This window comes from Oryctolagus cuniculus, chromosome 5 (assembly GCF_051225735.1).
Source record: "Oryctolagus cuniculus isolate XC-2025 breed Fujian yellow rabbit chromosome 5, ASM5122573v1, whole genome shotgun sequence".
Lineage (NCBI taxonomy): Eukaryota > Metazoa > Chordata > Mammalia > Lagomorpha > Leporidae > Oryctolagus > Oryctolagus cuniculus.
The window spans coordinates 140,368,070-140,502,986 of record NC_142871.1 but is presented as its reverse complement, the minus strand read 5'-3'; the positions used below and the strand labels follow the sequence as shown (position 1 = coordinate 140,502,986).

General features: G+C 48.9%; 5 protein-coding genes and 1 long non-coding RNA gene across 12 annotated transcripts in view; 3 read left to right on the top strand and 3 right to left on the bottom strand.

The window, feature by feature from the left end:
* Window positions 1–16,699: 16,699 nt before the first annotated feature.
* On the bottom strand, window positions 16,700–56,167 carry TRIM31 (tripartite motif containing 31). Of its 4 annotated transcripts, XM_070074831.2 has the most exons (11): window positions 55,976–56,167; window positions 30,266–30,761; window positions 29,244–29,339; window positions 27,622–27,852; window positions 24,702–24,724; window positions 24,091–24,206; window positions 21,067–21,141; window positions 20,102–20,167; window positions 19,516–19,722; window positions 18,731–18,787; window positions 16,700–18,590 (listed from the first exon to the last, which is right to left on the bottom strand). In XM_070074831.2, exons 2-11 carry the CDS (start codon window positions 30,698–30,700, stop codon window positions 18,055–18,057), a joined length of 1,842 nt encoding a protein of 613 aa, XP_069930932.2. In that variant the 5' UTR covers window positions 30,701–30,761; window positions 55,976–56,167; the 3' UTR covers window positions 16,700–18,054. The 4 variants fall into 4 exon arrangements, with proteins under 4 accessions (XP_069930932.2, XP_017200306.2, XP_069930933.2 ...); XM_017344817.4 differs by lacking the exon at window positions 55,976–56,167 and having other exon boundaries at window positions 30,266–30,944; XM_089334353.1 differs by lacking the exon at window positions 55,976–56,167 and having other exon boundaries at window positions 18,427–18,590; window positions 18,692–18,787; window positions 30,266–30,945.
* Window positions 56,168–63,432: 7,265 nt separating this feature from the next.
* Window positions 63,433–78,610, top strand: TRIM40 (tripartite motif containing 40). Of its 2 annotated transcripts, none has more exons than XM_070074827.2 (6): window positions 63,433–63,591; window positions 64,112–64,720; window positions 74,829–74,924; window positions 75,573–75,791; window positions 76,078–76,100; window positions 76,296–78,610. In XM_070074827.2, the coding sequence occupies exons 2-6, from the start codon at window positions 64,376–64,378 to the stop codon at window positions 76,381–76,383; spliced, it is 771 nt and encodes a 256-aa protein (XP_069930928.1). In that variant the 5' UTR covers window positions 63,433–63,591; window positions 64,112–64,375; the 3' UTR covers window positions 76,384–78,610. The 2 variants fall into 2 exon arrangements, with proteins under 2 accessions (XP_069930928.1, XP_089189408.1); XM_089333282.1 differs by having other exon boundaries at window positions 64,068–64,720.
* A 3,538-nt stretch (window positions 78,611–82,148) lies between these two features.
* TRIM10 (tripartite motif containing 10) lies at window positions 82,149–92,086 on the bottom strand. The gene is made up of 8 exons (XM_051855815.3): window positions 91,948–92,086; window positions 91,287–91,757; window positions 88,833–88,928; window positions 87,951–88,181; window positions 87,248–87,270; window positions 86,815–86,930; window positions 85,018–85,050; window positions 82,149–83,331 (listed from the first exon to the last, which is right to left on the bottom strand). Exons 2-8 carry the CDS (start codon window positions 91,713–91,715, stop codon window positions 82,814–82,816), a joined length of 1,446 nt encoding a protein of 481 aa, XP_051711775.3. The 5' UTR covers window positions 91,716–91,757; window positions 91,948–92,086; the 3' UTR covers window positions 82,149–82,813.
* Window positions 92,087–94,568: 2,482 nt separating this feature from the next.
* Window positions 94,569–104,414, top strand: TRIM15 (tripartite motif containing 15). 2 transcript variants are annotated; one of them, XM_070074299.2, is made up of 8 exons: window positions 94,569–94,738; window positions 95,118–95,318; window positions 96,947–97,042; window positions 99,272–99,502; window positions 100,171–100,193; window positions 101,383–101,498; window positions 101,829–101,861; window positions 102,978–104,414. In XM_070074299.2, exons 1-8 carry the CDS (start codon window positions 94,706–94,708, stop codon window positions 103,493–103,495), a joined length of 1,251 nt encoding a protein of 416 aa, XP_069930400.1. In that variant the 5' UTR covers window positions 94,569–94,705; the 3' UTR covers window positions 103,496–104,414. The 2 variants fall into 2 exon arrangements, with proteins under 2 accessions (XP_069930400.1, XP_069930399.1); XM_070074298.2 differs by having other exon boundaries at window positions 94,959–95,318.
* Window positions 104,415–113,459: 9,045 nt separating this feature from the next.
* LOC149126750 (uncharacterized) lies at window positions 113,460–117,094 on the top strand. Of its 2 annotated transcripts, none has more exons than XR_016234726.1 (2): window positions 113,460–113,874; window positions 114,757–117,094. It is a non-coding gene; the product is annotated as an uncharacterized LOC149126750 (long non-coding RNA). The 2 variants fall into 2 exon arrangements; XR_016234725.1 differs by having other exon boundaries at window positions 114,754–117,094.
* A 7,706-nt stretch (window positions 117,095–124,800) lies between these two features.
* The window catches only part of LOC100354871 (tripartite motif-containing protein 26), a 26,143-nt gene continuing 16,026 nt past the window's right edge, over window positions 124,801–134,917 (bottom strand). Inside the window, exons 4-8 of the mRNA XM_002714345.6 lie at window positions 134,054–134,284; window positions 128,508–128,530; window positions 127,940–128,055; window positions 127,677–127,709; window positions 124,801–126,829 (exon numbers count right to left, since the gene is read on the bottom strand). Of these exons, the coding sequence (XP_002714391.2) occupies window positions 126,147–126,829; window positions 127,677–127,709; window positions 127,940–128,055; window positions 128,508–128,530; window positions 134,054–134,284 (1,086 nt within the window). The 3' untranslated portion in view covers window positions 124,801–126,146. The remainder of the gene's footprint in view (window positions 126,830–127,676; window positions 127,710–127,939; window positions 128,056–128,507; window positions 128,531–134,053; window positions 134,285–134,917) is intronic.

Genomic DNA, 134,917 nt, shown 5'->3' with positions numbered 1-134,917 from the left:
CTTCCTTCCTTCCTTCCTTCTTTCTTTCTGAAAGGTAGCTTTCTTTTTAATTTTTATTTTATTTATTTGACAAGTAGAACTACAGACAGTGAGAGGAAGAGACAAAGAGAAAGGTCTTCCTTCTGTTGGTTCACCCCCCCAAATGGCCGCTATGGCTGGCATTGTGCCAATCCAAAGCCAGGAGCCGGGTGTTTCCTCCTGGTCTCCCATGCGGGTGCAGGGCCCAAGACCTTGGGCCATCCTCCACTACCCTCCCAGGCCACAGCAGAGAGCTAGACTGGAAGAGGAGCAACCAGGACTAGAACCCGGCACCCATATGGGATGCCGGCACCTCAGGCAGAGGATTAACCAAGTGAGCCACGGCGCTGGCCTGAGTATGGATCTTTCAAATTAGCTATGACCCTGTACTGGGATCTCTAATAAGTGTTTCAGTGTAGCAAGTTTGATCCCAGCATCGACCTCTATTAGAGAGTTCAGAATCATAGATCTGTAGAATATCAGTGTCAGGGGTGACTTGAATAGCATGGAGTCTGACCTTTACATTATAGATAAGAAAATTGATGTCCAGAGAGGTGACCTCACTGGTCCAAGGTAGATGGTGTGTAAGTGAGGGAATCTTTCTGATCCTTATCCCTCAGGAATGCAGGAGCAGGTTCCTTCCTGTTTCTTGGGCACCTATTTAAATGAAAAGATATTAACTGAGCACTCACAACATGTCTGGAGTTGAGGCTCAGCTTCACAAGGAATAGAAGCAGCAAATGAGAGGTCCATGCACAAGAATACTGGGATAAGAAGGTGGGCTCGGGTAGCTGAAAGTCTGTGGCCAAGACAGATCTTGAACAATTGCATGGTGCATACAACCCATGATACAAAGGAGAGTACAACATGAGAACAGTATTAGGTGACTCTCAGGACAGGAAGCTGGAACACCCATAGCTGTTTCAATCAGCAAGGAATTTAATTTGGGGAACTAGATGATAAGAAAGTCACTGAAGTGGCTGGAAGATTAGAAGTCAGATCCTAACTGAACTTCTAGCTTCAATGAGGTCAGCCACCATGGGTCAGAAATGCTGTAGCTACTGTAGCACAGTGACCCTTGTCCCAACTGTCCTACCCCATGAACTTCTTACTCAAGAAAGCTTTGTTAGAGCTTTTCCACATTCTGTGCTTCAGGAAAATGGCCTGCACCTCACTCCCACTTTTCCAGTCTTGTTAGATTCATCCAATTAGAAGAACTTAATTCATATCCAGAACTCTAGCTGCAAAGAATTCTGAGAAACTGAGTTCTGTGCTTTACATTCTCTTCGAATAAAAGGGAAATGAAGTCAGTCCACAGATTTTGGGTTACCAGATAAAATACAGGCTGCCCAGTTAAATCTGAATTTCATATGAATAACAATTTATTAGTGCAAAGATCTCCCAAACAGTACTTAGGCCAAATTTACACTAGATAATTATTATTTAAAATTTTATCTGCTAACTCTCACAACCTTACACATACCCAGCACAGAGTCAGACTGCAGGAGTCTTTCATTTAGCTTGGAGTTGAAGAAGGCCTCTCTGAGGAGCTGACATTTAAAGGGAGACCTGAGAGATGAAGGGAGTTCATCAGGCACAGAGAGGAGATAAGGGCATCCCAGCAGAGGTCAACTTTGGGAAGACCCCAAGACAAGAACAATTTGGACTAACTTAAGCAAAGCCAGTACATGGTGAACTGAAAATGAAAACAATCCCAGGGGGCCGGCACTGTGGCGTAGTGGGTAAAACCGCCACCTACAGTGCCAGCATCCCATATGGGCTCCAGTTCAAGTCCCGGCTGCTCCACTTCCAACCCAGCTTTCTGCTATGGCCTGGGAGAGCAGTGGAGGATGGCCCAAGTATGGGCCCCTGCACCAACATGGGAGACCTGGAAGAAGCTCCTGACTCCTGGCTTCGGATCAGCTCAGCTCTGGCCATTTGTGGCGATTTCAGGAATGAACCAGTGGATGGAAGACCTCTCTCTCTGCCTCTGCCTCTCCCTCTCTGTATCTCTGCCTTCCAAATAAATGAATAAATCTGTAAAAAAAATAAAGTAAAAAAATAAAAGCAATCCAATGAGAAGACTTAGACAGGGACTGGATCAGTGGAGTCTTCAGTAGTGGAGTAAGAAAAAAGTGGAGTGGAGGAGCCCCAGGGCCATGCTAATGGCATCCCCCAGAGTTGTGCAAGGGGCTCATCCTGCAAAGGGAAAACAATTCCAGTAATTCAGGTGACAGATGATGATCATTTGAGTGAATGGGGTCCAGTGGAGCTGGAAATGAGCAGGCTAACTTGAAGCATATTTTGTAGCTAGAGCTGACAAAAATGTTAGCGTGTTCCTGAGAGACGAGGCAGAGGAAAATCAGGGATGACTCTAATTTCTGGTCCTTATCACCACAGTCCCTGAAGTGGGAAAAGTTGTTAGTGGGCTTTGGGTGTTGGGAAGGAATCACCCAACAGGAGGTAAGGACAAAGTGATGTCTTGCTCCATTCAAACAACAGTGCATAACCACTGCCTCTCCTCTCTGCAGAAAGTCCCTAACGTACATTAATTCTTTCTCTCTCTTCTCTTGTCTCTCCCACCACCACACCTCCATGGCCTCACCTCTACCATATTTTTCTTTCTTATTGTCTCTCCTTTCTTTTTGCTTTGTAGTTATCCTACTTCCTCTACAGACTCAGAGGCTCAGCCAGTGTGCAATGGGTGGAGTACAGGGAGCTAAAAGGAAAGGTTTCCTGTAATTCTGTGACCCCTAGCTTTCCAGTGGGCCTGGTAAACAATTTAACTTCTTTTTCTTGGACACCAGGAAGGGACGAGGCTGGGAGGAGGCAGCGGTACTTGGACTGAAACAGCTGAGGAGGCACTGGAAAGAGGTGCAGGCATCAAGGGAAATCCACTGCTTCAGAGGAGCCCAAACTCCTCATTTTAAAGATGATGATGTGCTTTAGAGTTGGTGCCAGGGCCGTGCGCTGGAGCAGAGAGAGCAGTGGGAGGGGAGTGGGAAGTCAGAGAGGCACTGGGGCTCACTGTACAGACTTGCTTTAGTACCGAGCAAGGCGAGCTGATGGTGAGAGGTGGTGGGAAAGGGCTGTTTCCAGGACCTGAGGTGGTGGGGAGCCAGCAGGGTGTGCTGCTGGGTTGGATGCAGCATCTGCGATCACAGGGCCGGGGAGGGGGGGGGGGGTGGTGGTTAGGATGCGCTGTGGGGTTTTGCCTAGCACTGTTAGGATGGAGCTGCTGGTGACAGGCCAGGAGGACTGAGTGGCTGGTTTGGGTGGGAAGATCAGGAGTTAAATGTGGGACATGTGAAGCTGAGCTGCCTGTTGGACACCCAACAGCATGTGAACTGTGCAGCCCCTCTGTGATCACGTGACAGTATGAGCAGCGGCAGAACTAAAAAGAATGAGAGTAGTTTGGGGCAGGTGTCTGGTATAACAGTCGAGATGCCACTTGGCATCAGCTTGCCTGGGCTGGAGTTCTGGCCTCACTCCGGATTGCAGCTCCCAACGAATGCAGAGCCTGGGAGGCAGGCGGTGATGGCTCCAGTGGTTGAGTCCCTGCCACCCACATGGGAGACCTGGCCTGAGTTCCCAGCTTCAGCCAGGCTCAGCCTCAGCCACTGGGAGCTCTCTGCCTCTGTCTCTGCCTCTTCCAATTAAATAAATAAAATTTAATATAAAGCATAGTATAACAACTTACATGGGTCAAGCTTTAAACATTTCTGCTGACCTGTTAACTCCTCGGTGACAGTGTGTAGCGTTCCTGCTACAGGGAGGAAACAAGGCCACCGCACAAGTGGCTTGCAGCCAAAGGTCAGAGTCTGGGCGGGGGCAGGGGCAAGCGAGGGACTCCATTCTTCTTTCCCCAACACAGTGTTAGAACCCGGACTCCCAGCTCCCAGGGGCACAGACACAAAGAGAGGGTCAGGGGCATGGACTGTGAGTCAGAGAAACCAACTCAGGAACATGAAAAGAAGCCCGAGGCACCTGGCGAGGAAGCCCGCGGAGAGTGACCTAGAAACGTCCGGCGAGCCGGGAGCGAGCCCAGGTGCCTTCTGCTCTCGCCCGAGTGGCAGACTCTCCCTCCTCCCTTCCTTCCTCTTCCCTGGTGACCTGTCGCCGAAACACGGCCGGCACGCTGCTGGCACCCCGCCGGTAGCCTCTCCCTCGGCCACCCTGCAGAGCGGCCCCGTCCTGCCCCGCCCGGCCCCTGGCCCCAGGCACCTCCCTCTCTAGCTCCCTTTTATCTGCAGTCTCGGGGCACCTTTGCCAGCGTCCATGAAAGCTGCGCGAGGTGGAGGAGCCCACGCCCCGGCCCAGCTTCCCGGCCCGCAGGGTGGTGGCATCGGGGACAGGAAGAGCAGGAAGAGACACTTATGAAAGCTCTTGGGGTCGCTCTGCGGAAGCCGCGAAGACAGATGGATGCCCGGAAGGAGGCCGGCGAGGGCTACAGAGAAGCAGATGCCAAGGAGGAGTTAGGGGAGAAGGGGGCCCGCCGAGGGACGTGGAGGCAACGGGGAGGGGGTGAAACAGCAGCCCCAGAAACGCGTCAGTGGGGGAAAGCCCACGGTTCTGCAGGGGTGGCTGTCCCGGGGGGAGGGTTTTATCAGAACTACAGAAAATTGAAAATGAGGTCGAAGACGGAGAGTAATAATACTAGTTCTTGCCTTTTTAGAACATCTTCACAGAGCTTTTTTTTTTTTTTTTAAATTATTTATTTACTTGAAAGAGTTACAGAGGGGCAGAGGGGCAGAGAGAGAAAGAGAGAGTTTTCTATCCGCTGTTTACTCCCCAAATGGCCGCAATGGCAGGAGCTGGGCTACACAGAAACCAGGAGCCAGGAGCTTCTTCCCGGTCTCCCACATGGGTGCAGGGGCCCAGGGACTTGGGCCATCTTCTACTGCTTTCCCAGGCCATAGCAGAGAGCTGGAATGGAAGTGGAGCAGCCAAGACTGGAACAGCGCACTGCAGGCAGCGGCTTTACCCACTACACCACAGCACCAGCCCCACCTCCATAGATCTTAACTCACTTCACGTTTGTGTAGTAGACACCTTTACTCTGAATTTACCAATCAACTGAGGTTTGAGAGATTAAGGGACTTGCTTCGAGTCACACAGCTAGGAAGAATCTGAATTTATCTTTTATACCACAGCTGCTGCCGCTTCTGTACATAACATGCTAAATGGATAAGAGGGACTGACTTTTAGGAAGTTGAGGATTTTCACCCAGCACTCACGGAACACATGGTAGATGCCAGGAGACATGCTCAGCATGGAAACACGCAAGGTGGTCGGCCTCCCAAGACTGGGTGTCCAGCTGAGCAGTGGAGCAAGCAGACCGCACAGACAGGGGGCTCCCCTGGGGAGGGCAGCTACACGCCTTCACAAAGCTGACAGGAGAAGGCAGGCATCGCCCCAGAGTCTGGGCTGGAGGGTGGGGGAGAGAGAGAGGGCCTTTCAGGTTACAGCCAGTAAGCCCTGTGTGTGGGAGGGCTACACCGCTGGGTGTGTCCAAAGAGAACAAAGGAGGGATGGGAAGCAACCTGGAGGAAGAAGCTGAAGACGCAGTGGGGAGAACAAAGACAGCACACACAGCAGAGCTGACGTTAGGGGAGAGGGGACCTCAACAGGATCACAGGGGTGCATCTTCGTTATGCTGGGGGCATGGCAACTTCAGTGGAGCACTCAGCAAGCACTCCTAGATGCAAGGTGCGTTCACACAGGAGGGGACTTCAATAAGTCTGTGGAAAATGGAATTAAGAGTGCACTCAGGGCTGGTGCTGTGGCGTAGTGGGTAAAGCCACTACCTGCAGTGCCAGCATCCCATATGGGGGCACCGGTTTGAGTCCCAGATGCCCCGCTTCTGATCCAGCTCTCTGCTCTGGCCTGGGAAAGCAGTAGAAGATGGCCCAAGTCCTTGGGCCCCTGCACCAATGTAGGAGACTCAGAGAACCTCCTGGCTCCTGGCTTCGGATCAATGCAGCTCCAACCACTGCGGCCAATTAGGAAGTGAACCAGCAGATGAAAGATTCTCTCTCTCTCTCTCTCTCTCTGCCTCTCATTCTCTCTGTGTAACTCTGACTTTCAAATAAGTAAATATTTTTTAAAAAGTGCTCATTTTGCATACTTTTTTCACACATTGTGCAGTTTAATTCATTTTTTCTTCATTCTTCATGTTCATAAGAATGGAGAAAGCCCATGTGGGTTGACACAAGTTCTCTAAGACTCCTGGTTCAAAGAAGTCCAGAACATTATGTACTATGAATTATGACCCATGTTGAAGAGACACACACGGGGGAAGTGTTTGGAGCAGGAACAAGGAATACAGAGCCAGGGCTGCCTGAGAACGGGGTGCATGTGGAGGCTGGCAGGCAGCCCATGGCGGCCCTGAGGACAGGGCGCCGTGAGCACTGGGCACCGTGCCTGGGGCTCGAGCTCCGAAGTACGCAGAGCTCATGGTGCCAAGGGCTTCCCATCAATCCAGGTGTCCTAGGCAAGCCTCCCAGGCTTTCAGGCAGAGAGGAAATGCACCGGATTAAACGTGTTCTGGAGGTCACTCTGGCTGCAGGCGGAGCATGACTTACAGGAGGGAGGGAGACCAGTTAGGTGTGAGAGACCAGGAGAGCTGCTCCAAACTGGACCGTGGGAATGGCGAGGGGGAGGAAGAAAGTGTGTCAGACTGGTCTGAGGCCATGAGTGGGCAGCCGATCCTGACATGGCTGATGCAGACAGCTGATGCCCTGATACAGCCCTCACCAGTTCTTTCCATCCACACGGCACTGATGTTGCTGCCTCCTGCCTTCATCATCCCTTTTTGCCAAAGGCAGACTCCTATTCTCAAAGGTTCCTCATACCCCCAACACAGATGCACAATGCCTGCCTTTCTTTAGTCCCTCCCTTCTCATCCTTTAGATTCAGATCTACTTTTTAGCAGGTCTGCTTGCCTGCTCTAAGACCTGGAACAAATTACTTAATTCTCTGGGCTTCAGGTTTTGCACCTGTAAACTGTGGGTGATGGTAATTACCTTTTGGCAGTGTTCTGAGCATTCATGTTTTTAATACCTAGTAAGTCATTACTGTATGTGTTCATTTGTAAACCACTTAAGTAAGACAGATAGAATGAAAGTCTCCTTTAGCTGCAGTCGTCCTGTGATGTGGTCATTCAGGGGCTAAATCAGACAGAAGCACTGCCCCAAAGGTGGAAAGGTCATGGCCCCACATCCTTAGAGAGTGTCTTCAGAGAACTCAGGTACCAGGCATCTACCAGGCTGTTGATTTATCCTGCAATGAGTCACTGGATCCCTGAAACTAATGGCAAGAGTGAGATCACCACCCCTAAAAGGCAAGGAGCAGCGACAAGAAGGCCCTTGGGGTCCAGGAAGCTGAACCCGTCTGGTCAGAGGCCACTGTCACAAAACCAACAAAGAATTCATATCTAATGGATTTTCCTCAGGGCTCAAATGAGTAGGTATGGGAGTCACCAGGAGGCTGTGACACCAGGCAGAATGACAAACAAAAACAGCCCCACTGACAACACAAGCTGCAGGTGTCTGCCTTGGGAGAGTGAGAGATGTGGGGGCCAGAGGCCAGAGAGGGGTCCCAGCTAGGGCCACCCAAGGAAGCCAGCATCTGTCTGTTAGTGCTCAGCCTCACCAGGGTCCAGGGTCACCTGTACCATTTTATGGGGGCTAAGTGTGTCAGCCTTGTGGCCAAGGATTATCTCTCGGAGCTGAGGCTCAGACACCTTGGAGATAAATTCAAGACTTGCTCTGTTTGGCCTGGATTCTACATGTACAATTTACATGCTCCACTTTGTCAGCTTTTCCCCAACTCTCTGTCTAAACTCCAAGAGAGAAAAAAAGGGCACTTCTGACTTTGAGAAGCTGTCCTGACACTCAGATCTGACTTCTGCTTTTCTCCTTTTATGTATAAGCTGTCTTACAGAGCACCCATCTCAGACAAGTCTACTCTGAGACTGATGAAACGAGACAAAGCAAGGCCAGTTCATAATTTTATCTGAACACAAAGTGAAGTCACTGTACCACCCACAAAATACTAAACAGGCCTTCTTTGCTTTTTATCAATTACAGTTTTATCCTTGCTCTAGTCACCGCTTCCTACGGATAAGATTAACTAGATATTCAATCATAGAATACTCACCCTGATTTCCACAGCATTAATCTAGAGCAACCTCCCTTCAGACTCACTCTTAAACCTTCCTCACAATCATCCAACCAAAGCCCAGCTCCTACAATAGCTTGTTTTCTAACACACTCTTATTTTTCAGTGTTATTTATTTGTATTTATCTGAAAGAGCAAAAGAGAGAGAGATAATCTTCCACCTGCTGGTTTATTCCCCAAATGTCTGCAATCGTCAGGCCCAGGCCAGACTAAAGCCAGGAGACAGGAACTCCATTTAGGCCTCACACATGGGTGGCAGAGGCCCACTGCACTGCAAGGCCAGCCCTAACAGTCTGTCATTGAAATGTCCCGTGGTTCCTCATGGGGTGTGTTCTGCCTCCCTGCAACTTGTCCAGCCACAGGTGTGTTCTGGAGGCTACTGATCACCTGCAGTATTCTCTTCTTCCTTCTTACCCTCTGGGACCCATATGGAGGATCCGGCCCCACCCCGTGTGGGAGAAGATGATATGAAGGCAAGAGGTGCTGTTAGAAGGGCCAAATCTAGTGATGCATTCATCCAACTGGTATTTATGGAGCACCCACATATACTACAGACTGTTCCAAAGTGCTAGGGACAATAGGCAAGTCAAGCATTATCCCTCGTTTTCAGGAAGTTCTCAGTTGTGGAAGAGTTTAGGAAAGAGACATAAACAGAGCATTGTGATTTGTGGAGATAAGTGCAATGATTGAGGTCTGCCCTTGGGACTGCTATACAATCATGGAGCAGGTAAATCTAAAACAGTCTGGGAGTCAGGGCCATCAAGAAAGGCTTTCTGGGGAGGGGATACTTGAGGTCAAGGCAGAGGGCAAGCTGGTAAGAAGGAACAACGGCAGGCCAGGGAGATGGTAAGCCTTGTGGTGAGTGGGGAACTTGATACAATTTGACCTTCCTGGAGTGAAAAATCGGAAGAAAGTGGGAGGAGGGGTTAGGCTAGAGGCACTTACATATCACAACATGGAGCTTGGACTGTATCCTCTGGGGAAGATGATGTCATTGAAACTCCTGACATGATCAGATATTTTTTTAACAAATCACCTGAATGTACGTAACTATTTTTTAGAAGCAAAACAGAATTTTTAAAAAGATTTTATTTATTTATTTATTTATTTAAAGGCAGAGTTACAGAGGCAGAGAGAGACAGATAGAGAGAGAAAGGTCTTCCATTCGCTGGTTCCCTCCACAATTGGCCGGAGCTGTGCCAATCCAAAGCCAGGAGCCAGGAGCTTCCTTTGGCCTCCCACATGGGTGCAGGGGCCCAAGAACTTGGGCCATCTTCCACTGATTTCCCAGGCCACAGCAGAGAGCTGGATTGGAAGTAAAGCAGCCAGGACTCCAACCGGCACCCATATGGGATGCTGATACTGCAGGCAGTGGCTTTACCTGATATGCCACAGCACAGGCCCAAGAATTTTTTTTAAAAAATGCTTGTTTTACAGGCAGAGTTACAGTGTGTGTATTGGAGGGTGAAAGTGATAGAGAGAGATAGAGAGAGATCTTCCATCTACTAGTTCACTCCCCAAATGGCTGCAATGCCTGGGCTAAGCATGGCTGAAGCCAGGAGCCTAGAACTGCATCTAGGTCTCTCATGTGGGTGGCAGCAGCCCAAGCACTTGGGCCATTCTCCACTGCTTTAACCTAGCATGTTGGCGGGGATCTAGATTAGAAGTTGGGCAGCTGGCCAGCGCCGCGGCTCACTAGGCTAATCCTCCACCTTGTGGCGCCGGCACACCGGGTTCTAGTCCCGGTCGGGGCGCCGGATTCTGTCCCGGTTGCCCCTCTTCCAGGCCAGTTCTCTGCTGTGGCCAGGGAATGCAGTGGAGGATGGCCCAAGTGCTTGGGCCCTGCACCCCATGGGAGACCAGGAGGAAGCACCTGGCTCCTGGCTTCGGATCAGCGTGGTGCGCTGGCCGCAGTGCGCCAGCCGCGGCGGCCATTGGAGGGTGAACCAACAGCAAAGGAAGACCTTTCTCTCTGTCTCTCTCTCTCTCACTGTCCACTCTGCCTGTAAAAAAAAAAAAAAAAAAAAAGAAGAAGAAGTTGAGCAGCTGGGACTTGAACCAGGTGCTCATACAAGATGTCAACATCGAAGGTGGCAGCCCAACCCTCTACACCACAACGCCAGCCCCTTGTTACCTACTTTAAAGTGCATAAAGTGGCAGGATGAATTGGTGGATAATGGGATGGATAAATGGAAACATTTGATAAAGCGAGGATAGTAAAATGCTAATGACAGACTCTAGGTGGTAGGTATGTGGGTGGCCATTGTAAACTTTCAGCTCTTCGGTCTGTTGGGCAATTTTCACAATGAAGTTGTGGAAAAGAATTGTTGTGGCCTGGGTCATGGAGAAGGCCATGGAGGAGGGGTTGGGTGGCAGCTGTCATGGTAGTCCAGATGAGGGCTGATGGCTGATCTAGGCAGTGGCAGCAGGGATGGTGGAAGGTGGAATGAAGCCTGATGCAGGGGCAGCATCAGCGGAGTTGGGGCCGGGAGGACTGTGAGGTGAAGAAGAAGGAGGGGTTGAGGCTGACTGATAGCCAGGTGTTAGGCTGACAGGTGGTGAGGGGGTGGCAGCAAGCAGGGAGAGTCCAGGGCAGCAGGACCAGATCTGAGAAGGGGACAAGATGACTTGGTGAGCTCAAGGCATCAGCTCTTGCTTTGGGAGCTGGCAGAGCCCCAGCTCCTCTGGGGGCCACTCTGGTGGGGGAGGGGGACTCAGCACCTTGGGTCTCCTCTTTTTTTTTTTTTAAGATTTAAGGTCAGAGTTATACAGAGAGAGAGAGAGAGAGAGAGAGAGGTCTTCCATCTGCTGGTTCACTCCCCAGTTGGCCGCAACATCTGGAGCTGCACTGATCCGAAGCCAACTGCCAGGAGCTTCTTCCTGGTCAGGCGCCCAAGGACTTGGGCCATCCTCCACTACTTTCCCAGGCTATAGTAGAGAGCTGGATCATAACAAGAGCAGCCGGGACTTGAACCAGCACTGCTGGCAGTGGCCTTACCGGCTACACCACAGCACCGGCCCCGGGTCTCCTCTTAACACTTCAGTTTTTGCTGGATGTCTCCAGGTGTGCAATGGCTCTTGTTTACTTTCCCTCAGTAGGGAGCAGCTCTTCTGCCTTCCTGGTGCCTTCTCAGCCTTGCTATGTACTTTCCTCCTCTATCTGCTTCCTTCCTCTGGTTCCCAGCCCAGACACCAAACTCTACCTGGACAGTAAGTTCATCTTCCTCTGCCTCAGCTCAGCTCCCCTCAAGTCTTTCCTTGGCTCTCTCTTCCAAGGCCATGCTTTCTCACTTTTAGACCTTCAATTTCCAGTTGCTAAGAAATAACACTTCTAGACTGACTTGTGTCTGCCCAAAAGATACAGTATGTTGAAGTGCCAACCCCAAGTACCTATCAATGTGACTTTACTTGGGAATAAGGACTTGTAAGCTGTAATCAAGTTAAAATGAGGTCACATTGGATTAGACTGTGTCTAGATCCACTGTGACTTCTTATATCAATCCAATATGCTTCTTATGAGAAGAAGGTCATGGGGCTGGAGCTGTGGTGTAGAAGGTTAAGCCTCTGCTTGCAGTGCTGGCATCCCATATGGGTGCCGGTTCAAGTCCTGGCTGTTTCACTTCCAATTCAGCTCCCTGCTAATGGCCTGAGAAAGCACTGGAAAATGGCCTCAGTGCTTGGGCCCCTGTACCCACAAAGGAGATCTGGAAGAATCTCCTGATTCCTGGCTTCAGCCAGGCCCAACCCCAGCTGTTGCATCCATTTAGGGGAGTGAACCAGCAAATGGAGGTTCTCTCTCTCTCCCCCCTCCTCCTTCACCTCTTCTCCCCTCTCCCCTCTCCTCTCTCTGTATTCTGCCTTTCAAATAAATAAAGAAAGAAGAGGGCCACAGAGGAGAATGCCTTGTGAAAATGCAGGTGGAGACTCCAGTGTCACCTCTACAAGCTGAGGAGTACTGACGACTGCCAGCAAACACCAGCAGCTAGAAGACAGAAGGAACTTCCTCAGATCTGCCAGAGGGAACACGGCTCTGCTGACACAGTGACTTCAGATTCTTGGCTTTCAGAGCTGCAAGAGAACTTGATTCTGTTGTTTGCCACCACCCAGCCTATGGTGGTTCTCTGCAGCTCCAGGAAACCAACATAGGCGTTAAGGTTGGAGGGGGGCCATGGAAAGGTTTTTATTCAGTGTAGCCATTCGACCATATGCTTGTATTTTAAGGACTTTACTATTTCAAGATGATTTTTGTATATACTTTTGGTCAAAAGACTTGAACTGGAGCAACTGCATCATATTCAGAATGTGGATGCAAGGATACCTAATTCTAGAGATTATGAGGAGTAAACAGAATAGTGTCTCTGAAATCATTTAATAAATTTCTGAGCTTTTCTTAATTTTTGAAAAGATTTATTTGCTTATTTGAAAGGCAGAATTACAGAGAGGCAGAGGCAGAGACAGAGAGAGGTCTTCCATGTGCTTGTTCACTCCCCAGATGGCCACAACGGCCAGAGCTGTGCTGATCTGAAGCCAGGAGCCAGGAGCTTCTTCCAGGTCTCCCATGTTGGTGCAGGGGCCCAAGGACTTGGACCATCTTCTATTGCTTTCCCAGGCCATAGCAGATAGCTGGATTGGAAGTGGAGCAGCGGGGAGTTGAACCAGTGCCCATATAGGAGGCCGGCACTGCAGGAGGTGGCTTTACCTGCTATGCCACAGTGCTGGCCCTGAGCTTTTCTTAATTTTTAAAGATTTATTTACTTATTTGAAAGGTAGAGTTATAGAGAGAGAAGGAGAAGGAGAGACAGGGAGGGAGGGAGGGAAGAAGGGGGGGAGGAAAGGAGAGAGAGAGAGAGAGAGATCTTCCATTCACTGGTTCACTCCCCAATTGGCTGCCAACAGCCTGGGCTGGGCTAAGTGGAAATCAGGAACCTGGAACTCCATCCAGGTCTCTCACATAAAGTAACAAGGGCCCAAGCACTTGGATCATCTTCTGTTATTTTCCCAGGAGAATTAGCAAGGAGCTGGATCAGAAGTGGAACAGCTGGGACCCTAACTAGTGTTCATATGGGATGCCAGCACTGCTTAACCCACTGCACCACAATGCCAGCCCCACTTTTCATTATTATTATTTGAAAGTCAGAGTTATGGGGGGGGTGGAGAGGGAGAGGGAGAGGGAGAACCTTCCTTCTGCTGGTTCATCCACAAATGGTCCCAACAACTGAAGCCAGGAGCTTCCTCTGGGTCTCCCATGTGGAGTGCAGGGGCTCAAGAACTAGGGCCATGTTCTGCTGCCTTCCTAGGTGCATTAGCAGGGAGGTGGATTGCAAGCAGAGCAGCCAACCAGTGCCCATATAAGATGCCAGCATTGAAGACGACAGCTTAACCCACTGCACCACAACACCAACCCCACTGGCAAGCTCTTAAATGATTTGCTATTAGTACTGTTAGACTGTGTGGAGGAGAGAAAACGTCCTGGACTAGGGAATGGAAGCCTACGTCTTGGAAAGGGCTCAGCATCCACTTGGTTTCCCAGCTGAAACACTGAATAAAGGCAAGCCCTCAGATCAGTCAGCTTCTGAAAGATGAGGCCTGCCTTTCCCCAGGCTCCAAGAAGTGGTGGTTACAGTTCAAGGTTAAGGTCCAGGGGGCCAGCGTTGTAATGTAGTGGGTAAAGCCACTGCCTGCAGTGCCAGCATCCCATATGAGTGCTGGTTTGAGTCCCAGCTGCTCCACTTCCCATCCAGCTCTCTGCTATGGGAAAGCAGTGTAAGACGGCCCAAGTCCTTGGGCCCTTGCACCCGCATGGGAGACCTGGAGGAAGCTCTTGGCTCCTGGCTTTGGGTCCACACAGCTCTGGCCATTGCGGCCAACTGGGGAGTGAACCAGCGGATGGAAGAACTCCCTCTCCCTCTCTCTGCCTCTCCTTCTCTCTGTGCATAACTCTGACTTTCAAATAAATGAATAATAAACTTTAAAAACAAACAAGCAAACAAGCAGGTTAAGGTCCAGGCCAGCAGGCCACTTCAGATTTAACCCTTGCCACAAAGTACCCATTCATTTACTACAACCCGGGGCCTCCTGAGCAAGGAAGGCAAGAGAGTGAAGAGGCGTTAGAGGCTGCTCTGTCCTCCAGGAGGTACGGTCCACCGTGATCGCTGCGGTGACAGAGCCGCCGGGATGACTTCGGAAATGTGCACACCTCGCACTGGAGGAGCTGGAAACCCTGCCTGCGGAGGACGTCCCGGAAGAGGTCGAGATGGAGCCGGCCCACGGGAACTGCAAGCGACTTTGAGGGCGGCGAGCAGGGCGCTTAGGCCGCCCGGCGTGGTTCTGATGGTACTGCGTGCGGATGCCGCCCTGCGGATCTCCGGCCCGGGGTCGGCCCCGCGGCAGGTGAGGCGAGGCCGGGCGGCTTATGTAATCGGCCGCGCCTCGCGGGCGACCGGGGGAACTGGCTGGGGGAGCCGGGCCAGGGCTGACGGCGCGCTGCTGGAATCCGCGCTCGGGCGTTGGCTCGCTCCCGCCCGGCCCGCGCCGAGGACGGCGGCGGGGGAAGGGGCCCGCCGGGTCCGTGACGTCCTCTGCCTTTCGCGCCCTTTATTGCTTTGTTGGTGGTGTTGGTATCATGCACGAAACAGGGGCAGTGCTCTGAGTCCCGCGTGGGGCCGTCTCGTGGTCACACTGGGAGAGATGAAGATGCGGCAGCGGACGGGACACCGCGGCCGCGGGAGGTTACCCGGGAGGATGGGTTTGTCTAACATGGAATCCCCACGTCCACTCCCGCTCTAGGTGGGTGACGGTCAGCATCGCTGCCGCACTTCCGGAGGGATGCCTGCGTTCTGAATCACACTCATTCCCAAACAGTGACGGTGGGAGACTGCGCTTAAACAATGTCTTTTTTTTTTTTTTTTTTTTTTTGACAGGCACACCACGCTGATCCGATGGCAGGAGCCAGGTGCTTCCTCCTGGTCTCCCATGGGGTGCAGGGCCCAAGCACTTGGGCCATCCTCCACTGCCCTCCCAGGCCACAGCAGAGAGCTGGCCTGGAAGAGGGGCAACCGGGACAGAATCCGGCGCCCCGACCGGGACTAGAACCCGGTGTGCCGGCGCCACAAGGTGGAGGATTAGCCTAGTGAGCCTCGGGCGACGGCCCAACAATGTCTTTTTTTAAAGGAATTCTCAAGTGTACCCAGTAGGAGCCTGGCGCGTTCCGGCGCCCTTCCCCTCTTCAACAATGAGCAGTTCTCCACCGCTCTGTCCGAGGATGACCTCCCACTCACCTTTCTGCCACTTCCAGCTTTCATGCCACTGCTGAAAATCTCAGCATGCAAATAACTCCTTTTACAGTTATCACCCCTGTGGAATGCAGCTCTTTTATATAAATTAATGTTCACATTTCCGCCCCAGACTCTTAAAATTTAAACTTTTCCAGACCAAGACCCAAGCAAGACCGGCATTACATTGGGTAGGTATGTCCTCTAGTCTCTTTAAGCTTACATGTTTCCCCACAGAAATTTCTTTGATAAGGAAAACTGGTCCTTTGTCTTGTGAGTCCCAAACTGGGATTTTTCTGACTGCGTTTTCATGGTGTTGGTAGAGTGATTCTGGCAGACCTAGATCTGGTGGTTTTCAGATTAGTCAGGTTTAGGGTCTTTGTGGACAAAACTAAGAAATAAGTTTTATCATTTTTCAGAGAAAGTATGTCATGATTTATATTGATTTCCAATTCATACTTAGCATTACTGTGTGTTTATTTCCATTCTTTTATGTCATCTTCATAAAAGAAACCCTTATGTTATAGGCTGAAATCCTGATTCTCAGTAGCTTGAGCATAATTATTACTTTATACTACCATATGTGTGTGTACACATACATATTAGGTTCAGAGTAGTAATACTAATATTACCAACATAACTGACAAGTTTAAGGTTTATTTGTGATTCTTTTTCTAAGATTTATTTTATTTATTTGAAAGGCAGAAGTTCCAGAGAGAGAGAGAGAGAGAGAGAGAGAGATCTTCCATCCACTGGTTCATTCCCCAAATGGCTGAAATGCAAAGCCAGGAGCCAGGAGCTTCTTCCAGGTCTCCTACATGGGTGCAGGGGCATAAACACTTGGGCCATCTTCCACTGCTTTCCCAGGTGCATTAGCAGGGAGCTGGAGAGGGAGGGAGGGGAGGAGGGAGAGAGAGATCTTCCATCCACTGATTCACTTTCCAAATGCCTGCAACAGCTGGGGAAAAACCAGGAGCCCAGAACACAAGCCAGGTCCGTCATGTGGGTGGGTGGCAGGGACCCAAGTACTTGAGCCATTATCAGCTGTTACCTCCCAGGGTGCACCATTAGAAGAGAGCTGGACTCAGTAGTGGAATCAGGACTCAAACCCAGGCACTCTGACACAGCATGCAGGCACCCGAGCTGTTGACACAACTGCTGCACCAGGCACTTGCCACAAATGACGGTCCGCTCTGCTGTGTAAGCTACCAACACCATACACAGCTAGGTCAGTTTGTCTCATTTTAATCTTATTTTGCTTTATAATGATGGAAAATATTTACATGGTATCAAAGTCAAATGCACAGAACAAGCCAAATGCTCAGAAGAGACTAACTTCCATGCCTCCCATCTGGCTTTCCCTCCCCCTGTAGGCAACACTTTATTTAGTTTTGGTTTGTTCCCCTACCTAAAAAATAACCATAAGCAGACAAATGCATGTATCTATATTCCCCCTTAGGTAGCATGTAGTATGCTATGTGTACTGACCCCACCTTGCTTCTCTCACGTAATAGATCTTAGTGGTCATTCTACAGTAATATACAGGTAGTCCTCATTTGCCAACTGGATGGAAGACACAAGGACAGTCTAGCTGAGTAGCTCAGAGACAGAAGTCCAGTATCCTAGTTTTCAGGTATCAGGAAAGGATGATGTCCAGCTGGGCCAACGCCAAGTTCAGGCCCATGAGAGCTTCAGGAGCTTGGTGGTAGAGGAGGAAAGGGCTGTTTGTCCGTGGTCAGTTGTCCAGTCTCCTGCACCTGTGTCAACCAGAATGCAACTGGCGGGTTTCTCATCACAGTTTTTCCAACCATCACCTGTTGATGGACATTTTAATCATTTCCAGTCTTGTCCTATTACAAACAATGCTGTAAAAAAAAAAAAAAGCTGCATGCATGGTTTATCTCCAGGCACACTGGGGATATGTGTAGCTGAACATGTCCCAGACTTGGCTGGAGGAATTGTTCTAGAGCCCCCAACACTGGGTCTGCTCACCCAACAAGCAGCAAGCCAGTTGCTAACACCAGGGTGGTGGAAGGCAGTAGTTGATTTTACCAGGTGCAGACCAAGGAACTGGGCAGCTGTTGCTCAGTTCCCAGAGAACTGAGGAGCTCCTGTGCCAGCCTGGGGTTGGCTCCCGGTGCTTCCTTGGATTGGTCGGCAGCAGGAGGCCAGCATGCTCTGGAAATGTGATAGCAAGGAGGGCTCCAGCCGGTCTGGGGTCTACAGGCTTCAGTGAAGATCCTGGAAAGCTCAGCGGCTAGCAATCAGGACTCAGCTACAGAGGCGAGCACTGGATCCTCTTGAGTCTTGCAATCCTGAGCTCTATAGGCCGGCCCGAGCCCCGTTTCGCTCCCTTCGCTTAGGACTTGGAATCGGCTCGGTGAAGAGAGGACTGCAGGCTGAGGGAGCGTGTACTGGGGACGAGAGACTAGGTTTCGGAGCCCGGGGCCGGGAGCACATCTAAAGTCGGATCAGAGACGTCAGGGCTGGAATTTCTGAACGCCTGGCTTCAACCCTACTGCACACCCCGGACTGAGGCGGTGGCGCGGAGAAGCCGGAGGCGAAGGAAGGCAAAGCAACGACTCTAGGGATTCAGGATGACCTGGGTGCCGGGAAACAGAAGCCTGAAGAAGGGGAAGATCTTCCCCGGGAAGGAGGCGTGGAACGTGTAGAGGTGGGTGTTGGTGGCGGCGTCGTAGAAGGCGACCGTCCCGAGCTCGACGTCCACGCGGACACGCACTTTCCTGGGCCGCAGCGGGAGATCCTTCCGGGTGTCTTGCCCGGTGAGCGCCTGGCACTCGGAGTCGGTGATGCGCAGCGCCCAGAAGCCGCTCTCGGGCTCCACCGTCAGGAAGCCCCGCCGCGCCACCTGCTCCCAAGCCACGCCCACGACGCAGGCCCCGCCCCGAGGCCCCCTTAGCTCCGCCTCCCAGGCGTGGCGGCCGCAGGAGAAGCCGGGCGAGCCGAGCACGCACCGGAACGGGTAGAAACTCTCCGGCCCCGCGGCGTCCTCTGAACTGTCTGCAGGAGCGAGGTCCAGTGTCACCGTTTTGAGATCCTGGGAGAGGACGAGGTCGGGATGGGCCGAGGCAGCGTCGAAGGTCACGGGGGCTGTGGGAGCTGGAGGAGAAAGAGGCTCAGCCCCGGGTCAAGTCGTCCAGTCTCCCGCCTCCGCGCTCCCCCGGGATACAGTTGGAGGGAAACTTTGTGTTGCCAATCACCTCTCAAGTCCCCAGGGAAGTCCTAGGCTTCGCTCTCACCTCCTTGGAGTAAATCCCTGTAGTTCTGTGGGTGCCGTGGTGGTAATGGCGGGATCGCTGCAACACCCAGAAATAAAATCGCCTCTTTGTGGTTTCCCGTGGTCCCTGGTTCGGGGCTAGTATGCTAGACATCGAGGGTCAGATCGCCTGAGCACAGGTAACTTCCCCCCTTAAACACAGGTCAGGTGGGGACTGGCCCCTGGAAGCAGGAGCGTTCAGACACAGCTCCCCCCAACACACGCATAGACACTTTTACTAGGATGTGGATGTTGAGTCACGGTTTACACGGGCGGAAGGGTCCCCAGCCATGCTCCACAAAGGCCTGAGCAGTGGTGGTCCCAATCTCTGCTAAGGAGTTAGCGGCGGGGGCTCATTCCCTCTCCCGAGCTGTTTTCCTAATCTCACACCCTTTCCTGTAATGTTGATTGACCCGATGTGCGTGGCTGGGAGCGAAGGAGGGTGTGGGAATGCGGGCAAGAGTGACAGCTGTCGGGTAGGCGGGGACGGGTCGGAGGTGAGCCAGGCAGGACCTCCTGCCGGGCTGCGGTTTTTGAAAAAGCTGGGGCAGAGGCGAGGGGAGCCGCGGCCCCAGAGCTGTAGCGACTACGAGTGTCCACTAGAGGACACCACAGGCAAGGCGACCAGCAGACGGCCCGCGTGGAACAGTTCGCGGTTGGCTCCACAACGCGGCGGCCGCCGCCACCACCCCGCTCTCCGTGCTCCTTCGCTGCCCCCCTCCACCCGACTCCGCTCAACCTGGGACCCCTTCGCCTTCCGCCACTCACTCAGCGCCTCCCGGAGCTCTGCAGTGCGCGTGGCGGCGCGGGAGCTCTCCACATTCGCGGCGCTGGTGCGGTTTCCAGGAGCCCTGGCGAGGGAGGCTCTGCTGCGGGGCAGTAGCAGTTCTATCCCGGAGACTGTGCCAATGAAGGAGGCCCGAAAGCGGGAGTGGAGTAGCGGTGGGGGCTGGGGACTTGCTGGGTTTCCGTTGCCTTGGAGGGAGAAGCAAAGGAGAAAAGCCAGATAGATCCCCGGCAGCAAGGTGAAACTTGGGCAGCTCACTCCCGGGTGGTGCAATTTGGGCAGCGGCGGAGGGAGCCTGCTCCCACCCCCGCACCCCATATCCGCCCAGGCCATCTCCCGCACCTGAAGTCTTCGAGGCCCGCAGATGCCACAGCCTCCCCTTCCTCACCAACCGTCTCCCTCCGACTGCCCGAGCCCAGATTTCTGTGCCTTCCCTAGTCGCATCCACGTTCAGTCAGCCGTGGCGAAGGTGGACGACACGCGCTGGGCAGCTCCTCGGCAGACTGGGGTCCACCCTGGCCCGCGGTGCCGCCCCGCCAGCCACCGCAGGGAGTTTCTGTTGCCTACCTGGGGAGGATGGCTCAGGCGTGGAGGTGTTGTCTGGGTTAGGATTGTGTTTCTCAAACAGGCACCCTAGAAGTTGGGGAGAGAAAGCTGACTCGATACTCAGAGGCTGCACCACCACCACCACCACCACCATCAGTAAGGGCAGCCACCAGTGGGCTTCCCCAAGCAGAAGTGTGGAAACCTTTGGGTTGGTCTCAGGGTCAGCAGTTGCGGGGTTCGCTGCTGGCCTGTGCCACTGGGGCCTGGCGGTGGTAAACCCTGAGCTGGCACAGGCCATGGAGCTCGCAGTCATGGTCTCCATGCCAGTAGAGAGGGGCACAGGGGAACAGTACAATCCCTAGACCCTGCTGGCTGGTTTTCAGTGGTTGTGTCCCTGGAGTTGGAGAAGAGGGCTCTAATCCTATCTCTTTCTGTTCCTGGCCACCTGACCCAGAAAGCCCCTCTCAGTTCCCAGGAGCTGCAGGGTGCTCACTGTACACTCAGGCAGGGATGCCCACCTTGGGGCACAGGTGTGGGGTTCTTGGCACACGGTGGGGCTGCACAAGACAGGCCTTCAGTGTTGTGGGCAGGCAGCAGAGCCATCTCTGTCCAGTGTAGCTCCATCCCCCAGTTGTCCTGATGCCCCCTTGGGACTTTGTCCAGGAACATGGTGCAGGCCCAGCTGGGGCAGCTAGTACTGCAGAGATGGAACTACCTCCACCTCCTCTTTGTCCATTGGATATCCTCCCTGGCTCTGAGTAGGGAAGAAATCAGTCTCTAATCTCTGATTACTTTTGAATATTTTGGTTGTAGGATTTGTTACTGTTCTGTGAATGACCCGGGTTTAAAAGAAGACATTCACATAGTTCTCATCTTCGGGGTGGGTGGCAGAAGGAGTCCCCGTGTAACCACAGAAGGAATTCTTTGCCCTGTGAATGTCTCACTTTCCCCCAAATGGCAGGAAGTCAGTCTCCTCTGCTACTCACAGCTCTTGGTGTGGCTTTCATTCATGCCTTTGAGGAATTTGCTTTTATCTTTCTTCCTGTCAGCCTGGAGGGTGTCTGAGGGTAGAGAACAGGAGGAATGAGGGACCGGAGACCAGAGCAAGGAACCCCCAGGCCGCACGGCAAGGCCCTGACTGGAATCACCTGGCGGAGCAAGCTGCATTTTTTTTGTAGTGTATGTGAAGCACTGAGCGAAGCCGCTCTGCTTCCCCAGGGTCCTGTGCACATCTAATGTGACCTGCGGATTCAAGCTGCTCTTTCGGGAGGACTTTGAAAAGATGGAATTAAAAGGTAAATTTGCAGTGCTTTAGATGCTGCTGGGACACCTGATGCCCATGGCTCTGCTTCCAATTCCGGCCTCCTGCTCATGGGCATCCTGGGAGGCAGTGGTGATGGCTACCTGCTTGGGTCCCTGACACCCACACGAGTGACCTGGATGAAGCTCCTGCTCCTGGATTAGGCCTGGCTCAGCCCTGGACATTGCAGCCATCTGGGGAGTGAACCAGCAGATGGAAGATCTCTTTCTCACTCTCTGTCTCTCCCTCTCTCTGTAACTCTAACTTTCAAGTACATAAATAAATCTTTAAGAAATTTTTTTTTCCAGTGGTTACAATAAAAAACCAAGAAGAGAGGTTGACACTCTGGTGCAGCAAGTTAACTGGCCCTTTGCAATGCTGGCATCCCGTATGGGCACCAGTTTGTGTCCTGGCTGTTCCACTTCCAATCCAGCTCCCTGTTAATGAGCCTGAGAAGGTAGCAGTAGATAACCCAAGTGTCTGGGCCCCTGCCATCCATGTGGGAGGCCCAAAAGAGTTCCTGGCTTGTGGCTTCAGCCTGGCCCAGCCAGAACAGTCACATGGGGAGTGAACCAGCATATGGGATATCTCTCCCCCCCCTTTCTCTCTCTCTCTCTTTCTCTCTCCCCCTCATCCTCTCTGATGCTCTGCCTTCCAAATAAACCTTTTTTAAAAAAAAAAAAAGGAAGAAACTTTTTTTGATTATATATGAATTTGATTTGATTATATATGAATTTTAATTATATATTTACTTAACTCTGTTTTCTAAAGACTGTCATTTTAGCATGCAGAGTGAGCAATTATTGCTGTACTACATTCTGTTTTCATGCTCAGCCTTGCGGGGTGAGTATTGCTCACTGGCAGGGCCTTTGTGTTGGGAGGAGTCACATTTCCAGTGACCCAGGCACACGTGGAGCCACTGAACTGGGCAGCGGGGATTGAGCCCCTTCCTTATGACCTGACAGCATGGAAAAAGCGCCTTGAGGCCTTACCCTTTAGCTTCAGGAGGAGGCCTGCCATGGGACTACCATACAGGAAGAGGGTATAATATGAGGGCTGCCACAACCCTAAGGTCTGGATGGGAATCCCATCTTCCTGCCCCTGAGAGGAGAAGGGAGACAGAGACCCTGGAGTTGGAAGCTTACAGCCCCTTCCCTCCCTGTGCAGATACAGGGGGCCTTGTGGCTGTGCACCCCTTCCAAAAATAGGGCCGGGGACAAGGGACTCCTCCATGCAGTCAGGACACACTGGCCCCTTCCTGGCGTGGATTTGGGGTTGGGTACTGGACTTCAGAGCTTCAGGGCCTTCCTCCAGGCCACTGTACACCCCTCATGCAGGGCCCTGCAGCTCCAGAACAGAGAAAAGACCTGGGGTTGCAGGGAGAAGGTGGGAAGCTCCCCTGAGAGCCACAGCTCAGCTGTGGGCAGCACCCCACGGAGACTCCTGGCACTCTTGTCAAGGGGTCTGCAAACCCAGAGCCAGAGACAAGGAAGCCTTGTCAGGGAGTACTGGGCCCACAAACCCTGCAGGCAGTATGGTTCCCACCACCTCACCTCCATCCCTGGGTGCTGGGCTACCAGACCCTGCCACTCCCCCTGCAAGAGACCATGACCCTCAGAACAGGGATCTAAGTAGCCTGGGCCAATGGGACAAGTAGATACCCCACCATCCCTCCATTCCCTGGGCCTTGATGGGGCCAGTGGGGGCTGGGGGATGTGTGTGTGTGTGTGTGTGTGTGTGTGTGTATTGTGTGAGAGAGAAGCAAGAACAGACCATGCCTATCTCTTCCTCTCTCAAATGTTGCCTGTGATGAAAAGGAAGGGGACCCCTTGGTTGAAGCTTTAAACAGGAACCAAGGTGTTTTAGATGTGAGATGACTATAAACTTGCTGGGTCAGTTGCCATTGTACCCAGTGGGGTGGGAATGCTAACACACAGAAAGCAAAGCTCAGACAAATGTAAGAACAAAACCAAGACACGGTTCCCTATCTGGTCTGCCCAGTGGAGACTCCTGGTTGAATGTGGAGGGGGGTGGGTTCTGAATTTGCTCTCGTCTCCTTTCCATTCGGTGCCTGGGAGGTCCTGGCAGGGGAGGCTCTTGTGCTGTTTCTAGGAAGAAGACTCCATTCAGCCATCTTTACTCTCAGCTTAGGCAAGCACTGCCTTTGAGGGGAAGGGCATCCTTACAGACACCAACCCTTCTTCCTAGATGCAAACCCAGAGGAGTTTTTCCTACATACGTGACTGAATATCCAAACCCCAAGTCACACACTTCTCTTCTGGCTGATTTCTGTTTTCCTGCAAGGATACAAGAGGATTTCACCCAAGCAGCGTTAACTGTGAACCCACTTTCTCCACCGCAGTCAGAGACAGCTGTATGCACCAGAGAAATAAAAGCCACTTGCCAGAGATCATGTAGTCGCTGCCTGGGGCCCTGGGAAGGCAGGATTCTGCCTCCTCTCTGGTCCACGGACCCTATACTTGGCCCGGGGGCCACATGGGGCCCAAGGCCAGGTCCCCTTTTGTGACAAGCACAAGAGTCGGGGTAGGGTATAGACAAGGACCCTGATGACCAACACATGTGAGAAATGCCTGAAGGCAGTGCAGCAATGCTGGGAGGCCCTGGTGTTGGAACAGTGCCATGGTGGTCACTGGCAGGGAGAGAATCCCCCAGGTAGGAGAACAGAGGCCTCGCTCAGCCCATGCCTTACCTTTGAATCTCCTCAGGTTCTCAGTGATGAAGTCATGTCTTGACTTTGCTTCACTGAGTTTTTTCTCCAGGTCCAGAGGAATTGGGGGTAGGCTGAGAAACTGAAACTCTTCACTCCTAGGAGGACACGGTGGAGCTGTGTGCTGAGACCAGGGGAGGGGAGAAGGGGAAGGGGAGACCCTGACCCAGCCACGTGGGGAGGGACTCTTGGGGGTGGCGGTGGATGAGCAGGCCAGCACTAGAGATATGGGGCTGGAGCGAGAAGGTGCACAAGGGGACGTGGGAATGCAGATGAGAGAAGGAGAAAGAGAGAAGTAGAAAAGGAGAGGAGGCAGGGAGATGGGAGGCGGGACCCCGGGGCATCCCACTGAGCAAAGGGCCAGCAGGAACCACCAGGAGGCTGTGCCAAAGCACCAGGAAGCTGGAGAGAAGAGCTCCTCTCTTTAACAGCCAATTCATACACTCATGTGCTCAGCTCCCAACTCCCGCCCCTGCAGCCTAAATACCTGACTGCAGAGTTAGGTGTGTGGGTGTTTGTGAGCGAGGAATGTTGAGTATCTCTATATATGCTGAGTGCACATAGGGATGAATCTGGAGGCAAAATGCGCTTACCTGTGCAAGATACTTTTGATGCCCTAGAAGAGAAATAGAAACAGCATGGCATCAGCACTTGGCTGGTTCACAGGTGTCAGGGAGGGTGCTGGGTGTGGGCAGAGCAGGTGGAGTGAGAGCGTCTCTAAGACTCACTCTCTCTCTGCTTTTCTCTTCCCACCCACAAGGAGGACTCCTCCAAGAAGCACCAATGTGGCACCAGGTGGAGAAGTGGTTGGCTGTCCAGAGAATGAAACTTTGCAAATGAATGTCTCAGATCCTGAACTGAGGGGAGCCCTGTTCCCTGGGGCAGGAGAAAGGTTGGAGTGGCTTTGCAGGAACTTTTCTTGAAAGAAAGAAAAGGACACTTGAGCCAGCACCATAGGAGATGGGTTCAAGAGGGATCATCTCGACTTTTTTTTGTGCATCAGCTGGACCTGCGCTGACTGGCTACCGAATGCTTGAAACTAGTGCGCTAGGAATCAGACTTTTAATTAAACTGACTTTTCACTGATTCAAATTTAAAGGCCAAAGCAGCGTAAAACATTGTTTCCATTAAAAATAACTCTCTCAACTTAGTAGGACCACATTTTCCTTCAACAGCTCACAATTAAGCATCTGAGCTGAGAGGTGCTGACATGCAAACTCTACACTAGAGTTCAAACACTCAGTACAAAAGACACCCCTCCAGAATGTGAAATATCTCTTTATTACTTTAAAAATATTGATGATTTTGATTGATATATTAAGTTAAATATTTTATTGGAATTAATTTCACCTGTTTCTTTTTAATGGGGCTACTAGGAAAACGTTAAATTACAGAGTATGCTGTGTGTTGTGGCCCAGCAGATTAAGCGACCACCTGGGGTGCCTACATCTCAAATCAGACTGCCAGGTCAAGCCCCCACTACTGTGCTTCCAATCCAGCTTTCTGCCACTAGACCTGGAAGACAGCAGGTGATGGCGCAAGTACTTGAACCCCGGCCACCCACGTGGACCACCAGGACGGAGTCCCTGACTCGTGGCTTTGTCCTGGCCCAGCCCTGGCTATTCTGGGCATTTGGGAAGGGAACTGACAGATGCAAGACCTCTCTCCTCTCTCTCCCTCTCCCACCCTCTCTGTCACTTTGCCTTTCAAATAAATAAATCTTTTTTTTAAAGCTCCATGGAAAATAAAATTAAAATATAGTTTTATTTTATGGCAAAAAAATTTGAAGTCAGTTAATAGTGTTTTCATTATATGCTTTTTTTTTTTTTTTGACAGGCAGAGTGGACAGTGAGAGAGAGACAGAGAGAAAGGTCTTCCTTTTCCATTGGTTCACCCTCCAATGGCCGCTGCAGCCGGCGCACTGTGGCCGGCGCACCACGCTGATCCGATGGCAGGAGCCAGGTGCTTCTCCTGGTCTCCCATGGGGTGCAGGGCCCAAGGACTTGGGCCATCCTCCACTGCACTCCCTGGCCACAGCAGAGAGCTGGACAGGAAGAGGAGCAACCAGGAATAGAACCCGGCACCCATATGGGATGCCGACACCACAGGCGGAGGATTAACCAAGTGAGTCACAGCGCCGGCCTCCATTAAATGCATTTTTAATGAACTTTTTGAGCACCTCTCATATTTCAACTTTTTGCACCCAAATTAATGTATCTTTTAATTCAGTTTTTCACAAATTTTTTTAAAATATAATTTTTATCTATTTGAAAAGGAGAGAGAGAGAAAGACCATTGCTGGTTTACTCCCAGAATGCTCACAACAGCCAGGGCTGAGCCAGGTAGAAGTCAGGTCTCCCACATGGATGGCAAAGACCCTATTACTTGCACCATCACCTGCCTCCTCCCAGGGTCCCCGGATACACATTAGCAGGAATCTGGGTGGGAAGTGGAAATAGAACTTCAACCAGGCACTGCCATAAGGGATATGGGTGCCCCAAGTGGCATCTTTTTTTTTTTTTTTTTTTGGACAGGCAGAGTTAGACAGAGAGAGAGACAGAGAGAAAGGTCTTCCTTTTGCGTTGGTTCACCCCCAAAATGGCTGCTACATCCAGTGTGCTGAGGCCAGTGCGCTGCACTGTTCCGAAGCCAGGAGCCAGGTCCTTCCTCCTGGTCTCCCATGGGGGCGCAGGGCCCAAGCATTTGGGCCATCCTCCACTGCCTTCCCAGGGCACAGCAGAGAACTGGACTGGAATAGGAGCAACTGGGACAGAATCCGGACCCCACCTGGGACTAGAACCCGGGGTGCCGGCACCGCTGGCAGAGGATTAGCCTAGTGAGCTGTGGTGCCGGCCCAAGTGGCGTCATAACCAATGCATCAAATACTCGCCCTTTAGCATTTTGAAGTTTTCTTGCAGGTGGCTTGTAATTTTTTTTTTTTTTTTTGACAGGCAGAGTGGACAGTGAGAGAGAAAGACAGAGAGAAAGGTCTTTCTTTGCCGTTGGTTCACCCTCCAATGGCCACCGCGGCCAGCGTACCGTGCTGATCCGAAGGCAGGAGCCAGGTGCTTCTCCTGGTCTCCCATGGGGTGCAGGGCCCAAGCACTTGGGCCATCCTCCACTGCACTCCCTGGCCACAGCAGAGAGCTGGCCTGGAAGAGGGGCAACTGGGACAGAATCTGGCACCCCGACCGGGACTAGAACCCAGTGTGCCGGCGCCGCAAGGTGGAGGATTAGCCTATTGAGCCGCGGCGCCGGCCGTAATGTGTTTCTAAATTACATGCATGGCTCACATTATATTTCTAAATTATACCATGTAGTAGCTCACATTATATTTCTAAATTACACGTGTGGCTCGCGCTGTGATTCTAAAGTATATGTATCAGCTTCACCTGTTTCTACTGGGCAGTGCTAGGCTAGAGCAGTCTCCGGCATCCTGGCAGGCACTGGGTGCTCTGGCCAGAGACTAGGGCCTGGCTCTGCCTGGCTGCGATTCTGTCCCTGAGGGACTCACCTTCAGCAGCTGTTGGGGTGGCATTCGTTGCTTGGCCTCCAGGCGGTCCGTGAGATTCCTGAGAGAGTTGAGTTGTGCCTGGGTGGCAGTGTTGTAGACCTTACCCTCCTTGGCTTCCTCCAGCCCCAGCCATGTGATCCGGGACAGGAGGAAGTCCTTCTCCTCCTTTAGGGCCTGCCCCAAATGCTCGAATTCAGCCAGGATCCTTTGCTTCTCTAAATCCACCTGGGCCTGGGGGTGAGGGACAGGGAGAGAGAGAGAAGAGGTGGCCTCAACCGTCTTTCCAGCCCACCTTATTACATTTTTTTATTTGTTTAGACGGAGTATCAACATAGAACAGTGTGCTGTGGCAGACGTGAGAAGACATGAGGAGAACAAACTTTTTTTTTTCTTAAAAAATTAGTTTATTTGAAAGGCAGAGTGACAGAGAGGGCGAGGGCGAGGGCGAGGGCGAGGGAGAGGGAGAGGGAGAGATCTTCCATCTGCTGGTTTACTCTCAAATGCCCACAATAGCCTGGGCTGAGCCAGACTGGAGCCAGGAGCCAAGAACTTCATCCAAGTCTCCTACGTGGGTGACAGGGATCCAAGTACTTGAGTCACCTTCCACTGATTTCCCAGGTACATTAGCAGGGAGCTGGATCAGAAGTAGAGCAGTTGGCACTGGAATCAGTGCTCATACGAAATGCTGGCATCGAAGGTAATGGCTTAACCCTCTGAGCCACAATGCTGGTCCCAAGAACAAACTTTTAAAAGCACTTCCAGGGCCAGTGTTGTGGCACAGCAGGTTAACCGTTGCTTACAAGGAAGTTGACCCATATCAAAGTTTGTGTTCTGGCTGCTCTACTTCCTATACAGCTCCCTGCTAATGCACCAAGGAAGACAAGTGCTTGGGAAGACCCAAGCACTGGGGTCCCTGCCACCCATATGGAAGACCTGGATGGAGCTCAGGGTTACCGGCTTCTGCCTGGCCCAACTCCTCACTATTGTGGCCATTTGGGACGTGAACCAGCAAATGGAAGGTCTCTTCCTCTCCCTCTTGTAACTCTGCCTTTCAAATAAATAAATAAAACATCTTTAATTTTTAAATAAATTATGCTTTCCTTTGTGCTCAGTGTCATATTCAGTTATCATTTATGTCTTCATTTTTGCTTTCAAGAACCTGTGTAAAACTCATATTTCCAGAAGATTTTTCAGTTTCAATCTGCCTTCACATAGATTTTCCTCTGACACACCAAAAACAAAGCAAAAAACCATAGAAAGGGTGGTGTTACGACTTCTTCATTTCCCATCTGGGGAACCAACCTCCAGTTGGCTGTGGCCTGTGAGGGGGAGCTGGGCCTCATAGTGGTGGACGGCCAGTGAGGTGCAGGTCGGTAGGTGCAGGAGACAGAGGCAGACAGCCTGCTCTCCTAACAGAAGGTGCTGCCACCCATGCAGGTCAAGTGCTTAGTGCAGGAAGGCCGAGAACATGTCCTCAGCAGGCCACAGACTGTCCCTCCCGGCACAGCTGTCTCCTTGTTGCCGGGGCTGTCACTGAGGAGTCTGCTTGATAAAGGGTTCTAGAGGCTTGGCAGAGGAGTTGTTTCTGATTCTGAGGCCCACAGGGTGGAGCTGTTCCTTACCATGAAGAAGTCGATCTTCTCTTCACTTTGTGCCTTCCTGTGTGCTATTTCCTTCTCCTTCTGCCTCAAGAGCCTGACCCGAGACTGGATCTGCCCCTGTGGAGAGAGTGACCTTCAGCCCAAGGCGCTGCATGCATGCTCTTGGTCTCATAAAACCCTCCCTTCTCTCCAGAGAGCAGACTGGGGAGTTCTGGGGTAATTATTAATCCACCCTCCTTTCTCAAGCTGGGGGGTGGGGTGGGGGAGGAATGATGGGAACTGAGAAACTGGAACCCAAGGGACCTAAAAGAGCAGAGCAGGGGCCAGCTCTCTGGCTTGGTTGGCTGGATCTCCACCTGCGGCACCAGCATCCCATATGGGCACCAGTTGGTGTTCCGGCTGCTCTTTTTCCAATTCAGCTCTCTGCCTGTGGCCTGGGAAGGCAGCGGAGGATGGCCCAGGTGCTTGGGCCCCTGCACCCACATGGGAGACTTGGAGAAAGCTCCTGGCTCCTGGCTTCAGATTGGCTCAGCTCCGACCACTGCGGCCATCTGAGAAGTGAACCAGCAGATGGAAGACCTCTTTCGGTCTCTCCTTCTCTGTCTGTAACTCTGCCTCTCAAATAAATAAATGAGATTTTTTTTAAAAGAGCAGAGAGTTGTTATGACTTATTATGAGTAGTATTTGGGGTGCTCAAGGTTCTCAAAGCGCTCCCACAAACCTTCCCTCACACGTCCTACCAGCAGTTTGAAGAGCTATGCTTGATTTGAAAGCTGAGACCCAAAGGGATTCCTTGAAAGTCTCATAGTGAACTCACGAGTCTGGACTTGAGCCCACCTCTTCTGAATCAAAATTCTGTATCTTTTCCATTCTCCATTATTCCTTGATCTGCACAGACACCAATTCCCCAGACTCAGGACTTTGGGCTCAGTGGGCATTAAGCGTAATGTGCAGAGCCATGGAATGCAAATCCACAGGCAGGAGGCAGCAGTTTCCAGATCTCCACTGAACTCCTGTTCAGCAAGGGGGCTCCACATGCCTACCTGATAACTCTGGGCAGCTTCTTCTATCAAGCTGGTGTTATGGGATTTGTGGTCCTTAGATCCACAGCACACCACACAGAGGAATTTTCCATCCAGCTCGCAGAAGTAATGCAGCTTCTCCCCATGCTTCGGACATCTCATCTCCTCCTCCTCCTCCTCGTCCTCTACCTCCGGCCGCATCTCAGAGAGATCTGTAGCTTGGATTCTGTCCACCAGGTTCACCAGCAGCCAGTTGAGTGTGAATGCATTCTTCCTCACAGAACTGTTGCAGAGGGGGCATTTGAAGAAATCGCCTGAGGCTTCCGCCACCTGAGTGATGCACTGGAGGCAGAAATTGTGCCCACAGTCAGTGGTGACAGGTTCCTGCAGAATCTCCAGGCAGATGGGGCAGATCACTTCCTGCTGCAGGTCCATGGGAGACTGTTGCCTGGCCATCACAGAGCAAGCAGACTAACCCAAGTTTGCAGGAAGCCTGGAGGTCTGCTGTGGACACTGGCTGTAGGAAGGGACAAGGAAACAGCAGGTGGACGTCAAAGATTCTGTCAATTAGCTAGAGGAGCAGGGAGGGAGGAAAAAATGATACAGAGGAGCAAGAATTTGGAGCATTCTAAAGAGAAGGAAAGGGAGAGACAATCCTGCCTGGCTACCTCTTGAGAATAAATGGACATTGTGAAAGTACATTTGCTGCCTATAAAGTGGAGTAAGCAGTCTTGAACTTTGGACTGATAAAGGCAGTTGACTGAGATCAAAGAACCAGGGCACCAAAGTCCACTGACAAAGGACTTCCCAGCAGCATCAGGTAGGAGTGGAGGGGCTGGATGGCATCCCTGGAAAGGTCGCAGCCAGTTGAGTAATGCCTTGGTCATCTGTCTGCAGAACCAGAGCTGGAGAGAGCACATGCCAGGAAGGAAGAGGGAAACTCTCCCTCTTGCAGGTCTCCCACGCTGTGGCTGTGCCGGCCCACTCTTCGCTTTGTGTGTGCTATGACTGGTGTGGCTATGCTTCTTCCTTCTTCCTGGTGATTTTCTGGCTCCTGACCTGCTCGCCCCATGAATTTTGTCCTGGTTGGAAAACTGTCATTGTCAACAACACTCCCTTCCGTAGCTGGACCTTCCCTCTGGTCTCAAGGGAAAAGAAGGCTTCCTCCCCACCCGTTCCTCTGAGTCCCAGCGTCCACCCTCACCCCTGCCCCCCAGCATTTGCTGACTGGCCCCACCGAGAAACACACTAAAAATTTTTATTTTGGTGTTTACTTTAGGTCAAACAGGGTGTGTTTCTCTCATTAAATAAATGCTAAACCTTACCAGATTGCTTGTTTTATTTGAGTCGATATTCAGAATTCTTATCTGAATAGACAGCAAGGACCTTTGAGATATTAACATTAAAATAATTAATAAAGGTAATCCTGAGTTGTCAGATAGCCTGCTCCACTTCTGACCCAGCTCTCTGCTATGGCCTGGGAAACCAGTAGAAGATGGCCCAAGTCCTTGGGCCCCTGCACCTGTGTTGGAGACCCAGAAGAAGCTCCCGGCTCCTGGCTTCAGATCAGCACAGCTCCAGTCATTGTGGCCAACTGGGGAGTGAACCAGCAGATGGAAGACCTCTCTTTCTGTCTCTACCTCTCTCTCTCTCTCTCTCTCTCTCTCTCTCTCTCTGCCTCTCTGTAACTCTGCCTTTCAAATAAATTAAACATTTTTTAAAAAATTCAAAAGATGGAAAGTAAAACATTGTCAGAAGTATTACCCAAAACAAAAAAAGCAAAAACAAAACTCCTCGGTATGGAAAATGGTAGAGTTACAGAACAAAAACTAGAAAACATGCTTCACTTGAATTTATCATGAGAATTATGACAAAGGAAATACTCCATATTAAAAACTGGTGGAGTCCATTTAAGTGGTATTAGGAAGTAAGTTTACAGTTTATTAGGCAATTATGAAAATACTGAACATAAATGAGCTGAGAGTTCAAAATAAGCTACAAAAAAGGAAACTCTAAGGAAGGAAATAGAAACGAACAAGTTTTAAAGAACAATAAGGCCGGCGCCGCGGCTCACTAGGCTAATCCTCCACCTTGCAGCGCCGGCACACCGGGTTCTAGTCCCGGTCAGGGCGCCGGATTCTGTCCCGGTTGCCCCTCTTCCAGGCCAGCTCTCTGCTGTGGCCCAGGAAGGCAGTGGAGGATGGCCCAAGTGCTTGGGCCCTGCACCCCATGGGAGACCAGGAGAAGCACCTGGCTCCTGCCATCGGATCAGCGTGGTGCGCCGGCCGCGGCGGCCATTGGAGGGTGAACCAATGGCAGAGGAAGATCTTTCTTTCTGTCTCTCTCTCTCACTGTCCACTCTGCCTGTCAAAACAAAACAAAACAAAACAAAAAAAAAAAATAGAGATAGACCAATAAAATTAGAACCTTGTTCTTTGAAAATACTAATTATGAATACTAACAATTTCTGCATAACTTTGATAAGACTGATCAAGAAAACAGGGAAGACACAAACAATATTAGGATTGAAATGGAAAATAACCTTAGGAGATTAAAAGGTCACAAGAAAACGTAACTCATAGCTTTATATCAGTTAATTTGAAAATAGATACAAAAGGGGCCGGCACCGTGGCACAGTAGGTTAATCCTCTGTCTGCGGCACCAGCATCCCATATGGGTACCGGTTCTAGTCCCAGCTGCTCCTCTTCCAATCCAGCTCTCTGCTATGGCCTGGGAAGGCAGTGGAAGATGGCCCAAGTCCTTGGGCCCCTGCACCTGCATGGGAGACCAGGAAGAAGCTCCTGGCTCCTGGCTTTGGATTGACACAGCTCTGGCCATTGCGGCCATTTGGGGAGTGAACCAATGGAAGGAAGACCTTTCTCTCTGTCTCTCCCTCTCACTGTCTGTAACTCTACTTGTCAAATAAATAAATAAAATCTTTTTTTTTTTTTAATTTTTGACAGGCAGAGTGGACAGAGAGAGAGACAGAGAGAAAGGTCTTACTTTTCCATTGGTTCACCCTCCAATGGCCACCGCGGCTGGTGCACCATGCTGATCTGAAGGCAGGAGCCAGGTGCTTCTCCTGGTCTCCCATGGGGTGCAGGGCCCAAGCACTTGGGCCATCCTCCACTGCACTCCCGGGCCACAGCAGAGAACTGGCCTGGAAGAGGGGCAACCGGGACAGAATCCAGCGGCCCGACCGGGACTAGGACCCGGTGTGCCGGCACCGCTAGGCGGAGGATTAGCCTGTTGAGCCACGGTGCCGGCCTAAATAAAATCTTTTTAAAAATAGAAAAAAAAAAAAAAAAGAAAGAAAGAAAGAAAATAGATACGAAAGTGTTTAAAGGAGATATAAATGCTGAAAATTGATTCAAGAATAAATGAACAATCTAAAGGTGTCAGTTCCATTTAAATCATCATATCCATAGTAAAAAAAAAAAATTCTTCTATAAAAGGAAACAGTTTGGGGCCAGCACTGTGGTGTAGCAGATAAAACTGCAGCATGCAGTGCCCACATCCCATATGCGCTGGTTCAAGTCCCTTCTGCTTCACTTCCAATCCAGTTCTCTTCTGTGGCCTGGGAAAGCAGTAGAAGATGGCCCAAGTGCTTGGGCCCCTGCATCCACTTGGGAGACCTGGAAGAAGCTCCTGGCTCCTAGCTTCGAATCAGCACAGCTCCAGCCGTAGTGGCCATTTGGGGAATGAACCAGCAGATGGAATACCTCTCTCTTTCTGCCTCTGCATCTCTGTAACTTTGCTTTGCAAATAAATAAATAAATCTTTTTTTAAAGGAAAACAATTTCTGATGGATTCAAGGAACAGGCAACATCTAATTTACAGAACCCCTGTCTTATATAAACTATTCCAGAGAATACAGAAAAGGACAACTATCCATTTCTTTTTATCAAAGCTAGTACAGCCATCGTGACAAAATCAGTCAAGGGCAAGGCAAGCGATGAAAATCATAGACACAGGTCACTTATCACCATAGATGCTAAAATCTTAAAATCAGATGTCACTTATCACGGTAGATGGTTAAAATCTTAAAGTATTAGCAGATTGAATCCAAAAATTTAATTCTACATTTAATTTTTTCTTTTAAAAATTTTATTTATTTATTTGAGATATTTGAGAGGCAGAGTTAAGACAGAGAGAAGGAGACAGAGAGAGAGAGATCATCCTCCACTGGTTCACTCCCCAGATGGCCACAATGGCTGGAGCTGGAATGATCTGAAACCAGGAGCCAAGAGCTTCTTCCAGGTCTCCCATGTGGGTGCAGGGGTCCAAACACTTGGGCCATCCTCTGCTACTTTCCCAGGCCATTAGCAGGGAGCTGGATGGGAAGTGGAGCAGCCAGGACCCAAACTAGAGCCCATCTGGGATCCTGGCACTGTGGGCAGAGGCTTAACCTATGTACTACAGTGTCAGCCCCAATTCTACCTTTTTTAAAGACGAAAATGTTAGTTTACAATGTCTTAAAATCAATACTGTTGTATATTTACCAATGCACACACATATTACTGAACAAATTTTCCTTTTCTTCATGCATCACATAGCCTCCATCTCAGTCCTACTCCTCTACCTCCTTTTTAATCAAGACTAGTTTTTAGGAGGTTTTTCAGAAAAACCTCTTGATGGTAAATTACCTTGGTCTTTTTGTCTGAAATAATTTGTGTGTGTGTGTCTGTGTATTATAACCAAATATTGTTTATTCAAGGAAAGCTAGAGAGATTTGTCAAAGACAGAAAATCTGTTGACAAAATCAACCCAAGATTAGATGCACCTCCGTCTAAAAAAATAGAATTTAACACCCTTTATGATAAAAGCTTCCACCAAAAAGGAAAGAAGGTACTTTAAACCACAAACGGGTTTTCTGCTGAAAACATAACACAAAAATCACATCTAATTATAAAAGCTTAAAAATTAAATTCAGGAGGGGCTGGTGCTGTGGCACAGTGGGTTAACGCCCTGTCCTGAAGTGTGGGCATCCCATATGGGCGCTGGTTCAAGTCCTGGCTGCTCCCCTCCCGATCCAGCTCTCTGCTATGGCCTGGGAAGGTGGTGGAAGATGGCTCAGGTTCTTGGGCCCCTGCACCCATGTGGGAGACCCGGAGGAGGCTCCTGGTTCCTGGCTTTGAATTGGCACAGCTCCGGCCATTGTGGTCAATTGGGGAGTGAACCAGCGGATGGAGGACCTCTCTCTCTCTTTCTCTCTGCTTCTCCTCTCTGTGTGTAACTCTGACTTTCAAATAAATAAATAAATCTTTTAAAAAATTCAGGAACAAATCAGTAATGGCCACTGTATTAGTATTATTCAGCCATGCACCACAAGTCCCAGCTAAGGCGATGAGAAGATGAAGGAAGAGTTTAAGCATTGGAATATAAAAAATAAATTTGTTACTATTTTCAAATGCAATAGATTTTCTTCATAAACAACTCAAAAAAATAAAAATTATTAGAGCTGATTAAAGAGATGCTAGATGGGGGCCGGCGCTGTGGCGCAGTGGGTTAATCCTCCACCTACAGTGCTGGCATCCCATATGGGTGCTGGTTCGAGTCCCAGTTGCTCCTCTTCCAATCTAGCTCTCTGCTATGGCCTAGAAAACCAGTAGAAGTTGGCCCAAGTCCTTGGGCCCCTGCACCTGTGTTGGAGACCCGGAAGAAGCTCCTGGCTCCTGGATATGGATCAGCTCAGCTCCACTCTAGCCATTGCGGCCATTTGGGGAGTGAACCAGTGGAAGGAAGACCTCTCTCTCTGTCTCTCCCTCTCACTGTCTGTAACCCTACCTCTCAAATAAATAAATAAAATCTTTAAAAAGGAGAGAGATATGCTAGATGAAGAATTACAATTAAAGTCAATCTTTTCCAAAAACCAGAAATAACCCATTAGAAAATGTAATGGTAATTTTTAAGAATTATTTATTTATTTATTTTTAAAGATTTATTTTATTTATTTGAAAGGCAGAGTTACAGAGAGAGGGAGAGGGAGAGAGAGAGAGAAAGAGAGAGAGAGAGAGAGATCTTCTATTCACTGGCTCACTCCCCAAATGGCCACAACAACCAGGGCTGGGACAGGCTGAAGCCAGGAGCCATGACTTTCATGCCGGTGTCCATGTGGGTGCAGGGCCTAAGAACTTGGACCATCTTTCACTGCTTTCCCAGGCACATTAGTAGGGAGAAGTGGGGACCTAAACCAGCGCCCATAGGGGATACCAGCATCACAGGTGGTGGTTTTACCTGCTACACCACAAAGAGGGACCCTAAGTTATTATTTATTATGTGTAAAAAAATGCATAAACCTATAAAACATGGAAATAAATTTGTTAAAATATGGGGGGAATAAACATAAGACAAATTTTTTTTTCATTTTTTTTTTGAAAGGCAGAGTGGACAGTGAGAGAGAGAGAGAGAGAGAGAGAGAAAGGTCTTCCTTTGCCGTTGGTTCACCTCCAATGGCCACCGCGGCCGGCACACCGCAATGCTCCAATGGCAGGAGCCAGGTGCTTCTCCTGGTCTCCCATGGGGTGCAGGGCCCAAGCACTTGGGCCATCCTCCACTGCACTCCCTGGCCACAGCCAAGAGCTGGCCTGGAAGAGGGGCAACCGGGACAGAATCCGGCGCCCTGACCGGGACTAGAACCCGGTGTGCCGGCGCTGCAAGGTGGAGGATTAGCCTAGTGAGCCGCGGCACCGGCCGACAAATTATTATTTTTTAAAATATTTATTTGAAAGGCAGGGGTTTTGCTCACCCTTCCTCTAAACCCAGAGTGGCGCCAGCTAGGCTTTCTCCCATCTGATAACTTCAGAGGGAAAACTCAGATAGGAGTTTCTAGTATTTACACCCATAAAGTCTTTTGTTTCAGGAGAAGATGTGAGAAGACAAACACCCATCCCCTTAAAAACTCCTGGCCTCAACTGGACTGTGTGCTCAGCCCTCTGCCTCTCTGCTAAGCCGCCCGCCTGGCCTGTCCAGGTGTAATCTCTTCGCTCAACCATGTAACCCCGCTCTCCCCCAGCCTGAGTGACTGGGCACTCTCTTTCAGGTTCTGTTTGGAGAGGTGCCCATCCGTTCTTACAGATGTCCCTTCCCTAATAAACCTTGCTGTTTTACTTTCCACTACTCTCTGTCTCATGTTTAAATTCTTTCTTGCACAAAGACAAGAACCCTGCCATTCACCGGTAACAGCTAGACAGGGGGAAGCTTGGAATGATGGGCAGGACCCCCTGGAGAATCCTCCAGGGAGCAGGATACTTGAAATGCAGATATCAGGCAGAAGGGGCGGAGATCCCCACCTGGCAGATCGGGTAGAAGGGAAGGGGTAGGGCAGGATGCAGATCTGGGCTGCCCCTGAAACGTTATCAGGATGACTTTGAGATGCATATGCTGGACCCAAATGTCTCCTTAGGCCTTTGTCACACACACATAAGCTCATATCTGACTTCCTACCTAACATTTCTTGGACGAAGACAAGAACCCTGCCATTCACCAGTAACAATTTGAGAGGCAAAGAGAGAAAATGAGCTCCCACCTACTGGTTCACTCCCCAAATGCCTGCAATAGCTGGAGCTAGGCCAAGGTCAAAGCCCAGAGCCAGGAACACAACTGAAGTTTCCCATCCCATGTGGGTGGCAAGAACTCAATTACTTGAGCTATTACCACTGCCTCCCAGGGTCTACTTTAGCATGAAGCCAGAACTGGAGTGCAAGTACTCTGATGTAGGAGATGTGTATCTTAACCACTAGGTTAAAATGTTAAACCTCACGTTTTGTGAATTTTTGCATAAATATACTACATCTAGAGATTATTAAATTTAAAAATGGACAGATAATAAACTGAAAATTCACAGAGCAATAAAACCAATCAACCAATAAGCATAAAAACAGTAAGCTTGAAAATTCAAGTTATAATAAAGAAGATACCGTTTTACATCTCAAATTTAAAAGTCTGGGCATAGAAATGTGGCCAAGTGTGTTGGGAAATGGGGATGCCTGTGACCTGCCGGCAAGAGTATAAATCACAATGATTTCCAGATCATGCAATAATGTCAGTGATAACAGAGATACTACCACTAATAATAAACAAAGGTCAACATTTACTGAATGCCTATCACATCCTAGGCAAGGGTCCAAGTGCTTTGTGTATTAGCTTAATTATATAGGGAAGGTTTGTTTTCCCTTTTGAGGACAAGTTAACTGAGACCAAGAGAGATTAGGTAACTTTCCCACTGTCATTTAGTAAATAGAGCAGAATGAGGACTTGAACCCAGGAGTGAGGACTTGCACCCAGGTAACCTCCAGAGCCTTCCAATATCTGTAGAATTCTGTGCTTCTGGAGGACACTTTGCACATGTGCACTCAGAAATATGAGTACATGTAGATGAGGGTGAAGTGCAGTATTGTTTATAAAACAAAACATTGAATAAAACCCATGTCAGGGTTTCTCAGTCACAACACCATTCATGTTTGTGGCTGCAGTGTTTTGTGGTGGGGCCGTCTGGTGTACCATAGGTCATTTGGCAGCATGCTTGGCCTCTGCCACTGCATTCCAATTGTATTCCCCTCCACCTGCTGTCACACAGAAATGTCCCCAGACCTTACCAGTGTCCCCAGGGAACAAAAGCTCGGGTTGATGTCGCTCCCCCTCTTCGTGGAGGAACGACACTAAACCCTGCCTAGGTTTCCTATCCGAGTCACGGCACCATTATGTCGCTCCCCCTCTTCGTGGAGGAACGACACAGGACCCTGCGCTGTTCTTTTGTCTGCTCGGCCCTTCCCGGGTTTGCTGCTGGTTCTTCCCGGGTTGGCTACCGTCCCTTCCACCTCCGTGGAAGGGCGGTTCCCCCTGCCACTTTCCCCACTTCCGCGGGGGAGCGGCACACCGCCGGCCGGCTCTCTTGGGGGCTGCTCAGGTGTTCCTTCAGATAGATGTTCCCCTTAGATGTTCCCGGTGCATGTTGTCTCTCTCCTCCTTTATAGTCCTCTTCCACCAATCCCAACTCTGCTACCCACATGCCGAGTACGCTGCTCTCCTCCAATCAGGAGCAGGATCAGCTCCTGCAGGTCATCACTCAAGTTGGCGAGAGGCAGCTGCGTAGAAGCTGTTTCCTCCTCTCCCAGCGCCATATTGTGGGAGAGCAGATGCATAGAATAAGTCTTAATTCCAGTAACTTAGTCTAGTCCGAGTTGCTCCCCACAGGTTGACAACAGAACCACTCATCTGTATCCATTCATGTAGCTGAGTCTCAAAACAATGAGATCACTGACACACACTTGAAATCACACAAAGCAGCACTCCACATACCTTGTATCACCAATGTTTGTACATATGATAGGAGGTTAGCCTGAGAGGATAAACCCCAAGTGTGTCAAATTTCCTGAGAGAAATGGAACAAAGACAAGGACAACATGGAGAGAAGAAATCTTGAATTTACCTGTGATACTTATTTTTGAAAATATTAAGTAAAAACCTTATTTTTAAAAAAGATTTTGTTTATTCATTTGAGAGGCAGAGTCACAGACAGAGAGAGGGAGATATGGAGAGAAAGGTCTTCTATCCACTGGAATGGCCACAATGTCTGGACCTGGGCCCATCTGAAGCCAGGAGCAGTGAGCTTCTTTCTCTCACATGGGTGCAGAGGCCCACACACTTGGGCCATCTTCCACTGCTTTCCCAGGCCATTAGCAGGGAACTGGATTGGAAGTGAAGTAGCCAGGACTTGAGCTGGTGCCCACATGAGATGCTGGCACTACAGGCAGTGGCTTAGCCTACTATGCCACAACACCACCCCAATAAAGCAAAACTCTTACATTTGTTAACCCTAGGTTATGGTTAGAAGGGTGCTACTTATATTATTTTCTATTGTTTTCCATATTAATTTTTTCCAAAATAAAACAATCTATATAAAATAGAAAAAATACAAAAAGTGAAAATGATTATAAATAGAAGCTCAAAAGAATCCTAAAATCAGTTCCAAAATAATTAAAAAGTTTGATTTTTCTACCACTCAGGAAAACAGAAATAATAAGATACAAATACAATTACAAGGTAAACTCTATACTCATTGATTGGAAAGCTTTTTCTGAGTGTCCAGAGCTAAGGAGGATGTGGAAAAATGAGACCCTCCATGAAGGGCTGGTAGGGGTGTAAGTATCACCATCTTTTTGAAAAGCATCAAGGTAATTGATATAAAATTCAATCAATAGGTAACTAGAATAAAAGTAAATAAATATATTTATTTGAACTCTTAAGGAATAAAATGTTTGCTGAGTAGGTGGATAGAATGAGGTTATCATATGATCCCATTTGAAAAGAAGAGGCTAGGTGAGGTTATCTTATGATACCATTTAAAGTCCTCCACAAAAATCATATGTGCAAAGAGAAAGCAAAGAAAAAACCCATGAAATAAATATATAGTGCAAAATAGGTTTATATATAAATGATGCTCATAGTGCTCAATATTGCTTTTCAGTTTTGCTGTATTGCTCAATAAAAAGGTCAAACCAGACATGGCATTAAGAACACCCAACAAAATGTTCCATTTTTTCCTTAGAGGGGTTCATTAAGACATAAGCATAAATTCAGAGACAGGTCAAGGGCTATTTTACCAAAGCAAATAGAAACATCCCCTGGTGGTCTCGGCCCTCTCCGAATGCCAGAAGAAACTGCAGGGTTCCACTTGGGTGAGAGCAAGGAACTTCACTAACTCAGTTGGCCTGTGTGATGACTAATTTTATATGTCAACTTGGGTTGGCTTTGGTACCCAGGTATTTTGGTCAACACCAGTCTATATGTTGTTATAAAGATATTTTTATTCAAGAGACAGAGACAAAGAGCTCCTACCTACTGATTGGCTCCCCAAATGCTTGTAATGACCAGGGCTGTGCCAGGCCAAAACCAGGAGCTGGGAACTCAATTCAGGTCTCCCAAAACGGTGACAGGAAGTCAATTACTTTAGCTACCTCCACTGCATCCCAGGGTCTGCTTTAGCCGGAAGCTGGAATCAGAAACCAGAATTTAGTACTGAATCCAGGCATTCCAATGTGGGATGCAGGCATCTACTAGGCCACATCCCCGGCCCTAAATAAGGTTAACGTTGAATCAATAAATTTGAGTACAGCTCTGCCTTAGCTCTCCAGCCCTCAGGACTGCCCTGCCAGTCCCCAAAATCAAGTGTACCAATTCCTTAAATGTTTCTCCATCAACACACAATTGGTCCTGCTTCGATGGAGAATCCTAACCTATCCACCTTCAACTCCTGCCCTCCATAGTTATGCTATTTGGGCATTAAATGACATCAGAGAAAATTGGCAAGAAGAAATAGAAATATGGTTACAGCCAAGAATCTAAATACACCCCTATCAGAACACGTCAGACCATGAAATATTCTTGTAGCGTGGAAGGACGGTGCCCAGAGCCCAGCACAGAGCTCTCTATCATTCCTCACTCTGGAAACTGCATTTTAATAAAGATACCCACAGGTTGGACCACCTCTAGGGGACAGTGGAATAGTGAACAGTTTGAAATCCCAAAGACAGGATCTGGTGTTGGCCCCAAGAGATAGAGGGATGCTGCCTTCCAAATGCCAGTGGACCCCTACCCTACCTGTGGTCTTTACACTCCTATGCAGACTGCTGTGAGCTGAAATGCGGCCCCTCCTCCTATGTGTATGGTGAAGCCCTAATCCCTGGAACCTGAGAATGTGACTCTGTTTGGAAACAGGGCCTTCAAAAATGTGGTAAAGTTAAAACAAGTCCCTAAGAGACAAGATTCAGACACTGAGAGGCACCAGTGATGCTCTGTGGAGGAATGACCACGTGGAGCGGAGACGCAGCAAGACGAGGAGACAGCTGCCCTCAAGCCAAGGAGGAAGGCTTTGAAAGCCACAGTCTTGGACAGGTGGCCTCCAGAACCATGGGGAATAAGCTCTCTGAGACAGTGCTCCAGCCATAGCTTTTTTTTTTTTTTTTTTCTGTTAGAACAGCCCTCACAAGCAGATGAACTCATATGGCTATAGAGTCCAGCGGACATCTTATCCCTGGATTTGGATTTCTAGCTCCATACCAGGGTCTTCCCAGCCCACACCTCCCATGGGACACCGCTCTTCAAACTTCTGCATGCAGGCGGTTCTTGGGCTGGGATGTGAGCTGGCTCAGTCCCTGTGGACCACCTCCTCGGGACACACTGTGGACATTCTTTATAAATGCACTGAGGGCCTTTGAACCCAGCAATGCTGTGCCTAAAAATCTGCCCTGAGGAAATCGTCAACAGCATATATATTCAAAGGAAGGGGACCGGAAGGATAACTTACTCTCTCCTTATAACACTTGTTACCATGTCCAGTACCACCTAGGCACTGCTGGGACAGTGAACGCAGTGGACAGAAGGCCCACCCATTGCAGAAAGCCAGAGAATAGATCAGCTCACCTGATGAGGTGTTCTTTTCAAGATAATACACATCATAGAGAAGAAATGAGTAGGAGAGGGTGTGGGGAGCAAGTGGTAAGCCTCCAGTTTTCAGTATGGGCCTCAACATGAGCCTGAGAATGTGGCAACTGGGCCCTGACTTCAAGGCAGCTCACAGAATGTCGGTCATGGTTATGGCTGTTTGTTAGAATGATAGCTCATAATTTTCCTTTGCATTTTCTTCTCTCTTTTTTTTTAAAGATTTATTTATTTATTTGAGAGACAGAGTTACAGAGAGAGAGAAAGGTATTCCAACTATTGGTTCACTCCCCAAACGCTGCCAGGGCTGGAGCTCAGCTGATCTGAAGCCAGAAGCCAATATTTTCTTCCGGTCTCCCATGTGGGTGTAGGGGCCCAAGCACTTGGGCCATTGATCTAGAACAGAAGTGGAACAGCAGGGACATGAACTGGCACCTACGTGGGAATCCCGTGTGGCAGACAGAGGCTTATCCTATTATGCCACAGCACTAGCCTCTTGTATTTTCATGTACTTCCCAAATATATGACCATTAACACACCTGCTTTTATGACATTAACGATAAGCCACTTTCACTGACCCACATTTTCTCAGGATAAAGTCTTGACTCCTCTTTCAAGTTCTCCTCCCTTCCATCTAAACTTATCTTTCGTTCCCCAGGACTGTCTTTTCCTGTCAGACTGATACTCTCTGACCCAGTTTTGGCAAGACAGACTCAGCAAATGAAAGTACAGAACACCCAGTTAACTATGAATATCAGATAAATAATAGATAATGTAATATTTGAGACACACTAAAGATTTGCTTATCTGAAATTCAAATCTAACTGATCATTCTATGTCTTACCTGGTGACACTGCAACTGATCTTCCTCTCTTGTAAGCTGGAACAGGCTCTTCCTCATCTCCTCTCATCTTCCCAGGTAAACTAGAGGGAAGGGAGGAAGGCTAGGGGTGCTGGGAATGAGACAAGCCTCCCTGTCAGCTCCTGTATCAGTAGCAGACTTAGGGGATGGAAGTGGGTGGGGCACAGCTAAAAAGACCCTTTCTTGACCACGGTTTGTGCCTTCCCTGCAGATAAAGAATGCCCCTTTGATCATAAAATTGGGTAACTTGAATGTCCAAAGTTCCCCCAGGAAAGAGATCATTTTAGTTAGGACATTTATTCAACATTTCCAGCTTTTTTTTTTTTTTTTTTTTTTTGACAGGCAGAGTTAGACAGTGTGAGAGAGACAGAAAGGTCTTCCTTCCATTGGTTCACCCACCAAATGGCTGTTACGGCCAGTATGCTGCGCCAATCCAAAGCCAGGAGCCAGGTGCTTCCTCCTGGTCTCCCATGTGGGTGCAGGGTCCAAGCACTTGGGCCATCCTCCACTGCACTCCCGGGCCACAGCAGAGAGCTGGACTGGAAGAGGAGCAACTGAGACAGAACTGGTGCCCCAAGCAGGACTAGAACCTGGAGTACCGGCGCCGCAGGCGGAGGATTAGTCTAGTGAGCCGTGGCACTAGCCATTTCCAGCTATTTTAATTCACATAAAACATCTTTAGTAAATAATTTTTAATCCATTTTTTAAAAGATTAATTTATTTATTTGAAGGGTAGAGTTACAGAGAGACAGAGGCAAAGGGAGAGAGAGAGGTCTTCTATCCACTGGTCTACTCCACAAATGGTCACAACAGCCAGAGCTGGACCGATCCGAAGCCAGGAGCCAGGATCTTCCTCCCAGTCTTCCACACGGGTGCAGGGGCCCAAGGACTTAGGCCATCTTCCATTGCTTTCCCAGGCCAAAGCAGAAAGCTGGATTGGAAGTGGGGGTAGCCAGGACTTGAACCAGTGCCCATGTGGGATACTGGTACTGCAGCCAGCAGCTTTACCCGCTGTGTCACAGTGCCAGCCTCTAACCTGATTTTTTTTAAATACTTGTTTTTATTTTTTGCTTTTTAAAACAATCATTTAAAATGTTAAATAATTTAAGAGGGCTTTAAAAGTAGACAGCTTTTGTTGCAAACAAGGATGCTTCTTCATTTGTGTGACCTACTCTCTGCTTCCACAGCTCCCCCACTGCTAAGTACCTAGGCAGACATTAGCTGCATATGTGCAGAAGGGACCCAAAGAAAATGGGAACTTCTTTGGTAGAAATTTTTATGTGGTTGAATGAGGCAAGAAAAGGAGAAGCAAAACTGACTAGCAGTTACATTTCAAAAGTATTGCTGGGGCCTGCACTGTGGCTTAGTGATAAAACCACAGCCTGCGGTGCTGACATCCCATATGGGCACCAGTTCGAGTCTCAGCTGCTCCACTTCCAATCCAGCTCCCTGCTAATGGCCTGGGAAAGTAGCAGAGGATGGCCCAAGTGTTTGGACCCCTGCACCCACATGGGAGACCTGGAAGAAGCTCCTGGCTCCTGGCTTCTGATCAGCGCAGCTCCAGCCGTTGCAGCCATTGGGGAGTGAATCAGTGGATGGAAGACCTCTCTCTCTCTCGCTTGCTCTCACTCTCGCTCTGCACCTCTGCCTCTCTATAACTCTGCATTTCAAATAAAATAAACAAATCTTTAACAAAAAGTATTGCTTTTGTTTGATAACCTTGCTAGGTGGATCCCAAAACTCTGCCAGGTGCATCTGGGAAACCTTCCCAGCTCTATGCCCAGGAGGTTCTAAGGTTCATTATGAAGTCCTAGGAGGAATTTCAGAAATTCCATGCTCCAGAAAGCTCTCTGCCTACCCATATTCCAGCGGGGGCATGAGGAGGAGAAACAGAGGGCCCATACCAAATCCATAAAACCTCCAGTCTGAACGTGGACTGGGCTCTCAGCTCTGTCCTGAGATGGCTGCCTGGTCTATCAACGTGTTCGCTTCATTAAACTTTGCTTCACTCTTCACGCACCCTTCTGGTTCATTCCTTCATACTTCACCACCACGAGGCAACGAAGCCGAGCTGCTAGGAACAGTGACTCAGTCCTGTTTCAACACCATACACTGGCTCCTTCCACGGCCCTTTCCTGTCAAGGTCAATTCACGATTGAAATCAAGCCTCATTTGTAGGGTAGAAGGCTGGTACTCCCCTCTCTCCTGACAGATAGCAGGTGGCCAGACCCAGAGCTGGCACAGGAGAGCTGGTGCAACCAGCCTGCCAGAAACTCTCGGGCTGGCATCCAGAACCTCCAGCGTGCAAAGCCATGTATTATCAGCCAACTGCCCCCATAAGCCCACATCACAGATGGCCGGGGAGCTAGGGAGATGAGGCACCCAGGGAGCAGCCATGTGAACCCTCCCAGATTATAGAAAACTCGTCCACTTAAGGCTGTGAAAACAAAATTCTTACCCATGTCTCTGCCTTTCCATTCGGATGTCCTCAGCCCTTACCACAGGAACTGGGACAAAATAGTGGATTTTTCAATTGATACACTAATCTGAGCCATTTTATGCACTCTCTGTGCTGACATGACAAAAATCTTGTGAAAAACAGAAATGCTTTACCTACAAAATTTCACTTAACACACATACATATATTAAAGATTTATTTATTTATTTTAAAGGCATAGTTGGGGGGGGAGGGGTCTTCCATCCCCTGGTTCAGTTCCCAAGTGGCCACAACGGTCAGAGCTGTGCAGATCCAAAGCCAGGAGCCAGGAGCCAGGAGCTTCTTCCGGGTCTCCCACACGGGTGCAGGGGCCCAACGACTAGGCCCATCTTCTGCTTTCCAAGGGACTTGAACTGTGAGACCTGAGCCTGGATCAAGGTGTAACTATTTTAATTAGGCCTCCATCTTGTAACTTGGGCCTGAGCAGGCCCTGAACTCTGAGCCAGAAGCTCCTAAAAGTAAATACAGTAAATACAATAAACTCTCCTAGCAACAGCCGATTAACAGATAACAGAGAAATACCTGGAGTTTCTGGTGTCTTCGCAGGGCAGAAAAGGTGATTGATAGCTACCTGAGACCCTGCAGTTCAGCAGGTATACCCCATCAGCTCGGACCCTATGCTTCAGCCAATCAATTCAAAAGGCATCAACCCCAAAGCCATCCAACCACCTTTAGTAGGTCCGTTCCCGCCACTGGATGCACTAATCAGTTCTAGGAGATGTCCTTTGAATTTCCCGCGGGATGAGATGATTTGCTAAATGGTACCATGATGTATAGCATATCTCTGAAAACCCTATAAAAACCCTGTTAACTGAAGGGTCGGGGCTCTCAATTCAGACCCGCTGCATCGGTGTTGATTGAGAGACCAGACCCGGACCTGCAATAAAACTCTCACGTGCTTTACAGCGGTATCAGCTCCTTGGTGGTCTTTGGTGGTGACTGAATCGGGCATAACAGAACCAGTGCCCATATGGGATGCAGGCGCCGCAGGTGCATGTTAGCCTGTTATGCCACAGCGCCAGCCCCAAAGTACTCGTTTTTGACGTGCATTCCCGGCAGCTTTCGGGACCCACATTTCAGGGCTCCGGGCCTCAGCTTCCTAATCTGTAGAATGGAGATGGCCACTGTGCGAAAGATCAGAAGTGCACAGGACCCAGGAGAGGCGCCGGTGACCTGAGGGCCACCAGGTCAGGCGGGCTGGGCGGAGGACCCGCTGGCGGTGGGCGGGGCCGGCCAGGCAGCTCGGCTGCTGTGATTGGCTGTGCGCTGAGGCCGGAATTGCGGGCCCCGCAGCCACTAGGGGGCGGTGCGGCGGGTCGGAGGAGTGGGTGACGCGCGCGGCCGTGGGCCCGAAAGGTGGACGGCACTGGGAAACCCAAGTATGAAAAGCAAGCGGTTCTGATTCTGTTGCCCTGATTCCGTCTGGAATTCTGGATCCGAAGACAGGAACTGAAGATGGAGCGGGCGCCGCAGCCCCTCGTGATGGTTAGAACTTTCAGCGGAGGCCGGGCTCGTGGGCCTGGGCACGCGGGCCTCTGCCCCTCACCTGGGTCCCCATGCCGGAGTCTCGGGGACCCTGCCGCTCAGCGACTGGGCCCGCATTCAGCGCTCTCTGGGGTTCCTGCGGGACACTGGCCCCAACCTGGGAGCTAACTCCCCCCGTCCTCAGTCCCACGGGCTGGAGGAGACTCTCAGGTCTGGGATTTGACGCTTCCGCAGTGCTGGGGCTGCTCAAGAAAACAGATACGAAGCTGGGGAAATTAGGAACCAAGGTAAACCCTGACTTAGCGTGAGAAAATAAGTGACAATACATTTAAAAATTTTAAAAGCTGACAAGTACCACAAACATAAAAAAAATCTAGAAAAGATTATGTTTCTAATAACTACATGAACCACCACTATTTTTCCTCCATTTTACTTTTTAATTTGAAAGAGTTACATGGAGAGAGAGAGAGAGAGAGCCCCTCTGCTGGTTCACTCCCCAGATGGCTGCAACAGCAGGAGCTGGGCCTATTGAAGAGCCAAAGTGACTCCATTTTGAAACAATAAAAAAAAGCAGCCTCCGTTTCCCATAGCAGACCCAGGTCCTTGTAAAAGCAGGCATTCAGGCATCCCAGAGATATCAAAGCTTACCAGGGACAGCTAGCTCGGTAGATCAAGGACAGCACAGTAGAGATTGCTAAACAAAGTAACTCCCTGAACCCAAAGCTTCTGTGCTGTATGTAACTCTTTTCCTGCTGATGTATCCCTTTTTTCCTTTAAAAACTCTCCCAAACAAACACCGGGGCCTCACTCCTTCCTCTGCTGTGCCAGTTGCTTGGATGGGGTCCCTGTCGCAGCTTGTACTCCCGAATAAACCTTGCTCTTGCAGTTCGGTGTGATCGACTCTCTGGGGGTCTCTGCGGGGATCTAACGATCTGGGTACAACATAATTTGGGGGCTCGTCTGGGATTGTGATCCCCAAGAAGCCCCCCAGCGACCTCAACCCCAAAGGTTTGCTCCAGTAGACTGGATGAGTTCGTTAGTCTATTTGTTCATTGTTTAACTCTGTCTAAGTCTGAATCTGTAGCATCGGCCGCCGTTGCATCTGTATTCTGAATCTGTGGAGGGTCACTGCCCGAGCGGACGCGCTCGCAGGGCACACCCCAGAGGAAACGGGAGACGTCCCAATTCCTCGTCTGGGACCTGGGAAGGTCCAATCTGTATCTGGGGACAAAGAGGGACTGCTGCAAAGGTCTCGTCCCATCCGTAAGGTCTTTGGTCTCCTTCAAACTCCCATAGGTTTGCCCTCGGAGCAGCGGAGACTTTCTGTAATATGACCATCTGAATCTGTCGGCGGAAATTCTGTACGGGCCCCATGTTTGTTCGTCTTTTTGTTAAGTGGTGTTTGTGTTATTTCTGTTGACAACTGACTTAACTGGACAGAACATGGGGGCGACTCCATCCTCTCCACTGGATCTAACTCTTGCACAGTGAAGAAATGTAAAAAAAAAAGGCTCATAATAATGTAGGTTAAGGGTTGGATCAGTCAGGCTGGGGCATGAAGCAGGGCTGGGCACGCGCTGCGGCTGGATGAGGTGCCCCCCGCGGGGGGCCGCAGTGGCGGTGACTGGACACGAGCCGGGACGTTCCAGTGGATTGCCCTGGCTGCGACGGGCGTTGCGGCCGCCTTCGGGGAGCTTGGTGGGCACAGAGTGTGCACGTGCGCGCCGCACTCCCGGGGTTGGTTCACGAGGAGGAGACCCCTCTCCTCCCCCCACCGGCGCCGCTCGGTGCCGCGCGGTCTCCCCCTCCCTCGCCGGGTCCGTCCCTGGGGCCGCGGTTCCGCGATGCACCTCGCCTCAGCCGGTGCCTAGCCCCCGACTTAGAACTGATGCGGACCAGAGGAATCCAACTGTTTAATTAAAGCATCCTGAGGGTGTTGACCCGATGTGATTTTTAACCAGTGCTCTGAATGTCAAAGTAAAAAAAATTCAATGAAGTGCGGAGAAGCCGGCAGGAGCCCCCGGGGGGGGGGGGGGGCCCGGCAGTGGCGTCCGGTGAGCTCTCGCTGGCCCTTAAAAATCCGGGGGAGAGGGTGTAAATCTCGGCCAGGCTGTACCCATATCCGCAGCAGGTCTCCAAGGTGAACAGCCTCTGGCATGTTGGAACAATGTAAATGTTAAAAAGGACAATTACAATTGGGTTAATTTCTGTAAAGAGAGACTCCATGTCCATCACCAGGCTCTGTTGGTGGGTCTCCAAGTGGCAGCGCTGCACGCAAGATTGGCGCAAAATTCAAATTTGGCCTTGGAGACTGGCGTGGACTGGGTAACTCTCCTCCCCCTTGCCTTATCTCAGAATTTGAACTTTACCTTAGAATCAGGTCTGGTCCAAAGTCTACTCTCCCTGTCTTATCAATGAAACAAATCGGGTATCCCACCCTTATGATGGCTCTTGTTTTATCTCAAGCAAGCCAGAAGATATTGCTTTGTAACTTGCTGAACCTATTTTGCGATTTGTTTTAACAAATTTCTGGGTGGTCAGTACTCAATGAAACAGTAATAGGTAATTAGCACTTGTTTTAGATAAATACAATTTTAATTTTAATTAAATTCAGATAGAGATATATAATATCAGCATCTCAAGTCATTTAGGTGTAACTGCTAATTTAAATTGGGTAAAGACAAATGAGATAAGTGTCTAAATGTAAACTTTGGTACTTTCAACACCTTATGTTCTATAGAAAAACTACTTGAATTTGCTAACGTTGTTTTCATAGATTGTCCATATAAAAAATAGTTCAACATCACTTAAAAGTAATTAATGCTGAAATTTAATGTGTTACCTTGTTTAAAAATGTTGTCTTGACTTAAAAAATTTTAATAGGTTATTTTAAAATGTAAAGCAAAAAAAAAAGACATAAAAAATCACAAGTATAAAAATAAAATGTTTCAAGTAAGTTAAAGAGGTTGTGTAAAATTCACAAAAAGTTATAAAAAATTTTTTAAACATGAAAGCTATTACTGATTTCCTGTTAGAACAATAAGTTAATCTATTATGTTCTCTTGATGTCTCTGTTAAATTCTAATTGTTTAAAAACAACTGAGTTTTTATTAAAAGCTATGAGTTATTTAAATATATGCTTATTTTCAAACCTTTAAATAATCACCTTGTAACAATGATCAAATTTGGTCTGTATTATGTCATAGTATAAAATAGTATTAATACAAATGTCTGAAAATTGTAAAGTCTGGTAATCTAGTCTTACTAAACATAATGGTCATCTTGATGAAGGGGCCCCAGAGGCCTAAAAGAGTTAAGTGTGCCTTGTAAAATCCTACAGGTACTTTCAAAATGCTATGTAAAGTAAACAAGTGTCTCTTGTTGGTTAACAAGTTTGTAATTTTAAATATGACAACTTAAGACAACTTAAGGTCTTTTGTCATCCACAGTTTTGTATATCAGATTTACTACTCATAAAACTAAAACTGTTTGCTTCTGTTTTTAACTGTCCTCCTATAGGTTGCAATGGACTTTTTCCAGCTACATCTATTGTATTCAGCACTTTGGGATGACTCTGTAAACTGATAAAGCCAATAATGTATTACAGGTACCAACTGGGAAAAAGTATAGTTAACTGAGGTTACTAAGATCAGAAAGTAATTCAAATCAATTGGTGATTTATAAAAAAGGTTAAAAATTTTAACAACTATCACTGAAACTGCTTTATTGTTCTGATGTATGTGACCCTGTAGTTTGCTGTGAAACTAAATGCATCTATCTAATCAACTCCTCTGTAACATTTATGTATGTTTTTCTAATGTCTCTGCTGGTCTAAATGTTCTGTATACAAGAGTTATCTCAAGTGTTACATATTGCTGTAGAGCTTGATTATATTGTAATCTGTAACAAAATGTTTCCCATAAGTTTAAACAGCTAAAGTTGATTGAAAATTCGTGTAACCTAAATCTCTGTAAACTTGTTAGAAGGAAAAAACTGAAAACATTTTATAAACGTGTGCTTAAATTTGCTGGTTAAACAGACTACACCATGGTGGGTATTTAAGAGATGTTTCCAAGTACATGTATTCTTAAAATTTGTAAGAGACATTGAACTTTCCTAAGTTGTTGTCTAATGATTAAATCTACTTGCTAAGTTTTCATTTGATATTACTCTTGAAATGTTTGTGCATGAAAGAGCTGCCCTGCCTTTTTGACCCTATTGCCATATATGATTATTCCTTGTGAGATTACTTAATTACTTGGATTAAAGACTAGCATAGGAAATTAAAGCCACTGCCAGGCAACACCACACAGAGTAACATATCTGTTTTGCCTCTGGTGGTGCAAGGTTTTTAAGCATGGCTGGTAACTGGTAAGATTTTGTAGTGGCCGGCACCACAGCTCAATAGGCTAATCCTCCGCCTGTGGCACCAGCACATCGGGTTCTAGTCCTGGTCAGGGTGCTGGATTCTGTCCCGGTTGCCTGTCTTCCAGTCCAGCTCTCTGCTGTGGCCCGGGAAGGCAGTGGAGGATGGCCCAAGTCCTTGGGCCCTGCACCTGCATGGGAGATCAGGAGAAGCACCTGGCTCCTGCCTTTGGATCAGCACGGTGCACCAGCTGCAGCAGCCATTGGAGGGTGAACCAACGGTAAAGGAAGACCTTTCTCTCTGTCTCTCTCTCTCACTGTCCACTCTGCCTGTCAAAAAAAAAAAAAAAAAGATTTTGTAGTGACAATCTGGCAGCATCCTTGCATAGCTATTTGGGTAAGGACATAAGTCAGTTCTGTTAAAGGTCAACCATGTTCAGGAATCAGAGTAACTCAGCCCAGATAAATATTCATTAGAAACATGCCTATGACTATAGACTTCTAGTCTAGGCAACGAAAATTAGAAGTGAGACTGAGCACTCCCTTAACTTGCATTCTCTAGTCTGCTTTAACAAAAACCAGGAGGAAAAGAAAACTGGACATCAGAAGCAATGTAAAGATGGGTGGCAGGCCTATTACAGGCAGCTCTGTACAGTGATCTGCCCTCAGGGAGACCCAGTAGGCCAGTCCACTGCAGTTGCTTTCAATGTGGTAAGCTTGGGCTCCAGCAGAAATCAGCTTATAAAGAGCCCTGGCAGCTCTGCCAGCCAAGAGTTGGATCACTGGAAATGGAACTGCCCTGGAGTTGAAGGACTTCAGGTCAGAGCCACAGATCTTATTGGTTCTAAGCTGAAAAGCCCTTCACTTAGCCCAGCCTCCAAAGTGACCGCCAGTGTTGAGAGAATGGCCAAGTAGGGTCAGAAACATTGCAGACAGAGCTGTAAATTTCCTGTTGGAGATGCCACCTACCTTTACCTGGCCAGCTCTCTTCCCAGGCCAGGTAAGTAATAAAAGTCAACAGAGTGCCTTCCCCAAGGAGGTTCACACCTCCCTTAAAATGTACCCTATGTAAAGAGATAGATAGGTCTAGGCCCCTTAACTTACAAGACCTAAAGTCACCAGGTTATTATCAAGCCCCTTTTATCAGGTTCTCTTTGCCTCTCAATCGGAAAACTTACTTGTAACTTGGACAACACCTTTCTTGACTCCTCTAATAGCAACTCTGTCCTTTGTTAATAGCAACTCTGTCCTTTGTTCTGGACCCTGTCTGGCCCACTCCTGGGCCTCATTCCTTTGTAATTTTGTTGCTTATTAAAGTCAGTGGTATACAAACATTCTGTACATATCCTGTGGGGGCAGCAGTAGTATCTTTTAAACAGTATTACCATAAGTAGTGTACTTCAAAATGTAAATTACCTTGTTTAAAACTGTGACTTTAACATTTGTATAATTAGTGCATATGGTATCTGCTCTCCATTATCAAAATAATTCATTATTAGGTAAATTTGGCTAGTAGGGAATACAGTTCTGTGAGCAGTGTTTCCTATTAAGTATCAACTGCTGTCTCAGTTACAAATAGCAACAGCAGCTCTGCCTTGTTGAGGAAAAGTAAATGCACAAAGTTAAAAAGTTAAAGACATGCTGCAAATAGCTAGTCATTAGTCTGTGTATAAAAGTAGAGCAGAAATTAAACAGTAAATATTTCTGTAAATTCTTTGTTCTCTGTAGTGGATTGCCACTTATACTCCCAACATGTGTGTACTGGTAATCCTCTCCCACACTAATGAGTGGCTTTTCTCCCGGTTTTGGCTGGAATCTGCTTTATCCTCACCCTGTCTCTATACTACAGTGTCTGTTTAAATGTTTACAGCTGGTGATGGAGTGAACCAAGGCCTTCGGCAACCAGGCGGTCAACCAAATGCTACTACAGGAATGTCTCGGCTCCCCACCCAGGAGACAGTGGCTTAAGACATCGCCCCATGGCAGCGAAGAGTGCCTCATTGCTCCACGACAGCAGGGGTGACTCTGAAGACGGATCGTCATCCCTCTGCACCTCTTGGATTTCTGGGACCAATGTGGTGGGCTTTGCACCACTCTGGGAAAGAATGCTGCTTTTATGCCCATCACTCGGGCCTAATAAAAGATAACATGACTGGCTAAGGTCAGGGAGGGCTGGCAAAACAAGAGAACAGGAGGCCTCTCAGGGGTGGTTTGAGTCTTGGTTCAATTCTTCTCCATGGCAAGCCCCCTACTATCAGGACTCATAGGGCCCCTTGTTCTCCTGATTTTAATTTTAACCTTCAGCCCTTCCATTGTTAACAAACTTATACAGTTTATGAAACAGAGATTGGGCACCATTCAATTAATGGTCCAACGGTCCCAATATAAACCCTTCAATGTTTGTAAAACCTATAAAATGTCTGTCCAAAACCCATGATTGGGTTCTTCAAACATGCACAAAAACAATAGGGGAATGAAGAGCCAAAGTGACTCCATTTTAAAACAATAAAAAAAGCAGCCTCCGTTTCCCATAGCAGACCCAGGTCCTTGTAAAAGCAGGCATTCAGGCATCCCAGAGATATCAAAGCTTACCAGGGACAGCTAGCTCAGTAGATCAAGGACAGCACAGTAGAGATTGCTGAACAAAGTAACTTCCTGCGCCCAGAGCTCCTGTGCTGTCAGCCCCTGCTGTAACTCCCTGAACCCAAAGCTTCTGTGCTGTATGTAACTCTTTTCCTGCTGATGTATCCCTTTTTTCCTTTAAAAACTCTCCCAAACAAAGACCCGGGCCTCACTCCTTCCTCCGCTGTGCCAGTTGCTTGGATGGGGTCCCTGTCGTGGCTTGTACTCCCGAATAAACCTTGCTCTTGCAGTTCGGTGTGATCGACTCTCTGGGGGTCTCTGCGGGGATCTAATGATCTGGGCACAACACTATCTGAAGCCAGAAGCCAGGAGCCAGGAGCGTCTTTTGGGTCTCCCATTGGGGTGCAGGAGCCCAGCGACTTGGGCCATCTTCTACTACTTTCCCAGGCCATAGCAGAGAGCCGAATTGGAAGTGGAGCAGCAAGGACTTGAACCGATGAATGTAGGGGATGCCAGCACTGCAGGCGGTGGCTTTACCCTCTCTGCCATAGCACTGGCTAGTGTTAAAAGCTTCTTAAGTGCCCCTTAGATTTCAGGGCATTTCAAATTTTCACAGCAGTGACTCACCTTAAATACATTACTGAAGGTCATCTACCTTGTATGAAAATATGTTTGTAGATATCAATATTTTATATCAAGTTAACCAGAAATATTTCAAAATTTCAATGTTTTATAAAATTCATTCTTCACCAATTGATTAGAAAAAAACTAAGCATCTATTTTTATAATTAAAATCAATTTTTCCCTCCAAAAATTAACGCCTTTGCTTGAAACTAAAAAGTTTGTATTCTTTTAATTCTCTGTCTGAAATCAGGATAACTTCTACTGAATTCATGTTGAAACATGTAAATATTTAATTTTTTGATATATGTATAATTGTATATGTTGTATTGTCAAATATATTCCTGAAGAAAAGCACTTCTACTTTGACTAGATATTGATGAGACTGAACCCTAGACTTAAATTTTATGCATCTAAGGATTGAAAGGATAGCTTGTCTTCACTGTCCACATACTTCTGGCAGCTCATATGATGGGACATGTTCTTATTCTGGAGGTCCTCCAACCTTGCACTTCAGTCTCATGTCAAATGAGTTGTCTTGGTGGTAGCAGTGTTCCCAGAAGACATTGCTACACTGAGACAGACAGCAATAACTTGATTATATATGGAAGTGCTTTTGAACCACATAACTTAGTAAACCCAAACAGTGTAAGCCCAACTCAATTTCCCTTCAACTCGATCCCCCAAATGTCACTGATAGAAGGATACTGTGGTAGAGAAAACTGAAATAGAGACAGCAATCCTAACTGGAATTAAAATATCACTTTTACAAATTCATAAAATATGCAGGTACTTCACAAAGTTCAAAGAAAGTGAATATCATGAAAAAAAAAACCGCATGAATTTCAAAAAGATTTTTGCACCAAAATAAACTTACTTTGCTCTCTCCACAAATGATTCAACGTGTTTTCATAGTATGATGCTGGAATGCATTGTTAGGTCCTGTCTCAAGGCCTTGGAATGGGACAGTCAAGCCACAAACTTCAAGGTAGGTCTTCCTCTCACATCCCGAAAGGGCAGCACAATTACCTCTGAAGTCTCCTCCCTCTGGGCTGTGTCTCACTCTCTGCACTTGCTGGCTTGTTTTGATTCTTTTCTACGCCTCAGTGACTTTGGAATTGGAAGCTCATAAAATCTTCTATTACAAGGAAGTGGCTAGTTGAGCAGTCTTAACCTTTTATTGAAACAGGTGTGTCCAGCTAAGTACTTACAGTAAGTCAGCCGTTCACACACACTCCACTTGGGGGGTGGACCCATCCCTTTCTAAGTCTGCAACCAAAACTTCTGTGCCAGTCTGTCATGCTGTGCTGCTCAGAAGCAGGTTTCAGGTAGCACTCAAATATTAAGAAGTCTCTTTTTTATTTTTTTGTTTGAAAGACAAAGTTCAGAGAGAGACACAGAGAGAGAGAGAGGTCTTCTATTCGCTGGTTCACTCCCCAAATGGCCACAACAGCTGAGGCTGGACAGGATGAAGCCAGGAGCCAGGAGTTTCTTTCAGGTCCCCCAAGGACTGCTTTCCCAGGCTATAGCAGAGAGCTGGATCAGAAGTGGAACATCTGGGACTCCAACCAGTGCCCATATGGGATGCCAGCACTGCAGGTCAGGGCTTTAACCCACTGCACCATGGTGCTGGCCCTAAGGATGCTTTTTCAATCTGGTGAATGAGTAGTAGCCTCAATGCATTTCAGGCCAATTGTTTTCTTGCTCATTTACTTCTAAGATGGTAAGAACATGTAGAATCCACCCCTTAGCAATTTTTAAGAATACAGATAAACCTAGAATCACTATGATGTATGATAGAAATCTTGAACCAATTTCTCTTAAGTGAAATTTTGTATCATTTGACCAACATCTCCCTAACCCATTTCCCTCCCTAGCCACTGGTAACCAGCATTCTACTCTCTGCTTCTATGAGTTCAGCTGTTTTACGCTCCACACACAAGTGAGAGCAAGTAGCAGTATTGTCAGCTAATTGTTTCCTCCTCGCCACTGGGGAGAATTCAGGGGTTTCCACCAAGACCTTGTGGCTTTGCTAGCAGCTCCCGAGGTCTCTGCTGAGTCTCAGATCTTGAGTTCCTGCTCTGCTCATGTCCCACTTTTCGGAGAATGCATCATCAGATGGAGCACAGCATCTTTTCTTTGGTTTCTCTAAGTTGTTTCTTGCACAGTAGTTGTGTGTGTGGCAGATTGACTGACTGCACCCTGGAGATCCAGGCAGAGAGGAGGCTGAGTGCTGGGGCCAAGGATGGGTCTCACCAACGGACATGGCTGCAGAGCTCATAGTTTACAGTGTAGCATCACACATTAGCATTCTGAAAAATTCTTTGGCTGTTTCTGCCACAAGATATATTTTTTCCCTTACTGGCAAATGTTCCTCTCTGGTGCCCCTGTCTTCTCTGTCTTACAGGTAGTCTCTTCCCTGGGCTTCTCCTCTTCCTCTTACACAGTTTTATGCTGGCCTCCCTCCCCTCCCCCGGACTCTACATTTATCAGGGCTCACTTTCCTTGGCCACGTATTTCTTTGCCAGCTCTTATTTATTTATTTGAAAGTCAGATTTACACACACACAGAGAGAGAGAGAGAGAGAGAGAGAGAGGTCTTCCATCTTTTGGAAGACCCCAATTGGCCAAAACAGCCAGAGCTGAGTCAGTCTGAAGCCAGGAGCCAGGAGCTTCCTCTGGGTCTCCTACACGGGTACAGGGGCCCAAGGGCTTGGGTCATCTACTGCTTTCCCAGGCCATAGCAGAGAGCTGGATCAGAAGTGGAGCAGCTGGGACTTGAACCTGTGCCCATATGGGATGCTGGCACTGTAGACGGCAGCTTTACCTGCTACACCACAGCGCCCGTCCCTGGTCACCATTTTTATGACAAGTCCCAGGGACTTCAAGTTGTGGCAGCAGCAGTTCACACCTTCCCAAGGCAAAGGGAGGAAGCTGTGTGCTATCCTGCGGAACAGTGCCCTCTACTGTTCAACAATACTCAGCTGGAGGTTCTTTATTGCCTGTTCCAGACAGAGTGGCAGATAATCCTACTAAGCATAATTTAAAAGGGAGTAGGAATTTGATGCTGCGTGGGATGCCTGCATCCCATATCAGAGTGCCTGGATTTGAGTCCCAGTTCCATTTCTTATTTCAGCTTCCCGCTAATGCCCACTTGGAAGGCAGCAGGTGATGGCTCAAGTATTTGAGTCCCTGACACCCAGGTGGGAAGCTTGGATTGAGTTTCTGGTTGCCTAGTCTGTTTAAGTCACTTGGGAAGTGAGTGATAAGATAGAAGGTCTATTTCTGTTCTCTTTCTGCCTTTTACATATTTTTCAAGATTTATTTATTTATTTGAAAGGCAGAGTTACAGAGAGGGAGGAAAAGTCATACAGGGAGATAGATAGATAGATAGATAGATAGATAGATAGATAAACAGACAGACAGGGATTTTTCATCATCTACTGGTCTATCCCCCCCCCCATGGCCACAATGGTCAGGCTTGTCCAGGCTGAAGCTAGGAGCTTCCCCCTGTGCTTTATACAAATAATAACATATCATACATGCTATTCTATATCTTATTTTTATTTTTAATTGATGCACAATAATTATATGTATTTGTGGGTACAATTCAATATTTTGATACACATATATATGTGTAATGATCAAATTGAGGTAATTAGCATATCAATCACCTCAAACATTTGTCATTTCTTTGTGGTGAAAACATTCAAAATTATCTCTGCTAGCTATTTTTGAAATCTAGAGGAAATTATTGTTAGCCGTAGTTAATCTTGTCTTTTCTTGATTCCACAATTAATCTTAGAGATTATTCTAATACCAAAGGTTATCTCCTTAACTCCACTGTGTCTAACAGCTAAACAGGATTCTCTTGTATGGGTGTAGCTGGTTTATACAGCATAACTTCCACTGGTGAACATTTGGTTTGTTTCCAAAATTGATACAATGCTTGTACAGATTTGATCAATGAGTATCTGTCTATATGATTTCACACGTGTGTGAGTGTATCTGAAAGGTAAATTCCTAATATCAGAACTGTTAGTTCAAAGAGAATGTGTATTTTTAGTCTCGAAGCAAATTATCAGATCACTTCTCTACTAAAGGAGTCTTACTTGATACTGCCATCAATGGTATACATTTGGGAGTTCTTGTTTCCTCACATGCTCATCAAATTTGCTTACCAAGTATTTGGATTTCTGCCAGACCAAAAGAGGAAAATAGCATTTCAGTGTTGCTTTAATTTGCATTTTCTTCATGTGAGTAATACTGAACATCTTTCTACATGCTTTAGACAATTTGTGTTTTCTTCTGTGTCTATTCATGTTCCCTGCCCATTTTTCTACTTGGTAGTTGATCATTTATTTTTAATTTTTAAGAGCACTCTACACATTAGGGAAGTTAGCTCTTTGATTTTGATGGCCATTGTAAATTTTTTTTTCTATTTGCATGTGGTCATTTTCCTCTTGATATTACTTTGGTAGCTTCTTTTCCATGTAGAGGTTTTAAAATGTGACTGAATTTATCCTTTTTTTTTTTTTTTGACAGGCAGAGTGGACAGTGAGAGAGAGGAGACAGAGAGAAAGCTCTTCCTTTGCCGTTGGTTCACCCTCCAATGGCCGCCGCGGCTGGCGTGCTGCGGCCGGTGCACCACGCTGATCTGAAGGCAGGAGCCAGGTGCTTCTCCTGGTCTCCCATGGGGTGCAGGGCCCAAGGACTTGGGCCATCCTCCACTGCACTCCCGGGCCATAGTAGAGAACTGGCCTGAAAGAGGGGCAACCAGGACAGAATCCGGCGCCCCAACTGGGACTAGAACCCGGTGTGCCAGCGCCGCAAGGCGGAGGATTAGCCTATTGAGCCACGGCGCCAGCCCAGAATTTATCCATTTTCCCTTTATAACTTTCATGTTTGAATCATTCTTAAGCTAGTTTTACTTAAACACAGTGGGTCCATGCCTTGAAGTTACTCATTAAGCCAATAGGGAAATCCAGGAAAGCTGAACATTACAGTAGACGTGCGTACATGATCAGTATTCTAAGATGGTATTAAGTATTATTTCTTCATTCGAGTCCCCACAAATCCACCTGTTAACCTCTCTGTTTGTGTGTTCATTCTCACATTCATTTGTCGAGCCTTTACTGGACTCTCTAAGTCTAGGAAAGGTGTGAAGACAGATGACATTTTGTGGTGCTGATGCCCTGGGCTGGGCTGACAGATGTCCTGGCCTGAACCTCAGCTCTGCACTGACCCTGCTGTGGCCCTGGGCGAGTTACTTAATTTTTGCATTTTGCTTTTCTTATTTCTCATCAGATAGGATAGAAAAGTAGAATGCAGATGGGTGAAGGCCTCGAGGCTGGAGAAGGCTGGAGGCCGGGGACGACGCCGGGACTACACTTTAGGTGATGGAATCTGAGTGATGAGGTCCAGGGAGTGGTCACAGGGTAGGTGGTGAAGGTCACTGAACATGGCAGGAACTGCAGGGCCTCAAGAGTGGCTGTCTACACAGTCCCTGGAATCACTCAGGATGATGGCAGGACCCAGGGTAGGGAGAAATCTGTGGCCTGAGCTCTAGTCCTCGGGGAATGAGAGGCAATGGCTCCATGGAGGAGGAGAGGATGGATGGTGGGAGCTCCCTTGGGCAGGAATTCTGGAAAGTCATGGTTAGGAAGTGTTGGTGAGGACGAGCAAGGTGCCCACCCACCGTGGCCCTGAGCTTCAAGGAAGCCATCTCCTGGGAGAAGCAAGTAAGGGAACTGAGATGTTGAGGAAAGACGCTTGCAAGAAGTAAATGCAACAAAATGGATGGACCTGGAAATCACTGTGCTAAATGAAATAATCCAGACTCAGAAAGACAAATATCACGTTCTTTTGTTATTTGTGGAAGTTGATACATAGATGGAGTATAAGAATTGTTTTAAGGGCCCAGTGTTGCAGATAAAGCAGCCTCCTGCCATGCCTGCATCCCATATAGGCACCGGTTGGAGTCCTGGCTGCTCCACTTCCAATCCAGCTCTCTGCTAATGGCCTGGAAAGTGATGGAAGATTGCCCAAATGCTTGGACCCCTGCACCCGCGTGGGAGACCCAAAAGATGCTCCTGGCTCCAGGCTTCAGACTGGCCCAGCTCCAGCTGTTGCAGCCATTTGGGGAGTGAACCATTGGATGGAAGATCTCTCCATGTGTCTCCTTCTCTCTCTGTAACCCTGCCTTTCAAATAAATAAATCTTAAAAAAAAAAAAAAAGAAAGCCGGCGCCGTGGCTCAATAGGCTAATCCTCCACCTTGCGGCGCCGGCACACCGGGTTCTAGTCCCGGTTGGGGCGCCGGATTCTGTCCCGGTTGCCCCTCTTCCAGGCCAGCTCTCTGCTATGGCCAGGGAGTGCAGTGGAGGATGGCCCAGGTGCTTGGGCCCTGCACCCCATGGGAGACCAGGAAAAGCACCTGGCTCCTGGCTCCTGCCAGGATCAGCGCGGTGCGCCGGCTGCAGCGGCGGCCATTGGAGGGTGAACCAACGGCAAAGGAAGACCTTTCTCTCTCTGTCTCTCTCTCTCTCACTGTCCACTCTGCCTGTCAAAAAAAAAAAAAAAAAAAGAATTGTGTTAATGCCATTGATTTGATATTTAGTTATAAATATTGCTTTGCTGAATCATGTCATGTAAATAACAATACACCCTTCTTTCCCCAGGTTATGATAATTGTCATGAATCCCTCACTCTGTGATTCTAACATCTCTGATTTCAAGAAAAAATAGTATATATGTGTATTCATATACTGTCTACCTTTGAAGTAAATATGTCAAAACATTTTCTAAAATTGTGAAACAAATTAAAAAAGAAAAGAAAAACTCACAGCACTTCTGACCTCAAGTGCATGGGGCTTTTTTCCCCTGCACTGATCAGAATTCTGGCTCTCTCACATCAGTTAAACTCCGTTCCAACTCTCACCACCGAGAGCACAGACTTCACAGGTTCAGTCTCACCAGACTGCCTGCCTCCCTACACGCAGGGGGTCCCCAGGCCACCACACTTCCAGTTGACTTGGCTAAACACTGGGCTTCCTGTAACTCCTCCTTAGGTTTGATATTTGCTAAAATGGCTCACAGAACTCAGGGAAACACTTTAAACACTTTATTTACTGTCACTGGTTTATTGTAAAGGACTCGCAAGAGCAGCCAGAAGCAGGAGTATACAGGATGAGGGCAAGGTCTGGAGGGGTCCCCATGTACCATGTTTTCCTCATATGTCACAGGCACCAACCTAAGAGATCTCCAACTCTCCATGTCCAGGGTTTTAATGGAGGTTCCATCATTCAGCTATAATTGATTAAATCATTGTTGGAAATTAACTCAGTCTCCTGGAACCCTCTCTCCTCCTTGGAGGCCAAGTATGAGGCTGAAAGGGCCAAGCTTCTGATCACAAGATGAGGTCTTTAGGCAGCCAGATCCCATCCTTCCAGAATCACCTCATTCGCCCAAACTCAGGTGTAGTCGGCCTTAGTATGATAACAGAAGGTATTCCAAGGCGCCAATCACTCAGGATAACCATGGGGTTCTAGGAGGTATGTGCCAGGACCTGGGGATGCAGACCAAATATATCTTTATTGTATCACAATTTTACACAACCCCACAGCAAAGAATGGTAAAGGAGGATACTATGGAGTAATGTGTTCTTTCTTCTTTTCAATTTTTTAATGTTTATTTATTTATCTGAAAGCCAGAGCAGAGAGAGAGAGAGAGAAATCCTTCATCCAGTGGTTTATCCCCCAAATGGTTGCAACAGCCAGGGCTCAGCCAGGCCGAAGCCAGGGACCAGGATCCTCCTCCAGGTGTTCCATGGGGTGCAGGTGCCCAAGCACTTGAGCTGGCCTCTGCTGCCCTACCAGGCACATCAGCAGGGAGCTAAGTTGGTGGAGCCGGGACTCCAACTGGAGCCCACATGGGATGCCAGCATTGCAGGCAGCGGCCCTCAGGCCCTGACAAGCCTGAAATGGCACCCTTGTTAGCAATATCCCCTGAGGGATCCCCCAATATCAATGCCAAGACCAGCCTGCCTGGAGGGAGACTGGAGGACAGCGCAGGGTGGTGTGGGGGGCAGTTGGTTTCCCTGCATCGTGAACAGGTGCCATGGTCCTGTGATAGTCAGATCCCAAGGCTCCACAAGCTGGGGATCAGAGTCCCTGTTCTGAGTGGACTCTCACCTCCTGCCACACTTATATCGAAATTGCCCAAACTTTTCTCTTCCCCATGAGCAAACAAGCCACACCCTGCACCTGCCAAAGTCCATCTCACCTTCTGTTCATCCTAAGTCAGGAAGAGTTTCATTTTCTTGGCACGTCAGAGTTTCTAGGAACGGTGAGTCTCTCTCCTCCTCTCCTGCAGTTTTACTGACACATGAGTATATATAATTACCATGATTTAAAAGAGAGCAATTCACCTGCTTAATGTTCCCCCGGGGTCTGGAGCCCGTGAAAATGAGCTGAACTTGCAGCAGGAGAAATTGAGGTATGCTACTGAGAGCTCTCAGGGAGGGGGACTATGCAAGGGGTGCAGCATGAGGGAACGGGTGTGGAGGCCCAGAGTTGAGGGAAGTGGGGTGGGAGGGCACTTCCTCCTTTGGGTCAACCTTACAGGTGGTGTGAAAGGAAGAACCAGGTGGCTACAAACATTCCACAGGTCTCTGTTCTCCTGGTTCACCCTGGAAGGGCTGCTGGCTGGGAGAACGACCCACTGACAGGGATGCTGCTGAGGTTGTAATTGATAGAAGCTTAGCCACCAAGGGTGACAGGGTGAGAGACAGCAGTCCAAACACCTGCCAAGCTCTTCTCGATGATGGCAAATCAGAGAAGACTGGCAACTCATGGGTTTATGATGGCCTGGCTTCTTGGACCATGATCTTTTCATTTTGAGCTATAAAAGTATTCACAGAAAGTTCTCAAGAGGGCAACAGAATTGGTTTTTGAATCACCTGCTTCCTCCAGGTGGATGAAAAATAACGAATGATTTCATGTTTCACAAACACAAGGAAACCAGAGTGTGCCTGCTAAAGCTGATGTGATATTCCTGAAACTCAAGAGAGTTCTGGTGTGTGCCATCCACACTAGAACTCCCCTGTCGGAAAGTGAGCAGTTCCCGGAAGCTGAGAACGGAGTTCTGTCCTCTAGGCCAGTCCAGGGCTGTCTCATTCTGGTGAGACCCTCATGTCTGGGACCATCGAGTGCAGCAGGGCTTGAGACAACCCCGTGAGGGAGGAAGGGCCAGACAGGAGACTGTGGGTGCAGTGGGGGCCATGCTCCCTTGGAGGGACCCCAGCCACGACGAGGGCATCTGCCCCATCTGCCAGGAGCATCTGAAGGAGGCCACGAGCACCGAGTGTGGACACCTCTTCTGTCGAGGGTGCCTGACCCAGCACGTGCAGAAGGCCTTGGCCTCTGATGTGCTCTGCTGCCCCCTGTGCCGGAAGCCCTGTCCCGAGTGCATCCTGGGGATAGGCTTGGTCTGCGTCAGCCACCAGAAGAGGGCGAGCAGTTTCTGTGAGGAGAGCAGATGTCTTCTGTGTCCGCAGTGCCTGGAGTCCCCTGAACACAAGTCTCATTCGGAGCTCACCATTGAAAATGCTATCAGCCACTACAAGGTACAGCTGGGTCACCTCAGCCATCCCCCTGCCACCAGCTCTCTGAGTTACTCCTTCCTACCCCTGGCACCCCATGGAGGCTTAGCAATGGACACCTTTCCTTATTTCTTCTGTTTCCTCCTGTTTTGGACCCTTGCCGTTGCTCTTCTGGGTGTATTTGCAACTGAGTTAACATTTCTATGCATTAGCATGAGTCTGTATAAAAGTGGAGACTGTCACTGTGATGTCAGAGACCCAGAAAGCATGAGCAAATGAGTAACAGCAAAGAGTGTTCTGGATTCTTTTCAACAACTAGGTAGTATTCAATTCCCTGGGTGTGCCATAACTGGGCAGACATTTGGTCACTTCCAAGTTACTGTTTTGTTTTGATATTACACAGCATGCTGCCCTGAGTATCCTTCAACATTCAAGAGGACTTAAAATGTTCAGGAAAATTTTGTACTCTATCATAAATTCCATTTTTCACAAACTTTTGGAGCATGTGTATATATTTTGGAGTATTTAGAATACCTAAGATAAATTTTGGTGAAAGTAGAAGGAAGAAATCTAACTATATTTTCCAAATTATGGTCAATTTGTCCTCTCACAATTTATTGAATATCTCATATAATCCCACTGATATGCATACCAACTTCATAATATGCAGATACATGTACTTACTTGCATATTTTCTTAATTTGCTATTCTGTTTTGTTCTTCTATTTATTCCTCCCTGTGTGTCAAAACATATCAAATATTGTATCTTTAGCAGCATGTTTTAATATCAGGCAGTTCTTAAACTGCATTTTTCAGAATTTTTGTGAATGCTCACATATATTTATTTAACTCATTAGTTTTAGATCATTTTATCAACATTTCCCTCCATTCCAACCCAAATGGTATTTAACTGAACAGAAGATTAACAACATTCTCACCATAGTATCTTCCTATCCAGTAGTGAAGGTTGAATTTCCAAAGTCTTTTAGAATTTGACTTTTGGAGAACATTGTTATCATATAGGATGAGAAAGAGTGGAGTCCAGATTAGGGGTGACTATGGAAAGGTGAAGAAATGATTCTGAAAGCGAAAGAGGCAAAGTTCTCTTCAGTTCTGTACCCTCTGGGTGCAGCATCCACAAGAGAGAGGGGAGGGACTTCCTACCTGCTGACGAGCCTGGCATGAGATGATGAAGCCTATTCAGCTCTGTACTTTGTACAGGATGTCATGCTAGGTATTGTGGGAAGTTCAAGCATGGTTCATAATCTTTCTTCCAAAGTCTACCTTTAAAAATGACAGGAAACTTAAAACAATGACAATATTTGTTCATTTAAGAGAAATGGATTGGATGTTAGTGTAGCAGTTAAGATGCTCATTAGGATGCCCACGTCTCACATCTGAGTGCCTGGAATCAAATCCAATGTAGACCCTGGGAGGCAGCAGTGACATCAAGTGACTGGATTCCTGTCACCCGTGTGGGAGGCCTGCATTATTAAATTGCTGGCTTCCTCATCAGTCCCTGGTCCAGCCTTGGTCATTGTAGGCATTTTGGGAGTAAACTAGCAGATCGGTGCTCCCCCTCCTTAAACAAATAAAAATTAAAAAGAAAAAGAAAAATGTACCAAGGAATCAGTGATGAACAAATAAAACGCCATCTCTGTTGCTAAGAATTTTCAGTTTAGCAAGGGAGACAGACAAATAAGAAAGCAGATGAACTACAAGTGTTTCATGAGGTGGGAAGAAAACAAACAAGGTTCTGAGATGGAGAGTGATGAATGACTCTTTTTATTTTTATTTATTTATTTTCATTCCACTTGAAAGATAGAGGCAGAGATGGAAACTTATCTGCTGGCTCATTCTCCAAATGCCAGAGGTCAGGCAAGCTGAAACCAAAATCCTGGAAGTCAGTCTAGATCTCTCATGTGGAGTGCAGGGATCCAAGTGCTTGAGCCATCACCTGTTGTCTGCAAGGGTCTGCAGTAGCAGGAAGCAGGATGGGAAGTGGAGGATCTGGCACTCCAATAGGGCATGCAGACATCCCAAATGTCATCTTAACTACTATGCCAAAAGTCCTCCCCAGGGATGACCTGTTAGTGTGGTCTGAGAGAGCCTCACTGAGGAGGTGACATCAAAGCTGAGACTTAGAAGGAAAGAACTGGATCAGTACAAAGACAGCGATGGGGAACACACAGAGGCATTCAAGTCTGGAAGATATGTTATATTTGAAGAATTTATCATTAGAATTTGAATTGACAAAGATTTGCTGATTTATTAGAAGTTGTGAATTAATGAGAAGAATGAAAAGTGACCTTATATTTTTCTGGATAAGAAACTCGATGGGTGATCTGAAAGATAAGAACTGGGGAGAACAGATTTGAATTAAACATCAATAGTTTCATTAAGGACAAGTTGACTTCAACAAGCTGAAGCACATCAAAATAGGATCTTAAATATCTAGTTGGACAGCAACTCCGGATCTCCAAAGAGAGTCTGGGGTAGTATTTCCAGCACCTTGGACAGGGGGGCCAGCATAACAATGACTTAAATCCAAAGGAGTTAATGCATTTTCCCCAGGAGAGTCTAGAAAGAAGTTCTAAGGGAAGTTTTGGGAAAGGCCATTGTTTGAGTATAGGGCAGAGGGGCACCCAGCAAAGGAGACTTAAGATGAGCCACTTGGGGACAATGTTGTAGCACAGTGGGTAAGCTGCCACCTGCAACACTGGTATCTCATATCAGAGTGTGGGTTAGAGACCAGCTACTCCAGACTTCCAATTCAGTTCCCTGCTAATGTGTCTGGGAAAGCAGCAGAGGATGGGCCATGTACTTGGGCATCTGCCACCTGAGTGGGAGACCCAGATGGAGCACTGGACTCCTCTCCTGGCTTCAGTCTGGACCATCCCTGGCCATTGCAACCATTTGGTGAATGAACCAGCAGATGGAAGTCTCTCTCTCTCTTTCCCTCTCCCTCCCTCCCCCTGCCAGCTCTCTCTCCCCCTTTCAAATAAATAAATATTAAAACAAGCAAAAATAAAAGACAAGTCATGAGAGAGGCAGGAGAAAAACAAGGGGACTGATGTCCCAGATGCTGAGAAGAGTGTGGGAAGAAGTGACCATAGATTGCACTGAGATCTGAGCAGCTGTAGGTGGTAGAGAAGCAAACATTGCCTGAAAGAGGAACATATTTCTGAAAAGGAGATTATAATGGTGGACCCTGTGTATACTTGTAGATGTGGCTAGCATGGTTTTGAAGTTTACTTTTCTTAGGAATTTTCACCATGTCTATTTATTTAAATTAGATTTTGTAGATTAAATAGTGTAAATTGTGTCCTTTTCAAAGGAATTATACAATCGCTCCCCAGGCTCCAGAAAGACTAAACAATTTGTGATGCTACAAACTCTTATTTGTATACCTGTTTCCCTACCACCCCACCAGTGTTGTCTGTTGCTTTGAGGTATCTTGCTGGTTTAGTATAATAGTTGTTTCACTTTATTATGAAAGCCGGTGGCAAAATTTTTCTCCATAAAGACTCATTATCTCTATTTTCCTTAGTATCATGGCATAAATTCTACATAATTATCCACAGTAGTAATATTTTATATACTGAGCCATATTAGTGACTTTTAAAGATTTATTTATTTATTTGAAAGTCAAAGTTACACACAGAGAGAGAAGGAAAGGCAGAGAGAGAGAGAGGTCTTCCATCCTCTGGTTCACTCCCTAATTGGCCGCAATGGCCGGAGCGGAGCCAATATGAAGCCAGCAGTCTGGAGTTTCTTCCGGGTCTCCCATGTGGGTGCAGGAACCCAAGCACTTGAGCCATCTTCTACTGCTTTCCTAGGCCATAGCAGAGAGCTAGATCAGAAGTGGAGCAGCCAGGACTTGAAACGGTGCCCAGATGAAATGCCGGCACTGCAGGCAGCAGCTTTACCTGCTACACCACAGCGCCGGCCCCTCCCCCATATTAGTGATGTTTTATCTGTGTTTTTTTTTATTATTCTCTTATTTCTTTTCCTTTTAGTTACATGTCTAAGGAAAAAATGAGAAGTTTATATTTAAATCAGTGCTATTCATTTTAACCATCTAAGCTCCATTTAAAGATATTCAGAAATTCGTCTAATACGATCATGCTGTTCTGTTTTTTATTTGTATTTATTTATTTTCATTTGATTGGAAGGCAGGGAGACAGAGACAGAGATATCTTTGATCTGCTGGTTCATTCCCCAAACTCCTGCAACAGCCAAGCCCAGAGAGCAATCTGGGACTCCCATGTGGTGGCAGGGACCCAAGCACCTGAATCATCATCTGCTGCCTCCAAAGGTGCATTCGGAGGAACCTGCATTGAAAGCAGAGCCAGGACTGAAACCCTGTCTATGATATGGGGTGCGGGAATCCTAAAGCAGGGTCTTAAGTACTGTGCCAAATATCGACTCATATTTATCTTTTTTTTTTTTTTAAACAGGCAGAGTGGACAGTGAGAGAGAGAGACAGAGAGAAAGGTCTTCCTTTGCCGTTGGTTCACCCTCCAATGGCCGCCACGGCCGGCGCGCTGCGGCCGGCGCACCGCACTGATCCGATGGCAGGAGCCAGGTGCTTCTCCTGGTCTCCCATGGGGTGAAGGGCCCAAGCACTTGGGCCATCCTCCACTGCACTCCCTGGCCACAGCAGAGAGCTGGCCTGGAAGGGGGGCAACCGGGACAGAATCCGGTGCCCCGACCGGGACTAGAACCTGGTGTGCTGGCGTTGCAAGGAGGATTAGCCTAGTGAGCCGTGGCGCCGGCCAACTCCTATTTATCTTTAAAGATTTATTAATCCTAAGCTTATGTGGAATTTAATATACTCTGTTATGTTAAGGATGAGTCCATGTTGATTTTTGTTTATTGTCATGTCCAGTGGTTTCCAAACATTTCTGTAAGAACAAGCCCTTTCTAATTTATGTGCTGTTTCCAATTTGTCATAAATTAAATTCTTATAATAGTTGAATTTGCTTTACTCTTGTCCATTGGTCATTTTCTCTGTTCTAACATTACTGTATGCTTGCTGCTTTACGGCTTATATTTAAATCTAGCAGCATCTTCAGCAATGAATAACTGTTTGCAACCTGATGAGCTTGTCAACTGTCCTTTCAGACCCAAGCTTTTGCACAACTGTTTCTGACTTTTACAGAGCATTTCCTAAGATTTTAGTGGTTGTCACATTAAATTTGTTGATTGCTTTAAAAATCATGATTTTGGGGGATTTATTTCATTTTCTCAGTTGTAGTTTGTGTTTCTGAATCAGATATTGAATTGTTTTTGCTTAAATCTCAAGTGCCCTGGTTCTGTGGAGGGTAGCTATGTATTTTATAATATTTGACACTTGGTATCTGTAGACTCGAGAATCTTGTTTAACTTCATTATTTACTCACATATTCTTTAAATTAATTTCCTGGCATTTTCTAGTCATGATCATGCAGATGACATCATACTTATCCATATTTTGGAAATTGTTCTGTAAGGAGTATGCATTTTAAGAGTCTTTTTAAAAAAGCTACTATATCAGAGAAAGATACTTTTTGTCTGTTAACTACTTTTTTATACATTTTGTTAACAAATTGAGAAAGAATTTCAATGTTATTATAGGTTCTCACATTTCATCACTACTTAATGTCCTTTCCTTGTCAAAATAAGTTTTTTACTATGAAACCACATTTTACCTAATATCTAATAGGATCACAAAATTTTAAAGTATTTATTAAGCAAGGCAATGTCTTAGACAATAATCTATATTTTAATTTGAATATTTTTGGTAGATAAAAGTTTGCAGAATTTTGTTTTGTTGATTCTAATGAGTGTCTTATTCACATTATATGCATCCAAAATATTATTTTAATGTAAAAATTAGTGAATAAGTATTATTTTTAAAAAAGATTTATTTTATTTATTTGAAAGACAGTTACAGAGAGAGGTGGAAACAGGGAGAGGGAAAGAGGTCTTTCATCCACTGGTTCACTCCCCAAATGGCCGCAATGCCTGGAGCTGGGCATATCCGAAGGTAGAAGCCAGGAGCTCCAACCCGCATCCATGTGGGATGTCGGCACTGCAGGCAGAGGCAGACCCACTATGCCACAGCGCTGGCCCCATGAATAAGTATTCTTTAAAACCAGAAGACTTGACTTTACTCATTTAAATACTCTAAGTGGTACGTCTGCAGTATCTTCGATCATGTCATGTGTGTATCTTTATACCTGCTGTTTTTGCTTTCTTTTTTCCTTTACAGGGCTTGTAGTTGAGTTTAAGCCCTTTATCAAATTTTAAACTGCCAGAAGATAAGACTGTGGCTTTTGGAACTGGACTTTCAGAAGCCATTCAATTTTGACAGGAAGAAAAAGAGAGCATTCTTGGCTGGGGAAGGAGAGGAAAAGCCCAGAGGAGGGCAGTGCTGGAGGGTGTGTCCAAGGAGCCCTCCTCATTCCTGTTTGCTGGAGTGGGAGGCCTGGGGAAGAGAGCACTGGAAATGCCCACTAGAGAGCCTTGGAAGCTGGGTAGAGCTTGGGCTTATCATTGCTGATGAGAAGCCATTGAGAAGGGAAGAGCCACACAGATAAAAGATGAAATAGAACAGATTTCACATGGAGAATCCAGTGGTGGACCCAGCAGTCAGAGGGCAGTGGACTGCAGAAACAGAAGATGGGGTTGATGTCCCTGTATTGATTTTGAGCTGCCAACAGGACAGTAGGAGATATTCAGCTCCCAGTTGGAAACACAGGACTGACTGTTAGGGAACAGAGTTGGTCTTGGAATGACAAGATCTGAAATCCTCAGATCAGGAAGCTAAGGGCATTGTTTGAGATAGGAAAGGGTTCAGGGAGAAGCCTCCGAGAAAGACTTCTTCCAAGGGAAGAAATGGAGAAGCAAAGAAGCACCAGGGGAGGCCTGGGGTCCAGGAAGCCTGAGGTGGGGAGGGACAGGAGCGGGGAATTACAGGGACTAAGAGGAGACCCGAGGAGCCCCCTCACTGGAACCACAACTGACCCCGAAAGAAGAGGTTTCTAAAGAGCGACAAGGAGTGAGGCAGTGAAGGGTGGTGCGGGAGGATGCGACCCACAGGTGCAGGGAGAGGGCAGAGGCCGGCAAGGAGCTGACCAGTTTGTGCTATAGGAGACCTGAACTTCTGCATTCTCACAAACAATTCCAAGGCCCAACCAGTGGGACTCTGAGTGACGTCACAGTGCCCGGTGAGTGCTCCTGCTCCGTCTAGGAGCATCTGACCCCATCTGCCGGGATATGCCTACAGGAGCACCCAACAACGTGGCACGCCTTAATGACTTTGTGGTGACGTCACTCTCCAACCCTTACCCAAGCTCTGTCGCCAGGTGCCTTCTCTGACCTCTCTCCCACGGTCCCTGGACCCGGATTCTACCTGCTGACTCCTACCCGCACGTCGCCAGTGATGTGGGGTCTCTTTAACCAGAACACTCCTTCCGAGTGTCTATAAAAGGAAAGAAGGCTAAACCACTCATCATTAAACACACACACACACAGTTACTACCTACGACAAGGTCTACACCCTGCACCCATTTTTTTTTTTTTCACTTGAGGTGGAAAAGATTTAGTCAATGAAAGACATACCCTTGAGTTAAAGGTGTGTTTCTGTCTTTAGCTCACAACTCCCTGTCTTGTTTTGTTTGTTTCACATTTGATCCCCAATTCTCCCAGCCCCATGAGCAACCACTTAAGGCATTTGTTGTCTCTTTATTTGTAGCCGATGTAGCAAAACACATATTGCTGTGCTGACCGACTCTTGAAGATGGTTCTACCTTCCTAACAGTGGTTTGTCTCGGGATTTTTCGGCTTCACAATGGCATGAAAGTGACACACATTCAGTAACGACCCTTCTTTGAATTCCAATCTTTTCCAGCACACGTCTGCCAGAGCCTGCTCTGGGCCCTGGCCCCACCCTACCCTACCCCACACACAGTGGACATTACCCAGGTGTCTAGTGTTTATTAATCTGATGGCTGTGGGACAGTATGTCATTGATGTGTTAATTTCCGCCTCTCTAATTACTGATGAATTTGGGCACTGACTGTAGCTTTTTGTACTCCCATTTTCTGTGAATTAACTGTTCATAGTCTTTGTACAGTTTTCTGTTGAGTTCTTGTCTTATTGTTGATGTGTAGGTTTTACTCTATTCTACAAATAAGTCTCTTATTGGTTTTAGACATTCAAGTATCTCTTAATCTGTCAATTTTATTCTGTTAATTTTGTGCATGGTGCTGGCATCAAACAGAAATATTTAATTTTGATTTGATTAATTTTTCATATAATGATTTGAGCTTTGGGAATTAATTTAAGACATTTTTCTCTATGCCCAGGTCACAAATTTATTCTTTAACATTATTTTCTAAGGGGGTGGCACTGAGGCATAGTGGCACTGAGAGTTCAAGTTCTGGTTGCCCCACTTCTGATCCAGCTCTCTGATATGGCCTGGGAAAGCAGCAGAAGATGGCTCAAGTCCTTGGACCCCTGCACCTTCGTGGAAGAAGCTCTGGTCCTGGCTTCGGATCTGCCCAGCTCCAGCCATTGCAGCCATCTGGGGAGTGAACTAGTGGATGGAAGATCTCTCTCTCTCTCTCTCTCTCTCTCTCTCTCTTTCTGCCTCTGCCTCTATGTAACTCTACCTTTCAAATAAATAAACAAATCTTTTTAAAAAATCATTATTTTCTACTAATATTATAATTTGCCTTTCACGCTTTAATCTTTTTTTAAAATCTTTTTAAAAAGATTTATTTATTTACTTTAAATGCAGAGAGAGAGAGAGATCTTTCATCCACTGGTTCACTTCTCAAATGGCCACAACGGCTAGGGTTGGGTGAGGCTGAAGCCAGGAGCCTCTTTCAGGTCTTCCATGTGGGTGCAGGGGCCCAAGGACTTGGGACATTTTCCATTGCTTTCCCAGGCACACTGGCAGGGAGCTAGATTGGAAGTAGAGTAGCCAGGATCCGAACCAGCGCCCATACGGGATGCAGGCACTGCAAGTGGCAGCCTAACCTACTATGCACAGTATCAGCCCCCACACTTCAGTGTTTAATCCATCTGGAGGCTAGCTTCATGTGTGGTTCTAGGCAGGAATCTGGTTTTATTTCCGTATTACTGTTTTCCCACGACCATCTTCTATAGGTTCTGTTCCTTGTCCTGCTGATCTAGGTACAACTTTTCCCTTTTAAATCCCCTTCATAGACATGGGTCCCTCTCTGAGCTATTTTCTCTTTCATTTTCTATTTGTTTCTTATTTCACCAGCAAAATATTTATTACTATGGCTTTGAGTGCTCCTTTTTATCTGATAGGGCAAGTACACTTTGTAACTAATCAAACAAGGAAATAGAACAAGGTTTCCAGAGTCTTTTGTTGGCAACTCCCCTTGCTTTCTTCACTTGGATTCAGTACAGTCCTGTGCAGTTAGCAGTACTAGCTTTGCTCATTTCAGCTTCTCTCACAAGTTATTAAAGTCCTTGGGCCCCTGCACCAGCATGGGAGACCCGGATGAAGTTTCTGGCTCCTGGCTTTGGCCTGGCCCAGCCCCAGCTGTTGTGGCCATTGGGGGAGTGAACCAGATGAAAGATCTCTCTCTCTCTACATCTCTCTCCCTCTCTCTCTGTAACTTTGCCTTTCAAATGAATAAAATAAATCTTAAAAAAGACATGAAGGCAAATTATTTTAGAAACAAATCATTCATCATATCTATAACTTCAGGGATATAGTTATCCATGGATTTAAGATTATGTATAAGGTATGTATCTTATAAATATAAATACATATATATATATTTCACTAATGTGAAATAGTAATAAAGACCAGAAGATTGCATAGGACTTTTATATATTGAGAGAAACACACCTTGAACTCAAGTAGAACTGCTTCTAATACTGTTATTACTATATAGTTCTCACAGGCTTTTTCAAAAATTACCCATTAATTTTCCCCATCATCATCTATTAGACAAACTCTCAAATGCCTCGCCCAAGCACGGTGGGTAAGCAGATTCGTACATTAGCCTCACCCTAGCTCGGGTCCTTCACCACATTCCAGTGAGTGCTTCCTGGCAGGTGCCACCCACACCCCCGTCTGACAAGCAGGTGTCTGTCTCCTCAGGAACGACTCAGCCGCCGCAGCCGGAAGCTCAGAAAGGACATTGCAGAACTTCAGGGGCTCAAGGCTCAGGAGGAGGAGAAGCTGCAGGCTCTGCAGGTGGGCTGCCCAGAGTCCTGGGGAGGCTGCCCTGTGGTGTCCTCAGAGGCCCTCACTTCCCAATCTAGACACCCAGCTGTCCTGGAGCAGCCAGAGCTGGGAGGAAGATCAAAGAGGCTGAGAACCTGGGTGCTGGACTTGGCGTCAGGGTTTGCATGCTGAGCCACCTGGGGAGAGTTAAATCCTTTGATCATCATGACTTACATGTTAAACGAAAACCAATCCTGCTCTCCCTGGCTCACCGAAAGGATCAAAGGAAACAAGTGTCTCATCAACTGAAAATCACCTCAAGCCATTTCTGTCTCTATCTTAATTCCTCTTACTATTCAGGTGTGGAGTCTCTCCTTACCTTATGAACTGAACAGGGCTGAAAGCAGGCAGTAAAAGGATATAGCTGTGTGTGTGTGTGTGTGTGTGTGTGTGTTCCCACCATGGTTGGCATTGGCGGCTGTTCCCAACAGTGTGAAGGGGAGGTGGTCCTGCCTTTCTCAGGAGCACACACATCTGTCTCTGCAGGAACTGTGACATGCAGAGACAAAGCCATGAGGACTGAGAGGTCAGCATTTCCACTCAGATACGCAGAGAGGCCGTGAAGGGTTGGAGGGGGCCACCTGATATTCTTAGGCAGCCCATTTTCTGTAATTCCAGGTAGACTGTGGGAACCATTGGCTGGAGACTGAGCTGGGGAGCCAGTGCCAAGCCCAGGGACAGCTTGATGCCCTGTCTCAGCAGCAGCTGGACCAGCTGGAGGACACGCCAGCAGAGGTGGCCAGAATCCTCAACCTCTCCAGAGCAATCATGCAGCTCAGCAGCCTGGTCACTGACTTGGAGAGGACTGTCAAGGAGTTAGATGCCAACACGCTGAAGGTGCATCCCAAAGCATCTCTCCAAACTGGGATTCTCTCCCATTGCCAGCAGCCTACCTGCTGCACCCCTCTAGGAAATGTAGGAGGGAGAGGCTCATGTGACATGTGGTGGGATTGGCTTCTCCAAGACCACATGATACCACTGCAGCAAAGTGGGGTGCAGAAGAGGGGGTGCTATCTCTTCCAGTTTTGAAGATGGCACTTAGAGTGGCCTCCACAAGGTGGGAAGGGAATTTGGATGTGAGAGGAGCCTGATTGTGATTCTGTCTCTTTCTCTCTTTTCCTAGAATGCCATTGACTTGTTGGACAGGTACGAGCTGTCACATCTTCTTCTCACATTGTGCACACACACAAAGCCACACAACAAGACACGTGCATGGGTTCCATCAAGGTCAAGGACATCCACTGCTCCATTAACCTCTCCACCTCCACCTACATGGCCAGAGGAAGATCCAACAGGATATGAGGTTATGTATGAATTTACACAGCATTTCTTTGTTTCCAGGAGTGCTCCACAGAAATTAGAGGCTATTCATCCCATGCTGGAGAAAAGGGTCAGCAAATCATCCCTGGAGCCATTCTCAGAGTTCTGACCTGTCTGTCCCTGAGCCACCTCAGAACAACGCCGGCATACTCTTCAACCATCCTCCAACTTGCCCAGGCTCTCATTACGTTACACAGTACTGCTTAAGGCCTGTCATGTCCTCAGCATCCCCAAAGCCGTGCCCTGGTGCCTGACCCTCTGACATTTAGCTGTGGTCTCCTTCCTGAGCTGGGCTCCTGCTTGTGGCTCTCACCACAGAGTCCAGGACTCATGATCTCTGGGACCATTGGCCCGTGGACTGATGGCAGTGACCACTACAAGATCACACTAAAACAGCAACACCCAGGCATCTGAATGGCCAGGGCTCACCCGTGGTGGTGCTGCCTCAGCACATGGCTCCCAGCAGGTCAGTTCCTTCCGAGCTCTAGGGGCACCTGTTGTCTGTACCACCCGACCAGCAGGCATTCATTCATGCTTGATTTGTCAGACGATGCTAGGGTGACCCTCACGCTCCTCTGCTCTCAGTGTTCACACCCTTGTGTGACCTCTCCCCCTCTGAATGTGAGTGGGAACTATGACCTGTTTCCCATCAATGGGATACGGCAAAGGTGAGGGAGCATCGCTGCAGTGGCTAAATTGCATGGTGTAGGACTCCCCCTCAGCAGCAGACTCACCGTAGAGATGCGCTTGCTGGCTTGCAGAAGTAACTGGTCTCAAGGCAAAGACCTGCGGGCAGCCTTGAGGAACCAAGATCAGCCTCCACTCTCTAGCCAACAAGGAAGCAGGGGCATCTGTCTGACAGTTGCAAAAAATATTAATGTACCAGCAACCTGAATGAGCTTGGGCCAGGACTCTCCCAGTTGAGCCTCCAGATGAGAACACAATCCAGCCAACACTCTGATCATAGCTGTATCAGACCCCAGGGAGAGAACCCAGCTAAGCTGTGCCCAAATCCCTGACCCACAGAAACTACAAGAAATAGACATGGGCTGTTTTCAGGCGATTTGTGGTTGTTTTTATGGACTAATGGATACCACTACAAATATACATTAATTATTTGTGCATATATCTCAAGTCTTTGGGTAAATAAGGGCGGTACTCTGTGCTTCCAGTGTCTGGGACAGTGCCTCATAGAGGGTGTCAACAAATTTTAAATAGATGCACAGATGAATTAATAGAACACATAAGGGCCCTTATTGATCTTCCATGTTTAAAGGGGCCATCAGTGGCTTTTTAACTAATATATATTGAGCCCTTCCTGAGATAGTCAGCACCATACCAGACACTGAGGGACAAAGAGTAAAACATGGCCACAAAGAGATGCTGCATTGTGGTACAAAGAGGGAAAATCAGGAGTGAGACCCAGCTCTGACACTTAATTCCTCTGTAACCTTGGATAAGCCTCTTTAAGCCTTTAAAATAAGAGCAGTGGTACTTGTAGCCTGGGATTGTTCTATGAATTCAGTGTTATGCATTCTCAGTGTTTGCAGCGGCGCCCAACACACCAAAAATATTCAAATGTATTACTTGTGCCTTTTTTGAATAAAAATTCCACTTTCCCATCCAAGAACTCATTTTCTAGCATGGGACCAAGAGAGACACAGAGGGAATAATAAGAGAGTACGTGACTGGGCTAACCCGCCACAGATGCTAAATGCAAGTGAGGCTGGAAAAATCAGGGGAAGTTTTGTGGGGAAGTTGGAGGATGGACAGGTGGGAGAGACAGGTGAGAGCTGCGGCCAGGGTGACCACATGAATGAAAGCATGGAGGTAGGAAAAAGCCATAGCATGTTTGCAGTCTGTGTGACGAAACCGACGTGGTTAATCTGGAATGTTCTGGAAAAGGGACAATCAGAAGCAGCCTGGATGGATGACCCCAAGACACGGGGAACCATCAATGGTTTTTGAGTCAGGAATGAAGGGGCAATGTGGTGTTTAAGAAAAACTAGTCAGAATCCTTTGTGCAACACGGACAAGGGCAGGGAGCTGGGGGTTGCAGTGAGAGGGGAGAGAGAGACTCATGTTGGTGTTCAGGGAAGAAAGGGTGGGACTGGTGTTGTGGCATGAGGAAAGCTGCCACCTGCAATGCCAGCATCCCATATGGGCTCCAGTTCGAGTCCCAGCTGCTCCACTTCTGATCTAGCTCCCTGTTAATGTGTCTGGGAAAGCAACAGAGGATGGCCCAAGTGCTTGGGCCACTGCACCCATGTGGGAGACCTGGAAGAGGCTCCTGGCTTCATCCTGGCCCGGCAGCAAACATCACAGCCGTTTGGGGAGTGAACCAGTGGATGGAAGACCCCTCTCCCTCTCCCTCTCCCTCCCCCTCTCCCTGTGTGTGTGTGTGTGTGTGTGTGTGTGTGTGTCCAGACATTAGCCAAGGAAAGAACAGCCCTGACAGTGACGGCTAACAGTTTCTACATCCCTGATGGGGTTAATACCACACAGAGACCTTGTTGAGAAGTTTCCTACAAGGAATGGAAGGAGACTGATGAGCCTCCAGGGTGTCCCTCTCCTGGAGAGAAGTCAGTGACATCGCTGCTGCCTACCAGGCCCTCTGCCTCTTCGGCCATGACCACAGATGGCTGGGCCAGGAGTGGGCATCTGACCAGTAGATGCTGGCCAATGGGTTTATGGGGTAGCCTGTGAAGAAAGATCTTATCAAAAAGGGACAATGATAATTCACTGAAGCCATAGGGCTCTCTTGGAAATTAAAAAGGCATCTGTGATGACCGTGTCATTAGTTAGCAGGGTAGAAGCGGCAGAGATGGCCAGAGCTGCCCACAGGGTCAGGTGTCCGTGCTCCATGTTGCCGTCTGGCCACAGCGCAGTCTAGTTTCTGTGCTGCCTTGCAGGGCAAACCCCTCCTGCCAGCTGCTGGCATAGGACCTACTCTGGCACAATGGTCGTGAGCGCAGGCATGGGAACTCCCAGCACTTGCTCCACTGATCACAAGTGGCCAATTTAGGACCTGTGGGTGGATCTCCCATGTCTCAGCGCTCTTCTGTATAAAATGGGGATCTTGATAATGGCACTGACCTCATAGTATTGTTCTGAGAATAAAATGAGCTAATATATATAAAATATTTATTATGGTTTTTGGCCAAGATGAGCTCCATGTGTGCATGTCATTGTTACCAGCATTTTTCAATTCTCTAGCTCTTCTTACGGGAACTGATGGTTACCCCCAGTACCCCTACCTGACTTCCCATGAGGCCTGGCTCATGGCGGAATATCACATTTTTTTTTCTGTCTACTCTTAAAATAAACTTTTTATCATTTGAACTAATGCGAGTGTCCCTCGTTTCTTTGAAAGAGAAAGCTTACTACATGTAAACTGGGAAAAAAATCAGGTGTAAAGTTGTGGGTGTTCCAGCAAGTGTGCCTCACTTCATCAGTCTTGGAAAGGACGCCATAAACAAGAGTGTCAAATTGTTAAGTCAACAACAGGAGTCACTGTGTACTTACTTCTCATGTGGGATCTGTCCTTAATGTGTTGTTCAATGTGAAGTAATGTTACAACTAGTACTGAAACAGTATTTTTACACTTTATGTTTCTGTGTGGGTGCAAACTGATGAAATCTTTACTTAATATATACTGAATCAATCTTCTGTATATAAAGATAATTGAAAAATGAATCTTGATGTGAATGAAATGGGAGAGGGAGCGGGAGATGGGAAGGGTGTGAGTGGGAGGGAAATTATGGGGGGGAACCAATATAATCCATAAACTATACTTTGGAAATTTATATTTACTAAAGAAAAAAAAAGGAAAGGACGATCGGGAGCGTGGGGCCCCCCAGACTTCGCCATTCCCTGGAGAGCAGAGCACGGAGATTCAGAGAGCTGCCTTGTTTTGGAGTCTTTGTGTTTTAGTATCCATCATTTTCCTCTGTGGTGACCCCACACTCCAAAAGCTAGCACGCTTCAAATAAAACTACCCTAAGCAAGAACCAGATAGTGACAGGCCAACCTGAGTGTTTTAACACAGTAGCAGCTTTATTTCTTAGTGGGAGAAATGTAAATTGTCTTTCTAAATCCAAGACATTTGTGGGGAGTGCAGCCAGCATTAAAATATGCACCAAGATTCACCCAGGCATCTATTGCTGAGCGAGGCAGAGTGGGTGAGAACTCTTTATGCAGACACGGATTAAAATCCCGGCTGAGCAAATAATCAAAACTCACAGGTGTGTCAAGTCCTCCTGCAGGCCAGCATCTTTTTTTTTTTTTTAAGATTTATTTATTTATTTGAAAGTCAGAGTTAGAGAGAGGCAGAGGCAGAGAGAGAGAGAGAGGTCTTCCATCCGCTGGTTCACTCCCCAGATAGCCACAACAGCTGGAACTGTGTCGATCCGAAGCCAGGAGCCAGGAGCTTCTTCCAGGTCTCCCACGCAGGTGCAGGGGCCCAAGGACTTGGGCCATCTTCTACTGCTTTTCTAGGCCATAGCAGAGAGCTGGATCAGAAGTGGGGCAGCAGGGACTCGAACAGGTGCCCATATGGGATGCCAGCACTGCAGGTGGCAGCCTTCCCTACCATGCCACACTGCCACCCCCGGGGCCAGCATCTTAATACACATATTCTTTAGAGGCTAACCATCATTTTTGTGTCTTTTAGCATTTATTTATTGTTTGTTTGAGAGAGAGAGAGATACCTCACTTGTTGGCCTACTCCTCAAATACCCACAACAGCCAGAGCTGAGCCAACCTCATGTGGGTGTACATCAGCAGAAAGCTGGATGGGAAGTGGAACTGGGACATAAACCCACTCCACTATGGAATGAGGACTCCCAAATGGCAACTTAATGCTGAGCCAAATGCCTGCCCCTAACAGTCATTTTAAAGACCCAGCTAACACCAATAAAAATAAACAGAAAAAAAAAACACAATCCACTTTTTAATGGAATCCTAGGTTTGGGAGTCTTGGTTTTTTATTTGTTTTTATCATTACAAAGGCACTTGTGTTTATTTCTTGGAAAAATACAACATTTTTAATGAAATACCAAACACCCTCAGGGAAAGCAACTTCCTGTCCAGAGCGAAAGCAGTCACAATTCTTTGGGCTAAAGGTTACAGATCTCCCAAAGTACACCCCACCTTCTGGCCCCAAGCTGGGATTCTCTGGCTGGCAGACGGGTGGAGATGGTGCTATACCTGCTCCCACGGTGCAGCTGTCTGAAACGCTTCCCCACCCCACCCCCAGCTGGTAATCAACTGATCAGGAAGACCTTCCGCAGGAGCTGGGTATGGTCCCTGGGTTACAGCCTGCAGCCCAGCCTCCCCTGGTTCCCTGCCACTTCATTTCAGCCAGGATTGACACTATCACGAAGAGGGAGACAGTGAGGTCGTGAGGTGCAAGTGCTCCGTATCTGGTCACGAGGACAATGGGGACGACCATGAGTCACAGACCAACCAGCCAGGTCTCTGCTCTTGCTTCTTCCCTCATTCACCACATGCATCCTTTAGACTCACTTTCCAGAAGCTTCCCTGACTCATTGCCTCTCCCCAGGCTGGGCTGTGCCTTCCCACCCGGCTAAGCTTTCGTAATGCCCACCTCAGACCCCACCACCCACCACCCTGTGCTCTGGCTTCCCCGTGACATCACTGTCTTCTTTTCCTATGAGCTGCTTTTGATAAAGGACAAGTCTTCTTTTCAAATCATAAGTGGCTGCCATACTGCTTAGTTTATAATTGGTGCACAATAATGTTTCTTGAGGCTATGAGTAAATAAACTCTAAGATTTTTGAAAAAAAAAAAAAAACAAGTTGAATAGAGGGGAGGAGCCTTGCTTAAAGTTGTACAATTAACTGGTTACCAGGCTACCATTTTTTAAAAGATTTATTTATTTATTTGAGAAGCAGAGTTACAGACAGAGAAAGGAAGAGACAAATAGGTCTTCCATCCGCTGGTTTACTCCCCAGATGGCCACAGTGGCCGGAGCTGGGCCAATCCAAAGCCAGGAGCCAGGAGCTTCTTCCAGGTCTCCCACATAGGTGCAGGAGTCCAAACACTTGGGCCATCTTCCACTGTTTTCCCAGGCCATCAACAGGGAGCTGGATCAGAAGTGGAGCAGCTGGAACTCCAACCAGCAACCATATGGGATGCCAGCATCAGTGTCGCAGGCAGAAGCTTAACCTACTACACTACAGCACTGGCCCCAAGGGTACGTCTGGAATACAGATCTTCTGGCTCCAAATCTAGTCCTCTTTCCTCCACACATCTACTTCTGTGCCTGTTGGGGGTGGTGTTGTCGAGAGCTGGCAGCAGCCTGAGTCCCCAGGTATTCTGTCCGTCCACTGGGCATTGGCGAACGGACGTGATGAACAGGCTGAGGGTCATCCCACCTTGTCCCTTACGAATGGACTCCATCCCATCATCTGAAGCAGTCATTTCTACTTCAGGTCTTCCAGGAGAACCAGGCAGAGGTCAGGTGCACACTGTACTTGATGTGAATCCTGTACTTAGAGGAGACCAACTGTACCCTCTCAAGAGCTCAGGGAGAAGCTGGACCCTCGGCCCCAGAGCCCAAAAAAGGGAAAGATCTTCCGAGCGAAGGAGGCAGTGAAGGTGTAGATGTGTTCCTGGGTGACAGCATTGGCGAAGGTCACCCAGCCCACCTCGTAGTCGAGAGACACCCGCACCTGCCGGGGCTGCCCCTTCAGGGCCAGTCGTGTGGGGAAGGAGCCCAGAGCCGAGACGAAGCCCCAGGCCAGCCTCACCGCCCACACCCCCTCCTCTGGCCGCAGGCGGAGCTCTCCCTTTCTCTGCACACCCTCACTCACCACGCCTACGGTACAGCTGCCCCCGTGGGCCAAGTCTACACTCACCACCCACGTGTGTCTTCCCCCTGTGAAGCCATCTCGGGCCAGGACACAGGTGGCCCGGTCGAAACGTTGGAGGTTGTCTGGCGAGTTCTGCCACTTGTAAGAGAACCGAGCTTGCTGGTGGTCCTCGGACAAGAGGAGCTTGGGGTGGGACGTCAGGGGGTCCAGAGCTAGGTGAGCTGTGGGAAGCCAAAAGAGACACAGGGGTCAGCAGATAGCAGGCCTGGAAGCTCCCCGGTGGGAGCCTCTGCCGGCCTAAGTGTGGGCATCACTTGGGAGCTTGTTAGAAACACAGACCCTAGGAATCTGCGTCTTAAGAGGCATCAGTGGTTCCTGCACATGCTAAAGCCCCAGAAGCGAGAAGCTGGCCTCCAAGGACTTGATGGCTCTCACCTGCTGCCATGCAGGTCTCTGCAAAGCTGTTCTGCTCCCTGCAAACTGTTTGACTCCCAAGGCTGTGCATGCCTCCTACAGCTGCTACACACACACACACACACACACATACACACCCTCGTGTCTGCAGCTGGGAGGCAGGACTTTCCTCTCCTCTGTCCAACTCCACGATTCCTGCCTGCTTTCCTGCCAGGCACCTGTGACTCATTTACGATCTCGCTTCAGGCAGGCTCTCGCTCCCCAGCAGTTACCCCCTCTTACTCAGAGTCTGAAGTTCACTTTTAAACACGGAAAACTTCCGCAGACCCCTGCAGACTGTGACTTTCCATATTCGTAAATGAGAGACGCCAATATACTCAGCTACATCCACGGGCTGGGGAGCACCTGGCGGCAACTACGAGATTCCCTGGGGAGTGATGGCCTGGAAGGACCCACCTGTTCACTCCTTTCCCGCCCACAGGCTGCCCTCCTAAGTGACATGTGGGAGGGAGTAGGGGCCTGACGGTTGTAAGAACATGGTTGAAAACCCAGGTCAAACTTCCCCCTCATCCGGGAGCCTTCTCTGATGCGCCTTCCTCCACCCTGATTTGCTCGATCTGCTGTGCGCAGATCAGAATGTGAGTTTCAGGACACGCGAGTGGGCGTGCCTGTCTTTTCTTCACGCTGCTCCTGAGAGCATTACAAAGGCAGTGACATAAATATCTGAGAACCAAAATCTGCGGATGCTCAAAGCCCCCGTATAAAGTGGTGCAGAATCTCATAACCTGCACCACCTTCCCCTACACTTTAAATCATCTCTAGGTTACATATATTGTTTAATATGATGCCAGGAATATGTAAATAGTTGTACTGTATTGTTTAGTAAATAATGGTGAGAAAAACCTATACATGTTTAAGATACATACAATCTTTTTCTGAATATTTCAAGGGGGGCCAGCTGTATACACACACACAGACACACATATGCATTGTATATATACAACATATGTATGTGCACATATACATGTGGGTGTATGTATTTGACTATTGTAATGCCCAGTGCAGACCCTGTTAAAAGAAAAATGTGGGGCTAGCACTGTAGTGTAGCAGGTAAAGCCATTGCCTGCAGTGCTGGCCTCCCATATGGGTGCTGATTCAAGTCCTGGCTGCTCCTCTTCTGATCCAGCTCTCTGCTATAGCCTGGGAAAGCAGAAGAAGATGGCCCAAGTCCTTGGGCCCCTGCACCCACATGGGAGACCCAGAAGAAGCTCCTGGCTCCAAGCTTCAGATAGGCTCAGCTCTGGCCATTGCAGCCATTTGGGGAGTGAACCAGCGGATGGAAGACCTGTCTCTCACTCTCTGCCTCTAACTCTGCCTGTCTATAACTCTGCTTTTCAAATAAAATAAATAAATCTTTAAAAAAGAGAGAGAGAAAAATGTGTCTCTCCTTTGCAGACCCCTCACTATCTCCCGTCCTAATGTAGGCTGCTTACCTGGCTCATAGTCCAACTCAAAGCAGAGTTTTTCTGTAAAGAGAAAATAAAGCAGAATGAAATCTCATCAGTTCTACAAAATCATAGAACACCTGGTGATGAGGAAACTGAGCCTGGAAGAGGGAAATGGCCAAGAGCAGGATGGGAGCTGGAATCCTCTAGACCTGAACTCGGGTCACAATCACCTGGGGCACTTGTTCAAAGCTATCTGTTTCAGATTCAGATGCTCTGGGTGGGCCCACAAATCTGCATTTCTACCAAGCTCTCAGGGGATGCTGATGCTGTTGGTCGGGAGCCCCACTCTGAGACCCACAGCTCAAGTTGTGAGCACAAGGCCCACATCTGTCACTTTTGAATTCACACAGCCCAAGAAACACCTGCTTAATGAATAGATAAATGGGTTCCTTTAGCTCTTGTTTTGCTTGGAAATCATTTTGCAGATAGCCAAAGGTCAGCCTTTGCTTTAAGTATAATTTTTTGTTTTTAAATTTATTTTTATTTATATGACAGGCAGAGAGAGAGAGAGAGGGTGAGAGAAAGAGCTTCCATCCTCTAGTTCATTTTCCAAATGCCTGCAACAGCCAGAGTTGGGCCAGGCTGAAGTCGGAAGCCAGGAACTCAATCCAGTCTCCCACATGGATCAAGGGCCCAATTACTTGAGCCAGCACCTGCTACCTCCCAGATGCACATTAGCAGGAAGCTGTGTCAGGAGCAAAGCCAGGACTGGAACCCAGATAGTGCATTCCAAGCACTGTCTTAGCCATTGCCACACAGCCGCCCCGGATGAGTGTATAATTTTCCCCACTGTCAGGTCACCGGGAGTGTTTGCAGGAAAGAGACTCATAGGAAAGTTCTTCCTGAGACTTTTGTGGACAGGTCATCCAGAAATAAGTGACATCATTCATATTGCCACAGTGGGGGTGGGAGGGATGGGCAGGCAGAGTCACGTTCCCTTCCTTTCCTGTCACCACTCCCTGCTCCAAGAAAGAGAGGGGCCACGTCCCTACCAGGGAGATCCAGACTATCAGAAGGAAAGGAGAGGGGCCGGCACTGTGGCGTGGTGGGTAAAGCCGCCACCTGCAGTGCTGGCATCCCATACGAGCACCGGTTTGAGTTCCAGCTGCTTCTCTTCTGATCTAACTCTCTGCTATGGTCTGGGAAAGCAGCAGAATATGGCCAAAGTCCTTGGGCCCCTGCATCCACATGGGAAACCTGGAGGAAGCTCCTGGCTCCTGGCTTCAGATGGGTACAGCTCCAACCATAGCGGCCATCTGGGGAGTGATCCATCGGATGGAAGACACCTCTCTCTCTCTCTCTCTCTTTCTCTCTCTCTCTCTTTCTCTCTCTCTCTCTGCCTCTATGTAACTTTTTCTTTCAAATAAATAAGTAAATCTTTAAAAACATTTTAAAAAGAAGAAAAACAGTCAAGTACTACAGGACAGAGATAAATGCTTTCACTCACTGCTCATAGCAAGGTTCATCATCAAAAACCTGTTACAAATGTTGCTGTGGATGGTTTGCAGTGATTGAGGATGACAGATATCACTAACCATTGTCCTTTATTTTGTTTAATGCCAACTGATCAGATTTATATAAGAACTTTTCAACTGAGTTCCATTTTATTTCCCCAGAGGTGTAAATCTTTATCATCTCTCTTCATTGTCAACATTATCTGACAGATTTCATAAAAATCTTCACAAAATCAAGGCACTTTGCCCAAAATGACCCAGCCTTCCATCAGTAGGGAGCAGTGCCGCACGCCCACCTGGGCTCTCTGAAGGCCTGGGGTCCTCTTACCCAGGAACATCTTCATCTCTCTCTGCAGTGGGGCGGTCTGCTGCGGGAAGTCCCGAATCCTCTGGCCCAGCTCAGGGGATACAGCCTCTGGTTTCCGGCACTTTCTGGTTTCACACCTAGGGCACAGAAATGAATGTGTCTAGGAAGTTGTTCCTTAACAATGCCTCGAGGCTCCGTGGATCAGAGGCGCAGTTCCCACAAGCAGACAGACCTCCCCGGGTATGCACACCACTGCCCACTCTCGGGCAATGCCACTCAAGGGTGTATGTCCACAGTCATACAGAGGAACATGGGCATATGGGGAAATTTACATGACAAGTTAGGCCATTAAGTGAGGGTGCTGGTGCTGCTTATCTGAATGATAGAAACTAAATGTTGGTGCATGTATGTGTATTTATGAGGGGAAAGAGAATACAGAAATCATATCACTTACCTTAGTAGTGTGCTTCTGATATCCTAGGAGAGAGAGAGAGAGAGAGGGAGAGGGAGAGAGAGAACAGGGATTCAGTTTTCAGCATCTCCTTCCCACTTTTCTTATTACCAGAGAAGACAAAACACCCTATTCCTAGCCGTGGACACCCTGGTAGGGTTACCAGGCTTTGGGGATCACAGCCTGGCCCCCTTATTCCATAGACTCAGGTAGCAAAGTGACTGCACCTGCTAGTTAGAGGCAATGGTAAATCTCACCCCCAGGTCTCCTGGACTCAGTCCAGAATGCACCCCCTAGATCATGCCACCTTTCTGATGCAATGTTGGGACCTCAATATGTCTCCTCTAGTTGGAAGACATGAAATAGACCAGGAAGAACTTTACAAGCAGCAAAGGTGACAGATTATAGGGAATGTTTGCATTGGAAATGGCACCTGAGACTTTTTTGTTTTGTATAGTACTTGAAAGTTCTCAAAGTACTATTTCCACTTCCATTTTACTGTTGGATCCTCACAAAGATCCCATGCGATAGTGAAGAAAATGTCTTTCCTATTTGACAGGTTTTGGTGGGAAGAGACGGAGACCAGCCACCAGGGAACTCCTGGGGAAGCATGGACTGGAATTCGGACCTCTGCCTCCTACCTGGGACGCGGAGATGAGACAAGGCAGGGGCCCAGCTCCACGGGCGAGCCTGGGCTCGGGCTCACCGTCAGCAGCTCCCTCGCTGGCCTCGCGTTCTTCTCCTCCAGCTCTTCGATCAGGGCACTGAACCGGCAGATCTCCCCAGTGACCAGAAAATCGAACTCCTCCTGTTGCTTCAGGATGTCCCCATCCAGCCCCTCCAGCTGCGCTAAGAGGATTCTCTGCTGCTCCTCCAGGAACTGGCGCAGATGCACAAACTCGGAAATCACCTGCTGTCTCTTGGTGGCCACCTGAGTCTGGGAGGAAGTGGAGGACCTGAGGCTTCCCTCCTCCTCCTCTCCTTTCTCATCTTATTTCTGTTCTCCCCTCCCATGTCCCTCTTGGCCCAGATGCACGTTCTCCAAGGTTTGGTGAGAAAATCAGAATGCCCATCCCAGTTTCTTGATCCCCCTACCCCCACCATTGCAGATTTGGAATTGCCACACTGTCTCCTTGCCACCCACCACCCTGTTTCTTAGAGCTAGACTGCCCTGCACTGCCTCAGCACCACCTGCTGGGGCTTCTGAAAGGAGTAGGGCTCAGAGCAGGTGGGCGGGAGGTGGCGGGGACACTCTAGCCCCTGTGTTTTTGGAAGTGCGTCCTGTGTGCCCAGTACTAAGCTACTTCACACTCTCATTTAATCCTTACAGCAACCCTGTGACGCAGTGTTGGCTTCTAATCTCCATTTGATAGATAAGTAACCTGAAGCTGGAGAGTGCTTGGGGTCATACAGTTAGTGCCAGGTCAGGATTCACACCCAGATCATTTTCACAGCTTTATCAGCTCTGCTGCCTCAGTTCCAGCACCAGGCTGGACCCTGGGGAAGGGGCGGGGCCTGAGAAGGGGCATGGCCTGGGAAGGGGTGGGGCCAGGAAGGGGCGGGGCCCGGGGAAGGGGTGGTGATATACCAGGAGGACTTGCATTCTTTCATTCTCTCTTGACTGGACTTCCTGAATTTCCTCTCTCTCTCTTCTCAGACACTTGAGACACTTCTGTATTTGTTCCTGGAGAGCAGGAGGATACAATCCTTAAGACGGAGAAGATGATTTAAGGGTGCCATCTCTTCCAGGGCTCTGTCGCCAGGAGTGAAGTGGGCCCAGGAAAGGAACCTATCTCATAGCTGAGACCCGGTTCCTCTGCTTCATACCCCAAGAATTTTGATCAGGGCTTTCCCACTTTATCATGTCACTCAGTCTTCCCCTTGGAACCTGTCCACAGTTAAACCTTCTGATCTCTTTTGTTTCTGGTAAGTGCTATCTGGGATGTGTTCTGACTTAATAAGCTCATTCACTGAAATTATTCCTGACACTTTCCAAAACAACATGTGCAAATAACAATCTTACCCTGTTACTAGAATTAATTATCTGTTATGCGGGCCAGCATTGTGGCATAGCAGGTAAAGCCGCTGCCTGCAGTGCCACATTCCATATGCATGCTGGTTCAAGTCCCAGTTGCTCCACTTTTTTTGACAGGCAGAGTGGACAGTGAGAGAGAGAGAGACAGAGAGAAAGGTCTTCCTTTGCCGTTGGTTCACCCTCCAATGGCCGCCACGGCCAGCGTGCTGCGGCCGGCACACTGCGCTGATCCGATGGCAGGAGCCAGGTACTTATCCTGGTCTCCCATGGAAGAGGGGCAACCAGGACAGAATCCGGCGCCCCAACTGGGACTAGAACCCGGTGTGCCGGCGCCGCAAGGCAGAGGATTAGCCTAGTGAGCCGCGGTGCCGGCCTGCTCCACTTCTGATCCAGCTCTCTGCTATGGCCTAGGAAAGCAGTGGAAGATGGCCCAAGTCTTTGGGCCTCTGCACCCACATAGGAGACCTGGAAGATACTCCTGGCTCCTGGCTTCGGATTGATTCAGCTCAGGCTTTTGTGGTCATTTAGGGAGTGAACCAGTGGATGGCAGACCGATGTCTCTCTCTCTCTCTCTCTCTCACTCTGCCTTTCGAATAAATAGATAAATCTTTTTAAAAATTAATTCCAGAAGGGAGAAGAAACTTAGATATGCAAAATTACTCAAATGTTTTAACAATAGTTTGCTGTAGAATAGAGTTAGGAATTGGTACACACAATTAAATATTTATATATGAACATTTGAAAATACATATAGGATTCTCACCATCAAATACTAATTAATTAAGAAGTCCATGACACACAAACACCCATTTGGAATAAAGCATAAATAGGGGCCGATACTGTGCCATAGTTGATAAAGCTGTCACCTGTGATGCCAACATCCCATATGGGTGCTGGTTCAAGTGTCGGCTGCTTCACTTCTTTTCTTTTTTTTTTTTTTTTAATTTATTTATTTGAAAGGCAGAGTTACAGAGAGACAGAAGCAGAGTAAGACAGAAGTCTTCTATTTGCTGCTTCACTTTCCAGATGGCTGCAGTGGCCGGAGCAGCGTTGATCCAAAGTCAGGAGCCAGGAGCTTCTTCCAGGTCTCCCATGTGGGTGCAGGGGTCCAAGGACTTGGGCCATCCTCCACTGCCTTCCCAGACCATAGCAGAGAGCTGGATTGGAAGTGGAGCAGCTAGGACTCGAACCAGCACGGGGGGATGCCAGCACTATAGGCGGTGGCTTAACCCTCTACGCCACAGTGCTGGCCCCTGAAACCAAATTCTTATATGATCACCCAAGCCAGAGACCCATGAGCTGAAAAGCATAGGTTTATATTTTGTTTTTATGTGTGTTCTGTTGACTTGTGGCCAGCAGATAATAGAACCCCAATAAATATTTGTTGAATGAATGAGTGATCACGTGATTATGTGTGTGCATCCATGCTGGGTATCAGGTGTGTCTGAGGTTTGTAATTGAGGAAATGCTTGTACAAACTGTATGGGTGCGTGTTTGCAAATGTGTACTTTATATTTGAGTGGTGGTCTGAGTATATATGTAACTGAGTGTGTAACTATTTTGAGTGTTTGGGCTTGTGAATAATTAGTGTTTACATATATACAGGTTGAGTAAATAAATATGTAATTTTAGCTGTCATCATATAAGTGAGTGCTGGTTTTATTTGTTTATTTATCCCATATGGGTGCCGGCTTGAGTCCTGGCTGCTCCAGTTCCGATCTAACTCTCTGCTATAGCCTGGGAAAGCAGTGGAAGTGGCCCCTGTGCCCACATGGGAGAGCTGGTAGAGGCTCCTGGCTTCTGGCTTTGGATCGGCATAGCTCCTGACACTGTGGCCATCTGGAACGTGAACCAGTGGATGGAAGACCTCTCTCTGCCTCTGCATCTCTGTAACTCTGCCTTTCAAATACATAAATAAAAAAGAATTTGGCTTCAGTGTGTCCCAAATGATATACAACTCTGCTCGATTCTCCCAGCCCCAGCCCCAGCCCCAGGTCCCCTTCCTACCCTGTAGGGGCCCGCGGCGTCCTCCAGGAAGCGCACAGTGTGTGCCCTGTGCTCCCCGGCCTCGCGGCACACCACGCACAACTGCGCCTCGTCCTCCTCGCAGAAGAAGTAGATCTTCTCCCCGTGCTCCTGACAGACATGCTCCTCCTCTGTGCCCAGCGCCGACGCCAGCGAGAGGCGTTCAATGTTCTCCACCACGCTGGCCAGCTGCCAGTTGGGCCGGAAGCTCCCCGGCCGGAACGGCTCTTTGCAGAGCGGGCAGGAGAGGGGCTCCTCGGATTCGGGGCCCGGGACCTCGCAGTAGCGGGTGAGACAGCCGCGGCAGAAGTTGTGGCCGCAGTCGATGGTGACCGGCTCCCTCAGGGTGCCTTGGCAGATGGGGCAGTTGACCTCATCAGCCAGGCTGGTCACGGAGGCAGCGGCGGCCATGGCGGCACTGCTGGGTCTGTGGCCTCCTCAAGGTCAGTCTGTCTGCTTAGATGCGGGGGAAGGGCTGAGGGAGCTGTGAGGACACGCAGCACAGGCTCACAGGCGCACACAGGTGCACACAGTCAGATGCAGGCACATGTTAAAAATGTGACACCTGCATCCTCTCTCTCTCTCTCTCTCTTTCACACACACACACACACACACACACACAGAGAGAGAAAGAGGCACCCACTTGCACCCTTGCACATCTGGTGGCCAGGATCCTGCCGTCCTGCTCTGTCAAAGGAACAGACGCACACCTGCCAGTTGGAGAAGTAGCACAGGAGGGGGAGGAGGCAGAGGGGCCGACAGCATTCCAGAGATGACCTCACTTACTCTCTGGACCAGTACCCATGACCTGGACTTGCTGGTAGAAGGACAGTGGAGGCATCTCAACCCTCCTCTGTGGAAAGAGCTGGCTCTTGGCTTGGAGGTGGGAGGGAGACTGGGCCACCACCCAGCCTCGCTGCGACGTCGTGCCCGACTGTCTCCAGGGAGATTTGAGGTATCAGCCAGTGCAGGGCTTGCCAGTCAGTGGGCAGGGGACATGGGGGCTCAGATAAGGTCCTGGGTGTACCCAGCACAGGCTATGTCAGTGGGGGTGCACCTATGGGACTGCTACAGGCCTCAAGAGAGGTTGGATATACTCTTTGTGCAAGAGGAGAAAAAAACAGTTACAGCCGGCATTTATTTTTGATGATTCTACATCTTAACACTGACAGCAGTGAACATCTGATCTTATCGATTGCTCCTGTCTGCTCTGTAAGATCAGTGCTCTTCAGGTCTCCATTTTATAAGTGAGAACACTGACACTCAGCCAAGTTGTTTAGCTCGTCCAAAGTACACAAGGAGGGAGGTAGAGGGCCATAATTTGCAATCATATCTACAAGGAGACTTCAAAAAGTTTGTGGGAAAAATGGAATTAAAAGATAAACTTATTTTGATGCAAAATAATTTTGAAATCCGTGCACTATTTTTGTGACATGTATGTTTCATGAACTTTGTAAAAACTCTTCATATGCATGGAATTAAAAAATCTTTGCACCAAAATAAACTTATTTTTTTTTAAGTTTATTATTTTCATTTACTTGAAAGGCAGAAAGAGAGGAAAGCTTTCCATCTGCTGTCCCACTCCCATATATCTGCAACAGCCAGGGCTGAGCCACGCTGAAGCCAGGAACCAGGAACATCTTCCAGGGGCCCAACCACTTGAATCGTCATCTGCTGCCTCCCAGGTCCCAGAATGCATTAGCAGGGAGGTGGATCAGAAGCAGAGGAGCTGGACTCAAATCAGGAACCCCAATATGGAATGTGGTGTCCCAAGCAGCAGCTTAACTCTGTGCCACAATACTGGCCCTTTATCTTTTAATTCCATTTTCCTTGAACTTTCAGTACCCTCATAGGTGTCTCCCAAGCAACACTCTCCAATAGAAATGGAATATGAGCTAAATGTGCAATTTAAAATTTCCTAAAAGCCATAAAAGAATGAAAAGTAACAAGTGAAAACAATTTTAATAATATATTTTACTTAGTGTATTATTTCCAGAATATCATTTTCCCATGCAATCAATATAGTATATTGATATCAATAATATACTTCCCCAAGGAAATATTTTTCACTTCTTTTTTTGTGTGTGCTAAGGCTCTGAAATCTGGCATGCACTTTCCAGATACAGCACATGTCATTTTGGACTGGCCACATTTCACTGCTCAGTAGCCACATGGTGCTGGTGGCTCATGTACTGATGGACCATTTAGCTCTGGGCTGCATCCTCGGTCAGGTGCAGGTGGGGGAAGGTGACATCTGGGTACAAAGCAGTGAGAGGGAAAAGGAGGCAGCCACAGGTGCTGCCCCAATCATTCGCTGGAAGAAGGGGAGGCCTGGTTTTAGCCACAGGTGCGAGTGAATGGGTGAAGATCCATGGCTGCCTCAACTTCGTCTTGGCTGGAAGGGTGGGGCAGGAAGTGCACAGGGCTTGGAGCCCCAAGACCCTGATGTCCCCAGCCTCGCAGTGGTCATGCTCAGAAAGTAGAGACTTTCTGTGAAATGAAGGTAATGATACCTTCTGCAGAGGGTTCATTGGAATCGGAGGTTCGTCATCTGAACATATTTTTTTTTCCTTTTTAAAGATTTTATTTATTTGAGAGGCAGAGTTACAGAGAGAGAGAGAGAGGGAGAGACAGAGAAAGCTCTTCCCATCCACTGGTTCATTCCCCAAATAGCTACAACAGCTGGGGCTGTGCCAATCTGAAGCCAGGAGCCTGGTGCTTCTTCCCGGTATCCCATGCAGGTGCAGGTGCCCAAGGATTTAGACCATCTTCTACTGCTTTCCCAGGCTTTCAGCAGTGAGTTGGATCAGAAGTGGAGCAGTCGGGACTCGAATTGGCACCCATGTGGGAAGCCGGTGCTGCAGGTGGTGGCTTTACCCACTATGCCACAGTGCAGGCCCCCAGAACATCCTAAACCCTACCTAAATGTGGCTGAATGTTTAGCCTTTTGACAAATTGAGGTTTCTAAAGTTTATCAGCATAAATTGCCCATGTGAAGGGTTCTTGATCTTTCCCATCTACAGTGAAAAAAAGAAGTAAAATTAAAGCCCCGTACTACACAAAGTCCAGCCAGGACAGAGGTGCCCGCGGGGGATGAGGAGCATAGAAAGTCCAGCCTGGGCAGAAGAGACAGGCGCGGCCAGGAGCGCAGAGGGGTCACCGCGAGCAGTCCTCGCTCAGCCCCTGTCCACAGTCACCGGAAGTCGGCTCCGGCGCAGCCTGGACTTTGATGCCACGGGCACACCTCAGAGCCACAAGTTTATGGCTCCCACCTGCTCCAGCTGACAGGAAGCGTCTCCTCCCCGCTTCTCCCCACGCCACCGTGGCCACGGATTCCAGGAAACCCCTTCTCCCCGTGACCTCATAGTCACCCCGCGGCCAGGAGGAGGCAGGAGTGGAGAATGGCTCGCTTGCCCGCCACTGGGAAACGCTGGGTAACTCGAGATGCCCTGGAGTTTGGACGGCTCAGCTCGCGGGTGGGCGGGGGCTGGGGGGGTTCTGGGGAGCCCGAGAGGCGGGGCCAGGTGGCTTCCCAGGGCAAACGTTCCTGCCTTCCTCGCTCTGGGCCGCCGTGACTCAATAAGAGCAGCGAGGCAGAGGCCGGAGTGCACGGCCGGGGACGGCTCCGTGATGCCCTCACCCCCCGCCCTGCAGGTGGCCCACGGGGGCACCGCCTGTCCCGCCTGCACGCGGCCCCTGGAGGATGCGGTGACGGCCACCTGCGGACACACCTTCTGCCGGCTCTGCCTCCGCGCGCCCTCCCAGATGGGGTCCCAGGCGTCAGGCAGGATCCTGCTTTGCCCGCTCTGCCAGGAGGAGGAGCAGCAACCAGAGAGTTTCGCGGCCCCGGTGCCTCTAGGCCCGCTCGGGGAGACTTACTGCGAGGAGCACGGCGAGAAGATCTACTTCTTCTGCGAGAACGACGCCGAGTTCCTCTGCGTGCTCTGCCGAGAGGGGTCCTCCCACCAGGCGCACACTGTGGGCTTCCTGGAGGAGGCCATTCAGCCCTACCGGGTAGGAAGCTGACTTTACCTTGGGCTGTGTGGGTGGAGGGGATGGAGCGGGCATCTGGACGGAGGCCTTGGCTTCTCGCTGGGAACCCCGAAGCTTTGGGAAAATTCCCATGCCTCCCCTTGGATGTTGGCATCTCATGATCTCAGGGGTGAACTTCAGCTCCAACGCTCAGAGGAGCTCCCATCCCACTCCCAGTCAGGGAGCAGAAGACCTACAGCCAGAGCTTTGCTTACCATGGAAACCGCCCCGGGGAGTAAGATCTGCAGGCCATGGGCTGGTGAACTTGGGCTCCCGGGATCCATACTGGATGCAGGATTTTCCAAGGCTCTGACCACTGGGTCTCAGAAAGGGGAGAGGGACGGGGACGGCAACCTGGAAGCACTGTTCTGTCTTCCTTTCTTTTTTTAAAAAAAGTTGTATTCGTTTTCATGCTATTTGCAAGTCAGAGAGAGAGAGAGAGATCTTCCATCCACTGGTTCACTCCCCAAATGCCAGCAACAGCTAAAACTGAGCCAGGGCAAGGCCAGGAGCCTGAGACCCAAGCCAGGTCTCCCTCATGGAGGCAGAGAACCAAGTACTTGAACGATCACCTGCCGCCTCCCAAGGTGCGCATCAGCAGGAACCTGGACTGCAAGTGGAGGAGCCAGGACCCCAACCCGGGAGTCCTGATGTGGGACACAGGTGCCCCAGGTGTCAGCATCCTCCCCCACTGCTCTTTCTGAGGAAGGGACAGGTGGCAGTGGGCCAGCATTATGAGAATTTCCTGCTGGTCTTGGGAACATTATCTGTTCCTGTCTGTGTCTCAGGTCTCCTTCTTGTCATCCAGTCACCAGTCTTGGAAGAAGTTTCCTCAGAAACATGTCTGAGACCCTGAACTCCGCCTTATTCCCAAGCAAGCCTCTTCCCGTCTCACCCTAGCTTTGCAGAGTCTGCAACACAGTCCTTGTCTCCATTGTCATCCCCAATCTGCTGGGCAGCAGATCCTCCCAAAACACAAAGCTGCTCATGTCACTCCCCTGCTCTAAATCCATCCAGGGATCCCCAGTGCCCAAAGAAAGCCCAGTGTTTCCAGCAAGGCACTTAAAGCCCTTTGCAGCTTGGATCCTCCATTCCTGTCAGCCACCCTCCCCAAGGTACACGTGTCCAGCCAGACGGAGCTGGAGGTACCTGCTGCTTCCTGAACTGCCGTGTTCTCTCCTGTTTTTTATACTTTTACATTTATCTCCTTCCTCCTAAAATGCTCCTCTCTCTTTATTTTCATCATCTTTTAGTACACAGTTCTGGAGTCAGCAAGTCCTTTACTCTCCCTCTCTATCCACCTGGAAATGGATCTTTCAAGTCCCCCTGTGATATTTCCAAACCTCTCCTTATCCCTGAAGACAGAACTGCCCTCCTCTGGGTTCCAGTGTCACTGTGTGCACCCCTTGACAACTGCATGTACCTGTTCATTTTTCAGTCACTCGGGACTGACCCCTGCTATAGATGGTGGTCTCTACAGGGACAAGGATGACTCTCCCCCACTTGTGAATCCATCTGCACTCAACAGGGTGTCTGGGATGTGGAAGACAATGTCTCTGACTTGAGCTTCTAATCCCACCACCCTCTTTCACCCCTTTTTCTCCCGACAGGATCGTCTCAGGAGCCGGCTGGAAGCTCTGAGCATAGAGAGAAATGAGCTCGAGGACACAAAGTGCCGGGAGGACCAGAAGCTCCAAGTGCTCCTGGTAAAGGCCACACCACTGGTCACTTCCCCCTGGGGAAAATGTTCCTGGTAAAGGCCACACCACTGGTCACTTCTCCCTGGGACAAGTGCTCCTGGTAAAGGCCATACCACTGGTCACTTCTCCCTGGGACAAGTGCTCCTGGTAAGGGCCACATCACTGGTCACTTCCCCCTGGGACAAGTGCTCCTGGTAAAGGCCATGCCACTGGTCACTTTCTCCCCTGGGGGGTTTCTTACCAGACTCAGTGGAAGCTATTGTCCAGCATCTGTCACCTGGCTGGAAAGGACCAGAAAACTGTTCTCATCCAATCTCCTGCCAGCACAGAAAGGCATCTGGGATCTCAGGGCGGCAGAGCTGGAAGTGGTTCTGACACCTTCTGATCCAAGATCCTCTTATGCAACTATTTTTTTCATAGAACTTAAAAACTAAGACCCAGAAAAGTGATGCTTCCAAGGTTACATGGCAAAAAGCCCAAGGTTATAACTAGACCCTGGTGTCTGTCTCTGTCTCCCCCCCCCCCCGATATTTTAATTTATTTGAAAGGCAGAGTTATAGGGAGGCAGAGGCGGGTGGGGGTCTTCCATCCACTGGTTTATTCCCCAAATGGCAACAACGGCCCGAGCTGGGCCAAACAGAAGCCAGGAGCCTGGATCTTCTTGCCAGTCTCCTATATGGGTGCAGGGCCCCAACAATTTGTTCCATCTTCTACTGCTTTCCTATGCTGTAGCAGAGAGTTGGATCAGAAGTGGAGCAGTAGAGTGGGACTTGAATTGGTGCCCATATGGGATGCCGGCACTGCAGGCAGTGATTTTACCCACTACGCTACAGCACTGGCCCCAGCCCTGGGTCTCAACACTGTCCAATGCACTTCCCATCCCAGTCTGTCTGCCTTAAGCCACCACCTTCTGCTATGAAGCTTGGGTCAGAAGTTAGATGTTAGAGTGTGCAGCCCAGCCCTGCCCCCAAGGATGGGAGGCTCGGCGGGGGAGGGGAAGTGGCTGGACCTGGCCCCCCCCCCCATCTCTTCAGTATGCTACACAGTTATCAGGGAGGAAGTCCTCAGTGTGAGAATTTCTGGTAGCCTGGCCAACGAGACGGTGTTGGAACAGGAAGATCTCTCCTGCATCCTTCAACCCTCAACTCCTGCCCTGAAGATGGGGACCTCAATGGCTAAGACAGGCACCGCACATCTTCCACTGAGTTGTTGCTCTGATCACAACTTTCTTTTGCCTCAACTACTCTATAAAGAATGATTATACTCATCTGCACCCAGCTCCAGGGAAGATATAGTAGGTTAAGCTGGTATCATAGATGTGGAAGGCTTTTTGGCAAGTTCAACATGGCCATGAGATCATAATGTGGCATTTCTATTAGAATCCCTATTGATTGAATAGAATGTATTGAATTCATCATTGATGGGGTTATCCTCAAACCTGTCTAATTCTACCATAGTGCATTTTTAAAAGATTTATTTATTTGAAAGGTGAAGGGGGGGAAGGAAGGGAGAGAGAGAGAGAGAGAGAAAAAGAGAGAGCACACGTCCTCTGCTGGTTCATTCCAGATGCCCACAATACCTATGGTCTGGGCCAGGCTAAAGTCAAGAGCCAGAAATTCCATCCACGTCTCCCACATGGGTGGCAGGAGCCCAAGTATTTGGGCCATCATCCACTGTCTCCCAGGCAAATTAGCAGGAAGCTGAATAGGAGAGTGGAGTATCCAGGACTCAAACTGCCATTCCAATATGGAATTTGGGCTTCCTAAGCAGTAGATTAACCTACTCTTGTCATAATATTATTTGAAGTAGTGGGTCTTGGAACTTCATACTTCCTACACCTCTTTTCTTTTTAATTAAAAAATTATTTGCATTTTCTTTTAAAGGCAGAGAGAAAGAGAGACACGGAGACACAGAGGGACATCTTCCATCCACTGGTTCACTGCCCAGTGGATGAGCCTGAGGCTCAATCTGGGTCTCCCATGTAGGTGACAGGGTACTAGGGCCATCATCTGCCGCCTCCCAGGGGGTACATTAGCAGGAAACTTGGTCAGAAGCAGAGGAGCCGGGACTCAAACCAGGCACTCGGATATGGGATGAGGGTGTCCCAAGTGGCATGCTAACTGCTCTGCCCAATGCCCCAACCCCTGCCTTAGTAAGCATATTGATGAGCTTCATGGCAGCCAGTCCTGTGAGCCACCCCCGTCCCCAACCATTTTGTCTTTCTATCCCTCACAGACTCAGATTGAAAACAAGAAGCAACAGGTGGAAGCCGCTTTTGAGAGGCTGCAACGGGAGCTGGAGGAGCAGCAGTGCCTCCTGCTGGCCAGGCTGAGGGAGCTGGAGCAGCAGATCTGGAAGGAGAGGGATGAGTATATCACAAAGCTCTCAGAGGAGGTCACCAGGCTTGGAGTCCAGGTCAATGAGCTGGAAGAGAAATGTCAGCAACCAGCAAGTGAGCTTCTACAAGTGAGAGACGCCCCGCAGGAGGGCCCACACCCCAGGCTGCAAATGCTGCCCAGAAGCAGGAAGAGGGAGGGGAGGTCACTTCTCGTGGGAGGGACTGGTGGTTACCTGGTTCCTCTGACCCAGAGTGGTTACAGAGATTGCACCTGGAGAGACTTTCCTGAATCATACACTGTGGTCATGCTAGGGGCTTGGAGTCCGACAGTCTCGGGTTCAAGTCTTGTCTCTCCTAGTTGGGTCAGTCTCTTAACTTCTCTAAACAAGGGAATAATCATGGCCCCCTATAAGGGTGTTGCAAAAATTAGAAGAAATGGCCATGAAAACTGTTTGCATTGTCCCCAGCACACAGGGAAAATTCAGTAAAATGGCACCCATTTTGGACATCATTGTTGTCCTATCTCACATCAGAGCTGGCTCTGCCATGTCTTAATCCTGGGAGGCAGAGCCCACCCCAAGATGAGGCTGAGACAGGCCAGCACCGAGGAGCTGAGCTCCACTTTAGTAAGAAAGCATGACAGAAGCGAACAGTTTAGTGAGGAGGGAACTGAATCCAGAAGGCTCTCTGGAGGAGGGGAGTTTTGAGCTGGTGTTTTAAGGCAGAAAGGATGGGCAGAACGGCAGGGGGGAGGGACATGTGAAACTAAGGGCTTGTTTTTGTCTTTCCTTTGTAGGATGTGAGAGTCAGCCAGAGCAGGTAGGGCCCTACCCCCAGCCTGCCTCCTTTATACCCAACATCGAAACATTCACTCCCACAGTGACTCCGAGAAGCAAAAGCACCCTGCCCAATACAGCCTCGCTCACTCACGCACAGTCCACACTCACTAAAGGCCAGTGCTCAAAAGGTTCATTTATAAATTGATTGGCTGGTATTGAGGAAACATGCCCCCTGCCCAGAACTGAAGTTGTAAGTGATAACCATGTTCCTAGGCTGTTTTGGGCATGCCTGTTTAACCTATGGGTGTTAGTACTTGAGTCCATATGTAGCACCACTGAAATCTAACTGGAAGAGAAACTGTTTCCTACAGCCTACAATGGGCATGGAACCTGGGGGACACGTGTTCTTTCATTCATGTTCCCCCACTCAGCTCTGTTCCCTTCAGAACTGTCCAGTGCTACTGTAACCCGACAGCCCACAGGCGCTGAGAGCCCTGTGAGTCTCCACCCCTTTCCTCGACTCTCAGCTGCTGTAAGCACACCAATCTGCACTGGGATGTGAAAGGGCCCCTTGGCCAGGGATGCTTGCCCACACTCTATGGCAATTCACGTGCAGGGCAAGGTGAACCCAGGTGCCAGTCAGCCAGGAGTGTCTCCACACATGCTTGTCAAGGGCGTTAGAGACTGAGATCTAGAAGGGCCTTGGAGGTCTCCTAGTCTGAAGAAGCTGAGACCTATGGGGTGAAGGTCACACGGCCATGGGGTGAAAGTCACACGGCCAGTGACACGAAGACTGAGCTGAGACCCGAACCGGGGACTTTTTCTCTACAATGTATATTTTATTTCATTTTCTTTTTTTTCTTTCCTCCCAGCGCCATTCTTAATCAAGCTCAGCACACAAAGTAGTTTAAGCACTTTTTCAAATGGTTCCATACTGCCCTCTAGAGGCTAATAGGCATAACAAGTAATGATCTCTGCCCGCTCCAGCCCTAGGAACCCAAATATTCTCTTAAAGGACCTACCTCCAATTCTCTACATGTGGTTAATTCCTCTCAGGTCAGTCGAAATGCCTACTGCTTTGGTAACTCTAAATTTCCACCAAAGGCAAAGAAATGATAGTCTAATTATTCACCATGAACACCAAGATCACTCGTTAACAGGATCTTAGCCTCTTCTGTCTGCATCGCCCAAACATTATTTTTGGAATCTGCCTCCTAATTCGTCTGCAGGTGTGAGATGAAGCCTTTCGTGAGTCCAGAGGCCATTTCTTCTGAACTTATCAGGAAGATCCGTGACCTCCACAGGAAAATACTCACCCTCCCCAAGATGATGAGCACGTTCTCAGGTAAAGGGAGAGGCACACAGCTTCTGCCCCCCATCCGTCTCCTTCTCTCCCTGCCTTCAAAACCTGCCTCAAGACGACCTCTCCCCTCACCTCCCCCTGCCCCGCCCCCATCCCCACCCCTTGGCGACCCCACTGTTCTCAGGGCCACTTCCCGGACAGGCCTGGACGCAGACTCCAGGAAGCAGGGCTGTCTGCTGTCCAGTGGGTCATGGCAAAAGCCGAGCCCTGTCCCATCCCCGACCTCACAGCGTACCCAGGGCACTTTGCGCTTGGGGAGTGCCTGTAAGAAACCATCTGTCACAGATCTTTCTTTGTTTTTGTTTCCCTCAGAAAAGTTGGTGCATCATCTGGAAACAGATTCAGGTAAACAGCTGGGACTTCCGGGAGCCATTCTCTCACTCATCCACTCAATCCTGGGCAGCCAGCAGAGCAGTCAAATGCATGAATTCTGGAGCCACTCCCACACTTGCCCTTCTCCATTCTAGCCATGAGACACTGGGCAAGTTATTAAGCCTATTTTTTAAAAAAATATTTATACATTTTTTATCATTTATTTGAAAAGCAGACAGGCAGAGAGAGCTCTTCCATCTGCTGGTTCACTTCCCCAAAACTTGCAACAGCAAAATCAAGAGCTCAGAATGCAATCTCAGGCTCCTATGTGGGTGGCAGAAACCCAAGTACCTGACCATCAACTGCTGCCTCCCACGGTGCTCATTTGCAGGAAGCTGAGATCAGGGCAGAGCTGGGGGGCCTTGAACCCAAGCTCTCTGATACAGGATGCAGGCATCCCAAGAGGGTGTCTCAGCAGCTGTGCCAAACACTTGCCCCTAGTAAGCTTCTTTACCCCACAGTGTCTTCATCTATAAAACAGGAAAAATAACAGTGCCTACCCTATAAGAAACTGTGAATTAAATGGCTTAGCACATGCAGGGCGCTCAGAATGCACCTTACACATAGTAAGTGCTCCGTAAATGTCAGTTCCTTAAACAGGTATTCTTCATTCAAAAATATCGATGAAGGCCTTGGTTTTTGTCCAGCATTGCGCTAGACTCCCTACTGACACCGACAGATATTTTACAACGTTCTCCTAAAAATAGCACTTATTTTTAAATTGGTGCTCGATTTACACCTTGTTTCCACAAGCATCACCTCATTCGGATATAGATCAGCGCTTCCCAAATTTAATGTGCCAAAAGGACCTTTTTAAAAATGCAGACTGATTTAGTTGGTCTGGGTTGGGGCCCAAGATTCCGGTTTTTCTAACCAGCTCCCAGGTGGTGCTGAGGCTGCTGGTGCGGGCTCTTCGCTCGGAGAGGCAAATCCTCAGAGCGCCGCTTGCCGGCTGGGGAGAGGAGTGTTGGGCAGCAGCGCAGATGAGGTCCAGAGAAGGGGGCCAGCGCTCCTCCTCCTGCCCTGCGCGTCGCTGCACGCTCTCCGCCGCCGCTGGCTCAGCTAATGTCTGCGCTCTCCTGCCTCCAGGGATCGTCACTCTAGATCCTGAGACGGCCAGCCGGAGCCTGGTCCTCTCCGACGACAGGAAGTCAGTAAGGTACACCCGGCAGAGGCGGAACCTGCCCGACAGCCCCCTGCGCTTCGACGGCATCCCGGCGGTGCTGGGCACCCCCGGCTTCTCCTCGGGGCGCCACCGCTGGCAGGTGGAGGTGCAGCTGGGCGACGGCGGCGGCTGCACGGTCGGGGTGGCCGCGGAAGAGGTGAGGCGGAAGGGGGAGATGGGCCTGAGCGCCGAGGACGGCGTCTGGGCGCTGATCCTGTCGCACCAGCAGTGCTGGGCCAGCACCTGCCCTGGCACCGACCTGCCGCTGGGCGAGATCCCGAGCGCCGTTTGCGTCGCCCTGGACTACGAGGCGGGACTCGTGGCCCTGGCGCACGCAGAGACGCAGGCGCCCATCTTCACCTTCTCCGCCTCGTTTGACGGCAAAGTCTTTCCTTTCTTTGCGGTCTGGAAAAAAGGTTCTTGCTTGACGTTGAAAGACTGAGGCGGGCGAGCGGCGGAGGGGGCGGGCCCGAGGCTCGGCGCCGCCCCGCTGGGGTCTCACGGACGTCCTGGGCCTCCGCGAAGCTGCGCCAACTTCGCTCACCTCCACGTGGAGAAGCCAAGGCAGACTAGGCGGTGCCTGAGACCAGCAAGGCGTGCAGCCAGGGGCCTTTGGGGGCGGAGGGCGGGGATATTTTTAAAGCTCCAAAATAATTACTCTGGGAAAATTCAGGGCTTTGTTGGACTTGCGTTAATTTATTCAGTCGATCGTTTTTCTTAAGACACCCCCGTGTGAGAGCTTAGGGCCTCTTCGTTGGCTCAGGGTGCCACCAGAGCCCCTTCCTTCCTCTTTTCTGGTAATTCCCCTAAGCTGGTAGGGATGCCCTAATAAATGAGCCCCCACAGAGCCCTGCTGTCGTGTGTCTGATCTGTCTGTGAGAACTTGGGGCTGAGGTGGCTGGGGGAACGGCAAGGTGCACACGAGACGGGTCTTGATGCCCTGTGACCAGGACAAAATCACGTCCGTGCTTTTACTCGGACTTTCCTAGACGGCAGAGGGACAATCACTAGTCCCCAGTGGTTGTTAAAATGCAGCTTTTGTTCAGGTCTAAGTAACTTCTCAAAATTGCTTTTAAAATATTTATTTATTTAAAGAGTTACACACAGAGAGAAGTCTTCCATCTGCTGGTTCACTCCCCAAATGGCTGTCACTGCCGGAGCTGTGCTGATCTGAAGCCAGGAGCCAGGAGCTTCCTCTGGGTCTCCCATGCAGGTGCAGGGGCCCCATCCTCCACTGCTTTCCCAGGCGCATTAACAGGGAGCTGGATAGGAAGTGGAGCAGCCAGGACTCGAACTGGTGCCTATATGGGATGCTGGCACTGCAGGCTGGGGCTTTAACTCATTGTACCACAGCGCCAGACCCCTCAAATTTTTTTTTTTTTTTAATTTGAGGGCTGGTGCTGTGGCTTAGCGGGTAAAGATTTGGCTGCTGCATTTCTGATCCAGCTCTAGGCTGTGGCCTGGGAAAGCAGTAGAAGATGGCCCGAGTGCTTGGGCCCCTGCACCCATGTGGGAGAACCAGAAGAAGCTCCAGGCTCCTGGCTTCAGATCGGCACAGGTGCAGCTTCAGCCATTGTGACCATTTGGAGAGTGAACCAGCGCACAGAAGATTCTCTCTCTCTCTCTCTCTCTCTCTCTCTCTCTCTCTGCCTCTGCTTCTCTGTAACTCTGCCTTTCCAATAAATAAATATTTCTAAAAAGTATTTATTAGGGCTGGCTCTGTGGTGCAGTGGGGATAGGGAGTGGGGGATGTGGATATCCCATATGGCAACGCTGGATTGAGTCCCAGCTGCTCTAATTCCTATCCAGCTCTTTGCTAATGCACCTAGGAAAGCAGTGGAGAATGGTCCAAGTGGTTGGGTCCCTGCCATCCATGTGAGAGACCTAAATGAAATTTCAGCCTCCTGACTTTGGCCTGACCCAGAGACAGAGAGAAAGAGAGTGAGAGAGAGAAAGAGAAGTGCCTACAAAAACTGGGGCTGGACCAGGCTGAAGCCATTAACCAGAAACTCCACCCAGGTCTCCCACGTGGGTGGCAGGGATGAAAGTACTTGACCATCATCTGCTGCCTTCCCAGGTGCACTAGCTGGAAGTTGGATCAGAGGCAGAGCAGCCAGAGACAATTCCATACGGGAGGCAGGCGTTGAAATTGGCAGCTGAAGTTACTGCATCGCGACTGGGCACCCCTCAAATACATCTGCATATTATTGTTATTTGGACACAGAAACAGACAACAGGTGAAAAATAACTACAAAGTAAGCCATGGATCCCTGTAGTAGGCATAGCTCCCTCACCTTCACCCTTCCTGGTGCTAACTCTTTCTCCTCCCAGGTGAAACACTCACACTCCCAGCCTGCACACAGCCCCTGAAGACATCTGGCCTCAGCCACAGTCCAGATTGCCTATGGCAGGGCAACCCTCGGGATTCACAAGCTCTTCGTTGTCACGTGAGCCAAGCTAAAGTGTGGGTCAAGTGTGTTAAAGGCACTCTAAGTGTTTGCGCCATACGTGGTGTGAAGAATTGCCCCTAACTGCATTGTTAGACAAGTAGAGGTCATTGATAGAAAAATAACCAGAGGGCTTGGAGATTCTTCTGTCCCCAAGTGCAGGCAGAACTAGAAAGAAAATCAAATGGTTTGCTAATAATCCCACCTGGCAGTTCTAATAGTAGCACCTTGTGTGTGTGTGCACGTGTGTGTGCATGTGTGTTTTATTAAATATTTTTATTTATTTATTTGAGAGGTAGAGTTATAGACAGTGAGAGGGAGAGACAGAGACAAAGGTCTTCCATCCACTGGTTCATTCCGTAGATGGCTGCAATGGCTGGAGCTGAGCCAATCTGAAGCCAGGAACCAGGAGCTTCTTCCAGGTCTCCCATGTGGGTGCAGGTGCCCAAACACTTGGGCCATCTTCTACTGTTTTCCCAGGCCATAGCAGAGGGCTGGATCAGAAGAGGGGCAGCCAGGACTAGAACCAGTGCCCATGTGGGATGCTGGCGCTGCAGGTGGAGGATTAACCTGTGCCACCTGTGCCCCCTGTGTGTGTGTGAGCAAATACGCTTGAAAACCCTCAAACATTTCCAGTGTATAGAGAAAACATCCCTCTGTACCCATGCAGGGCTCACCCTTGCCATTCACTCTCCATAAAAAAAATCAGTGGAATCAATTTCTTGTTTATACTGCCTGTTTTGAATCCAAGTGCACATGGTTATGTTCCATCAGTGATGATGTGCCACATGTACCCTCTGCAATGCCTCCCAAAGAAAAGCAATATGCAGCATGTGCTCACCGTGACACCTGTCAAACATCAGAGAAGGCTGCAAAGTTGTTTTTTTCCCCAAACTATGCATCTTTCTTTGAATCTGAAAACAGACCTGTGCTACACATCAGATTTGCTTTCCTCATTCTGCGATCAAGAATGCTGGCACACAGTGGGATGAATTTGTCCAACAAGTGTCACAGCAGGTCCTTGTGATCTGCTGGAGCAGAATCTACAGGTCCTGGCGCCGTGGCCCTCAGTTCAGTGGCCCCTCCACCATGCTGAGACTGCCTGGGCAGGCAGATTCTGACAGGGTTCTGCTTCAGTTGCTGCACATTGCAACAGTGTCCTAGACAGGCAGGGTTAAGTATGACACGGATAAAACAAATGAACAATGGACACTATATTTCCATGTCTTGAGTACTTTTGATTTTAGAGTGGCCCGATAATTTAGAGGTGTGGATATGCACACTTGGAAGCATTGTGCCCAAATTAAAACACCCGCATAAGAAAGGTGTTTGGACCCCTTAAGGGAAGGTTTGGGAGTGCAAAACCCAAGGGAGAGGAACGGGAGCTGCCTGGAAGGAAATAATCCCCAGCCTGGGAGTCCAAGGTCTCTGCGTTGCTGTGTTTGTCACATAAAATCCTCTTTGTCCCTGACAGCAGCCGTAGCACCATTGCTGTTGGTCCCAAGCTTTTGCAAGAGTCACTGAATTCTGGGGAACGCGAGAGTGCTGAGTTCTGGCCACTGCCAGACAGGAGGCAACAAGAGATCCCAGAGAACGACCAGGTGGCTGTGTTATACGAGCAGCCCCCCTTGAGGGGCCTCAGAGAACCTGGGGTTGCTGTAAGGACCCAGGTGGGATGTGTCAGGGGATCCCTGAGGAGCCTAAGAACGGTGACTACAGTGGGCGATGTGTGAAGCGGACTGGAGACGCAGCAGGTGCACCATCTCTCTGGTGCCCTTGCTTGGCTCTATGTTGCAAGACTAATTCTTCAGTCTTACTTGTTTCCTTGACTTTCCCTCTCATTTTCAGTTCCTTATTCTTTTCAGACTTCTAATGTAGAGCATTGACCTAATCATACTCCTCATTGTTTGGCATGCTCATTATCAGTCCATGGAAGATCTTATTTATTTAGACTTTCTCCATCATTTCAAATTCTCATTCCATTCTCTTTATCCCCATGGGCAGCTGCTCTCTAATGCTTTTTATGTCGTTGAATACATAGGATCCTTGAGTGTATAAATGGTATAATACTAGCCCTGCTTTATATAATTCAAGATTTTTTAAATTTACTTGAAATGCAGAGTTACAGAGAGAGAGAGAGAGAGAGAGAGAGAGAATATCTTCCATTTGCTGGTTTCCTCCTCAAATGGCCACAACAGCCAGAGCTGGGCTAATCCAAAGCCAGGAGCATGGAATTTCTTCCTAGTCTCCCATGTGTGTGCAGGGGCCAAAGGACTTGGGCCATCTTCTGCTGCTTTCCCAGGCACACTAGCAGAGAGCTGGATGGAAAGTGGAGTAGCTGGGACTTGAACCAGCGCCCATATGGGATGCTGGCATGACACAGCGCTGGCACCCAGGGTCCCTTTTATAAAGCAGGATGAGGTCATCAGCATGTTCAGGTGCACGGGTGCATGTTCTCTAGTTACACGCACTCATTGTCCACATTAATGTCTTTCATTTATCCGGTGTGAAGACGACAACTGACTTTATTCTCCTCCATCAACTAAGGCGCTTTCTCCAGTTCCTCTCACTGGTCACGTCATTTCTAATGTGCCAGTTTCCCACAAATATAGGAGCTGCTTCTGACCTTTCTATTCTCGTCTCTGCTCTGTGTTTTTCCTGAACCAGGACATCCTGTTTTTTATTGCTACAACCTTGTAGTACACCTAAATGTCCAACAGGGCTATTGTCCCTTCTTTGCTTCTTTCTCAAATTCATCTCAGCCATGGGTAGACCTTTGTGTTACCATATTAATTTATAATTACTTTCTCAGGTTACCTTATAAAAATTCCCCTGCTCTTATCACTGAAATAACATTGACACTGATGGAAATTTTTTAAAATTTGGAAAGGCTTGAGAGGAAGTTAATTTGGAAATTTTTGGCAAGTTCATCCTATTCATTCTCTCTCTCTCTCTGTCTGCTATTTGAATATAGTTTTATATCCTTTAATTTTGAATTCTGAATGTGCAATTTTGAAATTTTTCTCCCTTAGAATAATTTGGCAATATCTAGTAATACACACATCCTTTGGCCCAGTAATTCTCCCCCCAGAGAAATGTTCAACCATGTATAAGATGAAACACATTCAAAATAGCCTGGTACAGTGTAGTTTCAGTTATGGAATTTATAATAAACTGTAGTATTCTCATATGATAACACTGCTATGTGACACTCTAAATGAATGAATCACAGCTACATGTATAGGCATGGCTTTAAATCATGTAAAACAAACCTGTACTTATAGTTGGGTGTCTCTCATGGGTCCATGTGTTGGGTTCTTGTCCCCAGGGAGATGATGTTGGGAGGTGATAGAACCTGTATGAGTGCAGCCCAGAGAGAGGTCTTTGCACCTGGCTGGGTGCTGCCCTCAGAAGGGTTTAAAGAAGCCAGCACTGTGGCACAGAGGGTTAAGCCACATTATGCCAGCTTCCCATATTGGAGTGCAGATTTGAGGCCTGCATCCAATTTCTTGCTAATGCAATTGGGAAGGCAGCAGATGGTGACTCAAGTCTTGGGACCCTGCCATCCACATAGGAGACCCGGATGGAGTACCTGGCTCCTGTCTTTGGCCTGGCCCAGCCCTGGCTGTTGCAGTCATCTGGGGAATGAACCAGCAGATGGAAGATCTTTCCCCACAACCCCCATGATCTGCTTTTCAAATCAATCAATCAATAAAAAAAAAAAGTAAATCTTTAAAAGAGAAAGAGGGAAGGTTTAAGGCAGCTCTCTGTGACCCCTTGTTATTTCTCACAAGAGGATTAATAGCCTAAGCCTAGTCCCACCCAAGCTCTCTCTGCTTTCTGAAGTGAGATGGAAATTCTTGCTCCCATCATTGCCACCTGGCATCTGCCACGATGTGCGGCAGCCAAGAGGGCTCTCACCAGAGCTGACGCTGCAGGCACTATACCCTGGAGCCTCCAAAGCTGTGAACTAAATAAAACTCTCGTCTTCATAAACGTGTCAGGCATTTCATTACAGTAGCAAAGGCTTTCTAAATGCATTCCTATGCTATATACATATACGTGTGTGTGTGTACATATATATATATATATATTTAACTGTAAATGCAAGGCAATGTTTGGGGCCAGCGTTGTAGTGGGTTAAGCTGCCACTTGTGACCCCAGCATCCTACACCAAAGTGCCAGTTCAAGTCCTGGATGCTCCACTGCTGATCTAACTCCCTGCTAATGTGCCTGGAAAGGCAGCAGATAATGGCCCAACAATTTAAGCTCCTGCCACCCATGTGTAAGAGACCAGGATGATGTTTCTGGGTCCCGGCTTTGGCCTGGCCAACCCTGGCTGGTTGTTGTAGCCATGTGGGGAGTAAACCAGCAGATAGAAGATATTTCTCTGACCCTGCCTTTCAAAAAAATAAATACATTTTTTTTTTTTAATCAAAGGAATGTTAAATACCAAATTCAGCCACAGTGTTGACTTCTGGTTAGGGAAGATAGGAGGGGATGTGATTGGGAAGGGGATTACAGAGAGTCTCAGCTGTACTTAGAATGTTTTTTTCCTAGGAGGAAACTAAATCATGCTTGTCAAAAGGTATAGTTAGATGGAGTTGGGTTGTGGGCATGCAGTGATTCCTATGAATAATTACTTAGAACACTTGTCTATAGATCTGAAATACTTCTAAAGTTAGAAACTAGTTCTTTGTAAGGTTTATACATTGTTGGGAGGCATGATATTTATATGGTGTGAAATACTATTCTGAAAAATTTTTAAAAATATTTATTTAGGCCGGCGCCGCGGCTCACTAGGCTACTCCTCCGCCTAGCGGCGCTGGCACACCGGGTTCTAGTCCCGGTCGGGGCGCCGGATTCTGTCCCGGTTGCCCCTCTTCCAGACCAGCCCTCTGCTGTGGCCAGGGAGTGCAGTGGAGGATGGCCCAGGTGCTTGGGCCCTGCACCCCATGGGAGACCAGGAAAAGCACCTGGCTCCTGGCTCCTGCCATCGGATCAGCATGGTGCGCCAGCCGCAGCGCGCCGGCCGCGGCGGCCATTGGAGGGTGAACCAACGGCAAAAGGAAGACCTTTCTCTCTGTCTCTCTCTCTCTCTCTCTGTCCACTCTGCCTGTCAAAAAAAAATAAAAAAAAAATATTTATTTATAAGTCAGAGTTACAGAGAGAAGGAGAGGCAGAGAGAGAGAGAAAGAGAAAGAAAGAGAGAGAGAGAGAGAGAGAGGGAGAGGGAGGCAGGGAGGAAGAGAGGTCTTCCATCCACTGGTTCACTCCCCAATTGGCCTTTCTGGCCAGAACTGTGCCGATCCGAAGCCAGGTGCTAGGAGCTTCCTCCGGGTCTCCCATGTGAGTGCAGGGGCCCAAGGACCTGGGCCATCTTCTATTGCTTTCCAGGCCACACCAGAAAGCTGGATTTCAAGTGGAGCAGCTGGGACTCGAACCGGCACCCATATGGGATGCTGGCACTGCAGGCAGCAGCTTTACCTGCTATGCCACAGCACCAGCCCCAAAAGTTTATTTCTTAAAATTGGAATCTGTAGTTGGTGATTGTTGGTACAGAGAAACAATATTGATTTTTATGAGTTAATCTTGCATTCAGTAATCTTAGTACACTTATTAATTCTAATAGTTTGTTGATTTTGTAGATGGTGTAAACAATGTTGTTATAGAGGCTGACATTGTGGCACAGGTTAAACCATAGCCTATAGCATTTGGCATCCCATGCGGGTGCTAGTTCAAGTCCCCGCTGCTCCACTCCCAATCCAGCTCTCTGCTAATGGACCTGGGAAACCAGTGGAGGATGGCCCAAGTGCTTGGACCCCTGCACCTACATGACAGACCCGAATGAAGCTCCTGGCTCCTGGCTTCAGCCTGGCTCAGCCCCTGCTATTGAGGCAATTTGGAAAGTGGGTGAAAGATATCTATCTATATCTTTATATCTCTCTAAGAAATATACATTTAAACAGAAAAAATTTGTTCTATCATCTGAAAATAAGGTTCCCTCTCCCCTCCCAGTCCATATAATTCTTACTCCTTTTTCTCATCCTGTTATTGGATCAAGACGGCCAACACTGCAGTAGCTGTGATAGAAGGCATCCTCGGTCTGTTCCTAACCTGAAAACAAGTTCCCTAGGTTTCCTTGGTTAAGCACAATAATGATTGTGGATTTTGGGTAGCAAGCCTTCACTAATTCAGTTAGAGAGTGTGTATCTTAGTCCATTCAGGCTGTTGGAACACAACACACAGACGGGGTGGCCGATCAGTCTCATTTACTTCTTGCAGTTCTGGAGACTGGAAAGCCCAAGAGGGAGGCACTGACAGATCCCACGGCTGGAGAGGGCCTCTTGGGCTCCCAGACGATGGTCTCTTGGCTTTTTTTTACTCTGTCATGGCAGAAGGGAAGTGATCTCTCTGGTCTCTTTGATAAGGGCACTAATTCCACTCCCAGGAGCTCTGCTCTCATGACCCAATCACCTCCCAAGAGCTCCACTTCCCAACACCATTGCACTGGACAGTAGGGTTCCATCACTGCAGTTCAAGAGAACACGAATATTTAATCTGTAACACAGTGATTTTCTATTCCTTGTTTCCTTAGAGTTTTTCAAATACCACCTAGGTTTTTACACTCTATCAGGTATGCTTTTTCATGTTTCGAGATAGTGTTGGTGAGTTTTCTGTCTATGGATATATGTTCATTGCCATATCTTCCAATATTAAATTATCATTTCCTTCCTGGGATAAAGTTTACATGATGAGGTGTCATTTCTTAATAGTTCACTGTTGTGTAACTATGGATTCTTCAATTAACCAGGACCATCTTTGCTGTGTTACCACTATCTGTGTCAGTGCTTCCCAAACTGTCAGGTTTAAAGCCATACAGGAGTCTTGTTAAAGGCAGATTCTGTCTCAGAAAGCAAAGGCGGGAGACTGATTTTGCTTTCCTAAAATGTTGTATGTAGTTGGTGCCACTGACCCCAGAGCACCCTTTGAGTAAGCCTCCAAATCACAGCTCCTACTGTAGTTCTCCCAAGTCCAAATTCCTGAGGAAGGCTTCTGATTGGCTCAGTAGTAACTGCAAGTCACTGGCTGGTGTGTCTGGATGACCCTTGACAAGATACTGACCTTGGGGCCAATCAGTGTGGTCAATGGTACCTGTTACTGTGCTGATTATCAAGAGAATTCACACCTGAGCTCTTCCAGTTGCTGCCTCTGAACCTGAGTGCTCGCATGTGAAAGCAAGGTAAATCACCTGGTCCATATGATTATCACGAGGCTTCAATGCACAAATGCATGTCATGAGCTTCGGCACACTGCTTGGTGTTCAGGAAACAGTTAATGTCAGTGTTTGACTATGGCAATGGATTTAAAGCAAATTTCCTCTAATGAAACCATGGTAGGAGATTAATGTCTTACCCAACTTCTCTGCAGAGTCAGAGAGAAACCAGTGTAAGCCTTGGGCACAAGAGCAGGACAGCGTTCACTTACCTGTGCTTTGTCTCAGGTATGTTGGAGAGCTCTGTGGTAGAAGTCTAAAATGGGACAAGTCCAGTCTGGCACTCTAAGACAAGGATAACCAAGGCAACAGAGCTCACATGAGGATCACAGACGAAGGGAAGTGTATGGCCTAGTGGTTAAAATGCAGACTGGGACACCCACATCCACATCAGACTGTCTCAGTTTGAGTCCCATTTCCTCTCCCAATTGCAGCTACCTGCTGATGTGTACCCTGGTAGGCAGGAGATAATGGCTCAAGTAGCTGGGTCTCTACACTGGCATTGCTGGCATTTGGGACTGAACCAGCAGATGGGAGTTTCTCTCCCTCTCCCTCCCTCTCAAGGGAAGGAAAGGGGAGGGGAGGGGAAGGGAGGGGAAGGTTAGGGAAGGAAAGAGTAGGGAAGGGAAGGGAAGAGTAGGGAAGGTTAGGGGAGGTTAGGGGATGTGGTGGAATGAGGTGAAAAGGTCATATCAAGATGGCCACTGAGGTGAAAAGGTCATGCCAAGATGGCCGCTGACAACAGAAACTGCCTGGCAACAGGCCGTGATTTGATGGCTTCGGAAACCACATGACAACAGAGCCTGACTGACAGCAGGCCATGATTGGATGGTTTTAGAAACTGCCTGGCAACAAGAGCCTGACTGGCAACAGGCTGTGATTGGATGGCTTTGGAAACTGCCTGGCAACAGGCTGTGATTGGTTGGGGCACAGACTGCTCTTTGACCAGATTGGCTGGTCTTGGCTATATAAGCTGTTGTACCAACTGAAATAAGCAGTCTGCCGGCTGCTTGCCTCAAGCCTGCTTTCACCCGACTCCTGGGGTCCGTGTGGTGACTCCACACCTCTTGCCCGCACCACGCTCCTCCTCTCAGAAATGTATCCACTGCAACATTGTTGAGAAATCAACTGCAACGAGGGGAGGGGAGGGGAGGGGAGGGGAGGCAAGGGAACTGGAGGGGAGGCAAGGGAACTGGAGGGGGGAGGGGGGAGGGAAGGGAAAGGAACTGGAGGGGGGGAGGGGAGGGGAGGGGAGGGAAGGGAAAGGAACTTAAGACAGCTGGATTTCAACCCAGGTTTTGAAAACAAAATCACAAATGAAGGAAAGTGAAGCCAGATTTGGCCTCTCGTCATGGCCAAACTTTCTTGTTTCTCTAGTGCTGGGTGTCCCCAAAATTCAGAAAGAATTACAGCTTCATTGCTTGGGGTTCAGAGCAGGGAATTTTAAAAGAGAGAGAAGTATTCAAATCCACAGAACAAAATGTTAAACTAATGAGAACTGCAATGTGGACTACCTTTAATTTAGGACTGGGGTGATCACCAGCAAATATTATCTTTGTACACTCCCTCCCTCCCACCCAACAGAAGACACAAGAGCTAATTATTCTCATGACAACAATAAAGCCATTGCCACCAGTCTCATCCCCTCACAGAAGTCTCTTTGTAGAGGATTCTGACACTGAGCAAGTGGCCCTAATTGCTCTGCAGAATTGACCATGAATGCAAACAAGTCAGGGTGCCCGGCCCTGGGGATGTGAAGGCTACTTCTGGTCTTGGCTCTGCCAATGACTTTAGGAAAAATATTCCCACTTCCCAGGGCCTAAAGCTCATCAAGGACCCCTTCTACCTCTGGGACCCTGTGGTTTAAGTCCTGTCCTTGAGAAGCTGCCTGCACCCTCACAGGACTAGGGCCAGCTTCATACTCTTTCTAGTTCTCGGAAGGCAGTGGCCCCACCCACCTTTTTTTTTTTTTCTCAGTAGTGAAAACCATGGGCTCCTGGGTTCAAAACCTAACTCATGTTCTGTTGTGTGAGCTTGAGAGATCTGCTCAACTTTCTTGAGCTTCTGGATGCCTGGTCTGAAACCTCGGAAGGAGCACCTTAGGAGGATTACAAGGAGCGAACGACACAATATACGTGAAGAGCTTGGTACAGGGTGAGCACTCAGGGTGATGATGAGTCGGGAAGAGCCTCAAAGAGGGATGAGATCCAGGTTTCTGCCTTGGGGCAGATGTCTAGGGATGTCTATTCTATAGATAAGGCAACTAAAACAAAAAGTTTGATTGATGAGATGCAGGAAATGTATCCTTTACTCCAATAAATAAGAGGGACCCAGGGAGAAAATGTAATCTCAGGCATGACCCAATCCTCTGTGTTCCCCAAAGTCTTTACTCCCTCAAGGGGAAGCATATACCTGCATGACATGATCTTGTTTGTCCCCTGTCTTCTGGAGCGAGGTTTCCTGTAGCCACCACAGATCTGTTATGGGAGTTTTTCAATTTTTTTATCTTGAATTAAATTTACAGCTGATTAGCACAACCCAGCTTCCCACATCCTTAGAAATCAACTGCTGGGGCCAGTGCTGTGGTGTAGTGGGTAAAGCTGCTGCCTGCAGTGCCAGCATCCCATATGGACGCTGGTTCAAGTCCCAGCTGCTCCACTTCAATCCAGTATCTGCTATGGCCTGGAAAAGCAGCAGAAGATGGCCCACATGCTTGGGTCCCTGCACCCACATGGAGACCCAGAAGAAGCTCCCGGCTCCTGGCTTCAGTTCGGCTCAGCTCCAGCCATTGCAGCCATTTGGGGAGTAAACCAGTGGATGGAAGACCTCTCTCTCTCTCTGCCTCTCTGTAACTCTGCCTTTCAAATAAATAAATGAATCTTTAAAAAAAAAAAAAAAAGTCAACTGCTATGTTTAAAACTACAACAACTTTAACTATATGGAATATGTTAAAAACTAAGAAAAATTAACAAAAAATGAATAAAACAACAACATATTTCTGCCAGTGGTACTCTGAGTTAAGGGTTTTTTTTTTTTCCTGCTGTTTTGCCAGAGAACAGCTGAGTACTGCTGACATGCACAAGGAAATTTATTTCTATTTCCTTCAGTGTCTCGCTTGCTGCACACACCATCCCAGAAGGCTTAGGATATGAATGTGTGGACCAGTAACAGGCAGAGGCACCACTGAGGCTGGCAAAATGCCCAGGCCCTGTGAGAACTACATGTTCAGAGAAAGAATGGGTAGGAGGAAGACCACCTAGCGGGAGAGGACACGGAGGTAGTGAGGGGTTCCCGGGAATTCTGCTGAGAAACAATCCACTGCCTACTGCATGGGCAGTGTTTGGATTTGTGGTGCAGGAACCAATCCACTTAAAGTCAAATAATAAACACAAAATTGCACCTGGGTTTGCTGGCAGAAGTAGTGTGTGGAATACCTTTAGAAAGCCCTGCTAAAGATAACCTCAAAATAAGTTATTAAAAACACAAGAAAGGCCCCCTTCCCTGCCAGGAGACACAGCTGGAGGAGTAAAACCCCCAAAACCCCAACTACAGAACAATCTAAAAAAAAAGACTAAAAACGAATATTTTAGAAGTGGTTAAAGAACTAACATGAAATGAAAGAACATGAAAATCTGGCACAAAGAATCCACTTGAACTTCTAAACATCAGTCTCATGGACGTGGTTAAACAGTAGGCAGCTGCAGAGAGTGACCCGTGAGAAAGGGAGCCGACAGGGGACACAGAGACAAGGGGATGGAAAGGAGAAGCAAAGTTGAAGGGATTCGGAGAGCGGAATGTGAAACTCCAAAATATGCTTAATATGAGTTCTGGGAGGAGGGACGGGAGATAATGGGGAGAAGCACCCTTCAAGTCCTCACTGTTGTCCCGTGTACGTGTCTCCCGGAGGTCTGGATGTTTAAGGGTCATCTCAAAGGTGATGGGGGAAGGAGGTGGGGCATGGGGAGGTGCCGAGGCCATGAGGGCGGCAGAGTCCTTATGAATGAAGGGTTGGTGCCTGATGAAGAGGCGGGGGCCTGTCTGCACCCTGTGAGGACTTGGCGGGAGGGAACGGGCCTCGCCAAGCACCCGATCTGGTGACCCCTTGCCCTTGCCCTTGCCCTGTCAGCCTCCAGAACTGAGAGAGGAAATTGCCGGTGTGTGTGAGCCATACAGTTTGTACTGTGTTGCAGCAGCTTGAAAAACCAAGACAGTGATCTTGCCTGTGGCTCCTCCAGAACTGACAGGAGAGACACTCACCCCACCACCCTCACCCCCAGACGCAGGGACAGAAGAAAACAAAGCTAAAGAAAAAATTCCAAGCCACAGCTGGAGAGAGAAGAGACGGATTCCTTGTGAGGAGCCGTGGAGCTGCCAGCAGACTCCTCAACAGAACAGCAGGGGCAATGCGATAGCCCCTTCCAACCTGAGTTGGAAAGTTAGTCACTGAACTAATGTTTATTCTTGGCAAAGCCATAGCTCCAGAAAAGGATGAAATGGAATGCTCAGAGCAAGAAAGGCCACGTGCTACAAACCTCTGCAGAGAGATCTGTCAGGAGGAAAATCAAACCCAGAAGGAAGGGGCGGGAGGCAAGAAGCCCAGATGAGCAAAGGAACTGACAACCGTGTATGTAAGCATAAGGAACCCTGGCTCTATCAACAGCAGCAGTAGAGACACAGGCAGGGCGCTAAAACAAGGTGTGCTCAAGATACTGCTCACCTCAAAACTGGAAGGCAAAAACATTATAAAACTTTATCTGTGAAACCGTAACTAAATTGTTTAAACTTTGTGCTGTCAAACTGTAAAACATTACCTTCTAGAAAATCATGTAGAAGAATATCCTCATGAGCCTGCAGTAAGGAAGGAGTTCCTAAGAAGAGAACAACAAGGCACTCACTACAACCATGCAGACTGATAAAGGACTTTTGATAACTAAAACACCAAAAAAGGAGTGGCAGGGCAAGTCACAATCAGGGAAAGGCATTGGCGCCATATGTAATTGACAAAACACTCAAAGAAGGCCGGCGCCGCGGCTCACTAGGCTAATCCTCCGCCTTGCGGCGCCGGCACACCAGATTCTGTCCCGGTTGCCCCTCTTCCAGGCCAGCTCTCTGCTGTGGCCAGGGAGTGCAGTGGAGGATGGCCCAGGTGCTTGGGCCCTGCACCCCATGGGAGACCAGGAAAAGCACCTGGCTCCTGGCTCCTGCCATCGGATCAGCGCGGTGCGCCGGCCGCAGCGCGCCGACCGCGGCGGCCATTGGAGGGTGAACCAACGGCAAAGGAAGACCTTTCTCTCTCTCTCTCACTGTCCACTCTGCCTGTCAAAAAAAAAAAAAAAAACAAAAACAAAAACACTCAAAGAAGAGTATATCAAGAACTACAGATCAACCTGTGAAAGACAGCCTGAAAGAAAAACGAGTAAGACCACCAAGAAAGGAAACTCAGAAAAAGTAACCCTTTAAACACACGGCAAACCTTCCTTAGCGATCAGGGAAATGCACATTAACACCACAGTGAGGGGTGGGCATTGTGGCCACTGCCTAGGACACTGCATACCACACCTGAGTGCCCGGGATGGAGTACCAACTCCACCGTTTTTGTTTTTTTAATTTGAAAGGCAGAGTTAGGGAATGGGTGGAGAGAGATAGAAGGAGAGAGGTCTTTCATCCACTAATTCACTCCCCAAATGGCTGCAATGGCCAGAGCTGGGCCGATCTGAAGCCAGGAGGTTCTTCTGGGTCTCCCATGTGGGTACAAGGACCCAAGCACTTGGCCATCTTCTGTTGCTTTCCCACGCACATTAGAAGGGAGCTGGAGCAGGCAGGACTTGAATCAACACCCATATGAGATTGCTGGCACCACAGATATTGGCTGGCTTAACCAGCTGTGCCACAGCACCAGCCCCTCACTTCCACTTTTGATATAGCTTCTGGCTATATATATGGGCCTGGGAGGCAGCAGATGACGGCTCAAGTACTTGAGTTCCTACCACACACATGGGAGACCAGATGGAGCACCTGGCGCCTGGCTTTGGCTGACCCAGTCCCAACTGTTGCAGGCATTTGGGGAGTAAACCAGCAAATGGAAGATATCTCTCTGTTTCTCCCTCTCTGTCACTCTGCCTTTCACAATAAATAAATAAACTTTAAAAAAAGTGAGATTTGATTACATATCAACTAGACCGGCAGAAGTTTACAAGACAGATACCACCAAAAATGGAGAACACTGAGAAAGTTCACACCAAAGTTTGAACTGGCACAACTACTTTCAAAAACAGTCTGGCATTACCTGGTAAAGCTGAAAACAGGCCACCCTACAACACACAATTTCATTCTGTGTGTATCCTGGAGCAACTCCTACACACGCATAAGAGAAGGAATAAGCTATTCTTGGCATCAGGAAATGACAACATCACAAATGCAGACAATCCCAGAAACAACAATATCTCATCAGATGAAGAGAGTAAAGCATTCCAGTGTCTTGTCTTGTTTGGGAGGAGGAGGGGACACTGTAGAACTGTGTTTTGTTAATTAAATGAAGCAGTAAAATTTTATGGATAAACCGAAAGAATCAAAGGGGTCTTCAAAAAGTTCATAGAAATGAACATTATGAAAAATCTATGCAAAGATTTAAAAAATTTTTGCACAAAAATAAGCTTATTTTTAAATTCTATTTTCATAGCTTTTTAAAAAAAGTATCTTTGTATACTTTTTTTTTTTTTAAGACTGATTTATTTATTTGAAAAGCAGAAAGAAAGAAAGGGAGAGAGACAGAGAGATTTTCCACCCTCTGGTTCACTCCCCAAATGGCCGCAATGGCCAGGGCTGGCCAGGCTGAAGCCAGGATCCTGGAACCCCATCTGGGCCTTCCACCTTGGGGGCAGGGGTCCAAGCACTTGGGCCATCATCTGCCACCTTCCCAGGCTCATTAACAGGAAGCTGGAAGGGAAGCAGAGCAGCCAGGACCTGGAACTCAACCCAGCACTCTGAGATGGGTCCCTGGCTTTGCGGGCGGCAGCTGCAGCCCCTGCCCCTTCGTGTACTTTTTGAAGTACTCTCCTGTAACTCCCAGATCAGGAGAGGGGAAGCAATGGACTAAAGAAACCTCAGTCATTCCTGCAAACATAAGAAAAAAGAGAGAGGGCATAGAAAAATAATGTCAAACAGAGATCACAAAATGATATGAAGAAAGTAACTGACCCACCAATGATCACAATAAATGTAAACACAATCAACTCATTTGCCAGGAGACAGGTTCATAGATTAGGGAAGAAAAAAAACCCAGCTCCATTGTTTACTAAAGAACTAATGAAACAGTGGTAGGGAAAGATTCCACGTGCTATACCTGGCAACGATAACCAATGAAAGTTAATACAACTACATCAGTGTCAGAGAAAATATACTTTAATTAATGAAAGAAGTAGTGTTAGATTAGAGGAGAAAAGGACACTACATTCTGGCTAAAGTGACAATGTATTTGGAAACTAAAAATTCTAAGTTCTATTGCATCCACTGAGAGTTACAAAAAAATTTGATAATTAAACAATCACAGTAGCAGATTTATGAACATATCTCTCAATCGTTGATACTAAGGTAAAAAAATTACTAAGGACATTAAATGTTTGAACAAAAAATGAAGTTATTCTAATAAAGTTACAGACATTTAAGTAACAAAATATTTCATCTAATGGGCATATACAGGACCTTGAACTTAACAATAGAAATGGCATCTTCTTGAGCACTCGGAAACACTTAGAACAACGACCTAGACATAAAAACAAAACAACCAGTATCGCTGTCCAAGCAAAACATTACATCTTCTGTTTTGAAACTTCTTCCACCTTCTCCCATGAGTTGTTAAGCTTCTGGCCTACCCTTTTCTCCTACCACTGACCTGTAGAATTCCTGGGATTAGACCCGGGAATGTTGGCTCTCCTAAACAGCAGTTGCTGGTGAAAGGAGTTTCAGAAAGAAGCAGGGGGCAGCTCTCTCTCCTGCTGCTTGCTTGATAAGGCATCCAGCCAGGAGCACTAACAAGAGCACCACAGCTCCGGGCATGCAGCGTGTGGCAACTTACACCTGTAACCACTCCTGTTTTTTCCTGTGACCATAAAGACCATTTTTGTAAATGTTATTTGTAACAAAACAATCTTTCAAGATGCCTCAAGCCCAGGTATTATTATTCTGCTCTGTAGAATCTGACAAAACTTTTGGTCTTTAAAGTGTCTTCCATTAGGTGATTTTCTTTCTTGATAATAATTGCTCTGGGAAGATTTGAATAAACATGTTTTCTGAAGGTACGGATGTTTGCAAGATTTCTTGCTTGGTCAGAGCTTCGAAAACTACCTATCTTTCTCTTTGAACAAAAGCATAATAAAGTTGCAGCTGACAAAGCTTTTTTTTTTTTTAATAAACTGTGTCTGCGTGATTTTCAACTTGTCAGTCATGCAGCCAATGACCTCTGACCACAATGTAATAAAGATCAAAAACCAAAGGTAATTTAGAAAGCCTACACACTTTCAACACATAAAAATGTACTTCTAAATTATTTGTGGACCAAAGAATCTTAGAAAAAAAATTAAGCATTGCAACTGAAAGACAATGAAACATCCAAGTGGAGAGAGTGTGGCTGCAACAGCAGCTGTGGTACAGGTCGGGGAGGGCATCACCAGCCAACTCACGGCCCAGGAGGGAAGGGGAACAAGCACCAGGCCTCCTCCTCTTGCCCCTGCCCTCTTACCTCATACAGGTACCACCCCTTCCCTAAACGCAGTCAGATGCCAGAGGGCAAGAAGGCCTGGTTGATATACCCCACAGATACATTCGTCCTCACACGGCACACAGCACAGTGCACTGAGCACAATCCAACACAGCCTAGGGCCCCTCTACCTGGGCCTAACAATTGGGAGACCTGCTAATTATTAGCACCCTTCTTGGCTTTGGGGATGAGTTGGACCTGCGCGCCCCACCTCATCTTCCATCCCCTCCATGCTGATGCATCCATCAGCCCCTCCTCTGCTTCTGCGTCCATGGTACCGCAGCAGCATTGGATGCACCTGGCCCCAGCCCCTGCCAGGGCCTTGCGTTTCATGCCCTGACTTCATTGGGCTTGTTTCTGCTTAACTGGCTGCTGTTTCTGATTCTTTCGCTGACTCCTTTCCTGCCTGGTCTACTTAGACGTTGGGATGCCACAGGGGCCTACGTGGGCTCCCTACTAGTTTTGATCTTCACACTCACTCCGTGGCTTTAAATGGTGCCCATATGTACTTTTTAATCCCAAACCAGAAGAGCTTCAGCCGATTAACTATCTCGATTTCTCCACTTAGCTGTACAGAACGCACACATTAACATGAGCAGAATGGAACTCTGATCCCATCCGTACCTTCTCATCCACTCCCTCATCATCTCTAACTTCCATCCTCACTTCCTTGATCAAAGCCAAAACCTAGGAATCACCATTTCTTTCCTTCCACCCACTGCATTCCTTCTAACTAGTACTCTGCCCTTCAAGCCTGTTCCAAACTGGTTCGCCTCTCTCTCCTGGTATCACAGCACTCAGAACCACCACCATCCATCTCACTCGGCTTGCCACCAAAGTCTTGCTCTGGATTCCCTGAGTCCTAACTCTTCCATTTCTCCAAACGGATCATTTAGAAAAGCGATTCTATCACCCGTATTACTTTTTCTAGCACACTGTGCTTGGACATTTCGTACTCACCGGGCTGATTTCTCCCTTTTAGAACGAGATCTCCTTGAGGAAAGGGACTTTTTAAGAGCTGATGCATCTCAAGTGCCAAGAACGATGGCTCCCACGTCGTGCTGCTGTCGCTCACTGTATTCAGTCACGCTCCTCTGCTCCTGTGCTTCAACAGCTTCATGCCACACTTCTAGCCCCTGCACTTCTAGCCGGTCCAGGGGCCTGCAGGGCTCACCTCTGCCCAGCCGGCCACCTTCCTCTGTCACTCTCTGCTCTTCTGTACCGCTCCCTAGACAGTCTCTCCGTAGCCAGCTCACCCCTGCCTCAGGACTGTGCCCTCCCCGCTGGCTGCTGTACTCTCAGACTCCTCTCCTCACCACTCAGCTTTACTGCCGTTGTCCCAGAGGACACCGAGTCCCTCCATCACAGTCCTATTCTGGCTCTTTGTATAGTGTAAACTGCTGTTTTATTTTTTATTCTAGCTTGTTGCCCATCACTCTCTGCTGGCGCATAAGCTCCATGAGTAGGAACTTGGCTAATCTACTCTCTGCCTCACCCTAGAAATACGCTAGCACACCACAGGCACTCAGTAAGTGGATTTCAGAGATGTAGGAAGGCTGCAAATAACATGTTTGAGAGGAAAGAAAAATTGTCAAGAAATACTTCAAGAAGAATGAATGGGCCCACTGAGTTAATCAGCCTAATGCAGGGAAACCTCCTACAAATTCAAGAGGAAGGGGAAAATAAAACCCTAGTCCATCAGAAACAAGCAACAGGCCAGATACAAAGGGTCGGGAGTCAAGGTGTCCCGCCAGAATTGTCAACAGCAATAACAGATGCCAGGAGGCAGTGGTGCAGTGTCTTCCAAAATTCTAAAGAATTATCTCCAACCAAGAATCCTGAACCCAATGAATGTGAAAATGGCATAAAGTATTTCCAGACAGCCGAAATTTTATTAAAAAAAAAATCAACCTCTGCGCAGTCTTCCAGGAAGCTAGTGAGTGATGCTTCACCAGGGCGATGTGCATTAAGAGGGAAAACACAGGCTCAAGAGCAGCATCCATGCAGGGCCCCCAGGATGACGGGGAAGGGAGGTGCAGGAAGGTGCACGGTGCAGCAGCAGCTCCCTCAGACTCGAGGCCTTGGGCTTCAGGAGAGATGCACCAAGGCTACACTGACCATTTCAGATGCCTGATAACGTGACTTTGTGGGTCAGTAGTAATAAAGATGTAGGAAACACTGCTAAAGCGTGGGAGGGGAGGCAATTAGCAACTCTGGGAAAGACAAAACGTTGTGCACAGAGGAAAAGTAAGCATGCCCGTATGTGTAGCCCAGGAGTAAACAGCTTCTACCTGGACTTACCTGTTTCATCAGTGTTAAGACCACACTGAAGGAAGGAGTGGGGAGAATGAGTGTGGTGGGCAATGCAGTGAACAGAGAGCTAAGTACCCTGGAAATCAGGGGCTAATGCCTCAAACTCAGGTTACTGAGGAAACACCAAGGCAGCCGGCTGGGGAAGAGGGCAGGACAGGGAACTGTCCTTTTTTTTTTCTTTTTTTGGTAATAAGCACTGTAGGAATAGTTGACGATATGTGCAGCTATAGTTTGTGCAAAACGAACAGCATGAAAACAGGAAATAAAAGAGAAAATTTAAACAAGCCCCCAGATGAGAGTACAAGAAATACGCTTTGTTACTAGTATAAACCTAGAGGTAGTTCTGTATAATCCTCCCTTTCCCATCTTTAAGATGGCAATTTTAAGAAACCAGCAAGAGTACGAAATGGTTAGGTAACTGTGGGGACAAGATTGAATCTCTGCAGATATTTCCTTTGGAGTCTTGTAAAACAGCTCTCACAAGAACCAATCCACAGAGATAACTTACTGGCCGTGGTCATGGCTGTCACTCCAAAGTCACAGGCTCTAGATCCTTCCAGGGAGCCCCATCTCCCGGCTATGGAAGCCTCGTTAGCTTCCACTCCCTCTTCCTTGGGGCGCTGTGGACTGTGGGTGTGCCAGGCTGGATGTCACCCTTCTCAAGGAGCTATCCCATGCTCCAGATGCAGGATCTCAGCTCAGGGCACCACAGTGGGAGAGGAAGCCACATGGAGCCATGCCAGCGCCTCATCAGAGTCCCAGGGAGGCTCTTCTCTGGCAGCTTCTAGAAGGAACTGCATGTTGGCAGAGGACAGAGAACGCCAGAATTCCAGAAAGAAGAAACTCAGGGCTACTGCTAGCAATGGAAGCTTTGTGACCAGGCTGAGAACTCCTGGTGACACCTGTTATAATAAAAATACTTACATATGTATACACACATCTCTCGCTCCAGGCCATTCATTCAATAAATCTTTATTGAGCACCTACTCTGTGCCCAGCACTGCACTAGGTGCCAAGAATAGTACAAGAGAAGTCTAAGAGATGGCAGCCGCCCTCCAGGAGCTTACAAAACTAGAGGCAAAAGATGTACCAGTGACTCAGGCAGCATGTGATATGTACAAAGTGGCAACTCTTGACACATGCGGTGGCCATGGAACCACAGCAGTGGGGAGCAGGGCACAGGAATTAAAAACCTGGATAAGCAGGGGACTGGCAGAGCACTCGGAATGGCTAAGAACAAAGACTGGGACATCGCTTTTGCTGGAGCAGGGAGCCCGTTGTAAACTGTGGGCCCTCGGGGCACCTGGACAAAGGCCGGGGCTTGGGTGGGGTCTATGGTTAATTCGGAAACTTTGGTTCCTCCTTTGACAAGACCTGGTGGGCTCCTGAGGACTCCTGCCTCCCCTCTCCCCACACCACCACCTTCCGTCTCCAGGAAGAGGAACCTGGCTGCTGAATAGGACTAGGGGACGATAGCTCAGCAAAGAACAGTCAGAAGGGGCTGCTCTACTGGGTGTCTGCCCTGTTGTTTTCAGATGTGCTGATCAACAGGAACTTGAGTTCCTGGGACTTTGGATTCTTGAGAAACCTCCCCTCACGAGGACCCATACAAAGAGATAGTCTTTTGGCCACAGATCATTGCCAGAGCCCCACCTCCTTAGCTACAGAAGCCTCCTAGCTCAGCCCTGGTTTCAGGGAAGCATGGAGCCTGCTCTGGACCTCGTAGGGCGATGATAGCCTCCCCACCCCACCCCACGCAGGCCAGGGAAGCCACCGAGACCTTGCATCCTGCTTACTTTCAGCATTTTCAGGTGTGTGGGGGTGCAGGGTCTGCTAAACGCCAGGGAAGGTGGGCACTGAGTGGCTTTGGGCCAGGGGACCCAGAGGGACTCGGAGACAGCGCAGTGCTCTCAGGCAGGACCGAGTGGTCTCACCAGCCCACCTGGCAGAGGCTGCCTTCCTGGGCAAGACAGTGCTGCCTCGGCCCCGCGGTCAACAAGAGTGCACAACCCAGAGGAAAGGGCTGCGGGGAGCAAGGGAGCCTCAGAGACGCCCACGGGAAACCAGCGGGAGGGAGAAGAACCAGATCGAGGCAGGGCAGATGCAGCAACAGCACTGAGGCCTCATGGGGCCCCCACCATGGGGAAGTCGGGGGAGGGGAGATCCGGTCCCCAGTCTCCCTTGCTCCAGGTGCTCTGGTCACTCCCAGAGCAGCCCCCACTCCCACCCCACCCCCGTCAGAGAGTTCCGGAATCTGAGAAGTAAAGCATCTGTGGATGTGGCCATGGGCAGGTGTCCAAGCTCAAGGTCTCAGCAGGAGGCGTGTTCCTGGCCACTTGAGCCACAGGAAGGGGACCAGGCGCCGGGTGAAGGTGGCAGTAAAGGTGTAGATGAGTTCCTGTGACTCCGCGTTGGTGAATGTCACGGTACCCCCTTCATAATCCAGGGCGATGCCCACTCTTCGGGGCCGCAGCGCGGGGAAGAGCTCGGCCTCGGGGCTGGTATTGGCCCAGATGCCTGAGGAGGACAGGCGCAGCGCCCACACCCCGTCCTCGGGCCGCAGGGAGAGGTCCCCTTTCCTCTTCACAGAGTCTCTGGCCACTCCCACCATGCAGCTCTCCACAACTTCCTCGTCCTCCTCCTCCTCCTCCTCTTCCTCCTCACCCAGGGACTCCTCGTCCTCGTCGGTTTCCCAGTCCTCGTAGCCGTCCCCATAGCCAGCCTCCTCCTCCTCTTCCTCCTCCTCTCCCTCTTCTTCCTCGTCGCCCTCCTCTTCGTCCTCAGACCAGCCCTCCCTCTCCACCTCCACTTCCCAGTAGACCTTGCCCCAGGTGAAGCCCTTACTGCCCAGCACCCCTGGCTCACAGTCAAACTGCTGGGGGTACAAGTAGGCACTCTGGTACAAGCTGCTGTAGGTCACACACTTCCAGTCCTCTGACAGCTGCAGGTAGCCGCTGGCTGACTGTGGGTCCAGTGTGACGCTCACTGTGGGGACAAGGGGACAAGTAGCGTCACTGTGTCCACGGCAGGCCTGCCACGCCACACAATCCGAGGGGCGCAATTCACCTCCTGGTCCAGCTGAACAGTGCCCTGTGGGTTTGCAGTGTACACAGCAGTGGGGGATGAGGTGGAGACACCGCTGCCCTAGGGGGTGGCCCTGATGCTTCCTCGGAGCACAGGAGCTGCTTGGTCGGGCAGAGGAGAATGAACTCAGGCAAGGGTACAGGTTGGGGTATGATCCGTGAGAACACAGTAACCACACTGGGGCAGAGAAGGGCCGGCTATCACGTGGAGGCCTCCCCTGCTGACTAAGGAGGGGCCGGTGCTGTGGCATAGCGGGTAAAGCCGCCGCCTGCAGTGCTGGCATCCCATATGGGTACCAGTTCAGGTCCCGGCTGCTCCACTTCCAATCCAGCTCTCTGCTATGGCCTGGGAAAGCAGTAGAAGATGGCCCAAGTCCTTGGGCCCCTGCACCCACATGGGAGACCTGGAAGAAGCTCCTGGCTCCTGGCTTCGGATCGGCTCAGGTCCAGCTGTTGCAGCCATCTGGGGAGTGAACCAGTGGATGGAAGACCTCTCTCTCTCTCTCTCTCTCTCTCTCTCTGCCTAAGTCTCTCCCCCACCCTCTCTTTCTCTCTCTCTCTCTCTGCCTCTGCCTCTCTGGAACTCTACCTTACAAATAAATAAATCTACAAAAACAGAACAATGCAAGGGGAAGGAGAGGGTGGCCTTAGGTCACCCGCTGGGAAGTTCTCCCTATCACGAGAGAAGGGGCTGCCCCAGGACCGAAGGGAAGCCAGACGCTCCCTGGGAACCACGTCTGGACACTCACCTGTCTTATACTCCAAGTCTCTCAGCAGCTTCCCTGTGGAGCAGAAGGACAGCAGTGACCCTCAGCTCAGCACAGTCCTGGGCCCATTTCTCACTCGGGCCCCATTAGCTTCACGACAGGGCCACATCCCTGAGACCCCACGCAGACAGACAACAAGCAGCAGACTGTGGAGGAAGGGGCTGGAGATGGCAGCAGGAGCGGGGCACTCTCCAGGTGGCGCCCCCGGCTCCCACCTCCTCCCCAGCACTCTCCCCTGCCCCTACCTTGGAATTCCCTCAGGCCTCGCTGCAGAGACAGGAGCTTGTCTGAGAATTCGCCAGTCCTTTTCTTAACCACCCGGGCAATGGGTTTCCCAATCCAGAACTTCTTCCGTGGATACCTGGAAGGACAGGTGTAACCCCCCGGCTGGTATTCAGCCCTCTCGCTCTCCTCTCAATCCTCACGACAGTTAGGAAGGAGGCAGGAAAGGTCTGATGATCCTCAACCAACAGACAGAAAAACAGGAGCCCAAGGACACTATCTGAGCCAGGCCTCAAGGCCACAGGCAGACCCCACAGCCGGAGTCCACACCAGGCTCCCACTGTCTCCATTCTGTGCTGCCTCAGGAAAAGGGTAGCAGGCCAAGTGCTGAGATCACACAGAGAATGCACACAGGTGCAGAGCAGGTGTCCAGTCCCCAGGGATGCACTCCCGTACCCGGATGGTCACCAGGACAAACCACGGGCCATGAACCATATCACTCCCCGTTAATCCAAATGGACATTGTGACGTTAAAGGGGAAGGGACACGGACATGGAGGAGTGACGTACACGGTGCAAAGGAAACTCTTACCTGTTCAGGAAGTCTCTGGTGTCCTGTAAGGGAAGAAAGCGCAGCATGAAATGAATGGAGTAAGACTTCATTCCTCCATACCCAGCGGTATAGGCGAGCACAGAGCAAATGTCGGCCATTCCTTACAGAGCTGATATTCAAGCTGAGGCATTGGATAAAACAACCAGAAAACAAAGTAGCCACAAGGACAGTAGCAACTGGACACGGGGAATGACAGAGCCAGCTCAGAGGGGTGGCAGGAAGCTCCAATTCTGTTCCGTGTACAAGGAAGAGACCCAAACGGTTGCCAGGAGGGAATGACTCACGTGACCTGCTTAACAGGTGGCCGAGACTGCCAAGTGTTCTCCGGGATCCCTTCCTCACCGCCCCCCTTCTTTTTCAAGATTTCTTTACTTAATTAGAAAGCAGAGTTAGAGAGAGGAAGAAACAGCTCTTCCATCCACTGGTGTACTCCCCAAATGGCCGCAATAGCCAGGACCAGGCCAGGCCAGAACCAGGAGCCTGGAACCCCATCCTGATCTCCCATGTGGGTGCAGGGGCCCAAGGACATGGGCCATTTTCCATTGCTTTCCCAAGTGCAATAGCAGGAATCAGAAGCAGAGCCCAGATAGGATGCTGGTTTCACAAGCAGCCTCTAAACCAGCTGTACCATGATGCCAGCCTCCCTTCTTTCTTTTTTTTTTTTTTTTTAAAGATTTATTTTATTTATTTTGAAAGAGAGAGAGAGAGGCAGAGACAGAGAGATAGAGGTCTTCCATCCACTGGTTCACTCCCCAAATGGCCACAAAGGCCAGAGCTGAGCCAATCTGAAGCCAGGAGCCAGGAGCTTCTTCCAGGTGTCCCAGGCAGGTGCAAGGCCCCAACCACCTATGCCACCTTCCACTACTTTCCCAGGCCATAGCAGAGAGCTGGATCAGAAGTGGAGCAGCTGGGACTCAAACCAGCGCTCATATGGGATGCTGGTGCTGTAGGCTAGGGCTTTAACACGCTGCACCACAGTGCCAGCCCCCCTTAATCCTTTTAATACTAGAACCCCTGGGGTTATAGCTGGGCAACGACCACTCAGGAAGACTGCATTTCCCTAAGTCTCTGTGACCAGATCTGGTCATGTGACAAAGTTCCAGGCAATAGCCTGGGTCTTGTCCTTCAAAGAAGTAAAACTGCTTCCGCAGCCAGCAGGGCAACCTCAGCCTACAGCAATCTATATTTCCAAATAACTAGAAGATCCTGAAGGCTCCCAACATGCAGAAATGCAGAGATGAAATGCTAATGACCCTGATTTGATCATTACGCATTGCATACCTGCATCACACTTTACTGTTCCCAATAAAACATGTACAAATTCTGTGTCAATAAAAAATTCTTTACTTCCTCTTTTCCCCCTGCCTGAATTTTGGACATGAACAGTGAACTCATCTGGGACCACACAGCTGAGGACATCCCTAGCAGAAGGAACAACCAGATGGGAGGCAGACAACTCCCTGGATGCCTTCAGAGACAGCCACTCTGACAGCTCAAGAGACACTGAGACAGAAGCAAACGTCTGTCTTGCTTGAGTCACCTGTAAGAATGGCTTACGGAGGCACAGGGGATGCTGGGAAGCAGTCCGAGGACTGTTGCTATGGGCCAGGGGAAAGACAAAGATGACCTGAATGAGGGCGGCGGCAGTGGAGACAAAGACAGCTGCGCACACCGGTCAGGTGCTGCAGTCTGGGTGACGGGAGACAGGTGGCAGGACAGGGTGATGGGAAGGGCATCCTTGTCAGACACAGCTCAGATCTTTTTCTGAGTCTGAAGCCTCCATAAACTCTGTACTAACTGATTTTTACCTTCCTTTGCTTCTCCAGGTTTTCATTAAGTGTTCCCTAGGTACCCGGCACTGTTCTAGAAGGCTGGAAGAGCGAAGTAAAGAAAGGGCACAAGTCCCCAGCCACAGGAGCTGGCATCCTAGCAAGGGAAGCAAGCAATAAACAGCACACCGCGTCAGTCAGCGATCTGCATTACGGACAAAAGAGAGCAGAGTGCAGGGGAACAGGGCAGGGGGCAGGAGGCTTTCCTGAGAGCGTGATGTCTGGGACACAAATGGATCCACCAGGGGGTGGCTGCTGCTGTGTCACAAAGTTCCAGAACTGTGGGTTCTGCTCCAGGGAAGACAAGACAAGAAGCTAGAGCCACACCCAGGTTCCTACTACGAAGCTGCTGCCCAGCGTGGGTTGCAAGTTTCTGGCAAACCCCTAACCTGTCTCTCGAGACAAACACAAGGGCACTTCAGAAAGTTCATAGAAAATGAAATTCAAAGACAGGCTTATTCTGGTGCTAAGAAACTGTGGAATCCCTGCGGAGTTTTTTCCATACTAAATACTTTTTCATGAGCTTTTCAGAGAGTTCTAGTAAGTCCAAGGCAGCTGCAGAGAGTGAGATAAGACTGGCAGCACGTAACGACCACTCTGCTGAGAACAGTGGCGTGAGGAAGCAAAGGGATGGGGCAACAGCTGGCGGCCACGCAGGCACATTTTGTGACATGAGGGTCATTGCTGGAATAGCAGAAAAGGAAAGGATAATACAGGAGGGCCTGTCTAGGGGTTAAATGCAGTGAGCAGTCCAGGGAGGGTAGCCCTGTGAGCACCAAGAGGGGGACAGGAAGCCTGGGGTCCCGGCCTGCAGTCACACACATGACCTCCAGAACGACTTCCCTCACCCCTGAGATGCCTGGGGCCATGGTGAGACAGGCAGTGAGGGTGAGGCTCCGAACCCCAGCAGCCTCCAGCCTGGGGCAGTTGGTCATCAGCAGAGGGAGCACCCAGGAGGTTCTTCACAGGTGTCCGTACAGACAGCAACCAGCAGCGGGACAGGCAGAGGTGCAGACCTGCCAGTGCCACAGGACTCTGCAGGGCCCACCCAGGACTAGCCTGAGAAGGTCGCTGGTATCTTCTGGGACTTGCCTGTTCCCCTTTAGCACCTTCTGGGTGCTCCCAGTCCAGATTTCTGCCCTACCTTTGATGTCATCTTTTGAAAAACTTTTTATTTTATTTATTTACTTGGAAGGCAGAGTGACAGAGAAAAAGAGACAGAGACGGAGGTCTTCCATCCACTGGTTCATTCACACAGTGGCCACAACAGTGGGGGCTGGACCAGGCCAAAAGCCAGTAGCGAGGACTCCATCCAGATCTCCCATGTGGGAGGCAGGGTTTCAGGTTCTTGGGGCAGCATCTGCTGCGTCCCAGGTGCATTAGCATGGAGTTGGATCAGAAGCAGAGTAACTGGGACTCAAACGAGCACTCTGATATGGGCTGCAGGTGTCCAGAGCAGCGGCTTAACCCACCTGCCCCTGCCATCACCTTTGCCAAAGGTCTTTTCCACACATCTGTCCTGCTGCTTCCCCCTCTCACGTGCAGTCCTCTGCTGCTGTTGGATCCTACTTGGGGGGGGGGGGGGTCCTTTATAATTGTCTTTTGATATTCAAATAATCCCTCAGAAAATCTTAATGGTAATTAAGGATTTAGCTGTCTAATTCCCTTACAGCAAAATCAACACACAAACCCACACATAAAACCTACCTGTAGGGGCTGGTGCTGTGATACAGCAGGTAAGGCCACTGCCTGCAGTGCTGGCATCCCATATAGGCACCAGTTCAAGTCCCAGCTACTCTACTTCTGATCTAGCTCTCTGTTATGGCCTAGACAAGCAGTAGAAGATGGCCCAAGTCGTTGGGCCCCTACACCCACATGGGAGACCTGGAAGAAGCTCCTGGCTCCCGGCTTCGGATCGGCTCAGCTCCAGCCGTTGCGGCCAACTGGTGAGTAAGCCAACGGATGGAAGATTTCTCTCTCTCTGCCTCTCCTTCTTTCTCTGTGTAACTCTGACTTTCAAATAAATAAAAATTACCATTATAAAAAACCCTACCTGTAGCAAGATTTCATGCACTGGTTTCAGGGGTACCCCTCTCTCTCTCCCTTCCCCCAGCCCACCCCATTCAGGAAGTGCTTCAATTTGAGAGCTGTGAGTCATTAAGGCAGGGCCTCTGCCTCAAGGGGGGCTCCCGTGGGTGGATTAGGCAGACTCGTGGTTTCAGCGCCCACCAGTATGCCCAGTCGCATACTCGCACGTGGCAGCAGTGGCCGTGGGGAACGACGGATGGTCCCTGAGAGGGAAGAAGAGGCACAGGGACAAGGGGAGAGGCAGCTTGTGTCCCACATAATGAGAATGGGAGGGCAAGAGGTGGCAGAGAGACACTGTGGACACAACAAGAGGAGAGAGCAAAGCACAGGAACCAGGACACGTGGGCTCAGGCTCTGACCTGACTCCTGACCCGCCCCACGGCCTGCGGCAAGCTTCTCCTGCCTCTGGACCACAGCAACAGCAGGCACGGACTGGAAGAGTCCAAAATCCCTGCCAGTCCTCATTCAGTGTGTCTGAACCCACAACAGGGAGAGGCAAGCAGAGCCACCTCTTCCCACAGCATGAACCAGCACAAACACTGGGGAACTTGTCTTGCCCTTGCTCCTCCTGGCTACAGAACCGCCCCGCCAACAGCCAGTCCCGGCCACTCTAGACCACGCAAGCAGGGGAGACCATCACATAGCCCCTCTCCCTGCCCATGAGGATTGAAGGAGTCCTCTCTCCTTCCAAGGGCTGATGAGCCCTGTTCAAGGTGGAGACTCCTCTACCAGGTTACCAGGTGCCGGCAGGAAGATATGACACCATTCCTTTTTTTTTTTTTTTTTTAAATTTGACAGGTAGAGTTACAGACAGTGAGAGAGAGACCTCTGTCTTCCTTCTGTGGTTCATCCCCCAAATGGCCACTACGGCCGGCGCTGTGCCAATCCGAAGCCAGGAGCCAGGTGCTTCCTCCTGGTCTCCCATGCGGGTGCATGGGCCCAAGCACCTGGGTCACCCTCCACTGCCCTCCTGGGCCACAGCAGAGAGCTGGATTGGAAGAGGAACAACCGGGACTAGAACCTGGCACCCATATGGGATGCCGGCGCAGCAGATGTCACAGGGCCGGCACTGCCCCGTGACATCATTCCTACTTGGTAACCAGCTGTCTACAACTCTCGATTTCTCGGTGTCAAAGGCACTTTCTTCAGGAAGCTTTCCCGGGGCACCTCATCTGCTCTCCACATTGTTCTCTGATCCCAGAGAAAGCCTCAGCACCTCTGCCTCCTTTTCCCAGTAGCCTGTCTCCTCCACACCCTTCATGGCCATGACAGAGGCACCGGTGAGCCCTCCCCCAGCCAGGATGCCTTTCTTCATTTCCAGAACCGTGAGAAGCCCCCATTCAACAGGTGTCTGCAGGGACTGCTGGAAAAAGGGCTTGTGATGGTAGCAATGAGGACGCAGGCCCGTAACAACCGCCCTTCCCATTTCTACAGTACTTTTAATTTTTTAAAACATTTTTTGGTAGAGCCTTTATTTTTTGAACTTATCCAATTTTAAGCTCATGTAACCCTTGGCACGAGAGAGGAGGGTAGGGGCACCACCTTCATGTTTCAGATGAGGCCCTGAGTGGAGGTGACTCCCAAACCTGCCCTGGGCTTCTCCCTCACCTGCATGAGCTCTGCTGCCGGCTGCCGTGCCTTGCCTTCCAGCTCCGAGATGACCAGCGCCAGGCGGGCGAGCTCCCCGACGCCCCGGGTCTTGTACTTCTCCCGGCCCTCCACGAGCTCCTGCTCCAGCTTCGCCAGCTGCTCCAGCAGGTGCTGCTCCCGCTCCTTCAGGAACTGCTGGCCCTGCTCAAACTCCGCCACGATGTACTTCCTCTGGTCCTGCAGCTTCTTCTGCAGCGGGCAGGGGGGAGGGGCAGGGACATCTCTGCCTCAGGGTGGGGACCCTCTGGGGTCCGGCACTAGAGGCACTCCAGGCTGGCTCTTCCCCTACTCCCTACTCACGAATTCTACAGCATTTGCGGTGGGAGAATCTAAGGGGAGCTCCTGGTCTGCCCTTCTCATCTCAAAGAAGACACCAGTGGTGAATCGGTGCAGGTCACTCAGCCACTGCAACCAGCACCCAACTCCGCCTCACTAGCCGGCCATCACCTGTTCCAGGTAAACAGCATCCAGGGGCCCTTGAAGGAACCCTCGGGCCTCACTTGTGGCTGTTTCACCTTTTCCTCCTGGACAAAAATCTCTATGTTGCCTCTTCCAGGGAGCTTTGCTTGATCAGTGTCAGCCAAGCCAGATCAATCCCGTCTTCAGCAGCAGCCTGCGCTCACGTGTGGAATATCTACGTGCACCCCTCCCCGCCACGCAGGACAATGCCATTTCCTCAGTGCAACCAGAGAGTCCGTGCTCACTCATCACATCCTTTCTGACTTCCAAACCTCGCTGTCCCCTCAGGACGGGGGTCTGCTGCCCAATGCAGGGCTGGAGGCATCCGTGCACAGTGAGGGCTGGGGTATTCTCTGTGGCTTT

Coding starts and splice junctions, on each gene's coding strand:
- TRIM40 (XM_070074827.2), top strand. CDS start 64,376: ATGCTCCCTTGGAGGGACCCCAGCCACGACGAGGGCATCTGCCCCATC. Junction 64,721..74,828: donor ATGCTATCAGCCACTACAAG/GTACAGCTGGGT, acceptor CTGTCTCCTCAG/GAACGACTCAGCCGCCGCAG. Junction 74,925..75,572: donor AGAAGCTGCAGGCTCTGCAG/GTGGGCTGCCCA, acceptor CTGTAATTCCAG/GTAGACTGTGGGAACCATTG.
- TRIM10 (XM_051855815.3), bottom strand. CDS start 91,715: ATGGCCGCCGCTGCCTCCGTGACCAGCCTGGCTGATGAGGTCAACTGC. Junction 88,182..88,832: donor AAAGAATGCAAGTCCTCCTG/GTATATCACCAC, acceptor ACTTCCTCCCAG/ACTCAGGTGGCCACCAAGAG. Junction 86,931..87,247: donor ATCAGAAGCACACTACTAAG/GTAAGTGATATG, acceptor TCTGTGCCCTAG/GTGTGAAACCAGAAAGTGCC.
- TRIM31 (XM_070074831.2), bottom strand. CDS start 30,700: ATGGCCAGGCAACAGTCTCCCATGGACCTGCAGCAGGAAGTGATCTGC. Junction 27,853..29,243: donor AGAAGATCGACTTCTTCATG/GTAAGGAACAGC, acceptor CCTCACCCCCAG/GCCCAGGTGGATTTAGAGAA. Junction 19,723..20,101: donor GCCTGAGCCATCCTCCCCAG/GTAGGCAACAGA, acceptor TCTCCCTCCAAG/GCAACGGAAACCCAGCAAGT.
- TRIM15 (XM_070074298.2), top strand. CDS start 94,706: ATGGCTCGCTTGCCCGCCACTGGGAAACGCTGG. Junction 94,739..94,958: donor CCGCCACTGGGAAACGCTGG/GTAACTCGAGAT, acceptor CCCGCCCTGCAG/GTGGCCCACGGGGGCACCGC. Junction 99,503..100,170: donor CAGCAAGTGAGCTTCTACAA/GTGAGAGACGCC, acceptor TTTCCTTTGTAG/GATGTGAGAGTCAGCCAGAG.